At 45.1% G+C, this 134,200-nt stretch overlaps 2 protein-coding genes across 4 annotated transcripts; one reads left to right on the top strand and one right to left on the bottom strand.

Annotated features, from left to right (window-relative positions):
* Positions 1-12,604: 12,604 nt before the first annotated feature.
* RAN (RAN, member RAS oncogene family) lies at positions 12,605-18,019 on the bottom strand. The gene is made up of 7 exons (XM_057746464.1): positions 17,547-18,019; positions 16,857-16,902; positions 16,321-16,405; positions 16,116-16,241; positions 14,711-14,898; positions 14,413-14,583; positions 12,605-14,319 (listed from the first exon to the last, which is right to left on the bottom strand). Exons 1-7 carry the CDS (start codon positions 18,017-18,019, stop codon positions 14,275-14,277), a joined length of 1,134 nt encoding a protein of 377 aa, XP_057602447.1. The 3' UTR covers positions 12,605-14,274.
* Positions 18,020-23,886: 5,867 nt separating this feature from the next.
* Positions 23,887-72,330, top strand: STX2 (syntaxin 2). 3 transcript variants are annotated; one of them, XM_057746162.1, is made up of 10 exons: positions 23,887-24,182; positions 46,509-46,583; positions 51,700-51,799; positions 59,397-59,471; positions 60,741-60,814; positions 61,455-61,563; positions 63,242-63,315; positions 63,435-63,572; positions 65,647-65,757; positions 70,942-72,330. In XM_057746162.1, the coding sequence occupies exons 2-10, from the start codon at positions 46,563-46,565 to the stop codon at positions 71,017-71,019; spliced, it is 780 nt and encodes a 259-aa protein (XP_057602145.1). In that variant the 5' UTR covers positions 23,887-24,182; positions 46,509-46,562; the 3' UTR covers positions 71,020-72,330. The 3 variants fall into 3 exon arrangements, with proteins under 3 accessions (XP_057602145.1, XP_057602144.1, XP_057602146.1); XM_057746161.1 differs by lacking the exon at positions 23,887-24,182 and adding an exon at positions 36,510-36,663; XM_057746163.1 differs by lacking the exons at positions 23,887-24,182; positions 70,942-72,330 and adding exons at positions 36,510-36,663; positions 67,719-70,934.
* The last annotated feature ends 61,870 nt before the right edge of the window (positions 72,331-134,200 follow it).

Here is a 134,200-nt window from a genome sequence, read left to right as displayed (position 1 = left end):
AGTATATCTTTACCCTTTGACCCCCAATCACACTTCTAGTTACCCGCTACAAAAATGCTCTGGCACTACTCTACGAAATTATATCCATGCGAGACTTTCTTTCAAAACACAGGAAATAACTCTCATGTCCATCAAAAGGGTCTGTGTGGATCCATCCTGGAGTGTTATACAGCATACAATCTATGCAGCTGTAAAAATGAATGCAGGAACTTCCCTGGTGGTGCAGTGGTTAAGAATCCGCCTGCCAAATAGAGACACAGATGTAGAGAACAAACATATGGACACCAAGTGGGGAAAGCCAGGGGCGGGGGCGGGGATTGGGGTGGGATGAACTAGGAGATTGGGATTGCCATATGTGCATTACTAATAAGAAAAAAATATATCAAATTGTACAATTTAAATACATGCAGTTTATTGTATGTCAATTGTATCTCAATAAAAGATGTAAAAAAAAAAGAGAGAGAGAAGAAAATAAAATAAAATAAAAAAATAAAAACTACAGCATAGACCAGGAAAAAAAAAAAAAAGAATCCGCCTGCCAATGCAGGGGACACGGGTTCAATTCCTGGTCCGGGAAGATCCCACATGCCGAGGAGCAAATAAGCCTGTGTGCCACAACTACTGAGCCTGTGTTCTAGAGCCCTGAGCCACAACTACTGGGCCCACATGCTGCAACTAATGAAGCCCGAATTCCTAGAGACCCGTGCTCCCCAACAAGAGAAGCCACCACACTGAGAAGTCCGTGCACTGCAACAAAGAGTAGACCCCGCTCACCACAACTAGAGAAAGCCCACGCACAGCAACGAAGACCCAAAGCAGCCAATAAATAAATAAAGTAGAATAAAAATAAATTTTGAAAAAGTGAATGCAAACGTCCTCTGTTGCTAGGAAATGTGTCCAGGATATATTACTTAAAGTTCACAAGAGTGTATACAGTATGAAAACTTTTGTGTAAGGAAGGGAGAATGTAAATTAGATAGCACACACTCAAATACAACTATACACATACACGGGCTTAAATTTTTTTTTTGCACACATTTCTTTTATTCCTCTACACATCCATCTGAAGTTCTGTTTAGTATCCTACACCACCTTCATAAATAAGGAAACTGAGGCTCAGGGAGATTAAAATGTTCATAATTCCATACAAAACAAAGATTATTTTGCAGTTTCTTGAATTACAGATAAACAGTATGCACTCAGTTTTTACATGGCTCCATTTCTACAAATTGTACATTTTATTTTTATTGTATTTTTCCAGTTCCATTGAGTTACATTTTCCATCTATACATAAATGTGCATTTTTATTTTCCAAAAGAAACAGTGGAAGAATAAACCAAAAACTAATAAACCAGTTACCTGTGAAGAAGGGGAGCAACAGAAATAAACCTTGACCTCTCCATGTAACTTGGCTTCTGGTTTTAGCCTGAGAACCATAAGTGTTTCTCCCCCTTTAAAAAAAAACTTTGAAAAAAAAAGATCCTTTTTAAAAACGGAAATAAATAAACCTAACTCTGTACCAAGTTGATGATATAACCAAAGAGAGAAGAATTATTTCAAGTGATTTTAGAACACTGAATTTTGACCACAGAGTGTGAGTGGGAAAGAAGACATGTGCACAGAAGGACACTGTAAACTATGTTCAGTGTTATTCTCATAAGTGGTAATATTGGCACTGATATTCTAGGTCTATGAGATGCACTAGGATAAAGCATTAATCTAACATTGTTAAAAACCAAGATTTCAGCATAAAAAAAGATGTAACTATAAAATCAAAGTAAAAAGTGCGTTCTTTTTTTTTTAATTGTTTTATTTATTTGGTTGATCTGGGTCTTAGTTGCAGCAGGCATACTCTTTAGTTGCAGCTCAGAGGCTCCTTAGTGGTGGCATGGGAAAACTTAGCTGCAGCATGCATGTAAGATCTAGTTCCCTGACCAGAGTTTGAACCCAGGACCCTGCACTGGGTGCGTGGAGTCATAACCACTGTACCACCAGGGAAGTCCTAAAAAGTGCATTCTTAATGTTTAGTTGAAAATAACAGTATGAACTGATTTTTCTCTTTCAGAAAAGACATTTCCTATCTTTGTCAACTGAAAGGCTAGAAGCAATGACAAGTTAGTAACAGCAAACAGTCGTAGCACCCAGATTCTGGTCTCTAAAGAGCACCTCTCTAGGACTTCCTGGAGAAATCTCTGAGGTCTGGAGCAGGAAATGTATGGAAGGAGCCTAGGACATCTTGTTCCACCTCAAGCAAAAATGTTATTAAAAGAGAGAAGGGTCCTATTGCATGACACAGGAACTAACTTGACGGAATCCCCACGGGACAAAGAGAGTACAATTTGACCATCAAAAAAGAAAATAAGGACTACAATATATTGAAGCACACCAAATACAATATATTAAAATATATGTTTACCTAATGATACTACAAAGAAAAACAAACCTCACTGGTTCCTTGTGAGGGTTGCTACAGCACCAAATAATTACTCATAAACTTGATAGAGGACAGCACACAAGCATTTATTCTGTCTGTCCCACATGGACCATATTTTAGGGCAACCAAACAGGTAATGAAGAGAAGTTATTCCTGGACTCCACTGGTGGCGCAGTGGTTAAGAATCCACCTGCCAGGAATTAGGCTTCCTGACTTCAAACTATACTACAAGGCCATAGTGATCAAGACAGTATGGTACTGGCACAAAAATAGAAAGGAAGATCAATGGAATAGAATAGAGAACTCAGAAGTAAGCCCAAACACATATGGGCACCTTATCTTTGACAAAGGAGGCACGAGTATACAATGGAAAAAAGACAGCCTCTTCAATAAGTGGTGCTGGGAAAATTGGACAGCAACATGTAAAAGAATGAAATTAGAACACTTCCTAACACCATACACAAAAATAAACTCCAAATGGATTAAAGACCTACATGGAAGGCCAGACACTATAAAACTCCTAGAGGAAAACATAGGCAGAACACTCTTTGACATCCATCAAAGCAACATCCTTTTTGACCCACCTCCTAGAATCATGGAAATAAAATCAAGAATAAACGAATGGGACCTCATGAAACTTAAAAGCTTTTGCACAGCAAAAGAAACCATAAACAAGACTAAAAGGCAACCCTCAGAATGGGAAAAAATAATTGCCTATGAAACAACGGACAAAGGATTAACCTCCAAAATATACAAGCAGCTCCTGAAGCTTCATACCAAAAAAGCAAATAACCCAATCCACAAATGGGCAGAAGACCTAAATAGACATTTCTCCAAAGAAGACATACAGATGGCCAACAAACACATGAAAAGATGCTCCACATCACTCATCATCAGAGAAATGCAAGTCAAAGCCACAATGAGGTATCACCTCACACCAATCAGAATGGCCATCATCACAAAGTCTGGAAACAACAAATGTTGGAGAGGGTGTGAAGAAAAGGGAACTCTCCTGCACTGTTGGTGGGACTGTAAGTTGGTACAGCCACTATGGAAAACAATTTGGAGGTTCCTTAAAAAACTACAAATAGAACTACCATATGATCCAGTCACCCCACTCCTGGGCATATACCCAAAGAAAACCATAATCCCAAAAGAAACTAGTACCATAATGTTTATTGCAGCACTCTTTACAATAGCCAGGACATGGAAGCAACCTAAATGCCCATCAACAAATGAATGGATACAGAAGATGTGGCATATATATACAATGGAGTATTACTCAGCTATAAAAAGGGATGAGATGGAGCTATATGTAATGAGGTGGATAGAACTACAATCTGTCATACAGAGTGAAGTAAGTCAGAAAGAGAAGGACAAATACTGTATGCTAACTCACATATACGGAATCTAAAAATGGTACTGATGAACTCAGTGACAAGAACAAGGAAACAGATACAGAGAATGGACTGGAGAACTCGAGGTATGGGAGGGGGCGGGGGGTGAAGGGGAAACTGAGAAGAAGCGAGAGAGTAGCACAGACATATATATACTACCAACTGTAGAATAGATAGCCAGTGGGAAGTTGTTGTATAACAAAGGGAGTCCAACTCGAGGATGGAAGATGCCTTAGAGGACTGGGGCAGGGAGGGTGGGGGGGACTCGAGGGGGGGCGTCAAGGAAGGGAGGGAATATGGGGATATATGTATAAAAACAGTTGATTGAACCTGGTGTACCCCCAAAAAAATAATAATAATAATAATAATAAAAAAAAAAAAGTAAAAAAAAAAAAAAAAAAAAAGAATCCACCTGCCAGTGCAGGGTACATGGGTTCAATCCCTGGTCCGGGAAGATCCCACATGCCGCAGAGCAACTAAGCCCATGGGCCACAACTACTGAGCCTGCATGCTGCAGCTACTGAAGCCCACATGCCTAGAGCCCGTGCTCTGCAACAAGAGAAGCCACCATGCTGAGAAGGCAGAGCACCACAACAGAGAGTAGCCCCAGCTTGCCACGACTAGAGAGAAAGCCCACGCACAGCAAGGAAGACCCAATGCAGCCAAAAAAAAAAAAAAAAAGAAGAGAGAGCGAGAGAGAGAAGTTATTCCTGATAAAGAGTTCAGCCAACAAATGTAGGAGGAGTGATAGAACTAGGAGATTGCCATTTTGCCATCCCTGGTGAACCCACAGATCTAGAACTCATCAATGACTGCTGAAGCTATCAGGTGAAAGACAGAGGCAGAACACGTATCAGTTAGATTTTCATTACAGAAATTTCCATCCATATGCCAAAGCAGACTTTCAAAAAACTTACAACAGCAAAACAAATGAACACTGATCCCTTAGAGTCATCAAATATACAGTGGATGCTCGAATTTCTTGGATTGTCTACCAAACATATAATTTTTTAGACTTTGTCAAAACCCAGATCCAAACGAGAGCCACAGATTGTTCCAATTCATGTTGATCTTGAGTGTCTGTTAAGCTATCATTTCTCCCTTGGGTTTTTTGTTTGCTTTTTCCTGGAAGGAATTTGTTTTGTTCAGTTTCTCATACTCTGGATTTTGCAGACCTGATCTGAATAGTGTGATCTGACATATTCCTCTGATCCCATATTTTTGTAAGTTGGTGGTTAAGTTTAAGAGCTTGATTCGATCGATTCTTCAGGTTAAACTTTTGGGCAGTAATATTTCACAGGTGGGACTTTGTATGATGATGTCGGCCATGGTGGCACATTTTTACTCTGCCTCTGCCCATAAAAACAGACAGAGTAACAAGGGTAGCAAAAACAAAAAATATTACAGCATCTCAAATAAACAAAGAAGCAAAAAAAAAACAAGCTGGGGACAAATCACTGGTGCCTGGGTGGACCATGTAGTACCAGCACCTTTGACAGGAAAAGGCAAAGAAAAGGCAGCAGGACCACTGCAGGGGCTGAAAGCAGAATCCCAAAGTAGTCCACAAGCTCTTCACCCAGGAACAGGTAGCTGGCCGGTTTGAGAACAGCAACTGAGAGGTGTCCCACACATCAGAAGGCGGTGCTTCAAGGACCATCTGCAGGGGCTGGAGCATCTTTAGCTAATGAATACATGAAACTAACAGGCTGTATGAGCTGGACATCTGTGCCCCTCAAGCTCCATGTGTGGGATCCCTAACCACTCAGGGTGGCTGTATTTGGAGAAGGAGCCTACAGGGAAGTAACCGAGGTTAAATTAGGTCATGAGGATGGGGCTCTAATGGGATAGAATTGGTGGCTTAAAACTTGGAAGCCACCAAGGTGTCCTTCAGTAAGTGAATGGCTAAATAAACTGTGGTACATCCAGAATAGTGTTCAAAGTTACAAAGAAATGAGCTATCAAGCTATGAAAAGACATGGAGGAATCTTAAATGCATATGACTAGGTGAAAGAAGCCAATCTGAAAAGGCTAGGTACGATAGGATTCAATTATATGATACTGTGTAAAAGGCAAAACTATAGCATCAGTAAAAAGATCAGTGGTTGGCAAGAGGGAGGGATACACAGGTGAAACGCAGAGGAGTTCTAGGGCAGTGAAACTACTCCCTGTGATAGCATGGAAGGATACATGCCGATATATATTTTTCCAAGCACTTAGAACATACGACACGAAGAGTGAATGCAAATATAAACTGTGGACTTTGGGTGATAATGACGTGTCAGCGTGGGCTCATCAGTTTTAACAAGCTCACTACCTTGGTGGGGATGTGATAGCTGGGAAGGCTGTGCAAGATGTATATGGGAAACCTCTGTACCTCCTGCTTAACTTTGTTGGGAACTTCAACTGCCAAAAAAAAATTGTCTCTGAAAAAAAGGAACACTCCACTTAAAATCAGAACAAAATTTTAAAAAGAAAATAAAAGAACTGGTGGCCTTCTAAGAAGAGGAAGAGGGAGATCTCTCTCCCTCCAGAGAGCACTCAGAGAAAAGGCCACATGAGGACAAAGGGACGTCTGCACACCAGGAAGAGCTCTCACTAGAAGCCGAACCCTGCCCGAACCCTTCCGAACTGTGAGAAAATAACTGTCGCTTGTGTAAGCCACCCAGTCTGTGGTACCTTGAAAACAGCCCAAGCAGGCACAAGTCCCATGCTGAGGAGAAGCTTCTAGGAGGGGATTCCCAAGTAGGCAGGGCAGGGACAAAGAAGCGAAGGAAAACCAGAGTCCAAATAAAAGTAGGAAAGGGTAAGAACCAAGAAATTTCCCAGTAGGGAGGTATTTCTTTTTTTCTTTTTTTTTAATTTACATACAGTGAAATGCACAGATCATTTTTTAAATTAATTAATTTATTTATTGGCTATGTTGGGTCTTCATTGCTGCACACAGGCTTTCTCTAGCTGCAAAAAGCAGGATCTACTCTTCACTGTGGTACGCGGGTTTCTCAGTGCAATGGGTTCTCTTGTTGCGCAGCACGGGCTCTAGGTGCACAGGCTTCAGTAGTTGCAGCTCGTGGGTTCAGTAGTTGTGGCTTGCATGCTCTAGAGCACAGGCTCAGTAGTTGTGGCGCATGGGCTTAGTTGCTCTGAGGCATGTGGGATCTTTTTGGACCAGGGATCAAACTTATATCCCCTCTGCATTGGCAGGTGGATTCTTAACCACTGCACCACCAGGGAAGTCCCAGGAGATATTTCCTAGACATCATGAATCCTACAGAAAATCAACTCTAATCCATCGCTCCCTCTGAAAGTTCAGGACACTAAGCTCCCAAAAACAAGCAAAAGAAAGGGATTATGGTGGAATCCCATACAGGACAATATCTGAAAGAAAAAGAGAGCAAATAAGTAGATAAAATAACATAACTGCAGACAATGATATGATGTCAGAAAGATGCCTCCTCTAGAAAAGATGGAAATGATAATATTTCAAAATTAGCAAAAAGAAATTATGAATATAATGTAAGATATTAAAAAATATCAGGCCCCAAAAGAGGAGTGTGACAATGCCTTTTAAAAAAAATTGTATTAAAAAGTATAGCTGATGTATAATGTGTTAATTTCTGCTGTATAGCAAAGTGATTCAGTTATACACACACACACGTACACATACTCTTCTTCAAATTCTTTTCCATTATGCTTTATCACACTATATTGAATATAGTTCCGTGTGCTATATGATAGGACTTTGTTGTTTATCCATCCTATATGTACTAGTTTGCATCTGCTAATCCCAAACTCCCACTCCATCCATCCCCCACCCCCTCTCCCTTGGCAACCACAAGTCTGTTCTCTATGTCTGTGAGTCTGTTTCCATTTCAAAGACATGTTCATTTGTGCCATATTTTAGATTCCACATATAAGTGGTATCATATGATATTTGTCTTTCTCTTTCAGACTTCCTTCACTTAGTATGATTATCTCTATGTCCATCCATGTTGCTACAAATGGGACAATGCCTTTTAAAACACAATGATTTTCATAAACTGCAACCAGGTAATCCCATGCCCATTTCTAAGGAAAAAAAAGGTTGGAACCATATATACAAAAACGTTCATTGCAGTTATATAAAAAACGTGAATAAGGTGGTTGTTAGCAATTATTTGAAAAGTACATAATCATTTTTAATACAATGTATGACTGTTAGGGTAAATGATCACCCCCAAAGCCATCCCCCACCCCAGCCTTGCTCCCTTGCTAACAGAAGCCCAGATTTGTTCTGGGTCTAAGTCAGGCCCGTCCCTTTCCAAGCACCCCCTTTTGCATCTCCCACAACCGGGCGAAAGGGTCTGAGGGACTCCGCGTCTTGGGTGCTCCAGCGCCAGGCTTTGAATCAGAAGTTACTCATTGAGGGACAGCCTTCCTGACCCCAGCAAGGGTGGGGACAGAGACACTGCTTCTGGAATCGAGGCATCATGGCAGAGGGTCTAGACAGAAGCCCCCAGGTGCTCAGAGGAAGTGACGGTTAAGTTGGGAACTAGAGCTTTAAGTTACCAGTTTACTAATGGTTCTGTGTTTGACAAAATTCACCTTCTAACACAATCCCATAAGGATAGGACCTCAAATCATGAAGACTTAGGTAACAAGATTCCTTATATATCCTACCTACTCTTCCTTCTTCCAGCTGCTCGGTGGGACCTGACGACCAAATGGCCAAACGTGGTCTTAGAAAGGAACAGGCCACCTTAGCCCCACCATTTATTTACTGGCAACTACTAATAAAAGGTAAGAATACGGGCTTCCCTGATAGCGCAGTGGTTTAGAATCCACATGCTAATGCAGGGGACACAGGTTCAAGCCCCGGTCCAGGAAGATCCCACATGCTGCGGAGCAACTAAGCCTGTTCACCACAACTACTGAGCCTGTGTGCTGCATCTGCTGAAGCCCTCACGCCTAGAGCCTGTGCTCTGCAATGAAGAGTAGCCCCCGCTCTCAACTACAGAAAGCCCGCACTCAGCAATGAAGACCCAACACAGCCAATAAATAAAAAATAAAATTAATTTTTTTTTAAAAATGTAAGAATATGCTTGAAGTGGTAAAATTGCTGACAAAAAGAAACTAGTTAGCTCTCTGTCAGCACTGGACCATCATGTATGTGCTTTTTGGTTTTTGTTTTTGTTTTTGCACTTTAAGCTTTCAACTTCCTTTTCCTCAGGGCAGTTTTCTTTGATTAGGCCTACTTTTCTTCCAGATCGTCTCCCTATAAATCCAATCCTGTCACCATGTTTTCTGAGCTCCAAATTACAGCATAACACAATATGGACACTTGACAAGGGGGTAAGAGTATACACCTCACTTTGAATATCTCTGAAAACACAAAACATGAATTCACAGACTAAGTGGCAGCAAGGAAACTATTTAATAAAATGTATTTAATTCAGCACAGACTCGCATATTTGCATCTTGCACCATGTCAGACACTGGGGATAGAAAGTTGAAGATAATATGACAAAACACACACAAAAGGTCTTTTAAATAATTTTGATTTTCCACCCATCTTCAAAAGTTAAAGTTTAGTTAAAGTTGTTGTAGTATATGGAGGTGAAAGGACATGGAAGTTGAATACATTTGGAAATCAGTGCTAGACCCATTCTGAAAACCAAACGAAGAGCAGAGAACAGAGAAACATAACCTGACCAAATGAAAGAATGCGTCTGACGGTGGACAGCCCATCTACGCTGTGGGTTACTAACTAATTATTGAAAGTGGTGTAAAACCACCTGATGTAGAAAAGCCCCTGATAAAAAGTGAAACGTTATGAAACAGTATCATAGTATAATCCCACTCTTTGAGATAACATTTGAAATGTCCACAAAATGTCAACAAGTTACCTCTAAATGGTAGATGGAAAATGTGGTGGCTGTGTATATTTTAACTGTTAAAATCCCTAAACTTTCAATATATAAAGTATATGACATTTTTCCCTTTGGGGAAAAAAAGGTCAGACTTGAGGAAACATAAAATCGAATGTTACTCACCCCCAAATTGCCCATCAGTTACTCAGCCAGGCTGGCTTCAGTGTTGTCTAGAATAAAGTATCCTTCCTAACCATTTGGCTTCCCATCTTTCATGCATAGGGGATCACAACACTACCATCTCACCTAACTGATAGTTTTGTCTGTAAACTAACTGGCCTTGAATTTGTAACTTGAAATAGGTTCAAGCCTCACCCCTACTGCTTGGGGACGTTCCTTAATTTTTTACCCCTCATCTTAAGAAGCAGACTTATTTGCAATAGCCAAGATATGGAATCAACCTCCGTGTCCATAGAACAATGAATAGGTAAGGAAAATGTAGTGTGTCTGTGTGTGTATACACCATATATATATATACATATATATATGATGGAAAGTTGTTCAGCCTTAAAAAAGATGGAAATCCTGTCATTTACAACATGAATGAACCTCAAGGATGTTATGCTCGGTGAAATAAGCCAGAGACAGAAAGACATTGTCTGGCAATAATTGTATGTGGAATCTAAAAAAGTTGAACTCATAGAAGCAGAGTAAGGAAGGTGGTCGCCAGGGTTTGGGGGGTGGTGCAGGAGGGGGAAATGGGGAGATGTTGGTCAAAGGACACAACGTTTCAGTGATGCCGGATGAATGAGGTCTGGAGATCCAAAGCACAGCATGGTGACGGTAGTTAGTAACACTATCGTGTATGCTTGAAATGTGCTGAATTTTGGTAACCATTTCATATGGTATCAAAACACCAGTGTGCACCGTAAACACACAATTTGCGTCAATTATACCTCGGTGAAGTAGAGGAAAGAAAAGTGAAATTGGTGGTTAACAAAAAAGAGGATGCCTGGATTTCCTAGTGGATATTTATTCAACTTAGTTTTCGCTGATGCTTGTTGGAAGAATAGAGGTTTTGTCGTTACCATGGCGTCACCCTCCCTCCCCTGAAATACTGCAGCGAGAGTCCAGAGTGCACTCGAGTAGGGCCAGGCTGGACTGTCACTGGCCCCTGGGTGCCCACTCCTGCTGCCACTCTGACCCTCCTTAATTTCCCCCCCCCCCCCTTCGTGTTCTGAGCATCGGATCTGGAACTGGGCTCGCAAACCTGACTGAGCCTCCAGCCACCCTGCGCCCTGTGCCTCCACTTTCTGCTCTCCAGCCACACTCTCTGCCCCCGGGGTTTTGTTCCCTTTGCCTCAAGTGCTTTTCTCTCCAATACCTTCAGATCACTGCCCTCCCTCCCAGGCCTCAAATAGATTCAATTCCTGTCATGCTTTCAAAGCGTTGTCTAAGTTTCCATCTTAGCACTCACTACGGTCACGTTTCTGCAGATGCCTGACTGCCCATCTCCCAAGACGAAAGCTGCACCGCCAGCATTACCTACTGGGCACGGAGCTCAGGATTTAGGAAGTAAACTGCCTACATTATAAAGACTACTTACCTGGAATAGCTTCTACTTTGCTCCTTAAAGGTAACTGAAAACAAACTCAGTCAACTGTCCTCTTCCACTTCCTATGGTTCAACCTGAGGCACCACAGACCCACACCTGGTAAAGTTCCTAATGGTCCACCCTTTCCCCACTCCTGTAAAGATGACAAGCTGGAATAAATGGATAAAAGCTAGTGCAAACTCCAAACTCCAGGAGGGAAATACTTCAAAATAACCAGACTGTAAAGGGATAAAATCCTCCCTGCCCCCTTCCCACCCTGTCCTCATCAAACCCACTCCTATCTCCAACGCCTAAATTCCTTTCCTCCTCAGAGTTGAGAGATTTAATGAACGCTAGGGACACGGGTGAGTGGAAAGAATGATCCTTGCCCTCAGAGCAATCAGACTAGTAAGGCAGACAACCTCAAACCTGCCATTCTGACTAGGGCTCAGGAGGTTCAGTGATACAGCCACAGCAGGGACCCTTGACCCAGTTTAAAACCCAATGTATGAGCTGTAAAGGAGCTGCAGCACTTAACTGATGCACTTCAGTAGAGAAAGGAGGTTCTGCAAGGAAACCATAAAGCCCAGGACAGAGCCCATGTGCGCAAGGCCTCGCAGGCAACGTGCAGCAGGTCAGAGCAGGTTTCCAAGGACCCCTCTAAGCCCATAACCAATGGGAAGGGCAAAGGGTCAGGGACACCTTTCACCCCCAACACAGCTTAAGTTTGAAGGTTAACACACGGGAGTTGTTGGGAGCACAGTGCTTGCCTGGCATGGAAGTTTAGAATGAGTCCCAGGTTATTCTGTCAGGCAGGATGCCTGCAGCCCCAAATCAGCTGAAAGTATCATCACACAAGGTCACTCATCTGATACACAACTAGCAAGTCAAAGCAACTTCAGCCCACTTGTTCAACATAATTTCTTAAAGTGATGTTTTTATGAAAGAAACCAGAAGTGCTCACTAGAACCTGGTGCACATGATCAGCCAGAAAATCGGTCTTTGCAAGCTTAATGCGTTTTTGGACATCTCTGCCCTTTATTAGGTTATCTTGAGATCCATGGGACCAAAAACCCATTCTGTGGGGTTTCTTAAGAATTGGCCAGGGCACATCATGAAACTGCTTTCAAAAGCACTTTATGTTTACCCTGACCAATTTCGTGCTAATAAGCTATTATTACTTGTTTGGCTTTCAATTGAAGGCTCCTCCAATTAGACACCAGACTTCAAATTGAGTGGAAAACATCCCCATTTGTATAAACTAGATAGAAATGTATCCCCAAGATAATCGAACACTAGATGATTCAGAAAATCCAAGCGAAGTAGAAGCAATATATTTTGCAATTTTTTCTTCCAACGAGTGATGTAAATTCTCTCCCACCTCCAAGTAGCTTTCAAAATTTAACTCTTACATTTAAGATTCAGAATATTTGTCATACTCGCATTCTACATAAGGTTGTACAAGCACATATCCTTCATGTAAGTTATCTGAAAGGTGTCATCTGGATCATGGGAAGAAACTTCCCATCTGTTAAAATCTGGTTCTGAATATATAGCATAGCATATACAGCAATTCAAATCCGTTAAGTGAATCTATTAATATTTATTCAATATTTTAACAAATTACCCAATTTTACTCTTTAAATTTCATTTTTCCATATATTTAAGTGACCCTTCCCTACCTTTTTAGGTAGGAAAGTAATCACTTAAGGATAATTGGACATCTAAAGAACTTTGGTGAACTGAACTATAGTACAGTGGTACTTACATGAGCAAAATAGCTCTAATTTTGATTTCTAACTGCTACAGTACAGTGTCAATAGGATCAAACTCAGGCAAGAGGGACTCAATTCATGTTTACACGTGGAAACCATACAAAGGTCCGTGGTTAATCTACTGAAAGTTTGGCAGTCTGTTTCACATCACTGAGAAGCCAGCCTAAGCTCTACTTCTCTGTTGCAGCATCCTGTGTCCTTGCACCGCCCACAAAAAATTCTTTGGGGGCAGAAAAATCATCAAAGCTGTCATGTGTCCAATGAAATCCTTAATCTTTGACATCTTTAAAGCTTGGGAGTACTTGACAACAGCAGATAAACGTGGAACATCTTCTAGAATACCAACTTTACATTAAACATGTAACATTAAAACAAAAAGCAAATAAATGCACACTTTATGTTCATTTTTAACAGATGAGACATCCCTCAAGTTCCTGCAACTGTTTGTATGGTTTCATCACACTTTGAAAAGCTCTATATAAGAACATCGTCACTTCTGCCACAAAAGCAATTATAATTCTTAAAATCTCTATTAGGAACGTCTAAAACAGGTACCACTTTTTTTCTGACAGGTCACATAAATCTCTAACAAGCTCTTCCCTAGGTGACACTGCGTGGGCCAAAAGGCAGGGGGGGTAGACACTATTTTAGCCTAACTGCACTGACAGTATTTATACCTCTTAACTTACCAAATACAATACTCTTGACCTGTCATTTCATTTGTGTGAAATGATTCAAATATACAGAAGGTTAAAGATTTCAACCTAACAGATTTCAAATTAAGTGGTAAGAGCAAAGGCAATTCAAATATTAACGTGGCACAATTCTCCGTTAGTGGTTTTAAAATGCTCATTTAAACAAGGGATGAGTTCGCTTGCTTAGATATTTGAAATACAACTTTATTCTGATTCTAAACGAAAAGGAATGGGAATGACAGTAACAAACTGAACGTTGTGATGTGACCGCAGCAGTCTTCTATTTGAAACTCAAGAAGGAAACAACTGGGTTCCAAAACACCTAAATATGCAGGTCCAAAAAATGAAGGTTTTTTTTTTTTTTTAACTGCCACATTCACTCCGAAGCCCATTCATCTCCTTCAGCATCCCAAAGATTAAGCACATGTTCTGCTCAGCTATATAATAAAGTGGCAAACACGCTGCACCACTGACATCACAGGACAGTTGCCTATAAAACTAGACTTCTGACGCTGGGCTCCAGCTTCGCTTTCTCACAGGTCATCATCTTCATCCGGGAGGGCAGTTGTCTGAGCAACCTAGGCAGAGAAACAACAAAGTTATAACGCTCCACATGCAAAGCACCAGGAACCTAACAGCACTCACCATGGAGTTGCAGACAGCGTACGTACCTCTAGATCGTGCTCGTACTGTGCTGCCAAGGCTGGGTCCATGACCACCTCTGGCGGGGCGAGAGCAGGCATGGCGACAAACTCCAGGTTAGGGTCTCCGATCAGTTTTCTAGCAAGCCAGAGGAAGGGCTTTTCGAAGTTGTAGTTACTTTTGGCAGAAATGTCATAGTACTGTTTAAAAGAGTAAAATTAATTTTAAAAACCCATACATCAAAGATATTAACGTATCACTTTAATGGACTTGTATCATAGTTTAACATAAGGGTCTTAATAATTCAGTAAGTTTTAAGAAACATACCTGAAGATTCTTCTTTCGGTGGAAGACAATTGACTTTGCCTTAACCTTTCTGTCCTTAATATCCACTTTGTTGCCACACAACACGATGGGGATGTTCTCACACACTCGTACCAGATCTCTATGCCAGTTGGGCACATTCTTGTAAGTAACTCTCGATGTGACATCAAACATTATAATGGCACACTGAGCTGAAAGGCACATTTACAGTAATTAGTGTATGCCCAGGAATTTATTTACTACATGGATGAAAAATGCTAACAACTATGGACTCAGATTCACAACCTCAGGCCAAACTCTAGGTCTGCCATGTTTCTCTACTCAATTTCAAGATCTTTACCAATTCTAAAAATCTTAAATCATTTTAATGTTACTTAAAATTCCCTTTTATTGTACATAAAACCATGAAAGACCAGTTTACCATATGAAATCTCTCCACGTGTAATATTTCATAAATTCTGCTTCATCCCAAAAAAAAGTATCTCAAGTAGATCTATGATAAATCAGCATTCCAGAGAACTCACCTCCCATATTCTGAGGGTCTAGGAGTCTATTCTCTAAAAAGGCTCTTAAGCAGCTGAACACACTAAGATATATTACGCCTATTTCAAAAACCTCAGTTAAGTATATACCGACCTATGGAAACAGCCACGATAAAGCTAGTAAGCTGCTGAGTACGCATGACATAGTATAGATTTTTTAGCTAAAAAATTTGGGGGCAGGGGCTGGGAGTGGTGAAATCCTTCCATTTGTACATACTCAAATGAGGAGAAAGATTCCCAATGATTTTCATCAAAAGTCTTAGATAAGTATTTTCTTTGTTCATCTTTTTGCTTGGTGTAGTAAGAAGCATTTACTTCCTTTGCACTTATTAAATCAAGCACTTTGGAAAAAATACTCTGCAAAACCTAGCACAATTAAAAAGAAATTGGCACTGGCCGGTCTTACACAACATTTTATAAAATAGAAAGCCTAGTTCTTCTGGTCTAGTATGTGGTCAAACTGTTAACTAACTACCTTCTGAATGGAATGCACAAGAAATAATCATTGAAAGCCACCAAAATATATACCCAAATGTGAGCTTTCAAATACTGAAGCTGCAGCAACACCTTGTCTGCTGCTTACTGTTTTTACATTGGAAGCCTCAATATAAACCTTATAATCTCTTCTGTGACAGAAGCATGGAATCAAATGGCTCAAGACAACCTTCACAAAATCTTCTCCCCTCAGATGATAGTGGACTCCCTGGAGCCAGCACATCTTTTGAACTGAACTGAATTACACAATTCCCAGTTCAGTCACCATTAGGCCTGTGTTTACTGGAACAGATCTGACTATTTGCAAGCAACTGTGGAGACTAAGCTACAAGTCCTCTCAAAAACTGTCGGTTAGAAATCAAGATACCTACCTTGGATGTAATAGCCATCTCTCAGTCCGCCAAACTTCTCCTGACCAGCTGTATCCCACACATTGAACTTAATAGGTCCTCTGTTGGTATGGAACACGAGGGGGTGGACCTCAACACCCAAGGTAGCTGCAACATGAGCATTTCAAGTTAGTCAATGACCACATCCACGTCACACACATCTTCACAAATGGTTTCCCCCACGTACCTACATACTTCTTCTCAAATTCACCAGTCAGATGACGCTTCACAAACGTAGTTTTTCCAGTACCCCCATCACCGACCAATACAAGCTGTCGGAAAACAAATGTTTGCAGTAAACACCAAAACACGTAACATTTCAGGACCTCGGGATTATGAGGCTGTTAAGGTTTCCTGGACACCCGTTTCACTTACATAACAGAACTTTATATATCCCCCCAAGTACACTTAAAACAAAGAATAGTCATTAAACAGCCCTGTCCCACCGAACGAATGACTTGAACCAACGAAACTTTCTGAGCCCGGCCTCCCTGTCCGCAGGGTGGGGCCAGCACCCCCACCTCGTTCTCGGGGAACCGAAGCGCTGCCGCAGCACGAGCACGCCGGCTGACGAAGCAGGCTGGCGGCACACGCTTGCGGTCATAAAGGAGATCCTGTGAAGGCCGTTTGGACAAGGGCCCCCCAGCCTCCCCGCCCCCTCTCCTCCGGATCCCCTCGGGTTCACTGCAGCAGACCCCCACCCAGCTCACGAGGATTACCTACTTTGAACTGAACTTGGGGTTCTCCTTGGGCAGCCATCGTGATGTTACTGCGAGGGGAGGAGAAAGAAATCAGCCCCGCTGAACGGCGGCGCGGGCCCCGGGGGCCGCATGGCCGGACCCGCCCCACGTGCCCGAGCCCACAAAGGCCTCCTCCATCCCGGAGCCCGGCGCCGCACCCCATCCCCCGCCCCGACACACAAACACACACACACGCGCGCGCGGGCGGGGGCCGCGAAGGCGCGCGATGGCGACGGCGGCGAGGGCGCTGCTCCCCGGGCCGCCGGGGCCCGGCGCATGCCCGCTCGGAGCGGAGACCGAGGCGGCGCGGAGGCCCGCTCGGCGCGAAGGCCGGGGGCGCAGAAAGCGCCTGGTCACGGCCCGCGGCCAGGCCGGCCCGCCCCGTCCACCCCCCGGCCCTCCGCCCGGCCGCCGCCCCGGTCCTCCGCCCGGATCTCCCCTCCGGCCCCGCGACCCGTCCGCCCGGCCTCCCCTCTGCCCCGACCGTCCGCCCGGCCCACCGCGGCTCGGGTCCTGGCGCCCTCGCGGCCGGAGAGGAAGGAGAACCCTCCGCCCGGATCCCAGGGCCCCACGAAACCGCCTCCTCACGGCCGCCTCCCACCGCCGCCACCGCAGAGACGCCCCGACCCTCGCCCCCGCCCCGGCCCCACGGCTCCCGCCCCGTCCCCGCTACCTTCCAGAAGGGTCTCCGCGCCCGTCTGACTGAGGGCTGGAAAGATGGCGGAAGCGCAATTCAAATGCCCGGAGACGCAGCCGACGCCGGCGCGCGCCGAGGGAGGGCGGGGAAACGGCGCCGCGCCGCTCCCACGTGGTCCTCCGGGGGCGCGCACGCACGCCGCCCTGGCTTCGGCGGCCGCACCCGTCGGCCTGGCGAGTAGGGAGAGGCTCGCGGCGCGCCGGGCGCGGGAGGCCGGGCGGTCGCGCGCACGCACGCCGGCCCGTGAGGCCACGTGCGCCAGCCCGGAGGGCGGGTTCCCGCGCGCGCATGCGCCGACGGCGACGCGGCGCGCCCTGCCGCCACCGCCGGAACAGAACTGGGAGGAGAGGGCCGAGGACCCCCTCGGGCGGGAAACTCTTGGGGTGGCCCACACAAAGGCCCTGCCCCCGCGTACAAACACGGTGCAGCAGGCCCGGGGCGGGCGCCATGTTGGGGTGAACGCCGCCCCACCTCCCCTTCTGGCCCCTTCCTCGCGCCCGCGTCTCAGTCGGGACCTTCCGGCAAGTAAAGGAAGCAAAGACCGATGCTTTTCCCACCCCGGAAAGCCAGGCACCTTATTCTTGGGGAATCTAAGTGGTCAGCAGCCTTTGTGGCCGTGTTCTGCAAACAGGATGATGAAATTTAGTGTTTCCAACCTTGGGAGCTCTTATCTTAGTGACAAACAGGGTTGCAATCAATGAGTATTTAGGGTCTAGACTCTCGTGGGGATAAGGCTGTCGAGGGTCCAGGCGAGAACTGTACACACATAGAACTTACATGCTCCTGGGGACATTCTCTCAGCATCGTCAGAGATGGACAGTGAGGTACACCTCCAACTTAACAAATATTGGTTATACTTCATTTGCTTTCAGCAAGGATGTCGGTCGAATGGAGTCCTCCAAAGTCACATCCTAAATATAAAAGGCCAGTTTGGGGCATTTGTCTAGACAGCCACAGATTCTTAAACTGATATGGTGGTCCCTCACCCTAAGCAAGCATCCACGGCTGGCAGGGAGAGCAGACATCTAATGGCCCCATCAGGATAGTCAATTCCCCAGAAAAGATGCCACCATGGGGACTCTTCCAGAGCAAAGGGAACCCAAAATGTCCAAGGAGTTAGCCACGTAGTCCTGAGCACGTTTGCAAGCAAGTCTGCTGGGAAGCCAAGTGATGCAAAATTGGGCACAAGGAAATGCCCGCTGGGACCCTCAGAAAAACACCAAGCCGATCTCGAAGTCACTGATGGGAGTGTAAATCGGTCTGGCCACTTGGGAAACTAGAAACTAATAAAACACGTAAATTAAATGTCCGTGACTCATGACCTTTATTTCCATTTCTAGGGAGATGCTGTCGAGTTCAACTCACACCTGTGCCCAAGGAGACAAGTATGCCATGCTCACTGCAACATTTTTATTTTTTTTAATTTATTTTATTTTTTAATTTTTGGCTGCATGGGGTCTTCGTTGCTGCCTGTGGTCTTTCTCTATTGCGGAGAGTGGGGGCTACTCTTGTTGCGGTGGATGGGCTTCTCATTGTGGTGGCTTCTCTTGTTGCGGAGCACTGGCTCTAGGCACGCGGGCTTCAGTAGTTGCGGCACACGGGCTTAGTGCTGTGAGGCATGTGGGAATCTTCCCAGACCAGGGCCGTGTCCCCTGCATTGGCAGGCGGATTCTTAACCACTGCGCCACCAGGGAAGCCCACAACATTATTTTTAATAGCAAAAGATTAAGCTTACATGTGTCTATCAGTAGAGAAGTTTATAAATGAAATATGTTATACATATACTATGGATTTACTGTACAGCATTTAAAAGAGTGAAGTTCATCTAATCAGCAGTGTTAAGTAGATTTCAAAGGCTAGTGCTGAGAAAAAAGAAGCAAGTTCAAGGAAGATGTGATAATAGCTTTATACTGTCTATATATAATTTTATAGAGGTTATACATCCAATATAACACTGTGTATGTAAGTTTTTCACAAACACAGAAAACCGTATTCGTTCTTAGATATGTGTATGTAAGTTTTAAAAAATTGACTGCAAGGATATAGATTGAGTTCTCATGGCTCTTGCTTCAAGAAATGGTAAAAAGTAGTGTGATGGAACTAAGAGAGGTCAAAGAAGATTTTAACCTTATGTGCAATGTTCTATTTCTTTTTTCTAAAAGGTGATTGAAGCAAATATGACAGCCTGTTAACCATTATGTAATTCTGGGTGGTGAGAATACCAGTGTTTATACTTTTTGCCATTCAAAAGAAAATTTCTTCCAGCAAAAAAGCCAAGGGGAAATATGCCAAACCACGAGTATTAGTTGTTCTTGAACCCAGCCATCTAGGCAGATCTCCCAGGAAGTCGGTTTCTTTGCAGTTCACAGAGGTACTTACTTGTCCCTGCCGTTCAATGTGGGTTGCAAGCCCGTGCTTAATCTGTAGTTTGAAAAATTGCCGCCAAATACAAAACAAAAACCAAAAAACAACAACAAAAAGTTGCAAAAACCATACAAGGAATTTCAGCATCCATTACCTCTGATTTCCCCAAATATTTACATTGTTTACTCAATCATTTGTCGTTACCATCCTAGCCTTCTATCAGCGTATATATCATACATATATGTTTTTTCTATAGATCATGTATATATGATTTTTTCCCCACTGTGATGTTTGAGAGTAAATAGCAAACAGGACACCCCTCTGTATGTGTATTGCTTAAAACCTCAGGACATTCTGTTACACAACCACTGCACACTTATCAAAATTGGGAGATTCATATTGTTACAATTCTATTAATTGGTAGTTGTCTCCCTCATGCCCTTATCTGGTGTGGGATCCTCCAGGATTACACGTTACATTGACCTTTCCAGTCTCTCTCATCTCTCTTTTTTTTTAATTGAAGTATAGTGAGTTATAAAGTTGTGTTAATTTCTGCTGTACAGCAGAGTGATTCAGTTATATATATATTACACACCTTTCAGTTATATATACAGTTATATGTACAGTATACATTCTTTTTCTATATTCTTTTCCATTATAATTTATCATAGGATATTGAATATAGTTCTCTGTGCTATACAGTTGGACCTTGTTTTTTTGTTTGTTTTGTTTTGGGGGTTCCTTGTTTGTTTGTTTTTTTTTTGGCTGGGCCATGTAGCTTACAGGATCTTAGTTCCCCAACCAGGGATCGAACCCAGCAGTGAAAACTCGGAGCCTTAACCACTGGACCGGCAGGGAATTCCCCAAGTGGACCTTGTTGTTTATCCATTCTATATATAAAAGCTTACATTTGCTAACCCCCTCCCCAGCCGCCGGCTTGGCAACCACCAGTCTGTTCTTGATGTCCATGATTCTGTTTCTGTTTTATAGATGGATTCATTTGTGTCATATTTTAGATTGCACATGTAAGTGATATCATAAAGTATTTGACTTTCTCATTCTGTCTAGTCTCTTTTAATCCAGGACAGTACCTCCTCTTTGTCTTTCATGGCCCTGACCCTTTTGCTGAGTATTTAGTAGGCCAGTTACTTTGTGAACTGTCCCTCCATTTGGATGTGTCTCACATTTCCTCAGGACTAGATTCAGAGTATGCAGTTTGGGTCAGGACACCCCAGAAGTGATGCTATGTCCTTCTCAGTGCATCTTCTGAGAGGCACAGAGCAATCTTGGAAAACATTGGACCATCCTTCTCCACTCTTAACCCCTGCAATGCTTTCCTACCTATCACACTCAGATTAAATCCATGGCTGGTCAGGTCCCACATGACCTATATTGTGCCTCCCTCTCTGCCCCATCTCAGGCCTCTTTCCCTGTAATTCTGCCATAGCCGCACAAACCTTTCTGAATTTTACCTCTGCCAGATTTGTTCCCGCCCCAGGGCCTTTGCACTTACTGGTTCCTCTGCCTAAATGCTCTTCCTCCACATCTTTGCCTGACTGGCTCCTTCTCACACTACAGGTCACAGCTCAAATGTCACTTCCTCCCGAAGGCCCACCCTGAGCACCCTTTCTAATGTGATGTCACCACATCAGCCCTTCCTCATCTCAGGCACTGTTTTGTTTTCCCCAGAGCACTTACTGCTAACTGAAAATACCTTGCTTAATTATTCACATACTTTGCTTTTTTCAAAATCTTTCTTTTCCTCACTGGAATAAACTAAGTGCCTTGTTTGTCACAATATTCAAGGTATCTCACACAGTGCCTGCCACCAAATGGGAATTCAGTAAATATTTGTTGAATTATTGAGTGAATTGCTCTGAAGCTCACCTGAATACAGGGAGTCATCAGAAACAGCAGCATTATAATCTAATAAAAATAATAGTGATTTAATCATACAATTTAGAATTTAAATATAATGCTACTTTACATCAAAGTCTAATCATTAAGCAAATAACAAACTTTTATCGCATACAGGGCCCAGCTTTTCTATTTGTTTTTGTTTGTTTTAATTTATTAATTTTTTTTGGGGGGGAGCTGCTTTGGGTCTTTGTTGCAGCACCCGGGCTTCCTCTAGGTGCAGAGAGTGGGGGCTACTCTTCGTTGTGGTGCATGGGCTTCTCATTTCAGGGGCTTCTCTTGTTGCGGGGCATGGACTCTAGGCGTGTGGGCTTCAGTAGTTGCAGCTTGCAGGCTCTAGAGCACAGGCTCAGTAGTTGTGGCGCATGGACTTTGTTGCTCCACCGCATGTGGGATCTTCCGGGCCCAGGGCTCGAACGCGTGTCCCTTGCATTGGCAGGCAGATTCTTAACCACTGCATCACAAGGGAAGTCCCAGCAGCTTTTCTATTTGTGCAGTTTACATTAATTTTGTTGACTTTGCAGGCCAATAAGGAAACTATTCTTAAAAATTTCATTATCTATTTCATTCATCAATCCAGCTGATGAATATCAGAAATTTATCAAATGAGATTTTTCTTTTATCTGACAGTCACTTTCCTACATACGGAGCACAACAATGCACAGATTACATGCTACTTCTTAGCATCAGCACAGAAATTGTCTTCCTCAAAATCAAAATGGAGAGAATTGCATATAGTCATGCCATCTGGCCCTTTGATCGCATTGAATGATGCGAGAGTACACTTTGATGGTCCATGAATGAATCCAACCTTCAGAGGTGCATTTTGTCTTACGCTGGGTGGGGGGACCACAACACACTTTGTATCTGAACTACTTGCCAGCGTTTTTATTTTATTTTATTGTTGTTGTTTTTAAATTTATTTATTTTTTATTGGCTGCATTGGGTCTTCCTTGCTGCACACGGGCTTTCTGTAGTTGCGGTGAATGGGAGCTACTCTTCATTGCGGTGCACAGGCTTCTCACTGCGGTGGCTTCTCTTGTTGTGGAGCATGGGCTCTAAAGCACAGGCTCAGCATTTGTGGCACACAGGCTTAGTTGTTCCATGGCATATGGGATCTTCCCGGGCCAGGGATCGAACCCTTGTCCCTTGTGTTGGCAGGCTGATTCTTAAGCACTGAGCCACCGGGAAAACCCCTGCCAGTTTTTAAATGTTATGGTTTGGGGAGTTCCCTGGTGGCCTAGTGGTTAGGATTTCAGGCTTTCCCTGCTGCGGCCTGCGTTCAATCCCTGGTGGGGGAACCAAGATCCCACAAGTTGTGCGGCCAAAAAAAAAAAAAAGTGATGATTTTAGAATAACTCCACAAGTCTTTGATACCCCTCCCTTCAAAAGCTTGAGCCTAATTCTTCTCTCCTGGAGCGTGGGCCAGGCTTAGTGACTCACTTCTAACCAATGGAGGGAGTCACAGTGGACAGTGTGATTTCTGACTTAAGTCATCGAGGCTCTGTGGCCTCCACCTTGCTCTCTGGGGTCACTCCCTCTGGAGGAAGCCGGTCACCATGTGGTGGGGACACCCACAGCCCTAGGGACAGACTCACGTGACAAGGAGCTGAAGCCTCCTGCAAAGGGCCGGTAGGAGCTTGCTGGCCTGTGAGGGACTTAGCAGGGAAGTGGATCTGCTGGCCCCAGTCAGGCCTACACCTTCCCTGCAATTTCTTGAGCCCTGAGTCAGAACCACTCAGTTAAACCACTCCTGAATTCCCAGAAGCTGTGTGAGATAATACTGTGCATTGTTGCTTCAAGCTATTAACTTCCAGGGTAATTTGCTCTGTAGTGATAGATAACTAACACAAAAAGTGAGGATATTTCACATAAAAATCCAGATACCTGGTTTCTTTTGAACATCAAGATGGGAAAGCACTGGGCCTGATTTCTTGCATGGCCCCATCATCTGGAGGTAAATACCGCTGCCCGCCACGCATGGGGCAAACGCTGCCATTTGCCTCGGACCCCACCATTCCCTGTTATGTCTCAGACTTAAGGCCTGGTGTCGTCTCCCGTTGGTCACCTGTCATCTGGCACCCAGCCTGCTCTACTCACTGACCTGCCTGCACCCTGAGTTGTTTGAGTTCACAGCTTCTCGTTTAGTGAGTCTAAGACACAACAGTGAAAAAAATACAGATTCGTTCATTCATTCACCTGATGTTTACTGAGCACCTCGAGGGACCAGGCACTCGCTGAGGACCGGGTCAGTGAACAAAGCGGACCCAAAGGATCCTGGGCTCATGGAGCTTTCATCCTGGAGGAGGAAACAGGACATGGACTCACCAAGTAAGTGACACGTGTGACACAGTGATCACTGCTAAGGTGATAAATGAAGCAGGTAAAGAAGATACAGATGCCAGAGGAAGCGGGTGGTGGTGAGGCAGGGCGACTGACAGCCTCCCCTAAGATGGTGACTTTTGAGCAGAAACCTGCAGGTGAGGGAAGGAGCCACACAGCTGTTTGAGGGAAGAGAATTCTGGGGGGGGCAGGGACCAGCTTAGAGAGGAGGTCACACTTGAGGGGGGCTCACAGGAGGGGCTCACACGACTATATTTCTGTGTAAACTGAGGGTCTCTGCAGGAGTGCAACGGGCCTCTTGTGTCAGGAACAACGGTTGTTTCTTTTAAGCAAGAAGAACTTTAAAAGCTGCCTGTTGGCAGCCCACAGTAGGACAGAGCCCTCTCTGTGAAAGAGGCTTTTATTCTGTGTACCATGTCACTTTAGGAGGGTGTAGTGTGAGGAAGGAGGCTAGAAAATGCCATAAGGAAACAGAAGTATACAGTAGGATATAACAGGGCTTCTCAGAGGTTGAGGGAGGCCTGGAACATTTTAGGTCTGTCTATCTATCTATCTATCTACCTATTTATCCATCCATCCATCCATCCATCCATCCATCCATCCATCATCCACCCATCCATCTATATCTATCTATCTATCTATCTATCTATCTATCTATCTATCTATCTATCTATCTAGATTTCTAGGTATTTATATTTACCTCCAGATATAGATAGGGAGATACCTGGTATCTATACACAGTTGACCCTTGAGCAACACAGGTTTAAGCTGCATGGGTCCACTTATACACAAATTTTTTTCAACAGTAAAAACTGCAAAAAAAAAAACAACCCTGCAACCATATGATATCACTTATATGTGGAATCTAAAATACAACACATATGAATGTATCTCATGGAACAGAAACAGACTCACAGACATAGAGAACAGACTTGTGGGTGGTGAAGGGGAGGTGGGTGGCAGAAAGAATGATTGGGAGTTTGTGATTAGCCAGTACAAACTACCACATATAAAATAGATAAGCAACAAGGTCCTTCTGCAGAGCACAGGGAACTGTATTCTGTGATAACTTTATGCTGTGATAAGCCAGAAAGGAAAAAAATATGAAAAAAAAGTATATATTTATGTATAACTGACTCATTTTGCTGTACAGTAGAAATTAACACAACATTGTAAACCAACTAGACTTCAGTAAAATGAGAAAAAAACTACAGTACTACATGATCCGTGATTGGTTGAATCTACAGATATGGAGGAACCATGGCCATGAAGGATTATGCAAGTTATATGTGGACTTTTGGCTGCATGGAGGGTGGGTATTCTTAACCTCTGCATTGTTCAAGGGTCAACTGTAATATACATGTAGTGTAGTATCTGTACTACATCTATATCTATAGATAGATATTTATGCATGTGGTTTCCAGTGTATATTTATATATACACACACATATATATGTTTGTATATATATATTTTTGGTTGTGCTGGGTGTTAGTTGTGATAGGTGGGCTCCCCAGCTGTGGCATGCAAACTCTTAGTTGCGGCATGCATGTGGGATCTAGTTCCCTGACCAGGGATCGAACCTGGGCCTCCCCGCAATGCGAGCACAGAGTCTTAACCACTGTGCCACCAGGGAAGTCCCAAATAGTATATGTATTTAAAATTTCTATATATATATATGTTCAGGGTTTCAAAAATTGTGGTACATTTTGAATACTTACTTTGTACAAACTGACTCTTATAAGACAGAGTAATCACTAATGCAGCATCCCTGTGCTATTTATAAGATAATTACAGGGTGTATTGGTTTCCTAGGGCTGCTATAAGAAAATACCACCAACTGGGTGCCTTAAAATAACAGAAATTTAGTCTCTCACAGTTCTGGAAGTCTGAAATCAAGGTGCTGGCAGGGCCGTGCTCTCTGGAGGCTCTAGGGGAGAACCTGTTCCAGGCTCTGCTCTTAGCCACCAGTATTGCTGGCATCTCTGGGGCCCCCCAGTTTGCTGATGCAACTGTGATGCTTCTCTGACATGACGTAGCACTCTTCCTGTGTCCCTGCCTCCATGTGTGCCTGTGTCCTGATCTCCGATTCTTATAAGATGAGGACCTACCCTAGACCTCCTCCTGATTACATCTGCAAAACCCCAATTTCCAAATAAGGTCATATTCATAGGTACAGGGGTGAGGCATATCTTTCTGGGGGTGGGGGCACAATTCACCCCATAACACAGGATTTATGAAATATGTGGATTCATAGTATGCTTTGGTAGAACAGAACAGAACTGGGGCACAAGCTTAAGGCAATGTGGTGAGTGTTTTCTTCTCCCAGTGCTGACAGCACGTGTCAGGACTGCATCCTCCTCACTCGGATGGAGGCTGGGGAGCAGCAGGACTCCATGTCTTCTTACATAATAGTCACTACGCTGGTGAAGCCCGGGTTGTTGAAATCTTCCACTACCAATAGTCATTTGTTTTTAAGCCCTTTCCCCACTAAAACAATACAGTAGTTAATATCCTTAAACATATCTGTTTACATCCTGGGGCTGTTGTTGTTATGGAACTTTTATTTATTTTAAAATATTTTTATTTATTTATTTATTTATTTATTTATATTTTTGGCTGCGTCGGGTCTTAGTTGCGGAACTCAGGATCTTCATTGTGGCTTGCGGGCTTCTCTCTAGTTGTGGCGTGAGAGTTTTCTCTGATTGTGGCATGCGGGCCCCAGAGTGCATGAGCTCTGTAGTTTGCGGCACGCAGGCTCTCCAGCTGAGGCATGTGGGCTCAGTAGCAGTGGAACGTGGGTTTAGTTGCCCTGTGCCATTGTGGGATCTTAGTTCCCTGACCAGGGGTCGAACCGGTGCCCCCTGCATTGCAGGAGGGATTCTTTACCACTGGACCACCAGGGAAGTCCCTATTTAATTAAATTATTTTATTTATTTAGGCCAAGCTTGCGGCTTGCGGGATCTTAGTTCCCCAACCAGGGATCAAACCCGGGCCCTCGGCAGGGAAAGCGTGAAGTTCTAACCACTGGACCGCCAGGGAATTCTGTAATGGAACTTCAGATTCCTCAAGAGGAATTGCTAGGTCAAAGGGATGTGTATTTTCTATTTGCCTTAGAAGTTGGGAAAATCATGTTGAACTATAGTTTTAATTTGCTTTTCCTGATTATCAGGGACATGTGTATCTTTTTCATCCCTGTGCCATGAGCAGAATAATGGCCCCCAGAGATGTCCATGCTCTAGTCCCAGGAGCCTGTTGTGGCTATATTATCTTCAATGGCAGACAGGAACTTGACAGCTGTAATTAATGGTATGGACCTAAGATGGAGAGGTAATCCAGGTGGCCTCGTCTGATCACATGAGTCCTACAAAGTCAGAGTAAAACGTGATAACAGAAGAGAGGTCAGAGCGACGCTGCACGGCTGGCTCTGAAGAGGAGGACGGGGCCGGGAGCCAAGGAGTGTGGGCGCCTCTAGGAGCTGGGAAAGGGAAGCAAACGAACCTCTCCTAGAGCCTCCAGAAAAGGCTGACTTCAGCCCAGTGAGACATCTGGCCCCTGTGACTGTAAGATAATAAATTTGTGTTGTTTTAAGCCACTAATATTGTGGTAATTTGTTATGGCAGCAATAGGAAACTAATATAATATGTGACATCATTAGGCTGTCCAGATAATGTATTCAGTCCCATCTTTAAAAGGTAGCCTATACATATATATATATGTATATGTGTATATATATATTTTTTTTTTACTGCATTGAGTCTTTGTTGCTGTGCATGGGGTTTTTCTCTAGTTGTGGGCAAGCAGGGGCTCCTCTTCACTGATGTGTGGGCTTCTCATTGTGGTGGCTTCTCTTGTTACAGAGCACAGGCCCTAGAGCATGTGGGCTCAGCAGTTGTGGCCGTTGCTTTGTTGCTCTGGGGCATGTGGGATCTTCCCAGACCAGGGATCGAACCCATGTCCCCTGTTTTGGCAGGTGGATTCTTAACCACTGTACCATCAGGGAAGTCCAAGGGTAGCCTATTTCTAAATTTTTCATAATGATAAATTAAACAAGGCTATTGCAATTCCAAATACGTTAAAAGATTCATTGTCATTTAAATGCACATTCTGTATCTGGGTCAGGAGAAGACATAGTGATGTCTAACCCAGTCTTAAACTCACAGTCAGAATAAACAATCCTATGGTCAATTGACAATCATTTTTCAGAGTTCTGAAATTGTATGGATTTTTAAAATGTCCCCTAGTATTTCCTTAAGTTGAATAAAAATAAATTAACTTAGAATCACAGAATTTTAAAATAGGCAGGAACTTTGCTAGGTTCAAATTCAAATTCTGCTGCTAGCCAGAAATTCACTACCCTGCAATTTGCCATAAATTGCCCACCACGGTAATAAAGTTTCCTTTTGAATGAATACATGTATTAAGCAAATTTTGCAGCTTAAGTTTTTTGACAAACATTTGTTACACACCTCCTATGTGCTGGGCTCCATTCCAGGTGTTGGAGAGAATTACTGAGCAAAGTGGACAAAAATCCCTGTGCTCAATGGAGTGGACGTCTTGGAGGAGAAAGACAAATAATAAACAGCATACAAAATAAGTATGTATATGACACAGTTGGTCAGAGGGTTGTAGGGGTTAAGGAGGAAAAAGAACAAGATACGAGGGTTCCGTGTATGAAGAAGAAATTGCAACTTTTAACAGGGTGGGGCAGGCCCCCCCCCCCCCCGAAAGGTGTCACTGGACAAAAGTCTTAATGGAAGTAAGAGACCAAGCTACACAGATGTCTGGGGGAAGAGCATTCAGACAAGGACAGCCAGTGCAAAAGCCCTGAGGTGGCATGTAGCTTTCTGGGAGTCAGTGGAGGGAAGAGAAGGAAACAAGGCTCTGGAGGTATTGAAGGATGATCAGATGGGGCAGGACCTTGCAGGCCACTGCAAGGACTTTAGTTTTTACTCTGAGGAGGAATTATATATATATGGTTTACAAACTGTCCCATCAATCTGCACATCATGTTATCGGTGTTCTGTAACCTCAGGGTGCTGGCTCAAACTTTAGTGTACTGAAGAATAAATCATTTCTTTTTCTTCTCTTTTTTTAATTTATTTCTGGATGCGTGGGGTCTTCATTGCTGCTCGTGGGCTTTCTCTAGTTGCGGCAAGCAGGGGCTACCCTTCCTTGTGGTGCTTGGGCTTCTCAGTGCAGTGGCTTCTCTTGTTGCGGAGCATGGGCTCTAGGTGCATAGGCTTCAGTACCTGCAGCACACAGGCTCAGTAGTTGTGGCTCAAGGGCTCTAGAGCGCAGGCTTAGTAGTTGTGGCTCACGGGCTTAGTTGTTCTGAGGCATATGGGATCTTCCCGGACCAGGGCTCGAACCCGTGTCCTCTGCATTGGCAGGTGGATTCTTAACCACTGCACCACCAGGGAAGTCCCGAATCAACCATTTCTGATGAATGAATCAGGTGGGAAAAATAAAACCAATGGCCTAGATGAAAATTCTAGGCTGCATAGAAGAAGGTTGGAGGCAATGTGTTGGGGTGTACATCTCCCTTACCTGTGAGTCTCTGGCCTGTGAACTGTCACATGATTCCCACAGTGATTTCAGGAGGCTTTCGGTTCTGTTCTACCTCTGTGTAGGCTCTTCCCACTCTGTGGCAACTAAACGTATGATTTATTTATTCAGTTCATGTCAACCCAAAACACGGGTATGTGGGTAGGGAGGACAGATACAAAGATCAATGTGCCACCACCCTTGCCCTACTCATTCATTCATTCATTTGCTTGTAACACTCCTTGAAAAGGGATACATAATATGAGACATGCCCTGTCCTCTAGGAGCTAAATTCCTAATTTTAGTAGATGACTATATTCGTTTTCTAGTGTTGCCATAACAAGTTATCAAAAACCTAGCAGCTTCAAACAACACATATTTATTAGCTCACAGTTCAGTAGGTCAGAAGTCTGAGCAGCTAAGCTGGATTCTCTGTTTGGGTTTCATCAGGCTGAGATCGAAGTGTCAGTGCCTGGGCCCATGGAGGCGGGTGTAAGGAAGAATCCGCTCCCAAGCCCACGCACGTTGTTGGCAGAATCCAGTCCCTTCGAGATCTTGGACCGAGGGCTCCATTTCCTTGCTGGCTGTAAGCTGGGGTCCACACTTAGCGCCTAGAAGTCCCTTGGGTCCTTGTACATGACGCCACATTTCAGAGTCAGCGATGGGGTATTGATGACTCACATTTGCAGTCTCTGACAGCCCCTTCTGCCACATCGTTTTCATCTGGAGAAAGTTCTTTGCTTGTGAGGGATCCGGTGACTAGACTGGGCCCACCCCTAATAATCCAAGAAAGTCCAAAAACCTGCAAGACCCCTTTTGCCATTTAAGGTCACATAGTCACAGGTTCTAAGGATTAGGGTGTGGGCATCTGGAGGGGGGGGGCATTATTGTGCTTGTCACAGTGACTAATGGCATTTCATCATCCCTGTTTTCTCTCTCACTTCTCTCCTTTCTAAGGCGGCCTACTGTAGGAGAGGATACCTTTTCAGGGCTTGTCTAAATCCAGCTCACAATGACCTCCTTTCTTTGCGGACCACCCCCATCCATCATGGGGGTGGTTAACAGCTGAGAAATCAGAGTCTCTTTCTTGGGAATGCAGGTCTCTTTCAATCTTGATTGGTAGCTGCTTTGAACCCACTACCATGATCTGACTGATGTTTTGACCCGAGACATTTGACTGCCTACGTATGTATGTAATAGGGACAAAGGTGACAAATTTGGTATTCGTGGTCACACCCTCGTTCTTTCTCTGGCAGGATAAGAAAGTTCTGGTTGACAATTCATTGTTATTTAACTGCTCCCCATATTATATGCTTTGGAATAATCTGTTGGGAGAGGGGGAAGAAAGTGCTGGCCCAATACCAGTGTCCTTGGTGGGGAAGTTTAGGGTATGGTGAGCGAGAAAAAGGGCACTCTGGGAACTATAGGGTATAAAAGACATGAAACACTAGAAAACTGTAGAAAGGATTTTTTTTTGAACTTTTATTGAGATATAATTGACATACAGTAAACTGGATATATTTAAAGTGTACAATTTGATATTTTTTCTTATTACTAATATATATATGACAATCCTAGTCTAGAAAGGATTTAAAGACTGATCTTGGGGGTTACCTCTTTTAATATTCTTAGGGATAACTTAATAAAGCTTGGAATCATCTTTGTTTTGACCATGAGACTCCATTTCTCTGAGTGAGATACCACAGAGACTGGATGTTTAGATGCCACATTCAGAATCCAGGCAATATTTATGGATTAAACACGTCTACTCAAAAGTGTTCTGACATCAGTAAAGTTTCATTAAGAGGGTGTTTTCCCAGAGGGAACTGTGTTAGGGTAATTCAATGCCTTAATTAGTGTCCTACACACTGCAATGGAAAGATCCCAATGTCTTCCTTTTTCATTTCTTGCTAATGAGTTTATCTTCACTGGGATGGAGTGGTTAAAGCGGTTATTCAGCCACGCGGAACCCCTTGTCCTTCTACAGGCTCCAGCACTGTTCATCCGACCTCCCTCGGCCAGTGAATTCGGGCGGGAGGTCACATGACTGATATTGACCTATCACAGCCTCAGAACCTCCTGACTTGTGATTGGTTCAGCGGTAGGCAAATGAGCCCGGTTGATCCAATCAGAGTGAAGTTCGGGAATCTGAGGCTGCAACCCAGAAAAGGTGGCAATGCAGAGGAGTCACCTGAGAGATGAAAACTGATGGCTGTCTGAGTACCTGGATCAGAATCGCCTGTATGAGTCATTACTCAGACACGACTGAGGGAAAAATCGGTTCTTTCTCCTGTACTTACCACTGCCAAGATTTTATTCATTCATCAGCCCTTCAGTATAAAACATTTATTTATTACAGCTTCTGGCATTGGAAAGTACTGGCGTGTGTGCAGATAGGTGTGTGTGTGTGTGAATTATTTTTACTCAGTGCAATTTCTCCAGGCCTCATTTTGCACATCTAAGTTTTGTTAAGAGTTGATGCTTTCAACAGTTTTTGAAGAGAAAATTTTGCAGTATTCATCTTTAGGAAGAATCATTAATTTTATGTTGTTGATTCTTCCTCCCAAGCCTAATTTTCCTGAGTAGTTTTTCCTGCTGTTACTAACCAGATATAACTCTTCAATCGGTTTTTTAAATTTGTAGCAAATGTTACCATGTGTAGTTTAGATTTTTATTACATGTTATTTCTAAGAGTAATAAGCATAAATTGATTAAACGCACATCATTCATACTTATTGTTTGCAATTAAGAGGGCTAATGAGTAGGGTTCTCTGGAGGCATAGTGGGGTCAACATGGGAAAGTCACAGCCTTTCAACTCGAAAGCCGCCTTATCACCACTTCCCAGGCAGGAAAACTGAGGCTTAGAGAGATTAGTCTTTTTGTCCTGTTAACCTGAAACAATAAAAGTCAGTTATTTTACCAGCAAAATGCATCTATTCCTGAGCAGCAAAGAATTGCCATTTGGGACCTGCAACTATGGCAAACTACAAGCAAGTCTGGTAAAACAAAAGAAGGGAAACTCTTTTACAGAGGGGAAGGGGAACTTAGGAGGGGTTGTTACAGACAAAAAGTCCATTGGAAGAGACTGGGAACTTGAAATACAGTGGCTTTCATTGGCTGAATTGTGATGGTGTCTCATTGGCTAAGCTGTTGCCAAGCCAGGAGAAAATCTTCCTCTTGCTGGTGGCAGTAATGTCACTTCCCACAGGAAATGCAAGGTACCATCTCTTCCTGTTGGGGTCTGTAACGACATTGAGTGAGAGCTCCTCCTCTGGGCTCTTGACTCCATTTTAGTGAGGTTTCCCTTTATTAATTTTCTTTCTTTTTTAAAATTAATTAATTTATTTATTGGCTGTGTTGGGTTTTCTTTGCCGCTGCATGGGCTTTCTCTAGTTGCGGAGAGCAGAGGCTACTCTTTCTTGCAGTGCGCAGGCTTCTCTTTGTGGTGGCTTCTCTTGTTGAGGGGCACAGCTCTAGGCACACAGGCTTCAGTAGTTGTGGCTCAGTAGTTGTGGCTTACAGGCTCTAGAGCACAGGCTCAGTAGTTGTGGTGCACAGGTTTAGTTGCCCCACAGCATATAGGATCTTCCTGGACCAGGGCTCAAACCCATGTCCTCTGCATTGGCAGGTGGATTCTTGACCACTGCACCACCAGGGAAGCCCCACCCTTTATTACTTTTCATAGTCCAAAGTTACACAGAGAGTAAGTGGCAGAATTGGGATTCAAAGCCAAGACTGGATATCTATTACTATTATTATTACTAAATTTTATTGAAGTAGAGTTGATTTACAATGTTCTGTTAATTTCTGACATACAGCAAGGTGATTCAGATTATATATATATATTCTTTTTCATATTCTTTTCCTTTGTAACAGGATATTGAATACAGTTCCCTGTGCTATACAGCAAGTCCTTGTTGTTTATGCATGCTATATACAGTAGTTTGCATCTGCTAATCCCAAACTCCCAAGCCATCCCTCCGACACCCTCCTCCCCCTTTGCAACCACAAGTCTGTTCTCTATGAGTCTGCTTCTCTTTTGTTGGTAAGTTCATTTGTGTCATATTTTAGATTCCACATACAAGTGATATCATATAATATTTGCCTTTCTCTGTCTGACTTACTTCACTTAGTATGATAATCTCTAGGTCCGTCCACATCTCTGCAAATGGCATTATTTCCTTCTTTCTTATGGCTGAGTAGTATTCCATTGTATATATGTACCACATCTTCTTTATCCATTCATCTGTCAATGGACATTTAGGTTGCTCCCATGTCTTGGCTATTGTGCATAGTGCTGCTATGAACATTGGGGTGCATGTATCTTTTTAAATTAGTTTTGAACATCTATTATTTAATTTTATAAATATGTATTGAGTGCCTAAAACGTGCCGGACATTTTGTATGGATCAGAGACAAAACAGGGAACAAAATGGACCAAAGCCCCTGTTCCCTGGGACCTTACATTTCAGAAGTAGCTTACCTCTTAGTCTGTAATCTGTAATGTGTCTTTGTAAATTCTCATAGCAGTGTATTAGGGCTTCTTCATTCTAAGTGAAAAAACTGAAAAAGGAATTCACTGGCTCATGAAAATCCTGGAGTATATTGGTTTCAAGTACTGCTTGACACAGGAACTCAAATGCTGTGTCCAGGACCACGTGTTTTTTTCCTACTCTTGCTCAATTTTACTCCCTTTATATTAACTCCATTCTCAGAACAGCTCTGTACAGTTGCCTCCTCTCCCCCTGCCAATACTTCATTTTAATTGCTTAGTTAAAAAGGAGGATTTTTGTTCAACCCATATCCATTGAATTATTGATTTTGATTTAAATTATGCAAAATCTATCAAAAACATAAATTAAGAAGAGACAAATTTGCCACTGGTCCAGCTAAATTTAAGTCCCTATCTTTGGTTTCCTAAATTGTCTGGTCTCTGCTTCCCCTGCTCCCCTACTATAATCCAAGAGCCAAATCACACCCAGAACCAAATCCAAAACTCCCTGCTTTTTCTGTCTAGACTATTCTCAAATGTATTTCTTTCTTTCTTTTTTTAATCTTTAAAATACTTTTAAAATTTTTTATTTATTTAACTGAGTTGGGTCTTCGTTGTGGCATGTGGGCTCTTCACTGTGGCGCGTGTGCTTCTCTCTAGTTGTGATGTGCATGTTTTCTCTTCTCTATTTGTGGCACGAAGGCTCCAGAGTGCATGGGCTTTGTAGATTGTGGCAGGCAGGCTCTCTAGTTGAGGAGTGAGGGCTTAGTTGCCCTGCAGCATGTGGGATCTTAGTTCCCCAACCAAGGATCAAACCCGAGTCCCCTGCATTGTAGGACAGATTCTTTACCACTGGACCACCAGGGAAGTCTCTCAAAATATATGTCTTACGGCTGCTTTCTTTACCTTAGATCATAGTGCAAAAGCCACCTATTCAAGGAGGTAGCAAAGAACTTAACCTTGTCCCCGAAGAAGTCTGTCCTTTGCTCTCTACTCCTGGAAAGTAATATTTATTTTCCTGGGGTGGGGGGGGGGGGGCTTTGGACTAGTCAGCCAGTGACAATGTGACTTAGGATGGGAGTTTTGGGTTACATGGGTACTGATTAACCTGGAGACTTAGATCAACCAGGAGGCCAATCAATCACGCTTATGCAATGGAGCCCCAATAAAAACTCAGAATTTGGTGGCTTGGGTGAGCTTTCTTGGTTGACAACTTCGTGTGTACTGACACACATCAGGGCTGTGAAAGTACTGTGTCCTGACTGCCCAAGGAGAAGGCAACAGAAGCCTCACATTTGGTACAACTGGGACACCCGCATGCACCCCTGCCCTTCGCTGACGTTAATCTGCATCCTTCCCCTGTGATAAGCCCTAACTGCGAGCACTACAGTTTTTAGTGAATTCTGAGTCCCTCCAGTGAATTACTGAACTTGACTGTGGTTGGGGGAACCCCCTTGTAGCTGGTGTTAGAAGTGAGAGCAGTCTTGGGGGGGTCCCTCTAACTTTGTTGGCCTAAACTCTGGCGCCTCCCGTGCCCACCTTTCTGATGTAGCCACCCATCTTTCAGCTCTCCTCCAAGTCCATGCCCCTATTTTCCTTTTTTATTTATTTATCCGCTTCTGTATTCTCAGTTTCTTACACTAGAACTGAATCTCAAGGCCCGAGTCCCTGCCTATTACCATCCTATGCCATTTTGAGTTATATTCTTCAAGTTATGTTGGTTAAGCATTATAGGCCTTACTTTATCTCTTGTCCTTTATTCACACAAAAGGCTGATACTAATCCTTAAAGAGAAGGCCTATGTTCGGGATATGCATATGCAAAACTGCACCCGGCTCATCTCCATAGGCTTGCTATATCTGTCATCAAATTTTCCACGAATTTTTAAAATAAATAAAATGAACGTGAATGCACAAAAACAGAAGCAAATCAAGAAAGGCAAAAGGCACGTATAACTGACCAGGCTAAGAGGCAGCCAGAAGGCAACTCGGCCGGGCCCCGCCCCTCCGTGGCCAGCCCCGCCTTTCCCTGAACAGGCCCCGCCTCTTCCCCACTAGGTCCTGTCTCTTCCCCGGCCTCGGAGGCCCCGCCTCCTTCCCCTCTGGCCGCGCCCTTTCCTCTCCGACAGTGGCCGCCCACTCCACCAAGGCCACGCCCCCCGACTGGCCCCGCCCCTCGGGCCAAAGCATTCCCGCAGGAAGGCTCCCGCTGTCTGCGTGGGCCTGGGCGCGGCGCAGGCCGGGCATGCGCAGAGCGCGCGGGCGCGGTTGCCGTGGCAGCGCCGGCGGAGGGGCGGGTGACCGGCGGGCTGAGGGGGCGGGGGGGCCACCGAGAGGCCGCTGCCGGCCGGAGGCGGCGCTGGGCAGGCTGAGCGGCGGGGCTCAGCGCCCGGCCCGCGGGGATGCGGGACCGGCTGCCAGACCTGACGGCGGTGAGCGGCGGGCGGGCGGATAGCGGTTCGGGCCGGGAGCGCTGGGGGCGCGGGGCTGGGCGGGGGCGGGGAGGCGCGTGGTGGTCCGGGGGCTGGGGGGGTGGTGCGTCGCGGGGATGGGCGGGGAAAGGAAGGCCAGGTCTGGGGGCGCCGGCCGGGCGGGGGAGCGCAGGTGCGCGGTCGGGGAGGGGGTGCAGGGCTTCCCCAGCTCTCAGCACCCCTCGTGGGTCGCCGTCCCCCTGTCTCCCGCACGCCCCGACGGCCGAGAGGCGGGCAGTATTCTGCAGGGAGTTGGGGGGACACAGCTTTTGAGAGGGCGTCTCAGGGCAGCGGCCGGGCTGGGCCTCGAACCCCATTTTCTGACCTGGGCGGGTCAGTTCCTTCCCTGGAGTCACTCCATCCTATCGCCTGGTTTGAATCCTTGCACAGCACTTATCATGGCCAGAAATTACGTATTGGATTATGGCCGGTCCCACCCTAGTGGGTATCAGCTCCCAGAGAGCAGGATTTGTCCCCTTGCTCCCTGCCTTGTCCCTGGGGTCTAAGAGGGGACCCCGCGCGTAGTAGGAGCTCAGTAGATTGGTGGGAGTGAATGCACCTGAGGCACATACCTGTGGGCGCCTTTTAGGGCTGGGAGCAAGGGGCGAGGCAGGTACCAAGCGGCGCCTTTTGTTTCCCCCTGTAAATAGTTTTCTTTGTGTTTGTTTAGTCCCAGTAAACCCAGCTAGTGGAGTATGTAGGTGTTTAGTGAGTAAAGACAGCAAATGACCGATTGCTTTAGTAAGAGAACAGTGTTTTGTTCACTTAGGAATTGAAATAGTGTTTGATGCATTCCACAGGCAATGCTGTGAATGAGATGGTGACATTGAAACTGTAGTGGATGTTTATAGAATGTGGAGATTTCAACTATTAGGTCAACAGAATGTATTCTTTTTCTTAAAAAATATTCAATACAAGTACTAATAGTGCTGAATGTTTACATTTTGTTTCCCAGTGCACAGAACCCCTGGCAGCCTCAGAAAAGCGATAGGCCCACTGCCCTAAGGCATCCATTAAGTGTAAGGAATTAACTTCTCTCCTTGCTTCTAGAATGGATCTAGCTATGTCCCAGGCTTAGGAAGTAGAAAGAATAATCACTCAAATTATTATCTGTATTCTGTGGGCCAGATGAGGAAGTTTAGTTCAGAAAGGCAATGAATTATTCATTCTTAAGATTATGGAAATTATACTTTTACCCTCATTCCCAGAAAGTTTCTTCATAGTGATTTTTCTTTCCTTCCCCTTTTTTTTTAACGGTCAGGTATTTTGACCTCCGCACTTTGCAGGTCAGCAGCATGTTAAACAGCAAATTACTGTTCTGTTATCTCACTCAGTGGAGTACCTTTCCTTGTTAGAATTAGAAGCTCAGATATTTGTTAAATGACGAAATGATAAATGTATCATGAGAGAATGGCCAAATGTATGAATGTTGGGGGAATAGTAGAAAAGATCTGTCAGTGCAATATGTGAGCAGCTTTTCTTAGCTTTATTAGCAAAAACTAAAGAAGTGTAACATGTTTTGATCTAGAATTTTAGAGCGAGAAGTGACCTTTTCTGGTCCAGTACCGTCTTGCAGTAGGTGAAGACTGGGCAGCTGTAGAGCACATTAGGGGAAGTTTCTAGGTCTGGTGTTGTCGAATCTTGGGCAGAGAATTTTTAAACCTCTCAAAACTTCAATTTTCCTGTAAATAAAATGGGGATAATAACATCTTTCTTGGAAGAACTGTGAAACAAAACTATCTCCTGTGTGTGACACTCTGGGAGAAGGTGGGAGAGAGAAAATGCTCTGTAATTACAAGTGTTATTAATATTTATTAGTTTTAAAAAATGTTTTCAGGTAGTTATAAAAAGCAACCTTCTCCCTGGCATAAAATATTAAGTTAAAATGGAATTTGACATAAAGTTTAATAACTTTTTTTTAATAAATTTATTTATTTATTGACGGGTCGGGTCTTCGTTGCTGTGCACGGGCTTTTTCTAGTTGCAGCGATCTCTGGCTACTTTTCGTTGTGGTGCAGTGTCTTCTCTTGTTGTGGAGCAGGGGCTCTAGGGTGCTCAGGCTTCAGTAGTTGTGGTGCACAGGCTCAGTAGTTGTGGCTCTCGGGCTCTAGAGTGCAGGCTTAGTGGTTGTGGCACACAGGCTTAGTTGCTCCGCGGCAAGTGGGATCTTCCCAGACCTGGGATCAAACCCATGTCCCCTGCATTGGCAGGCAGATTCTTAACCACTGCACCACCAGGGACGTCCCAAAGTTTAATAACTTTTAATATTTAAAAACTCATCTGAAAATTGTCAGATATAAAAGTTAATTTTTTTTTTTCCAGGAAATGTGTCCTTTCCAAGTAATTCTTGGAGAGGTTGACTGTCCTTTCACAGCCATGTTTCTGAATTGCTGGTGTTTTTTCTTCCGTAAATTTTAATATTTAATTTTGGTAGTTAAAATGCCTGTGATGTCCACATCAAAATATTTGTGATGCCTTCTAAAAGTTTCCCTTATTAGCTGTTAATGATTTCTCCTAAGAAAAAGAGTCCCACTGATAACTACCTGGAAAGGACTTAAAAGTTAGTTTGTCCATTACAATTTGTCAAATATAGATTTAGCTGCTTCTAAGCAATGATTCTTTTTTTGAGCATTTGGGTGCAGAAAGTTTAAGTGACTTGCCCAAGATTTCCTAAACTCCAAATCCAGAAAGATGTTTCTGGTTTATGAATGGGGACCACCCATTCAGCAGGCACTTGAGTGCCAGGTCTCTTCAAGGTAATGTGCCAGGTGCAGGGGATGCAAAAGTGAGTTGGGTGTGGGTGGTGGATGCACACAGCTGGGGAAGGAAGAGTGAAGAAGCAGAGGGAAATACATTTAGGAAGCAAGTCAATCAGAGTGGAATCACTGACCTACAAGATGATGGCCCCAAATATATTTTGATTGCCTTTTAAAAAAGTTTGCAAATGCAAATGGCTATATTTATTACAGTTAAAAATAGAAAAATCGCAAATTTCAACGGTGGGAATTTGCAGGATAATAAACATAAACACATAGCAGCTATGTGGTATTCATCAGTAGACGTATGAGAAAATCACCTTTTTAAAAAAATTTTTGTTGAAGTGTAGTTGATTTACAATGTTGTGTTAATTTCTGCTGTACAGCAGAGTGACTCAGTTATACATATATATATATTCTTTTTCATATTCTTTTCCATTATGTTTTATTACAGGGTTTTGAATATCTTTTCCTGTGCTAGACAGTAGAACCTTGTTGTTTATTGAGAAAATTACTATTTTTGATACCTGGGTTCGTGGTGATGAGTTGCAAGTATAATTTTTTAAAGGGCAGGAAAAACCGCCACGATATTTTTAAGGTTCTTTTTTGGCAGCTCAGATAGCACACAGAGTGTAGATTGTTATGTAGTAAAGATTCAGGTTCCAATTTATAAAATAACGTTTTTTTCTAAGTACTTCACTGAAACTAAAAATACTGAGAATTTTATAATACATGTATAACTTAATATATGAATATATCTATAATTTTGAATATGTTTATAGGCGAGAATTTCATAATTTGCTGAATCCTATATCCTCATACAGACAGTTCCCACAGTTGGAAACTATAGCTTCTCTAGGAACTGTAATAAATATGTGTGTATACAAAATAAAAGAGCAAAGCCTGTACATTTCCAGGTTAATTACTTCTTGTTTTTAATTTCAAGTCCATTCATTCTGAATGTAAGGACTAGAGAACCTCAGAGATAACCGGCACCATCACTCCCGCAGATCCCCGAGGTCCAGTCTCCACTGTTCCCACGTGCCCACCCTCTCCGACCCCTGCACGCACTGCTCCCTTTGTGTCTCTTTCCCCCTTTCTCTGCCGGCCCCACAGCTTCTTCTGGTGTCAGTTCAGGAATCAGCACCAGGAAGTCTTCCCGCCCTCCTTCGCTCTTGTGTCCCCTGAGATCTTCCTGTCTCTGTGCATCTGAACACACACGCAGTCCTGTTTTCTTCCTGCGCCCTCCCCCAGACTCTCCACCCTTTCCAGGGCAGAGGTGTGCTGTCCGGTTTGCTCTGAAGCCTCAGGAATCTGCACAGAGCACCTGCTAGGTGTGTACTGAGTCCTGTGTCGGCTTTTAAAAATGCCTGTGGTTAGGAAAATGCAGATGACAGTGGACTCTGTTGTCTTCAGGGCTTTTTGGGTTGCAAGGGACAGACAGCCCTTAGCTAAAACAGAAAGGGGAGATTGATTACAGGGTAGAATGGGGCCTCAGACTCAGGGCTGGCTGAGCCGTCAGACCTCATGGGGCGGGGTGGAACCAGGGGCCAGCGAGCAACCAAGACCGCCTCTGTCCCTGGGTCTTGTCCACCGTGCTGCTCCTCACTGTATGTGTCTGTGTCTTTGTTTCCTGGTTGCTCCTCCTTCTGTATGGGCTTTTTCTCTGCCCCACCCCCATCTCCTTCTTATCCCTCTGCTCTTCATTCATTCCTTCAGCTGATCTCCACTGAGTGGCTGCTACGTGCCAGGCACTGTTTCAGGCGTGACTTGTGACAAGACCCTTGAAGTCCTTGCTCCCCTGAACCATGTGGTGGGGGCGGGGACAAGAAACAGCTAAGTCAGGGAGCAATAAAACATCTTCCGTGATAACTGCTGGGGAGGAAATAAAGCAGGGGAGTGGGTGTGGGTATGGCTGTTTTGGGCTGGGTGATCGGGGGTCTCTGATTGGGGAGGTCTCTGAGCTGAGATCTGAATGAGAAGGAGCCGGCATGGCACAGGTCTGGGAAGTGGGCACTGGGCAAAAGGCCTGGCCAGCCCTGGGCTCTGCGGTGTGAAAGACAGAAAGATGATGAGTTTCATTGTCAGTGGTGAGCAAAAATGACAGGTGAGGAGAAATCTTTAAACATGTCTCTGAGAGGGAAAAAACAGAAGCATTTGTGCAGTACAATATTATTTATGTAATGTGTAAGTACCTGCAGTATTTATATAATAATAATGGAGGCAAATGTGAAGTAAAAATATAAAACACGAAACAGTGTGATATTCTATCTAGGGCGTAAAACTGTAACAGATTACATAAAAGTATGGGAAAGAAACCTTACATTTGGCAACATAATTACCAACTGGCCAACTGTCAACTTTTACCAATTTTTAATTACTAGTATTCTTTTTTTACAGAAGTAATGTGATTTTGAAATTAATGTATTCTAGGAGCAAAGCTACTACAGCCATTGTACACAGTTTAAGATAATTATTTCCCCACAATTGTCATTTGCATGGAAGCCCCTAGTGTATGTGTACATGGAGAACAACCTGGGGAAAAATCCAGTGTTTTATCCAACTTTGACTTCTACTCATTTGTGATAATTTGGCTTGTGAGTTATCTAAACCTCATTCCAGTGACAAATCATTCATCTCTGTTAAATAGTCTCTAAACATGGAACTACTTGCTGTCTCTTCCTCAGAACAGTTTTCACAGAGAGAATTGTATTTTAATATAATGCTGCTTTTGAGAATTCTTTTAACAGAAATGGAATGTTGATATTTGGATGTTTACCGTGCCCTTTGACACTTGGGAAATCAGGTTAGAGAGCATTCCCACTGCCGGTAGTGAATGCTTTGCCACGAATTGTTTTGTCTTAAACACCAGCTGTTGTGCAGGGATTACACTGTCTCAACTAGAAGGGTTGCAAATGGGCTTCATTGAAGACGGGGCAATTGTGCAGCAGCTTAAATTAAATAGCATTGTTTGTTTTCTTTTTTCTTTCCTTTTTTTGGCCTCATTGTGTGGCATGTGGGATCTTAGTTCCCCAAACAAGGATCAAACCCAGGCCCCCAGCAGTGGAAAGCACAGAGCCCTAACCACTTGACCACCAGGGAATTCCCTAAATTGCATTGTTTTGGTAGTCATTTCTTTGTTTCTTTTTTTATGAATGGAAAAGCTGAGACAGTATTACTCAGTCTATTTCCTAATGTCTAATAGTTTTGAGAATTCCAGATAGAACTAAGAAATATAACTAAAGGTTTAAAAATGGGAAGGAAAAAAGAAGACAGTAGAAGAAACAGATTTCAAGTCATTGGCTCCCTCTTGGTCTGCAGGTAGAGAAACGAATGATTTACCAGGAAGCGAATGACTGAATAAAGATCATGCATGACACGTGGGTTTCAGCATCGAGGAAGAATTGGGTTTCTTTGGTGACTGTTTATTCACTGCCTCCTGTAGGGAGGGTGGTCCGTGTATAATGTGATAGGAAAATGACTGACTTCCCTTAGAGTGTTAGGTTGGAAACCGTCTCTCCTGAGCCTGGAGATAAATGTTTCTCTCCTGGAGCAGGTGAAGTAGTGAGCTTAGGTTCGAGGCCATGTCACACGCACAACAAGCATCTTTCGTGTGGTCTTTGCCTCAAAGTGGTCTAGTGCCGCCAGGGTTGGGGTGGGGGACGGGAGGCATGCAGGTGAAACAAAACAGGTGTGGGGTGACCATGGTTGAGCCCGTGCGACGGATCTATCGAGGGCTCAGTATGTTAACCCTTCTACTCTTGCACACGTTTGTCATTTTCCACAACAGAAAGTAAGACAGACAGAAAGCTGAGGCCTCTGAGAACCCTGAATGCTTTTTTTGGTTGAATTTGCAGGGAGTTAGCTACTTACATGATGATAGTTCAGTCCATTGTTCCTGGCCCCGAGCCCTGCGCGTCCCCCAGCTGAGAAGAGAAGCCAGCCACGGGGGAGCAGTGACATGCAGGACCACGCGAGGAGATTGTTGTTGCTAAGGCCCAGGTGAGGCCTCTCCAGGAGCTCAGAGGAGAGCCGGGGAGCCAGGCTTTGCCCGGAGGACCTGCGTGAAGCCCTTTCCTCCTGGAGGAGGTCGGGGTTGTGTTGTTAAGAGCAGGGGCTTTGGAGTCCGATGGACGAGGCGGTCTCAGCTGTGAGCGCCCAGGGCGGCGCTTCACCCCTTGTGCCTCAGCCCCTCCTGGCGCGGTGGGGAGGGGGTTGTCATAAAATAATGCGAGTGGGTACGGAGAGTATTCTAAGTTGCCCTGTGAGGTGAGCTGGAGGTAAAGGGCAGCTCTTGCCGTTTGGGAGTCAGCGCAGTGATGGGTTTTGTGCGGTCAAACCCACCTGGTTCCCAAAGAAGCTGGGAGGCTGTGGGCATGGTGCTCGGCTGTCCAGGGGTTGTGTGCTCGAAGCGGGAATGCTCACAGGCCTCAGGCGGTGCTGGAGGACCAGTGAGACAGGACACAGCACTTTCTGTCGCTTGTTAACCAATTGCCAATCTGCCTGTAAGTGCCTTTTTGCTTGGAATTAAGAGCATGGACCAGACATGATTTTAAAGCACACCCTGTGAAGATAATGCCCCTTGTGAAACCGTGGGTGGGCAGTTGTCCTATAGCCGCACCTCCGGAGGAAGGGACAGGTGTTGTCTCCAATTTGTAGACCGGGCGAGAGACTGAGAAGTTGGTGCGCTGCCAGTAAGCAGGTTAGAATCCAAATCTGCAGCTGGTTGATTAGAGAAAGGATGAGGTCAGCATGCTCCAGTCCTTATTGGTGTGTGAGTGTCCTTGGGCCATCATGACACAGGACCGCAGGCTGGGTGGCCTAAGACAGAGATGTGCTCTCACAGCTCTGGAGGCCAGAGGTCTGAAGTCAGGGTATTGCAGGGCCGCACTCCCTCCGAACCTGCGGGGAGGTCCTACCGTGCCTCTCTTACCTTCCGGTGGTGGCAGTGGTCCTTGGCGGTTCTCAGCTTGCGGGTGCATCCCCACCATCACATGGCCACCTTCCCCGTGTGTCTCTGTCTCTTCTTATAAGGACCCAAGTCATGGTGGGACCTCATCTTAACTAATTACATCTTCACCGACCCTTTTTCCACATACGGGTCCCAGGCTGAGGTCCTGGGGGTTTGCAACATCTATTTTTAGGGGGACACAGTTCAACCCATAATACGTGTCCTGTTAGCGGAGCACAAATGAAACATTCCCGGTGGCAGTGCTGCTTGGTTCCCGGCATCTTTCTCTGCACTAGAGTCCTGTGGGAGTGGGGAGGGGAGGGCTCAGAGTAAGTCAGGCCCTGCTGGGAAAACCACTCCCGGGTGGGGGGATGCCCCAGGGAGTCAGTGTAAATAGAAGAAACAGTGTAGAGAGAGGCAGCCACAGCTCCAAGAGGAGCTCTGAGAAGCGCCAGCCGACTCCAGCCTGCAGCTGGGTGAGCTTCTTCCGGATCCTGCATAGGTGGGTCTCTGCTTTTCCCTGGGAGCTCGCCCCAGCACGGCTGTCCCAGTGTGTGATGTCACCTGGTGACAACCTCCTTCACCGTCCTCTCTCAGAAGCGCCTCCCGTGGGGGAGCTCAGGCCCCTCTATCTTAGAGAAACAGCCTCTCCGCCCTCTGCCCTCATGGGTTGTCCTATCTGCACGCAGAGGAGGCCCTGGGACAGGGAGGTACCCAGGCCTTCCCCGGGGTGGTGAGAGGTTACTGCTGATTTTTAGGCCAAATCAATTTGCCTTGGCGAGGGCCTTGGATGGTGCAGAAGGAGGCTGCGTTGTGCTTCCTTAACACGTTCATTGAATTTTGTAGATTTTTCCTAGCTGAGTGTAGTGGCATTTTGTTTCCACATTGTTCCTGGGTTGTAGGTCAGTAAAGCCACACTTCAGACTTTCAGTGGTTGCAGACTCTGACTTTCATGAGGGTTGAAAGAATTCTAGAAATCCGTGGCCACCTCGACTTTCGCAAGGTTGCCGCTGAGCCGACTCACCGGCGTGTCCTTGGGGAGATGGTTCCAAACAGTTCCCTCCTTTGTGTTCTGGCAGATGTCTTTCTTTTTTCCTCTGGAATCTCCAGCTCTCACTGGTGATGCTGTATCACACGTCCCTCACACATCCCTGTGATTTGGATGCCAAGCCCCGGGGGCTGACGTTGTCCCCTCTCCCTGTAGCTGCAGACGAGGTCACTTTCTTCCCAGGAGAGACTCTCCAGTGTTAGGTTCTTTTGCCTCCCTCGAGGGGTGGGGAACCGGGACCAGCAGCGTCACCTGGAACTCAGTGACATGCATTAGACGTGCATTAGAATGCGGTGACGTTCTAGAACAGTCACGAGCACATGGAATGCCCCACCCCGGCCCTGCTAAGTCAGGGACCCAGCCCTCCAGGCGCAGCTCACGCCCCTCAAGTGTGAGCACCATTGGCCTAGAAGAATACCTCCTCGTTCTCTGCTCTTCAGTGTTATTTTAAACGGATGGCACCTGATCTGTAAAGTGCAGTGTTATCCTGGCTCTTCCCAGTGGTCGGCTGCTTTCTTCCGCAGTGTCACGTACTCAGGTCTTCTCTACCGAGTCTTTCCTCAGTAAAGTGTTCACTGATTAGGAGTGTGGCCGTGACTTAGGGAAAAATGATAAACACCTGCTGACATATGGGAACGTTCCTTGAAAATTATTACGTAGTCTAGAAAAGTTGGCCTGTGGTGTCAGTATTTTTAATCTTTCTAGAGAAGGTGCAGTGTAAGCAGTTGCCTGTGTTGAGGATAAACCTGGCCTGCGTCATGTGGACGTCCTACAGTGAGGACGGGTGATCCTACAGGGCTCGGTTCTGAGGGATCCCCCATTGTTTCCCAGGAGGTGGCTGCCTCTCGGGGCATGCGGCCCTGTCTGCCGGCCTTGACCATGGCCTCTGCGGAGTCACGGCCCAGGTGCACGGTGCCTGCTTGCACTTCGGTGCCCTTAGTGCGTCGGGAATTTGTAGGTACTGAATGGCGCGCATCTTTCAAGTCACGGTTTGCGTCTACGTGAAGATTTTTAAAACCAGAATTTGAGACTTTATGTGTTTGCATTTCAGTGTCGGAAGAGCGACGATGGGGACACAGCCCTTGTCGTTGAAAAGGACCACTTTATGGACGACTTCTTCCATCAGGTAGGAGTGGTTTCATGAAGCCCAGTCAGACTTGTTTTCTTCAAACGTAGTGAAGTTAATGCGACTGTGCATTTGTCATATTTGAATTATGCCAAAACTAATATTTTAGAAAGTGGGTGTTTGAATTACGAAGGTTCTCTAGAATTTTTAGTGCTGGTTACACACGCGTTACTGCTGAGCCATTCTTCCTGGTGATTGACTTGGGGGGCAGTGAGAATGGTGATTGTGGGCGTGGGGGCAGGTGAGGAGAGAAAGCTCGTGGGCTGGGGCTCTGGGCCGGGCGGCCTGGTGCTCTCTGAAGGCCTGTCCTCCAAGCACAGGTCCCTCGGGAAGCTCCTGCCACGCCCACGACCTGCGGCGTTCTCCACACTGGGGGCTGCCTGGTCCTGGGGCGGGCAAGGCCCGGGGGCAGTGCTGCCCTTCAGCCGGTCAGGTGCGCACAGTACACACAGCGAGGCTTCCCCTGCTTTCCTCCCTCGCAATGGCAGTGAGTCCCATCTATCAAAGAGCGCACGTTGTATAGTTTCTAAAATCTTTGAATTTTAAATTCCTCCCCTGCGTAGCTCTCCACATTTCAGAATACCAGCCTCTACGTTATATGGGATGTCCCTCCTGAGAGGTCTTACCCATAAGCAGAGACCGTGGCGGCAGTGGTGCTCCGCCGTTGCCGTCGGTCAGCGCGGCCTTTCTCTGGGCTGCTCGTGAGGGACCGCCACCTCTGGACCCTTGGGTCTGACTCACACCTGTCCGTTCTCTCGGGCTCCCTGCCAGGACTTGCCCTCTCCCTCTTGGCTCCTCGGGGCCGTTTCTAGGCTGGCATCATGTTTAAATTCTTAACCCTAAGTCATAATTGAGCAAATTTTGCATTATTTCAAATTTTGGAATTGAGTCAGAGAACAAATATTTTGACTTTATTACATATGAAGAAAAGAATCATGTTCAGTATAATTTTTTGATGATGAAAACTTCATTTGCAGGACTTGTTTTGATTATGCTAAATCCAGCCTGAGAGTTTCAGTTGATTCAAATCTGTTGACCGTCTAAACTGGTCTCTTGATACATGGATCTGAAAATATGTAATATGTTAATAAAAATGCATTAGAAGTTATCCTTTTTCCAGATCCAGTCAGAATTTATTGAACACCTAGTGTGAGAACCTGTTCATTGGGTTTCAAGTGTTTATGTTGGTTCCTGATCTTATCTAACGGAAAAAACGTGAAATTAAATCGTTACCTACAGGAACTTACTTTAAGGTGCAAAGGAGTTAAGATAGTGGATTTTGGGATTTCACCTTGGAAATGAGACTCTTTTTACTGTCTTTAGCGTACCTACCCACTTTGTAAAATCATTATTTCTCTGATTTTACCCACTTTACCTAGATGCTTAATTCTTCCATACCAGGTCTCCAGAAAAACATGTTTCTTATTTTAAGAATCTCCTGGCATTAGATGTGGTTTTTGTGTTTTATAGGAGGATTATGTAACTCACTCCGTGTCTCTAAGCTGTGCTAACGCAGTGCCAGTCCAGTCTGGCCATAGTGTCCGACATGCAGACAGACACGGGGGACCCAGGGAGGTGTGAGAGCCACAGATGATGGTGTCAGTTCTGGTTTCGTGTGTTAAATAAATAGTTGACTTATTTTACAGTTACTTTTTGTGAAATGACTTCCTAGACAAATAAAGAAGCAAATGGTGTTTGTTAATACAAACTCTTTTTTAGAAAATGGCATTCAGATCTTAAATAGCACATAGAACATTGCAGAAGGCAGGAGTTTTGCACCTGACCGGTGTTTGGTTAAGAGTAACATAGTGCTCTCATGGGTGGCCAGGGAATCTCCTTTCTGTGAAGATGGTTTGTAGTCGACAGAGAGACCCTGCGTGGTGCAATTCGTAGACGTAAGCAGACCTGCCACCGCTGTGACAGTGGCGCTTCTCTCCTGGTACCGAGCTGGTGGTCCGGCAGTTTCCTTTTCTTTCTGGGCCACGCCAGGGCTTCTGCTGCACACGTACTGGTGGTGTGTGTACTGCAGAACTCTCCAAGAGGTAAAACAGTGTCTTTCCTACTTTGTGACAGGTGCATGCTACTGAATTTTCTTCAGAAACGGGGCTTTAAAGATGAAATGTGCACTAAAACCACAAAATCATTGTTTGTGTTTAAGCCTGCACAATAAAGTAGCAAAAATTTTAAAATATTCCATTTTAATTTTATGTATTATTTTTACATGATTAATTAAATTGTAAGTATGTGAAATATATGAAGTTCTGTAGACATTCTCTGTAAACAAATGAAAATAACACCCAGGCCTAATGAAATAGCCTTCACTGCTCTATGAAAGCAGAATTCTGTGTTAGACTCTCCTGTAATACTTCAGTTTTCAAAATGTGCTGTGGGGCTTGGACCCAGTGTCCTGGGGTCCCTAAGGCCCTTCCAAGGAGTTTGTGTGGCTGATGCTGTTTTCATAAGAATACCAAGATGTTTACCTCGTTCCTCTCACTCTGTCATGAATGGACCGTGATGCAGAGGCTGCATCAAGTGTGTGATACCGGGACAGACTAGACACAGAAAGCAGGTATCAGAATCAAGATGCCCTCCGTTAAGCTAGAAATTAGATTTACAGAAAAATGTAGATCACTGCTCTTTCACTGATTTGGGGGAAAATTCTGCTTTTTCTATAAAAATATGTTATTTATGTTAACGTGTATTAATTTCCTACTCCTGCTGTAACAAATTACCACAAACATAGTGGTTTAACACAACATACGTTTATAAGCTCATGGTTCCAGATTGCAGAAACTGCAGTGAGCTGTGCAGGGCTCATATCAGGGTGCTGGCAGGGCCGTGCCCCTCCTTCAGGCTCCAGAGAGGGTCTGTGTCCTGCCTTTTCCGGCTCCAGGGGAGGGTCTGCGTCCTGCCTTTTCCAGCTCTAGGGAAGGGTCTGCGTCCTGCATCCTGCGTTCTCGGCTCCTGGCCTTTCCTCCCTGTCGAGCATCTCACTGCAGCCTCTGCGTCTACAATCACATTGCTTTTTTCTAAATTTGATCCTGTTGCCTCTGTTTTATAAGGACTCTTGTGGTTACGCTGGAACAATCTAGATAATCCAGGGTAATCTTCCATCTCAACCCTCAACACATCATGCCTGCAAGGCACTGTGTGCCCTGTTGGGTCACGTGCAGAGGATGAGGCTGTGGACGCCCACCACAGCATGTTGTGGGTTTGTAATTACTGTCTTAAATAAATTCACACATGTTGGAGCTGTGTCTCCACTCTGGTAATTATCTCTAGCGCGCCTACGTAAGCCAGAGCTCTTTGGGGTCTTCAGTAACTTTCAGGATTAAAGAGGCCCTGAGACTAAAACCTCAAGAGCCACTCTAGTCTGTAGGGCTCCTCACGCAGGCATCTCACCTCTCCACTGGGATGTGTTTCCTCGCTGCTCGGGGTGGCGTGAGAGGAGGCGCTCGCAGGGGAAGCCTCGCCCGCCCTCCTGCTTCAGCTGCTTGTTCTCTCACCTGCCCGTCGCGAGGTGACCCTTGCTTGGTTTCTTGTTTAGACATCCCAGCGTTTCTTCCTGTAAATGTGACATCTGCACGTGAATCTCTGCTTGTTTCCACCTCCTTGCATCACCGCTGACATGTATACACATTGTTCTGCACCTTGTGGGGTTTTTTTTTTTTGGTGTGTTTTTAACTTGGTAATCTATCCACGAGATCTTTTCATCTATTATAGTTCCATAATGTAACGCAACAAGTCCCCTGTTGATGGGCTCTAGGGTTTTCCTAATCTTGTAAACATAGAAGTTGTGCTTAGTTTCCTAGGGCTGCACAAACTTAGTGGCTTAAAACAGCACAGATTTATTTTCTTCATTTCCGGAAGCCAGAAGTCCAAACTGGTGTCACTGGGATGAAGCCACGGTGTCAGCAGGCTCGCATGCCCCAGGGGCTCTGGGGGACCCGTTGCCCTGCCTCCCCCAGCTCTTGAGCTGCATCCCTGGCTCATGAGTGCGTCTCCCAGGCCAGCAGGGGAGCATCAGGCTCCACTCGTGTCACTTGGCTGCTCCCTGCAGCCACGTCTCCATCTGCTTCCCTCTTACAAGTGCACTTGGGATTATAGTGAGGACCCGCCTCGGGGATCCAGGGTTACACCTCCCCATCTCAAGACCCTTTGCTTAAGTCCCATCTGCAGTTTCCTTTGCCATATAAGGTAACCATCTGAGGTCCCAGGAGTTAGGACCTGGACATTTTGGGGGGAGAGTTTTCAGCCTGCTACATTTGTTATGAACCCATGTGGGTGAATCTTGCTAATGAATACATTTTGAAACAAGTAGTGAATAATTCAGACTATCAGAGGCAAAAAATAATGACTAGGAAGGCTTGGTCTTATCAGCTGTCAGTACCTCCCCACGTGGGAATATGATTGCTGGCCTCTTCTAGACTCCCTTCTTGACTGCATGGAGGACTGGTGTTGACAGTAGATGCTTCTAGTTGCCATTACCCGTGGTAATACTGGTTTTCTGTTTTTCTTTTTTTGGCTGCATTGGGTCTTCATTGCTGTGCACAGGCTTTCTCTAGTTGTGGCAAGTGGGGGCTACTCTTCATTGTGGTGCAGGGGGTTCTCTTGTTGCGGAGCATGGACTCTAGGTACACGGGCTTCGGTAATTGTGGCTTGAGGGCTTCAGTAGTTGTGGCTCTCAGGCTTCGGTAGTTGTGGCTTGCAGGCTCTAGAATGCAGGCTCAGTAGTTGTGGTGCATGGGCTTAGTTGCTTTGTGGCATGTGGGATCTTCCTGGACCAGGGATCGAACCCGTGTCCCCTGCATTGGTAGGAGGATTCTTAACCGCTGCGCCACCAAGAAAGTCCCATAATACTGGATCTCGAATGTAAAACTTCTTACAACCACCAAGGTTTTCCTGGTGATTGGTGTTGCCTTAGCCATAGAGAGTTATTTTAATATGGAACATTTCCCTTTATTTTTTAAATTAAATGAATGAGAAAAGGTTCATATTTCTTTAGGTGGTAATTATTCACTTATTTCCCTCTTTTATCCTTCCCTTTTTAGGTAATGAAAAGCAGTAGCAAATGTGAATTTGCCGCAGCAGTGATGACTTTTTATCTCTCTCCTAGGTTGAGGAGATCAGAAACAGTATAGCTAAAATAGCTCAGTATGTTGAAGAAGTAAAGAAAAACCACAGCATCATTCTTTCTGCACCAAACCCAGAAGGAAGTAAGTTATTGGTTTTAAAAAGAAGTGTGTCTGTCTGTCTGTCTGTGTGTCTGTCCCTCTCGCTGTCCCTTACACAAGCCTGGCAACATGTGAGATTGAGCTGGGGGCTTGTGAAAAGTGCTGGAGGCTGGCGGCCACCCCTCGGGATTCTCATGCCTCTGGTCTGGGTGAGCCAAGGCATCCATGTGGTTTTTCCAGCTTCTGTGGGATCTGGTGTTCAGCCAGAGTGAGGACCACGGATGTGTGATGTCCATGAGGATACGCGGATGTGGCTTTGCAGGACTTTGGGGCCATGTCAGTGACTGGGCCTTAGATCCGTATTATGTTCACAGTTAAACAGGAGTGAGAGAATTGTGAACTTCTGAAACCTTTAGAGGTAAGATGGACCTGGATAAGCCAGAGACTGCAAATTGGAGTCCACACAGCATGGGGCGGGGTGGTTGATATCTTCACAATATTGAGTCTTTTAATCCAAGAAGATGGTCTGTCCTTCTACTTACATCTTCTTTAATTGCTCTCAGTGATGTTCTGTAGGCTCTGTGTAGAGGTCTCACACACCTTTCATAGTAGGCAATGCTTTTGATTTTAATGTGAACAGTATCTGCTGTAAATTTTATTTTCTATTTGTTTCCACATATGGAAATGCAAAGGTTTTATATGCTGAGCTTATATCCCATTATCTTGCCTAATTACTTAATTTTAGTACTTTCTCTGTGGGTTCTGCTGGGTTGTCTCTGCACCCTGTCTTGTCATCTGTGAATAATGACAGTTGTCCCTCAGTGCTTCTGCTTTTTATTTTCAGTTGACTTCCTTCACTGACCTTCCATACAGCACTGAATACAAGTGGTGTTGGGAACACTCTTATTCTCAATCTCTGAGGACAGTTGAAAGCAACTTTGTTGGAAGGTTATTTGGTGTAGCCTTACATTGAAAAAATAACTTGATATTGAATTGAAAAAACTAATTTTGAAGATTTTGTGTGTCTTGTAAAACAAAGCTTTGAGCATCTGTAGATGCCCTATCTTTTGATTTAGAAAAATGTTTCCCAAAGTATGCTCCTGGATCGTGAATCTCATTAGCTAGTGTATGAAACAAGAGTTCTGTGGCCAGACACATTTGGAGTCCTCTTCACACCACATCCCCACTTAGAAGGTTACATTGTGCTTAGAGTAGTAAAGGCTCTGAGAAGCCCTGCGATGAAGAAACCTGCTTAACTTTGCGATGAAGAAACCTGCTTAACTTTGCATAGTGTAGTGTTTCACAAACATATTTGCCCACAGAACTTTTTATGTAACACTTGTTAATATTTTGCTTAATTCTTGGGGAAGTTGAATTCGAATACATATTACTGTATATGTATATATTTTTTTCTTTTGAGAAATTTACCCCCAAAAAAGTTTTGCTGCTAAGTAATAGCAGCTACAACAATTGTTTGAGTAAATTTAGACCTCTTAATGCTTCACAGTAGTCCCTTTGGGCTCTAAATAAAACTATTGCTTTTTGTCTCTGTTTCACAAGAGAGTGTGAACCAAAATGCAGGAAGTGATGTCTCACTGCTTACTGAGTTGGCCTCTGTAAAGAAAAACGCAGTTCCTGCTGCCCCACGGTGCTGGGCTCTAGGACGTGCCCAGAGTGATGCAGCGGGCAGTGGGCTGCTGTGCCCCTAGCCCTTTGTCCTGGCGGGCGGGGGGAGGGGACAAACTGGAGCTCCAGCTCTTGGGTGCCCTCCCTGCCTGGGCTCCCCGGTGGGCAGGAAGGGGTTACAGAGCACGGCAGCCACCAGGTGGCGCCATGGCACAGCCTGGCCCTGGGCTGTTGGCCTCTGCTCCAGATGCAGGGCTGGCTGGCGGGCCAGGGCACTTCGTTAACCTCAGTAACAGGATCCCAGAGAAAGATTTGCTGAGAAGCTAACAAAGAACCCCTTTACTTGCACTTTTCTTTATTGACTTTACATTTCTGTATTTTTTTTATTTTTAAGAGGGCCATTGAAAATGTGTAAATTTCAGGCCTTCCAAAACGTGGATCCTCCTGGCGGGAGCCTGCCATGTGTGTGATTCAGCTTTTTGGCTGCTGCTGGTGATCTCATTGTGGCTGGCATCACTGTCGGAGGATGGAGGGGATTCTACTCATCAGTAACAGATTTGGTAGCTCCTTTTAATCAGGAGTCAAGCCCTTCTTTTCATCCCATGTTTTAGGTATGGGTGTCCTAAGTAGTCACGCCTGTTGCTAACATTTTCTCTGCCCTTCTTTTCCGTCCCCATCGTCACTCTCCTCGGTTGGCTTCTCTCGCCTGTCTGAGCTACAGTGGGTGCATCCAGTTGCCTTCCCCCTCTGACTCCTCCTCCTTCTGTGCATTTTGCGCTTCTCTGCTGGAGTGTTGCACTCAGCACACATTTCAGACTCTCTTGAGAACTATGTGGTCATCACTTAGTGTAGAAAGCCTCTTCTCAGGTGAGCGGTGGGTTCAAACCCCAGTTCCACCAGGAATTCACTGTTGACTTTGGACAAATCATGCAACATTCCATGTATTTTTTTATAAAGTTTTTTTTTTTAAAGATTTACTTATTTGGTTGTGCTGGGTCTTAGTTGTGGCATGCAAATTCTTAGTTGTGGCACATGGGCTCTTGGTTGCAGCATGTGGGATCTAGTTCCCTGACCAGGGACCGAACCCAGGCCCCCTGCATTGGGAGCATGGAGTCTGAGCCACTGGACCACCAGGGAAGTCCCAACATTCCGTATAAATGCTGACAGCTGCTGCCGTCGTCAGTATGTTTCATCCTCATCACCTTGTTTCCATCCCATCCTTCCTTCTGTTTCAGCGTGAGAGGTATGTGACTCCTTTTTAAGGGTAAACTGTGGTATGTGGCCTTGAACCCTACTCTGGGTGTTTTTTCTGCCTTTTCCTGCCTTTTTTTTTTTTAATTTATTTATTGGCTGCACTGGGTTTTTGTTGCTGTGTGCAGACTTTAGTTGTGGAGGGCGGGGTTACTCTTCATCATGGTGCGTGGGCTGCTCATTGCAGAGGCTTCTCTTGCTGCGGAGCATGGGCTCTAGGTGCACAGGCGATAGTAGTTGTGGTGCACGGGCTCAGTAGTTGTGGCTCTCAGGCTTTAGAGCACAGGCTCAGTAGTTGTGGTGCATGGATTTAGTTGCTCCGCGGCATGTGGAATCTTCCTGGACCAGGGCTTGATGCCGTGTCCCCTGCATCGGCAGGCGGATTCTTAACCACTGAGCCACCAGGGAAGCCCTCGCTGTTCTTCCGTCTTAGCTCCTGGACCAGAAGGCTGCCCGTTTCCCTCCTTACGACCGCGCCTTCCCCGCAACCCTGCCTTGCCCTCCAGTGGCTGTTTCTTCCTCGAGAGAGTGGTGTCCCGGGCCTCCTCTCATCCCCGGCTGTGCCCACGGTCCTGCCAGCAGGCTCAGCCCTGGTCCTTGTCCTCCCTGCTTAGTGTCCGACCCTGTTGACCGGCTCCCCTCCCCCCACCCCATCCTCTTCATCTTTTAAAGTTAACCTTTAAAGTTAATACGTGCTTATTGTGGACATTTTGGAAGAAAGCAGAAAAAAGGGGAAAAAAAGACTCATAATCTGTCCCATGGTGGTAAACACCATTAATGTTTTGGTAAATATTTTTCTAGTAAAAACTGTGTATAAAACATAACAATTTTAAAAAAAGTATGTGGGCCTTCCCTGGCAGTCCAGTGGTTAGGACTTTGCCTTCCAGTGCAGGGGTGCGGGTTCCATCCTCCATCTTTCTCTCCTCCTGGTTGGGGAGCTAAGATCCCACATGGCTTTCAGCCAAGAAACGAAAAAACTGAAAAAAACGAGAAGCAAAATTGTAACGAATTCAATAAAGACTTTAACAATGGTCCCCATCAAAAAAAAAAAAATCTTTAAAAAAGTGTAGAGTTTGGATCACATGGTGCCTATTGTCTTACAGTGTGCCATTTTTGCTAATGAGCGTAGCGTCGCAGGACCCTTGTCTCCAGTGGCTGTCCAGTGGTCCCTGTTGGCCGTTTCTGAGGGAGTAGAAGGGTCTCAGGTCAGATGGCAACCATGCCTTTTACTGTTTGCAGGCAGCTTCCTGCCAGTGTGCGACGGGGGTTGCAGGGATCTTGCGTTGTTGTGGTGTCATCAGAGCGTTGTTAACTTAGACCCCCTGCTGTGCGGAGCAGCAGGGACCACGCTGAACACTGGGCAGGCGGAGGCCCCTTTTTGCCTTGAAATGACCTTGCGAGGCCGGTGCTCTCCTCAGGTGTGTCTGAGAGCTGAGGGTGCTGAGGGCTGGAGAGGTGGGCAGTCAGTGCAGAGTCCCGCGTGCCCTGATGCATGAGCCAGCTCCCGCGTCCCCGCTGCTGTTCTGACGTGATGCCCAAGAGGCGCGGGCTCCCTGAGCACCCGGGTCTCACAGGTACAGACCCCGCTGCCCGGGCATCCTCGTTTGCCTGTGTGTGTGTGAGTACTTGTCAGCTCACTTCGCGGGCCAGCAGTCCTGGGAACGTCGGCTATATCAAAGGACTGGTCCCATCACACATTCTTTTCACATTTTTAGTTGGAAAGTTTTCAAATCTATGTGAAGGCTGCAGTTGTGGTTCAGTGAAAACTCATGTTCCCTTCACTGAGATTCACCAGATGTTAACATTCGCCACGTTTGATTTCTCTGTGTGTGTGTATGCGTATGTGTGCATGTACACGCGCGCGCGCACACACACACACACACACACACACACGTGTTATTTTTGCTGACTCATTTTGGGGTGAGTTGCAGGCCTTGTGACCATCCGCCCCTAAGTGCTCCGGTACTCCTCTTAAGCAGAATAGCCTCTTGTAATTATTTAATTCAGAACATTTAATGTGGGTAAAATGCTGTCTAATGCTCGTTCACAGTCAAGGATTGTTGCATTGATATCCTTTATAGCTGTTTTCCCCTCTTTCTGGGGTCCGATTTAGACACTTGGGCAGGTAAAGCCAGGACACAAATGCCCTTAGAATCGTCCTGTCCCGGTGAATCGAACCTTTTCCACAGGAAGGGTCCCTGTCATCTCTAGTGATGCTCTGTGCCTTCCTATCCACTTGCCTGATAGCAACAAAGCTCGACCAGTTTCTCTGACCTGGTGTGTGCATGGTATATGTTTCCCCATCATCTTTCTTTTCATCTTTCTATATCCTTCTATACTAGATGTTCTCTTATCTCTCATAAATAAAATATAATTGAATTTTGTCTTTTTGTCCCCTTTGATCGTGTTTTGGTCTGTAACTAGTTCTTGTAGTCTGTTTCCTGAAATTATTGCTATATTGGGGCTAACGTTCATGATCTTATTTGGTTTTTATTTTTCTTGCATGTGCTGTGTTACTTTTTCTCTCTTTTCATGTTGTCTTTCGGATTCATTTTTAAGAATTTTACCCTCCCCCATTAGCTTGCTTCTGTATTCTGTTTACTACTGTTTTAGTAGTTGTCCTGTAGATCACGGTATGCATTCTTGACTTGTTGAACTCTATTATATATCTGTGTTTTTACTGCTTCCAAGTGATAGGAGGACTTTAGGAACCTTTAACCCTGTCCCTTCTTATTGCTGTTATCATCATGTATGTGCTAGATAAAAATGTGTATTTACATTTTATATTATTGTATAAAGTTAGTATGCACTTGGATCTACCCACATGTGTACCTATACCAGTGCTGCTCATTTTTCCATATCTTAAAACTTTCATCTGAGAAAATTTTTTTTTCTTTTTAAAAACTACTTTCTTTTAGTAGAGGTGTGCTAATGTATGAAATTATCCTTGATTTCATTCTTCAAGGATATTTCTCTGAGTATAGGAGTCCAGGTAGCAAGTTGTTTTCTTTCACCACCTTGAAGATAAATTTTCAGTGTCTTTTTTTTTTTAAGTCAGCTGTCTAATTGTAGCTTTTAAGATATTTGATTTTTGGTCTTTGGGTTTATCAATTTTACTTTTATGTTTCCAGATGTGGTTTTCTTTTTATTTATCCTGTTTCTTACAAGGCTTCTTGTATCTTTGGGTTGATGTTTTCTGGCAGTGTTGGAAGAATCTTGGCTATTTTCTCTTCATAAACCATCTTTGCTCCATTTTCTGTCATTTCTTTTGAGACTCAGATTATATGTGTTTTAGTCCTTTTCACTGTGTCCTTTGTATCCTTTACAGCTCTTGCCCTCTGTTCTCTTTTCTCCATCATTTTATCTCACTATATTTTATTTTGAAATCTTTCTGATTTGTTTCCTGACTTCTGTTTAGCTATTACCTTTCAGGTCAGGGAATCTCTCTTCACCCATGGAGTTATTTTTGGTTGAAATATTTTTTAGCCCTAGAATTTCGTTGGCTTCCTTTTTCTCCTGTCCTATTTCCTGACAAAATTCTCACGCTTGTGTTTTACCTATTTGCACATAATTATTTTAATTGTGTGTCTGATAAGACAGCTCTTTTGTTTTTCTTGGATTTTATTTTGTCTTTGTTTTCCTGGTTTTTTTTTTTAATTAATTAATTAATTTATTTTATTGGCTGTGTTGGGTCTTTTTTTTGCTGTGTGCGGGCTTTCTTTAGTTGCGGTGAGTGGGGGCTACTCTTCGTTGTGTGCGGGCTCCTCATTGCCGAGGCTTCTCTTGTTGCGGAGCATGGGCTCTAGGTGCGTGGGCCTCAGTAGTTGCAGCACATGGGCTCAATAGTTGTGGCTCATGGGCTCTAAAGCACAGGCTCAATTGTCGTGGCACGTGGGCCTAGTTGCTCTGCGGCATGTGGGATCCTCCTGGAGCAGGGATCGAACCATGTCCCCTGCCAATGCAGGCGGATTCTTAACCACTGCGCCACCTAGGAAGCCCTTCCTGGTTATTTTTGATTGAGAACCGGGCTTTGTACATGAAGGCTTGTGTCCATAGTATGAGTCCTAGGATAGTATTTTCTTTTTTAAGAGATAATTTTTTAATATTTCTGACAGATGGCTGGGTGCACCAGCATTCTGGACCTGGCTCCCTTTTCTCCCAGGGTGCAGGCTTCAGCTTAGGTTTTTCTCTGCTTCTCAAGGCTTCTGCTGCCTCTGGGTTCAAGCAGCTCCAGTCGCTGGGCTCATTTCTTTGGGTTTCTGTCTCTTGAATCTTCTTTCCTGCCTTTATAGGTTTACGATGCCTTTAGGTTTACGATGTCCAGCTCTTCTGATTGTTCTCAGCAGGAGGACTGACCAGAATGACCTAGTCCACTGGAAGAGGAAGTTCCCAATATTGCCCTTCTTTTCTGTGATTCAGGGAACTAGTTCATCAACTCATTGGTATAAACCAGGTATCCTCAAACAGGTTTGAGCCACCTGGAGGGCTTGTTAAGTCACATGACCAGCCCCACCCAGTTAAGTTTCCTGACTAGGTCAGGGGTAGGGCCCAAGAATTTGCATGTCTACTCAATGCCCACTTGATACTGAAGCTGCTGGTCCAGGACCCATACTCTGAGAACCGCTGGTGTGATGAATAGTTTTTCTTAAGAAACAAACAAACTTGAATATTTACCAAGAATATTGTTCCGTTTAAGTTTGTTGGACATTATTGATGTTGGATATTATAACTCACGTGTCTTTTTTTTTTTTTAATTTTTTAGAAATAAAAGAAGAACTTGAAGATCTAAACAAAGAAATCAAGAAAACTGCTAATAAAATTCGGACCAAGTTAAAGTGTGAGTGTAAAGTTTTGATTACATGTAATTATTGACAGTGGGAATGTGGGTAATTATTATTTTCTTTATGATTTTTTACTCTTTTACATTTTCAGAAGTTAAGATTGTGACCACTTTAAAATAAATTGTATGTGCTTGGAATAGTAAGCCTTGTTCCTCATTATTCTAGAATTCTTAAACTATTGGCTCTAAGGATCGCACACGAGGAGCTACACCATTAATCCCTTAGATTCAGAGTGAAGCCCTCATTCATGTTCAGCCAGAGTTGAACCTGCTTATAAATTGTTAACCTCTTATATTTTTATGGCATTTGGGGCTGAATTGCAGATATTCGAGAAGGTGACTAGCCTTTGACGTGACCTGCCAGGTTCTTCTTCAACACGCTTGTGCTTGGCGAGCTGCTTTGCACTCTTCATACAGTTCAGCTCAGCTGTTGGTGCCCCATGGAGGTTTACAGCTTCCCTGCGGGACTTAAACGAAGGTGGCGTTTTCTTGATGTGGTAGAAAGGCACATTGTATTTAAGTTTTACAAAGTAACATTCAAATCAAGAATATCTCTGAAGATCAAAAGGAACCTTTACTATGGAAAATTTCAGAGATTTATGGAGGGGGCAGTTTACTACCACAAGCCCCATGTCCATGCCCTTCAGCTCTGCGGGTCCCAGTGGCCCCCCACCCTACCCAGTTGTGTTCACAACCAGTCCCAGACACCTAGGACTTCATCAGCATATAGTTTTCGGTGTGTATTTATAAAACAAAGATTTTTCTCCCCCAAATACAACTATAGTACTACTATTATATCTAAGTCGCATTAGTTACTATTATTATTTATAAAATATCCAGTCAGAATTCACACTTCCCCTTATTTGGACCCATATATTATGATTGGTTGATATGTTACTTAAGGCTTTTTCATATTGATTTTCCTTCCATCTTTTTCCCCCAACACCTTTTTCTTTTGGTTGGAGAAACCAGAATGTCAGTCCATTGGCAGTTGCCATGTTGCAGAGTTTTGCTGATTTCCCCCCCTTTAATGTCACTGTTTTAGGTTCTACTGTGCTCTGTATTTCCTGTGGATTGACAGTGAAGTTCTCCAAACTTGATCAGATTCAGGCTGTCTGCTTTGAAATGTGAAGCTATAACATCTGGTTTTATTTTGTGATGTTATTAGCAACTGACAATAAAAGAATAGACAATATGTTTAAGGTTAGGCTTGACAGCCTTTCATTTTTTTACTTTAAAAGGTAACTCTGTCCTGTTTGCTTCTAGCTATTGAGCAAAGTTTCGATCAGGATGAGAGTGGGAACCGAACTTCAGTGGATCTTCGGATACGAAGAACCCAGGTTTGATTATTGGCTTGTCTAGACGGAAGCCAGGTTGAAGAATAGGTTCTTTTACTTCTTTCAAATTCAAAGTGATTTCATCTTTACCATCACATCAATCCTCACAGCATGAAAAAGACATGGTATTTATAGACTCCCCCTCTAGATTATGAAGAAAAAAAATCTGTTCAGCCCATCAGTGGAATTCTGTTCTGAAGAGCGAAGAATTATCCCAGTTCTTTTAGTGTTCGTGGTAAAATCCTCACCTGTTAGAGGTTCGTGGTGCCGTAAATTGGAAATTAGTCCATTTCACTCTGCTTGACAGGCGGGGATTCTGTATTCAGTTTAGGTGCTGGGGACAGTTTGCCTGGGTGCCAGCCTGTGGCCATGGGCCAGTCGGCTTCTCGAAGTGGTGGCTCTGCCTTCTGTAGACTGGGGGACAGTAGTAGCACAGTAGGGTTACTGTGCAAGTCAGGTAAGAGAATGCATGTGAAGGTCTTAGCACAGATTCTGTTATACAATAAGTTGCTATTTATTGTATTTTCCATTTGAAGGAGTAAGTAGCGTATTAGTTTGAATTTCTACAATTAATGTTTTTATACATCACTTTTAATAGAGGAAATGACCATTAGACGTTGATCTGACTTTTCTGTGTTAACAGCATTCAGTGCTATCTCGAAAGTTTGTGGACGTTATGACAGAGTATAATGAAGCACAGACTCTATTTCGGGAGCGAAGCAAAGGCCGGATACAGCGTCAGCTAGAAATAAGTGAGTCAGTGAACGTGCTATTTTTATTAAAAACATATTTTTCTTCCTTAAGGTCTGACCTGAAAGCACATAACTTCAAAAAAGTGATTGCCACCTCTGTGTTTGTCAGTATGGTAAGCCTGACGTACTTTCGTAGCTTCCTGTTCATTGAATCAACTAACCTAGTATTTACTTAAATCCTTCAGAAAGTTCTAGGTGAGTGGACTTTAGATGACTTGTAGAGTGTTAATCAGACCTGGAAAACCCTCAGCCGTCCTTTCTTCGTGTATTTTTTGTGACCCCCCCCCCCCCCAGCCCTCCCTGCCCCGTCTCAAGGGACAGTTCCCCGTGGTTCTCACGGTTCTGCTTGTCTGGAGAGCAGACACTCACTGCCCTTTCGCCCCAGGCTTTCTTTCAAGGGTGTCTGTCTGTGTAGCAGGCCCCCTTGGGAGACGGAGCTCATGTTTCCTTCTGGGCAGAAGGCAGTTTGCTTGCTGAATGAAGGTCAGGCAGCTTTGCTTCCTCCCCGCTATGGAAGATCAGGGTTCCTTAGTTGTGACACAAGCCCGCTGGGGCTGTTCTGCGTCTCCCATGGGCTTGGGGAGGGGGGGAGCAGCCGTGAACGTGAACCTCATTCAGTGACATTTTAACGGCTTTATCGAGATGTAATTGAGATACCATGTGAATGATACTCAAAGTGTGCAGTCCAGTGGTTTTTAGTTATTATTTATTAGCACAATCAATTTTAGAGCATTTTAACCACTCCAAAAGGAAACTCGGTACCCATTGTCAGCGCTCCCATTTCCCTTCCCCGAGCCCTAGGCAACTACTGGTTTACTCTTCTGTCTCTATAAAGTCGCCCATTTGGGGCAATCACGTGAATGGAATCGTACAATACATGGTCTCTTGTGACTGGTCTCATTCACTTAGCAGTTTTCAGGTTCAGCCACATGGCAACAAACATGGGTGTTTCATCCCTTTATCGGCTGGATCATGGCCACTGTGTGGATGGACCAAAATAACGTTGCGTTTCTCCTTCCATGATGTGGTGAATGTTTGGGTTGTTCCCACTTTTTGGTGATTATGAATAATGCTGCTGCGAACGTTCACATTAAATGATGTTCCAATGGTTATGACGTTTATTCATTTAACTTTGTCTTCTGTGGCACAGAGTGTGAAAATAGTAGTTATCAATTGGGTTTTTCCAAAATTCTTTGAACCTGTTCACAAACAGCGTTAGTACATTTAACTCAAGGAAAAAGTATTAACAACCAAAATACAGAAAGTGTTGAGCCTCTGATTCTAATTATGCAGTTTTATTATGTCCATTGAACACGTGGCGCATCTAGCTGACCCCCTTTTCCTATAAGCCAGAGTTAAACGTTAAAGAAAATGGATACGACAAAATGTATGATGTTTCCTTTTTATAGTTGTTTCTCATTCATACCGAAGTTGGATTTTATTAGTCATTCCAGTCATGAGATTTTTCATGACCGCTTCCAGTTCTTCCTGCTTCTTAGGCTTATGTTGACTTCTCTCACCATTAATACTTGCCTAAGAAAATACATTGGAACGGTTAGAAAAACATTGGTTGAAAACTTCATTAACAACTCAGATTTTAGTTGCTAACTTACGGGTGTAAAAGTCGTGTTTAAATATTGCTGCATTCTGAAGGAGTTTTTAATTGTTAATAATTTAGCCGGAAAAACTACCACCGACGATGAACTGGAAGAGATGTTGGAGAGTGGGAACCCTTCCATCTTCACGTCTGACGTGAGTGCATGGGTGGCTTTGCGGCCGTGCGGGTCTGTATGTATATGGATGGTTTTTCTTTACCTTCCAGAGCAGTCGTAAGTTCAATAGTATTTCTCTTCTGTGTTCATTTTTCAAAGATTATATCAGATTCACAAATCACTAGACAGGCTCTCAATGAAATCGAGTCACGTCATAAAGACATTATGAAGCTGGAGACCAGCATCCGTGAGCTGCACGAGATGTTCGTGGACATGGCCATGTTCGTGGAGACCCAGGTACTCGCCGCGTCCTCGCTGCTCCAGGGCAGAGAACCGTTGTTTGTAAAATATCATGTGTGATTCCAGTATACACGGGAGGGCCATGATTCAAAAGCTGGTTGTAGTGTTCTTGTCGCGTGAGATGGAAATGCTGGAAACAGCGTAAACCTTCAGCAGTGGGGGACTGGTTTACTTAATTGTTATGGTGTGTCCATGCAACATCACCTTTGCTCATGGAGGGTTTTTAATGAAGCATACACATGTATGTGCCAGAATTTCAGGTTGACATAAGAGGGAGATACTAAACCTTGTGTGTGTGCATATATATATACACACACACGCACACTTGTATGTATAAATGTGAATGTATATACAACACACACCCTTGCACTCCCGTGTGTAGATATATGGCATGAACTCAGCTGCATGAAACAGTACTCACAGAAGGAAAGAAATATACCAAGCAGTTTAACAACAGTGGGACTATGGGCAATTTAGTTTTCTTCTCTCAAATAGATGTATTTTCAAGTTTTCTGTAAGGAGCATATATTAGGGTAACAATTGGGAGAAATGTATAAAAGAATAAGCCCCAAAGGGGTTACACCGTGACATAGATAGAAGCTTGTACTTACTACACGGTGTCCAGTACTACCGGCAGGGGGTGACAGGGGTGTGAGGAGACCCCTGTGAGGAACCAGGGAGGTTAATACAGGGTTTTAAAACTAGAAAATTCAGTGTGATGCACGCTGGTGGTTCCGGTAGGTGTGTGGATGTGCTTCCTCTTCCTCTGTGACTTCTCAAGCGTGTGAGGCTTGCACTGCGTCACTCACTGGTTAGTGGGCCAGTGAGTTCAGCTGACAGCCTGTGAAGGGGGAGCATTCATACCAAAGCATCGTAGGGTTCACGTCACATGCATGGCCTCGCTCCCATGGAGGCTGCTTTCAGCATCTGCTGTGGCTGGAACGGTCCTCTAAGAAGGGTCGAGTCTCACTGGACTGTTTCTGGTTGCCTGGGTTACATGAGGATCCCTGGGAAGTCCATCCAGGTGCCGGATTCATCCTCCACATCGCCACTGACCTTTTGAGGAACCTTGTCATAAAAATGTGCACACAGCTGAGGTGGGGGTAGGACAAGTCCACTCCTTTCTGTTGGGGGGCCCATTGCCACTCAGGGTGCAGAAAGCGAGAGCTGGGGGTCTGGCTGCTGCCAACTTCTTATTTTCAGGAAGGAAGCCAGTTAGACAGTAAGAACCATCAGTGGTTATTTTTGTCATTACTGAAGATTGTAGAATACCTTGGACTTTCAATTAGGAGTGTTCTGTGCCAGGCGTATTAATCTCCGTTAGAAAAATCGATGGAGTCTTAGCTCTGTTCCATCGTTTCCTTTTCGAAGTCTGTTAGTACTGCATTATATTGACTCATCTTACTCAACATATATGTTTAGTCAAAACTTACTAGTAGATTTAAATGTGTGACTGAGTAAGTTAACTGTGCGTCCTTCTTCAGTGCTTTGCTATTCACTGCTGCAGAGCATGTCTGCTGGTGGACAGAAAACCAGGTAACGCCTTTTCTCCCTGACATTTCACTGCATTCACGTCCCTTTACGTTTTTGCTCATTAATTTAGTCAACTCAGTGACCAACATAAACTATTACTCGTCTACTGATATCTTAAAGAAACTGCAACACTTTTCTACCCATTAGAAAAGATGTCGTGCTTTGTACATTGTATGCCTGTGCATAGTAGTAAATATTAGCTTAGCTTAAAGCTGGTGGCCTCCTGTCACTGTGCCCATCTTTAAAGGGTGTGCCCACATTAAAGCATGTCTCAGACTCTGCGTCATGTGCCTTTAATGATCAGCACTGTTGTCCATCGCTTTTAGTTCTTTTTATAACGTAAGTTGGATTTTGTTTACTTTGTACATTGGCACATTTATAATGGTCTCATCTTTTTGTAAATGTGAAAAAAAATCCGGTGTCCATTACATGCACATTACATTCCTGTGGAAACTCTACTGCTGCTCTGCGGCTGTCTTAAGATACACAATTAAGTCCTTTGAAAGTGTCTTCTAAGTTTGAAACTTTTTGTTTTAAGGGCGAAATGATCAACAACATAGAAAAAAACGTTACGAATGCTGCAGACTATGTAGAACATGCTAAAGAAGAAACGAAAAAAGCTATTAAATATCAAAGCAAAGCAAGAAGGGTGAGTTTGGTCTTTAAGAATTAAAGAGCGTTTTTCTCTGGACTTGGTTTTGAGTGGTCGTACACTGATGCAAGCCTACTTAAAAGATATTCCCAGAAATAAAAACTTCTCATGTTAATGTCGCATTTGGAAACTGAAGTAATTCTTTTTGCTGAAATGTTTGAAGTTTATCAGATAGGCTATGTTGACTGTGAACCCTGTTGGTTGTAAGTAATGAAAACCCTTCGCAGCCAAAGTCAGTCCCTTTGCTTTCCTCAGTTGGACGGGTTTCAATTCCAGAGTTCCCTGTTTCTTGGGTCATTATTTGGAGGGACATACAGAACTCATGGGACTGGAAATTCTCCTAAAAACCATTGGTTATACATTTTATGCAGTGAACACTTTACTCTTTATTTAGGTTATTTGCTAATCCTTTGGTTTGGAGGAAAGAAGAGAGTTACTTGAGACCGTGGACCTGAGATGTTACGTAGCACTCATACTGAAGCTTGTGAACGCGTTTTAATATCTTTATCTGAATCTTACACGTGTTGTGTGTGAGTGAAAGCTCTTCAAAGAAAACAGCAAAACTACAGAATTAAGTTCTGATTCAGGGACTAAAAAACTGCCTGTCTCATGGTGTGACCTCGCCCATCCCTTCCTGGTTTCTTTTCCCCACTGTGGGGAAGAGCGGCACAGAGCACCAAGCCTGTGCTTTCAGGCCGGTCCCCGTCCCACCTGCTGAGGACGGCTGTTGGGTTATGATGCCCTTCTCAGTGCCAGTCGGGGGAGGGGGGGTTTCCAATACAGGGGCCAAAAAGGCCTTGTAAAGAGGGAGTTTCAGAATGTTCAGGAAAAATGAAGAGTCAGATCCTGAGTACAGATTCACCCATAACGATGGTCCATGGACGGTCTCAAATAAGATTGCACGTCTGGGCTTTAACGTCAGCCTGCAAAGCACCTCACCCTGCTTTTTCTTGGGAATATCTAAGTGTTAATTATCTTTGAGATGTAAGACATGGTTTCTTACATTATTCTCTGTCACCACGTTTTGAAATATTGGGCCTTAAAGAGAGGTGATGAGGTCCATATGTGAAGTACTTTTGCTGATCCAGGCACAAAATGGACTTTCACTTAAAAAAAAATCATTCAAAAAGGGCAGTTCCCTTCCTTTCTCCATGACCTAAACCGCATGTGAGTCCAGTGAAAATTTCTGTGAGCAGTTCCCTGGTGTTACAGAGGTAGAAGGTGGCAGGGGGATACCTCTCACCCTGAACCGGCAGAGCAAGCCTCCCTCTAGCGGGGGCTGGGTCTGCGTGTTACCCACAGTGGCCACGGGTCAGAACGTGATGCTCGTTTCAGAAATCATCACAATCTCTTCGACTCAAGGCCTGACGTCTGAAACCACACACAGCTCGTTCAGCTTCTCACTGTGCTGTTAGGTGCGTGGTTGTTGAGATGGTGGCCATCCCCTCTCCTGGTGTCCTGGTTCCATTCCCAGGGCAGCTGGGTTAGCCCCTGAGAGACCAGATGGCCCTAGTGGAGTGGTTTGTTTTATATTGGGGGCGGGGAGGGGGCATAATGAAGGACTTAACGGCCAACAACAAACAAACAAGAAGGAGAAGAGTGTAGGGGCTTATTAAATAGATCACTGACCTGGCTTCTTAGTTCTACATAAGGAAGAGTCAGCTGGATGTCTCAGGCCATTAGAAACTTACCAGAAGAATGTGGTCATGCGGCTTTCTCACTGATGAAACCTAGTATTTTGAGTTCTATATCAGTTTATCTCCAAATAGTCTCACCTCATTAAATTAAAAATCCCTCTTCTTGAGAACTGAAAATCATCAAACAGAATTAATCCATGTCCCGTAACTTAGATTTTAAAATGAATTCTAATGGATTGTTTGATTTTAAATGAACGGATGTCTTCTAATACGGTGGTGTGGAATTAACCCTGATATAATCAGCTTGCTTTCCTTTGACAGAAAAAGTGGATAATTGTGGCCGTGTCACTGGTTCTGCTGGCTGTGGTTGCTCTAATTATTGGTTTATCGGTTGGCAAGTGATGGTGCAGATAACATCAGCGTGCATGCCTCTGCCACGCAGCAGTAAGTAACTAATCTACTAATCTGCTTATTCACGCACCTGATTAGCTAACAGCGGTGCTCGCCCCAATGAAACATACCGAAAAGTAATAAGAGCCTGCCAGCGGAGCGTTTGCCTGACTTCTGTACTGAGAACAAGCAAAGGCTGGGCCGCCTTTCATTTGTGAACCAGGGTCGTCTTCCTGTTGGCTTTTGAAGCCTCTGGGAGTCACCCCTGTTATTTAGATGTGACAGTACCGGCGGCACTGGCTCCTGACTCTTCAGTCTTTGGGCTTTGGTCCAGGAAGACACTCCCTCCTTAAAGTAGTCCTTCAGTAGCTGAATAACCTTAGCAGTGAGGGTTAATTCTCAATTAAAAAACTAACATGTAATGTTTAATTTGTCTCTTAAGTTTTAACTCTTTCCATAAGTGCAGCAGCCGGAAGTCGCTTCATGAACTCTATTTATTTGCTCACCATTTATTTTACTGTGGAATTGGAGGGACTGGAACAGGAGCTGTGAGAAATGCACAGTGGAATTAAAAACCTTTGTCTCACTTGTTTCCTTCTGGCAGCACCTAGTTTGTTTTAACCGCGGCTGCCTTAAAATGAAAACTCGTACTGAGTGCGCATGCCTGTAAACTCTTAACTAAAGGATTTGGAGTGCAGAAGCTACTCAGTTCTTTATTTAGAGTATCTTTCTTTTTGTTCTCTGTATGAGTTTCACCCCTCTCCAAACTTCAGTAGGTTTTGTGTTGTCATCTGTTTTTTTACGCATTTGGAATCATCCTTTCATTAACTCTTATAATGCTGCGTGGTGTATTAAATTTGGACATACCAGTGATTTATCTTAAAAACGTTTGCTTGGCATAATCATTGTGAGTAAAATTGTATCTAGATTGTGACACGTAGTCCTTGATAACTTCGTTATTTTATCATGAAAGCAACTGCTGGCTTGGTAGACACTTGGCACTTTATCAAAGGAAAGAAGAGGTGTTTCTTAACGTGAGCATCTGTGCGCTGAGCACATTTGTGACAGGTGAGGGAGGCTCCCTCGCAGCTGCCGTACATTCACAGAAGCCACAGACTTGCACGTGAGATGGTTCGCATTGGAAGCTCTGGGATGCTGAGTTTGCTAGTGATCCGTTTTTTCAGAAGGCAGAAGGAACTCTGAGCTCTGTTTTCATGAGGCAGGATGTTTGTGTATCTTTCCATGCTTTCCTGTTACCTCTGCTGAAAAAATGTGTATGATTTTCCTTTGTTAATAGTAATGGTATTTAAAAGCTGCTTTTATAATTCTTTATAAACTATGTATTTTCTTAGCACTTCCTAGTGGCCAGAATATGGCTAGTTGGATGTGCTTCCACCACAGATAAACGTAATTTTAGATTGGATGCTGAGGCGATGCCGTAGAACGAGGGCAGGCTCCTCCTGGTGGGGTCCCCGGGGAACCTGCACTTGCTCTGTGCCCTGGGCCTGGCCGGACGGTGTACCTTTGTGCCTTTAAGGACGAAATGAACACAAAACGATGCTCATTAATAAGAAACACAGCAGAGTGCACATAAATGTAGTGATTGATGCATTTAATTATACTTTTGGAAAACTAATTCGTTCTTTCAGCAAGTAGTTCAGCACAGCCCTCCTCTGGACCTGTAGGCACTGCGTGGAGGGAACCCTAATCCTTGTAGCCCTGCAGCGAGGGTGGCGTGCCCGGTTTTCCATCAGAGGACACAGCTGAGAGGGCACGTGGCCCAGGATTTAGGTGTGGTAGGTGGTGGCTTGACTCCCAGGGGTGTGCGTGGGCCACCCAGAAGTGCAGGCATTTGGCTTGAGTTATATATTGGACGAGAATGGTTGTTAAATCTGTGGCATTGAGGGTGCGGGAGCTCAGCTGTCGTGGGATTCAGGAGAGCATCACTGAAAGCCAGGTGTGGAAGCAAGACACATGTACGCAGTACCCAGAGACCTGGCAGTGAGGATCAGAGCCGCCTGGTTCCCTAAGGTGGTTCGACGTGGAGCGAGGTTAATGGGCATACGGAGCAGGTTCTGGAGCTGAAGGGTGATGCCAGTGGGAAGGAAGGGGTGAGAGGCTGTAGGCAGAAGGTATGTCTAGCAAGGTGCTGGGAGAGGCTCACAGGGAGACCCAGGAAGAGGATGCGAGGATGGTGGGGCCCAAGGCCTCACTTCCCAGGAAACGCACATAATACTAACGAGTAACAGGAAATTTGAGGGCACAGTGTCCTGAAGGCAGCGATCTGAGGTTCAGGTCACTGAGGGGCCTGGCCGTGCTCATCTTCATAATCCTGCAGTAGTTGATGGTGCTCCTTGGGAGGCTAATGTAGAGCTGACCGGTTTCAGCAGCTGTCATTTCTCAGATGAAAGTGTGCCATGAGGTTGGTAACTGTAATTTAAAATGATGACTGCTGTTTACAAAGAGAACTGGAAGTCAGACAGTGTGGGGTGCCTTTCACCTTTGTGAACTCCTCCCCTTCTCCCGCAGATGGGTTTCCTGGAGAGACTAGATTTTTTAAGCCAGAGGCTGTTTAGCTTTTCAGGTGTGCAGGGATGCTTGTTAGTTGAAAGTAAAAAGCTAAGTGTTACATTGCCTTGCTCTGGGCCGTGGGTGCCACAGAAGACAGAGTTCATAGCTTGTTGATTTCTTACATGCATCATAACCTCCGTGTAAGAAAAATGTATAAATAAGACTTTTTCAGCAAACGAGAAATAAATCCCTTTAAAGTTTTAAAGGGATGTACAATACATCCAAGAAATAACTGTTTGGGATTTTATTGTGATCAATAGAAAGAGTTCCTTAAGACCCCACATGGTGCCAAGTAGACATTGCCTTTTACCTCCAGGAATAAATAGTTGTTGTCTTAATAATATGTATTTTTAGTTATTAAATTCATTTAATTTAATATACATGTGTCTATAACAGTGCTTTGCCTCTGGAACTTTCCTTCCCCGCCCCTCCTTTTTCTATGACCTGTAGGGGTTCCTTCTTGATGATGGGCTTGTATTTTAAACCATCTCAGATTCCAGGAGAATTTTGCTAGGAAGTGACATTAGTGATTTCTTTCCTTTGATATCTCACAAATTAATAAATGTTTTTCTTTATCTTGCAGAAAATGATGTTCATTATTATTTGTGTAATTATTTTGCTTGTGATCCTTGGAATTATCCTAGCAACAGCATTGTCATAGCAACCATATCCCAAGAGCCATTTATCCTTGGAGTCAGACCACATCTGCAGCAAATCAGCATCCTCCCATTTCATGAATGAATCCTAGACATTGTGATGTGTGCCATTGAGTGCTGATTTTTCATTAGTGAATTCAAGGAGAAAACACAACAGAGTGTATTGTCCGGTGAGGAAAGCAGAATGGGTGTGATGAGTGAACCCAAACATCCTTGGACTCCAAATAACACACCACAGAAATTTAACAATGTGAAACTTGTTTCAGTGGCCTTAAAATAAGCAATTATTGAAACTTTTAATTTTTTTTTATATTTCAGTGTTACAATATATGTGAGGTTTAATTAGGAATGTCTTATGTTATGAAACTTAGATTTCAGGTCTAAGACTTTCTTCCCTCTCCCAGTTAACATGCTGATTAAGAGACATTTTTGTACTATGTTTTAATTCGTATTTGTTTATGTTTGCAAAAATTATTTTTATTATCAGAGAGCTGTTTTGTAAGATATCTATAATTTTAAATGTTTATAAATTGTTTAATATATTAACATCTTAATTTACTCCAATTTTATATATTAACTATTGCCTTTTAAAAGAAATAGGAAGCTTCATGATATTAGAGCCATTTTTGCACAGTTGTTTACAGTGTTTGCCATTGGCATAGAATACATGGGTTGCAAGGTTCCCCAAAAAGCCTTTCGAGTTCCTTCTGTTAAAATTGATTTATAAGGTTTAAATGCGCCCAACACCCTCCAGTTAAAGCTTGATTACTGTACTCAGCTCCATCTCCCTGTTCCATTACCCAAGATAATAAATTAGTTACTGCATTGTAAAGATAGTGGTCTCTTCTTTTATTCATTACACAATAAGGTTTGTGTTTCCCTATTTACACTAATAAAGTTTGAATTTAAGATGGTGAGAAAACCAAACTATCAACTCAAGGGGATTATTCCCAGACATTAAGTAATTCTTTTAAATTTCCACTGTTGTACAGATCACCTCACTGTTCTTGTTAACTACCTACTATTCTGCTGAACTTTAACACTTAATTCCCAGAGTTTACAGAAATCTATGATAATTAACATTTTTATTACTCCTTGCCTTTTTTTTTTAGTATAATATGCTTTATTTTTAGACTGTAAAATGTATGAAATCTTACTAGTGAATGGACATCTGTAAGATAGCATCTAGTCAAAATTTTAAATGAATATGTGAAGGATACTCAAAATGTAGTTAACTTTTGTTACTTCTGTATGTGATTGTGTAAGCATGTGACTGTATTTAACGTTGGTCTGAAAACTAATCTAGATAGGCTTGATTGTAAGTGTGAACTATATTGGACCATTTAGAAACTGTGTTCCTTACTCAATACAGTTATGAATTTCACTTATTCATACTTTATACATCTAACTGCTTAGCTTGGACTCAAGTCTTTATTTATGCATTTTATTTACTTGCTGGTCATCACTGTGTAGTCAGAATTCCTATAGGAGTATTCTGGCTCTAACATATATATTTCTTAAATCTATAAATAGCCTGTCAGTGGGACTTGCTCCCTGATTTGTGCTTAAGTTGAAGGTATGACTTGTCTTGAAGTGTATTTAAATTTCTAGAGATCATGCTTGTATCATTGTAACTTTTGTACATTCGTTTGTATGATTATGTCCGCGTGCAGAGGAATTTTGTGCTCCCCAGGTGTCCCGCTTTCTCTTCAAGTGACATCTTTTTAGCCCCCGCCTCTCATAACAATTCTTATTGTATTTTTTCAAGACATTCTTCCTGGATTTAAAGTACTTACTGAATCTGTGTTTGATAGTTGAAGCTATGGAAATGCTTTTTGATTTCTGCTTAGATGTTTAAGTCATCCATCAGGTCACACATTTTGTATGTCTAAGCCTCATGTACCCATTTGGAATCAGATTTTTTAAAATAGATATACAGGTTCATTTGTTACTTTTTATCATTTCTTCAAGTATTTCATGTTTACATTAAAAAAAATCTCAGAGAACCAAAAAAGAAATACTTACTTTCTGCCTTGTTCATTTCTGGAAAGATTTTGGGGAGACATTTTATTGCATATCCATTAATAAATTGTTCTACTAAGAAAATTACCTCTGGCTATTATTATGTGTAATGATATAATGTGAGTTAATTTCAGGGGCTTCTGGTACATTTTTGTTTTATTTATTACTATTATTATTATTATTACAAGCTTCTGTGGTTCGTGTCTCAGGTATCAGCAGGACATATGAAGGAACCCGCCTGAATTCTTGCACTGACAACAGATGCTGACTCGTGGGGGTTGGCTTTGAATGCTTGTGCTAATTTCATGGGCTCTCACGAACATTTATTAACCCGTATTCTGAGTTATTTATCCTCTATACTTCCCTTAATCCTCTTTCAGCTTTTCTTATTAAGTCAAATTTTCTTAATCCACAACTCTTACTGAATTCTAACCATGTTGGAAAGTGATATTCAAAATACAGAATTTTAAAAAGGAAAAAAAGCTAGTCCTGGAGAACATTGGCTTATGGAGGTGGGCCCTGTACATTACTCTAAGCTCTTTTTCCTTTTTCTTTCCCAGTGACTTCCCTTTCAAACTGCAGCCTTGACATGGACACTTAGTAATTTAGTGCCTTTGTTTATGCTTCTTAAAGAATACAAAGTTTGTCCCCTAAATGAGTTTTTCCCGGTTTGCACCATTGGGAGTTTCCTGGGTGGAAAGGTACCCAGAGGGCGGGGGAGATCCAAGGAGGAGACAGCCCCTCCAGATGGGGAGGTGGCCACTCAGCATCCCCCCGGGGCATGTCTGGGGTGCTGTGGGGCATGGTCACCGCCCGCCTGCCTGCCGCGTCTCAGAGTTTAGAGAGAGGCTTTACTGGAGTTCAGGCACCCACGCTGTTCCGAGGTCTTCATACCTGCTCTGCCAAGGGGCGTTCTTAGAACAGCTCCCACAGTGGCGGGTGGAGCCGACATCCACGGCCAGGGCAGGGGCCAGGGGCCTCCCGTGCCAGGGGCCAGCTTACAGGTCAACCAGCGGTCACGTCCTTTCCAGGACCTCTTCCAACAAATTTTTAATTTCTTCAATCTAAGCTCACATCCTTCCACAAGTTTAAATGGTGGGACCCCTGGGTCAAGGGGGCCTGGGTTGGAGGGAGAGGCTGGGTCACAGGAGGGCCCCTCAGGGGTGAGGGGTACCCAGGAGTTTGGGGGCCCAGGTTATGGGTAGGGCCTGGGTCAGAGTTGGGGGGGGGGGTGGAAAGGCCAGGGCTGAGTCCACATCTTCTCATGGCTGTGAGTCATGTGCTCAGCAAGGACCCCTGTGACATCTGAAGCCTCCCCACCCAGCCCCAGGGTTACTATTTTAGTTAACACAGCAGCGCACTTCCCTGGGAATCAAAGGAGAGCAGCAGTGAGAAGAACCAACTCCAGAGGGAAACTAGTTGAAAACTCAGCCTCTGGAGGGCAGCCGAGCAAAGCCTGGGGGCTTCTCTGCTTGGTTTTACAGAGCAGGAAACGGACACAGTGAGCACAGGACACCTCACACAGTCGTTACGTCATCCAACCCAGTTTCCTGCCTCTGTTAAGATTAGATCCAGTGTGTGGTGTGGACGGGACGGCACGTGCTCGGGGTTTAAATGCAGCAGGAGCTCTGCAGAGGTGCCCTGTGGAGTCCTAGCTGCCATCGGGGTGAAGACGCACCTGTGCTTCCAGAGAGAATGCTGTGTGGACAGCCATGGTTCTGTTTTCCTCTGAGGCAACATCCGGTCATCATTTTTCTGACTTGCATCCCCTGAGCAAGCAAATTCCTAAACCAGGAAAATGGTTAAGGGCCTGGCTGTGAGAAAGGGGTAAGTTCCAGAAAAGGCAGCATGATCTGGGGGGGCAGGGGGGCGGGGGGGAGGGACAGTGGGTTCCCAGGTTCAGCCTGCGGGCCTGTGACCTTCGCTGACTGCAGAAAAATGCACAACCTAAACCCTGAGAATGTTGTTTTATTTGGTGTCTTTACTGAGGCTGTAAGCCCAGGGTACGGCCTGTCAGATCGCTCTGAGGGACTGCTCCAAAGAGGTCAGGGAGGAGCCAGGATGTATAGGAGTTTTCATTGGGGGAAAAAACCAAAAACATAGCCAAACACCAAAAGGTAACTGCTAATCACAAAAACAGACATCTCGACTTAATGATTTTAGCGCTTTTCTATGTATGGGAAATGCAAGAGTCTGGGCTCCTTGAAATGATTCCTTTGATGTACACCTTAGCTGTCCAGGGCCAGTATCCTGTTTTTCTCCATCCCGAGTCCCCTCAGGGGGTGCAGTCAGGGCAGCTACAGTTGCTGATGGCTTGATGGTGGGCAAAACTCAATGTTTACTGGAATGGCAGGCAATATATATATATATATATATATATATTTATTTATTTGAAGTATAGTTGATTTATAAGGTGTTAATTTCTGCTGTACAGCAAACTGATTCAGTTATACATATATATACATTCTTTTTTTTAATATTTTTTTCCATTTTGGTTTATAACAGGATACTGAATGTAGTTCCCTGTGCTCTACAGTAGGACCTTGTTTATCCATCCTACATATACCAGTTTGCATCTGCTAACCCGAAACTCCCAATCCTCCCCTCGCCCTTGGCAACCACAAGTCTGTTCTCTATTGGTGTGAATCTGTTTCTGTTTTGTAGATATGTTCATTTGTGTCATATTTTAAGTTCCACATATAAGTGATATCATATGATATTTAACTTTGTCTGACTTACTTCACTTAGTATGATAATCTCTAGTTGCATTCATGTTGCTACAAATGGCATTATTTTGTTCTTTTTTTATGGCTCTGTGTGTGTGTGTGGACACCACATCTTCTTTATCGATTCCTCCGTCAATGGACAGTGAAGTTGCTGCCATGTCTTGGTTATTGTGAATAGTGCTGCTGTGAACATAGGGGTGCAGGCAGTATTTTTTTCTCCACACCTCGGTTCCCGTATCTGTGGAAAGGAGAATGGGGATGGGAGTGATGGAGAGCTTCCCAGGACTGCAGACCAGGTTTACGGTTATTTCACCTAAGTTCGTCCTTCTCCAGGGTGACTGTGGAAACCTCTCCTGGGCAGAATCCCCCATGGAGGCAGCGGCTGGCGCCCCTGCTCGGCCCCTGTGCTAATCCAGCTTCCAGCTCCTCCTGGTGGAGTTTCCTGGGCGGGTCCTGTCATCCAAGGGCAGATTCGGAGGATCTGAGATGACTGGAGTCAGTGTGGGTGGGGCAGCGTGGAGGCCTGTGATAGCGAATGGCGGGCGGGGGCGGGGGGGGGGGGGGGTAGCAGCTACAGACACAGTCCCGCCTGCCGAGCAGAAGGGGAGACTGACTGCGGGCAGAGGACCAGCTGAGGGGCTCAGTGTCAAGTTCACATGGAGGGGGAGGGGCAGACAGCAAAGGCTGCCTGACGTGCAGAGTGCAGGTATCCGGTAGAGGGGGCTCCAGCTCCGTGAAGACCTGGTAGGGAGGCTGCGGCAGCCTGCAGCAAAGATATGAGTGATGGGGTGTGGACCAGGGAGACAGACGGGGGACCGAGGACGATGGCCTCGTGTGGGCTCGGCTCTACACCTGCTTACCGTGTGCTCGGAGGGGATCTGCTCCCTCTGGGCTCAAAGCCCCCCAAAAGGTCCCGTCTGCAGGCTGGGGTGGGCTTGGGTCATAGGGCTAGGTCCTGTGGAACCAAGACTTGGTACATGCGGCTTCTGGCACCCCTTGTCTTTCTGTCCTCCCTGGACTTGGAAATCTGAGCCCCCGGCTTGTGCTGGAGGCCTGGGTACAGTGAGGGGGTGGGGCGGGGGCGGGGTCTTGATTTGCCTAAAGGGCAGCAGCTGAAGTCCTGGGGTGATAGGAGTGTATTGCCTGCCACACATTTATCTTTTCTTAAAGTGCTCTTTGAGGTATAATTTACCACGAATTCATCCATCATAACTGCATAATTCTATGATTTCTAGTAAATTTATAGACTTGTGTGACCCTTACAATCTTTGAGGTTCAGAACATTTCTATCACCCCCAAAATATCTACTTGTTGCCAATCCCTGTCTCCCACCCCCAGCTCTAGGAGCCTCTAATCACACTTTCTCTTCATAAATTTAGCTCTTCTGGACATTTCATGTACTTGGAATCATATAATATGTAGTCTTTTACATCTGCTTCCTTTCTCTTAGAGTATTGGAATGGAGGACCGTGCATTTTGTAGCTTGAATCAGTAGCTTATTGCTTTTTATAGTATACCACACCTGGTTTATCCATTCGCCAGTTCACAGACCTTTGAATTGTTTCCAGTTTTAGCATTTTAGCTATTACGAATAACGCTGCTATGAACCTTTGTGTGCATATATTTCTCCAGACATCTGCTTTCATTTCTCTAGGGTAGGTTCCGAGGTGTAGTATTGCTGGGTCATATGGAAGTTTACGTGAAACTGCCGAACTGTTTTCCCAATGCTGTACCACTTTACGTTCCCCCCAGCGATGTGTAAGGATTCCAGATTCTCCACATCCTGACATTCAGCCTCGACTATCTTTTTTATTATAGCAATGCCTGTGGCTGTGGAGTGCTGTCTCGCTGTGGTTTTAATTTGTATTTCTCCACTGTTTAATGATGCTGAACATCTTGTCATGTGTTCATTAGCCATTCACATGTCTCTTTTTAGTGAGATATCCATTGTATCTTTTGCACATTTAAAAATTGGGCTGTCTTATTTTTGAGTTGTAAGAGTCCTTTGTATATTCTGGATAAAATGATTGTTTTACACAATCTTGTGTCTTAGAGAAATTAAGAGAAAGCCATGTTTGTAGCGCCTTTTAGGTTAACACATACATTTACGTTTCTGGTGCTGTGCATTTCTCCCTGCAGATTCGAATCACCGTCTGGAGTCATTTTCTTTCAGCTCAAAGGACTTCCTTTAGTATTTCTATAAGACAGGTTTGCTAGCAACGGATTCTCTCAGTCTGCCTTTATCTGGGGCTGCCCCGATTTCACCTTCAGTTTTGAAGGGTAGTTTCTCTGGACATTGAATATTTGGTTCACAGTTCTTTCCTTCTTTCAGCCCTTCGAATATGTCATCCCTTTGAATATGTCACCCCACTGCGTTCTGTCCCATTGTTTCATTGGGATGTTATCACTTGGACTTTAATGGCATTGATGCTCCCCTGTATCAGTTGTGACTTTTCTCTTGCTGCTTTCAGGATTTTCTTGTTGTCTGCACTGGGTCTTCGTTGCTGTGCACGCGCTTTCTCTAGTTGTGGCAAAAGGCAGCTACTCTTTGTTGCGGTGCACGGGCTTCTCATTGTGGTGGCTTCTCATGTTGCAGAGCATGGGCTCTAGGCACATGGCTTCAGTAGTTGTGGCACATGGGCTTAGTAGTTGTGGCTCGAGGGCTCTAGAGCGCAGGCTCAGTAGTTGTGGTGCACGGGCTTAGTTGCTCTGCAGCATGTGGGATCTTCCTGGACCAGGGATCGAACCCGCATCCCCTGCATTGGCAGGCAGATTCTTAACCACTGTGCTACCAGGGAGCTCTCTTGTTGTCTCTCAAGAGTTTGACTATGATGTGTCTAGGTATGGAATTCTGAATATTTTGCTTTTCATCACATTTGGGAAGTTTTTGCCCATTATTTCTTCAAGTATTCTCTTCTCTTCTCTTCTCTTCTTTTCTCTTCTCTTCTCCTGGGACTCCACTTACATATGTATTGGTGTTCTTGACACTGTCCTCCACATCTCTAAGGGTCACTTCATTTGTCTTCAGTACAGTGAGTCCCCTACATATGCATGAGTTCCATTCTGAGAGCATGTTTATAAGTCCTAAGTCCAACAAAGTTAGCCTAGGTACCCAACTAACACAATTGGCTATATAGTACTGTACTGTAAGACGTTTATAATACTTTTCACACAAATAATACAAAAAAACCAAACACACAAAAAATAAAGAAAACATTTTTAATCTTACAGTACAGTACCTTGAAAAGTATAGTAGTCCAGTACAGCAGCTGGCATATGGGGGCTGGCATCGAGTGACCACGCAAGAGAGCTACTGACTGGAGGAGGGAGAGGAAGTGGGAGATGGTAGAGCTGAAGAATTGTCAGCAATAGGAGGTGGAGGGCGAGCTGCAGTTTCACTCTCGCCTGACACTGATGTAATGCACGTTTGCATCTTTGAAAGTTTGCAACTTGAAGATTCATTATGTAGGGGACGCACTGTATTTTTTCTTTCAGTCCTTCATGTTGCGTAATTTCTGCTGCTGTACCTTCAGATTCACTGATTCTTTCTTCTACTACCTGGAGTCTACTGTAGAACCCTTGTAGTATATTTTTCTTCATCTCAGTTATTGTACTTTTCAACTCTATACTTTTCAAATGGATCTTTTTTAGAAATGTAATTTCTGTGAGACTCTGTTGATTCATTACTGTCATATTTTTAATTCTTTAAGCATGGTATCCTGTAGTTCTTTGATCAGATATAAAGTAGCTGCTTTGAAATCTTTGCTACATTGAAAATCTGGGGACACTGAGAGACATTGTCTATTGACTGCTTTTTTCCTAGGTATGGATCCCATTTTAATGTTTCTTTGCTTATCTCATCATTTTTCTGTCTAAAACTAGACCTTTTAGATAACATATTGTGTCTGCATTATGTAACTGTTAACTGCATCCAGATCTCCCACTTAAAGATTGTTGCGGCTGCATCTCTGTTTATTTCTTTGTTTGTTTCTTTGCTTAGTAACTTGCCTAGGTTGAACCTGTGAGGTTTCGCGCTCTGGTGTGTGGCTATCAGATTTTTCCTCAATTCTTGTCCTTATTTTAAGCCTACTTTCCTTTTCCTACTTTTCTTTTTGTCTGCAAAGTTTCGTGGTCATCCAGTAATTTGGCCACCTTGATCCAGGAAGGCTTCATTCTCTGCTGATGGACCTACAGGAGAGCAGGCAGTGTGTTCACTGTTCAGGCTGCTCCCAAGCCGGCCTCAGCTTTTGCTTTCTTCTGGGCCCTCCGAGGTCGGTACCTGTGCCTGCTGTTCTCTATCTGTGCCACCCCTGTCTATCCTCTGCCCTTCTCCTGCTCCACCCCCAAGAGGCTGACTCCCTGGACCACATCATGCAGCCTCCAGCTCTCTGATTTCTGACTGCTTTGGCCAATGGGAAGCACTAGTAGGAGGGAAAGGTTAGGGTATTTCTTCACTGCTCCCACCTTTCTTCAGAACCACATCTCCGTTGGCTGTCTTAGCCCACTCGGTCTACTATAACAAAATACCAGAGACAGGGTAGCTTACAAACAGCATAAATTTATTTCTCAGTTTGGGGGGCTAGAAGTCCACCATCAGGGTGCCTGCAAGGTCTGGTGAGGCCCTCTTCCAGGTCACAGACTTTATGCTGTGTCCTTTGGAAGCTCTCTGAGGTCTTGTATAAGGGCACTAATCTCATCCATGAGGGCTCCACCCTCATGACCTAAGCACCTCCCAAACCCTTTCTACCATCACATGGGGCATTAGGATGTCAACATATACATCTTGAGGGGATACAAACATTCAGACCTTAGCAGCAGCTTTGTTACCGTGTTATAGAACCACACGTGGGTCTGCTCGCCCATGTGCAATCTACTGACACCTGGTTGTGGTAAAGGAAAATGCAGTGTTTACTGCAGGTGCCAAGAAAGAACAGGCAGCTCATGTGCAAAAGACCCAAACCCTTGGACTTTGGCTCTGGCTTTTATGGAATGGTTTTTAAAGAGGATGAGGGAGAGGGTCACAGGGTGCATGGTCAGCTCATGGACCTTCTTCTGATTGGTTGGTGGGGAGGTAAGTGGGATTCAGCATCACCAACCTTCTGATTCCACCCAGTCTGGGGTCTATGTGGTTGTGGGCAGCGTGCAGTTAACTTCTTCCACCTGGTGGGGGTTTCAGTATCTGCAAAACAGCTCAAAGGACATGGCTCAGAATATTATCGATAGCCCTTGACAAGGAACTAAAGGTCCTTGACATTGTCTTATGGCTCAATTATTATTATTTTGTCTTAGTTGACTGTTTTCCTTTGTTTCTGCATTTCCTCACTTCTCTGATTAAATTTGCTCTTTGGAACTTGGGGAAGGCCTGGGAGTCTGAAGCTTTTCTACAGACAAGAGACAGGGGCACAGGGTGGGGCTCAGTTACAGTTTCCTGATTACAGGTCCTATCATGAAGGGACCCTGCTTTCCTGAGAATTCCTCTGAGAATTCTCTTTACCCTCTTACTGGTCTTTGAGGTCCTCAGCATACATGGTTCATGTATTTCCTCTGCCCTTTTCTCTGAAAGTAGCCCTTTCAGTAGAGCCTGTTTGTTTAAACCATCTTTCTTTTATTTATTTATTTTTTTTTAATTTTTATTTTTTTGGGGGTACACCAGGTTCAATCATCTGTTTTTATACACATATCCCCATATTCCCTCCCTTCCTTGACTCCCCCCCTCATAAACCATCTTTCTTAAGTTCTGTTTCTTGGAGGAAACCTGACTAGAACAGAGAGGAGGCAGGGATGGTCCCCAGGTGTTCAGTCCAGGCCAACAGGAGGATGATGAGGCCGTTTGCGATAAGGAGGAGAACCTGGAGGGGGAACATGTTTGGAAGTGGATAATCAAAGGTGATGCTGGTTTGGGGCACCTGTTAGACACAGAAGTAAAGGAGTTAAGTTGGCAGTTGAGTATGTGAGACCAGAGCTCAGGAGATGAGGGGCTGGTGATCTAAAATTCGGAAGGCATTGATGGTACTTAAACTCTAGGCCTGAGATAATTTAGGGAGAGGGTGTGGAAAAGTGGTCCAAGGATGAAAACTAGGGTGTTTCCAAGGAAGAGGTCTGGACACAGAGGAGGAAGATTCAGCCCCCAAGACTGAGATGGGGTGATGGTGGGAGAATAAAGAGCATGACATCCAGAATCTGGGGAAGAGTGTGTTTCAAAAAGGAGGGGGTGATGCTGCTGGGAAGGCATGGGGCACAGAGACCCCTGGGCTTGGGAGCGTGGACGTGGCTGGGGAAGGGCTTCAGCAGGAAGTGGGGCATTTGAGGAGGGGGGTTTTGTTATGAAGAGAGCAGGGAAATTGGGGAGAGCTGGAGGGAATGTAGATCCGTGAAGGTTGGTTTTGTTCTGCTTTGAATGGGAAATGAATGTAGAGAAGAAGTGATATGCAAGAGAGAGAGAGGTTAATTGTAGCAACCAAGACCTTGACCTTCAGAGTGTGGGACCCGGAACAGAAGCAGAGAATGGCATTGGCACCACCTAGGCTTGACAGGAGAGCAGAGCTCTTGAGTGGGCATCAGTGGCCACAGTGGGAGTGGGCGACATTTGGAAGAACAGGTTCCTACATCAGGCACCACTGTCCCCAAGGTTCTTTGCCTAGACTGACTTCAACTCTTATTTCCCAGAATAAATTAAGACCATCAGGTGTGAATCCTCACCTTTTCCTCCCAATGATCTAGCCCACCTGCCATTCTCCTTTCCTCCTCAGACTCACCTCCTGCAGAGGGAGTGCATTCCAGGGGTCAGCACTTCAGAGCATGGTAGATTGTGTAAACGAGTGACAGGGACTTCCCTGGTGGTCCAGTGGTTAAAACTCCGCACTTCCACTTCAGGAGGCGTGGATTCAATCCCTTGTTGGGGAACTAAGATCCCACATGCCACACGGTTTGGCCAAAAAAATTAAAAAAAAAAAATGAGTGGCGTAGTGGTTGAGAATCTGCCTGCCAATGCAGGGAACATGGTTCCATCTCTGATCTGGGAAGATCCCACATGCCGTGGAGCAACTAAGCCCATGCACCACAACCACTGAGCTTGTGCTCTGGAGTCCATGTGCCTCAACTACTGAAGCTCGAGTGCCTAGAGCCCGTGCTGTGCAACAAGAGAAGCCACTGCCGTGAATAGCTCATGTACCACAACGAAGAGTAGCCCCTGCTCGCCACAACTAGAGAAAGTCCATGAGCAGCAACAAAGACCCAATGTAGCCAAAAATGAAATAAAATAAATAATAAAATAAAATAAGAGTGACAGCACCACGAACAGGTCACACAGAGCCATGTGATTTTTACATTGTATGCAAGAACCAGCCTTGCCTCCAAGGAGAGGCTTTTTCTGCTTTCTTGAATACGCTGCCTTCTCAGATCGGATGTCAGTTCTCCACATTTGACAGCAGCACATTTCAGGAGTGAAGGAACCCCATCTGTACAACAGGATGACGGTTGGTGGTGGGTTAGTCAAAAGAAAATACCGCTAAAAAGAATAATTAAAAATGATACATACAAACTATCAATAATGAAGGTGTGAGTGTACATGCACTTTCCAAGCTTGTAAAGAATTGTGAACCTTTTCTTTGATTATGGGTCTGCTTACAGAGTCCTCCATCTTTTTTGCTTCCTTGCATCTCTAATTTATCACCTCCCATTTCCGGTTTCCTTCATGTGGGACATGAGCCTAAATGTGCTTGGAAAAAGCCGGGTGCAACAACTTATATTTAAACGTATTGTTTTCATTTATCTTTCCTTTTGTCACACATGCAATGATCTTGTAAGGAGCCTGACACTTTCCAAATTCAAGGTTGGGTTGCCCAGGAGGAAGTGCCCAGACCAAGTCAGAATGCCTTTGCCTCTGACTGGCTGGTGATCACTGGTACATTCCAAGCTCATGGTCCAGTCTGTCATCTGAAAATGTGGGAATTAGAAAAGCTGACGTCCATGTCCCCCCAGCTCAGTTAGTTATTGGGGAGCTCACAGCAGGTAATCTCAGGAAGGTCCCTTGAAATGCTCTAAATGGCTATTAGTGTAAGAAGATACACTATTCATATAGCTAGAACTAGTATATCGTTTAGGTGATGCTCTTGGCTGCATTACTAGAAAATCCAGTTGAAATGGCTTTAAACAACAAGGAAAATTTACTATTCCATATATTAAGAAATATGGATTTAGGATGGTTCCAGATTTAATTTTCTGAGTCTGTACCACTGAGGATCTTTCCATTGCTCAAACTAGTTCTCCCCATGGTCACAAAATGGCTGCCAGGGATCCAGACATAGATGGACACAAAATATCTACAGAACAGGAAAGAACACAGTGTGATTTTTCCTGTGTCCTTTAAAAATAAATGTTCCACTTTCCCCAGTTCTGCCCCCAACAGACTTTCCCTAATATCTCAATAGCTGAATTGGAAGGCATGCTCATTCCTAAGCCAATAAGGGACAGGAGAAGTGAAGTGGCCAGGGTCGGTTTTGATCAAGCAAGTTTGAGCCTTGCGGGGCTGGCTCCCAGCTCCTGATACAAAATCATGTTCTGACAAGAGATCGCATGGGAGCAGGTAAAAGATCTGCCAGAATTAAGTACAATTGGTGCCTGGAAACAATAGAAATGAAAATATATAAAGGAAACAGTGGAAACCTCTAAATTGATGGTTCTTAGCTCCTCAAGGGCCACAGACAAGTCTGAGACCCTGTTGAAAGCTATGACCCTTCTCCTTAGGGGACCATTGCTCAGATACACTTACTTAGTAGAACTGCCTCCAAGTACAGGCACTAGCCAATTAGAATGCTCCAGCATGGTGCTGACCAATCAGAATGAGTGTCAGCCCATTTCTGACCAATCAGAATGGACTGCAGTCGGGCACCAGCCAGTGAAAATGGAAATGGATGTCATACCTGAAGGATGAATAGGGCCCTCACAGTGCATCCTCCTTGATGTGTTCTGCTTCCTCAGAGTCAGTGTGTACATTTTCAAAATAATTTGCCTCCAACATTTGAAGATTGGTAGCTTTTCACATCGAGAGCCAGATTTCTGCTCCTCTTTACACACTTGAAGCTGTGGCCATGCTGGGCCCACATGGGAGCTGAGAAATGGTTAACCCCCGGAGGAGGGCTGTACTTTCCAGTTTGCCACGCTCTCCTCCCGTCTCTATCGCCTGTCACCTCTCCTGCTTCACTCAGTTACGTGTCCTTCTGGCCCTCATAGGTACTGGATTTTGCAAACGCTGCAATTGGCCATGGCCATCTAGGAGGGAAGGTGTTAGTGGGGTGACTGGGTCTATGTGGTTACCACTCTTTGCTCCCCAGTGTGCCGGCATTTTGTAGGGACCAGTTTACCGGTTCCCAAGGGAAGTGCCCTTGACCATGGCCCTGATAATCCAGGCCCCTGATCCCAGACGTGTAATAACCCCCAGTGATGTCATTCTTCCCACAGGGAAGAGGATCTTTTTACCCTGTGGAATTAGAAAGGTGACTGACTGTGATCGTGAAGATCTCAGGCTCTGGAGCCAGACTTTCTGGGTTTGACTCCAGACTCGGCCACTTACTTGCTGTGTGATCTTGGGCAGGTTGCTTAGCCCCACTGTACCTTGGCTTTCTCATCTATTAAATGGGGTTGATAGAAGGAGTAAATGAATGACAAGTGTACAGTGCTTAGATTTACACCTGACAGGTAGAGAGTGTATGTGTTAATTATTATCGTGTGACTCTACTCTGATTTTTTGAAGATTCTCAGTCGGGACTAGGATTTTGGCTTTCCCTTTGTAGGTAACCAAAAGTCTTATGCAAGGAATTTCCCCCAGACTGGAAACAAAAGCCTTCCCTCTGCTGATGGATTCCTGAAGGGGATTCTTCATAACTGGGAAAAATATTACTGAGCACTTACAAATTAGTTAATCGCTGGGTCTGGCGATCACACTATCAGGAGCAGAGCGTGCTGTAACAGCTGCAGCGTTTTGCCCGTCACCCAACCTCAACAGTCAGATCTGTGGAGGGCACGGTCATCTCAGGGTTCACAGACAGCAGGCTTTCCACGGCCGGGATAGGAGCAGGGGCGGCTCCCTCCTCCTGCCGCCACTGTCCCATCCTCACGCGTGAGGAGCTCTGCGGTCCTCACTGCATCCAGGACCCGAGAAATGAGTCCTGACGGTAGTGGGGAGGCACGGAGCCCACGACCGCCCAGTCCAGCCTCCGCCCCCAGGACGGTGACCTGAGGAGCTAATCAGGAGCAGAGCTGGGGGTGGCGGCTGCGGTGCAGCCTCGCCTGGGCACCGTCTCCCTGGGCTCCTGGCTCCAGTTTGTCCTAGTGTCTGTGGACACCTTGTGGCTGCTTCTGGGTGGCTGTGCAGAGTCTGGTGTCATCCCTACTGCAGGAGGAGATTTTCGTGATTTGCTTCATTTGCAGATAAGACAGGGTTTGTTTGCTTTCCTGTGACTGTGGCATCAGGGACGTTCAATGGGCGGCAGATTTTTCCCTGTCTCTGCTAAGAGGCGTTGTCACAGGAATGTGGACGATGTACCCACTGGACTGGGAGCGTGCCCAGAGCTGGTGGTTGATAATGAGACAACCAGGAGGATGAAGAGCTGGCAGCTCAAGATGCGCAGCAGGATGGAGACTTCACATGGAAAGATCTGGGTATCTTCCCGCCCTACCTGGGCTTTGGTGGATTTTTAGGAGTCACTTTTATAGAGAGAAGATTCTGGGACATCTGCGATTCTGAGCGGCCACCGTTGGTGTCTGGACAATTGGCAACTGCAGGAAGGGCGAGTGGACTGCCAGTGGGCTCCAGGTGGAGGGGATGGGGCAGAGTCCAGCTTCTAAAGGGGGCAGGGCTCCTGCCATTCTGGGCAGAGAAGGAAGGCAGGAAACCCTTGCTCCTCGGACTTGCTCCTGGTCCCTGTGCAGAGAGGAGCTTTCTGTCTGTTTCCATCTGAGCCTCTAACACAAGACCCTCAAACTCAGACCCTCATCAGATCCTTCATCCTCCATCTTACGGCTGCCTTCATTAAGCCTCTTAGGTGGTATTCTCTTCATGTGGGAAACAGATAGCAATATTCTGCCCCCCCCCCCAAGAAATACACATGCTCTCCTCCTTTTTTATATTATGAAACATGAAGCTCTTTTGCTCAACAAGTATTTATAGAATGCCTGCATACCAGCCAATATTCTATGTGCTGGGGATACAGTGGTGAATAGTCCAGGCAAAATCCCTGCCCCTGCAGGACTTATAGTCTAGAAGAGGAGAACAGGCAATAAACAAAATGATGAGGTAAAATATATGCCAGGTGCGAGAAAAGTTTTGCAGAAAAATAAATCTCAGAGGAAAAGGAGCACTGGGGTGTGAGGTCTGACTTAAAGGTGATCTCTGAGTGATAACACATAACAGGTCAGAGTGTGGTCTATTCGGATTTCTGGGCCAAGAGTTTCCAGGCTGAGGAAGCAGCATGTGCAAAGGTCCTGAGGTGGGTACATGCCTGGAGTGTTGGAGGCTGGCTGCAGGAGGTGTTGGGAGGTGAGATGAGAGATGATTGTGTGTGTGTGTGGATGTGTGTGTGTGGATGTGTGTGTGTGTGTGTGTTGGGGGAGGTGGGTGGGGAATCAGATCACTCAGCACCTAGTGGCCCACTGTAAGAACTTGACTTTCACAATGACAAAAATGGGAGCCATGGAAGAATGTATACAAATAATTGCTTTATATCTTAAAGGCATCACCTTGACTCCTGTGTTGAGACACAGCTAAAGGAGGACAAGGATGGATAAAGGAGGACAAGGATGGATAGAGGAGGACAAGGATGGATAGAGGAGGACCTGTTAGGTTATTGAAGTGTCTTGTATAAAATAGTAAGGATGTCTTTCATTTATTTTAAAATTTTAATTTTTATTATTTTTATTGACATATAGTTGATTTACAATGTTGTGTTAATTTCTGCTGCACAGCAAAGTGATTCTGTTGTATATATATATATACATTCTTTTTTAATGTTCTTTCCCATTATGGTTTGTTACAGGATATTGAATATAGTTCCCTGTGCTCTACAGTAGGACCTTGTTGTTTATCCATCCTATGTGTAATAGTTTGCATCTGCTAATCCCAAACTCCCACTCTATTCCTCCCCAGACTCCTCCCCCTTGGCAACCACAAGTCTGTTCTCTATGTCTGTGAGTCTGTTTCTGTTTCGTAGGTAAGTTCATGTGTGTCATATTTTAGATTACACATATAAGTGATGTCGTATGGTATTTAACATTCTCTGTCTGACTTACTTCACTTAGTATGATAATCTCTAGGTCCATCCGCGTTGCTGCAAATGGCACTATTTCATTCTTTTTTATGGCTGAGTAATAGTCCATTGTGTGTGTGTGTGTATATATATATATATATATATATATATATACACATACCACATCTTCTTTATCCATTCCTCTGCCGATGGACATTTAGGTTGTTTCCATGTCTTGGCTATTGTAAATTGTGCTGCTGTGAATATTGGGGTGCATGTACTTTTTTGAATTAGAGTTTTGTCTGGATATATGCCCAGGAGTGGGATTGCTAGATCATATGGTAGCTCTATTTTTAGTTTTTTAAGGAACCTCCATACTGTTCTCCATAGTGGCTGTATCAACTTACACTCTCACCAACAGTGCAGGAGGGTACCCTTTTCTCCACACTCTCTCCAGCATTTGTCATCTGTAGACTTTTTGATGATGGCCATTCTGACTGCTGTGAGGTGGTACCTCACTGTGGTTTTGATCTGCATTTCTCTAATAATTAGAGAAGCTGAGCATCATTTTCATGTGCCTGTTGGCCATCTGTATGTTTACTTTGGAGAAATGTCTATCAGTAGGGATTCTTTTAGGTGCATATGTTGTTTTATAGGAAAGCCGTGTCTGATATAAACTGTTTGGAGATCTCTGGATAAATAAATAAAAGTGCTTGGGACTTCCTTGGTGGCCCAGTCAGCAAGACTCTGTGCTCCCAACACAGAGGGCCCGGGTTCAATCCCTGGTGGGGGAACTAGATCCCGCCTGCCGCAACTAAGAATCTGCATGCTGCAACTAAGAATTCACATGCCACAACTAAGACCTGGTGCAGCCAAAATAATAAACAAACAAACAAACAAATAAATAGAAATGCTTGCCATGGGACCCAGGAGACCCAGAGCAGCTCCAAGGCTTTTGGTTCAAGGGTGACTGCTGAGAGTTTTCTCTCCCCAGACAGGAGGCTGGTGCCCACGATGGATGACTTCCTGTGACCCCAGCTGCTTTATTTGAAACACAGTGACTCACGCTTCTGCACACCCACTTGACGCCCGTCAGAACCCCTTCCTTCGGCTGTCAGATTGGAAAGCAGAGTCGTGAGCAGAATATTTTGGGGCACATCTCAGCAGAGGAAGCAGCGACCGACTGTGCAGACATCCCCTCCTCCGGGGAGAGGTCTCGGGCAGAATCCGAGTTCACTGCAGCACTTTCCTGTCCATCCCCTGGGACAGCGGTGGTACTGAGTCCGGATGATCCCTCCAGCTGTTGGCACCTCTGGGGCTGTTCAGACACCATCCACCAAGATGTGAGCATCCCTGACCGCCCACCTGCCCTCCCACGGGGGAGAATTTGACTGACTGCTTCCTCCGCCTCTAATGAGGATGTGCCTTCCTCCCAGCTCCTGTTTTTCCTGAAGCAGAACAGAGTCAGGGCCATGGGTGGAAAGATGGGAAAAAAAGAGAGAGGAAGAGAGGGGCGGGGCTTGTGTGCTGAGCTGGTTCTAGCACACTCTGAGGGACAGAAAACTAGGGTGAAACTGGTGCAGTGGAGAGAAAACAAACGGAAAAAGACCCAGAGGCTTCGGGGAGTTGAATAAGAGGGGAGACCAAAAAAGAGGGACTTAAAATCCCTGGAAGGTGGGTGCTAGGAAGGGTATTTTTCAGGGGGAGGTGGGCTGGTGTGGGATTTAGTGAGAGGTTTCCAAGTGTGGAGAGCTGGAGATGAAAGGAAATAGGATGCTCAAAGGAATAGCTAGGACGTCTCTACATCTAAAAATCTTCCAGAATAAATAGTAGATTTAACAAGAATCTATGGATTATGAATTAGATGCCTGAATTCTTTTCTAGAAGTGCAAATAAAGAGTGGAATTGCTTTGTGTTCTGCCAGGTTCAGGAAGAGCATTTCCTTCTGTGCAGCCTGGTCCTCGGGAGCCCTGGGGCCGCATGGGTTACACTAGGAGCTGAATCCTCTGAACTCCCAGAAAAGTTAATGTGCTTCCTTTTCTTGCTAAGACTTACCACACCCAACTTATGTTTAGATTTTGGAAGAAAGAATGAGCTGAACTAGAATAAACCCCACCCCCTAGCAACACCTGCAGGGTCCCTAGGGTGCATGTCCCAGTCTCCTGGTTGTAGCACATCCTACTCATCCTTTTACCCCTTGTGATACCTGGGAGGTCCCCAAAAGGAGTCTGAACCTCTAGGCAGAGCCACTAATAATTAATTACCCACCTCCCAGCTACAGAGGGGATTGGTAATCTATGACCCTTGACCCTTTTTTTTTAAAAAATATAACTTTGCTGTATGGTAAATGTCCATATATATCGAGACCTAATTCTTCCTTTTATTTATTTTTTAATTTTTTAATTTTTAAAATTTTTTATTTTAAGAACTTTTATTGAGATATAATTGACCTACAATAAACTGCACATATTTAAAGTGTACAATTTGATTTTTTTTTTCTTATTAGTAATGTATATATGGCAATCCCAATCTCCCACTTCATTCCACCCCAACTCCCCTCCCCTCTTCCCTCTTGGTGTTTCTATTGTTTGATTGATTGATTAGTTTTGGCTGCATTTGATCTTTGTTGCTGCCCGTGGGCTTTTTCTAGTTGCAGAGAACGGGGGCTACTCTTCATTACGGTGCACAGGCTTCTCATTGTGGTGGCTTGTCTTGTTGCAGAGCATGGGTTCTAGGTGTGTGGGCTTCAGTAGTTGCAGCACACAGGCTCAGTAGTTGTGGCTCGTAGGCTCTAGTGCGCAGGCTCAGTAGTTGTGGTGCACAGGCTTAGTTGCTCTGAGGCATGTGGGATCTTCCCAGACAAGGGCTTGAACCCGTGTTGCCTGCATTGGCAGGTGGATTCTTAACCACTGTGCCACCAGTGATCTTAATCAAGGTTCACTGAGTCCCGACCAGTGATCTTAATCAAGGTTCACTGAGATCTTTGTGACCTTCCGAGGGATAGGTTGCATATTTGCAAAGAAGAAGGGGAACAGGGGGCAGGCAGTGCCCTGAACTCCTCCCCCGACCCCCGCCCCGCTAGGAGCCTCATTTGTTTACAGTCCTACTCCTTTGCTCTTTTGATATATTTCTGATTAAGTAAGGTTAGTGCATCTGTAGGGAAGACAAACTTAAGAGAAATAACCACCCATGTGATGTGTGAACTTGTATTGGGATCTTGATTTGAGCAAAATCAAATGTAATTTTTTTGGAGCTAATCAGATAAATTTGAATATGGAGTGGATATCAGATGAGAGTAGGAATTTGTGTTAATTTTGTTGGATATGACAAGGACCTGGTATAATATTATGTTAATAACAAGTCTGTGTCAGTTTAAAAAAAAAACAAATGACGTTATCTACGAAGCAGAAACAGATTCACAGACATAGAGAACAGACTTGTGGTTGCCAAGGGGGAAGTGGGTGAGGGAGTTTGAGGTTAGTAGATGCAAACTATTATATACAGGAAGGATAAATGGTGAGGTCCTACTGTATAGCACAGGGAACTACATTCAATATCTTGTGAAGAACCATAATGGAAAAGAATATGAAAAAGAATATATATGTATATCACTGAATCACTCTGCTGCACAGCAGAAATTAACACAACATTGTAAAGCAACTATACTGCAATAAAAATAAAATGCAAGAAACAAAAAAGAAAAGCACAGGAACACCCTCTTCTCCACCTCTTCAAAGGACAAAGCCTGAGCGTCAGGACATAAGCAGTGTCCCGTCCTGTAGGGCATCCAAGGGAGAGGGAAACCCTTAGACCCGTCTCAGCCCCTTGCTATCTTGTATGTTTTCTCCCATTGTTCTTAAAAAAAGATCCAATATGGTTGTCCTTGGTTTGGGGGGGATTCCTGATTTGGGCCCGCCGTAGACATCAGTCATGCCTGTGAAGACATGGGCATTAATGTGTGCTCAGCTCTAGGGACCCGGCCAGGGTGCCCCAAAACACAGTACCCACAGTCTAATCACCCCCCTCTCCGGTTCTGTGAAGGCCACTCAGGAGGGTCTCTCAATTATGTGTTGGGTCCCCAGGGCAGCATCAGGGGAACTGGACGTGATTTCCTGTGAGTGAGAAAGGCATACTCGCCAAAGGACGGGGGTGGCGGGGGGGAGCCTCTCCAGGTCAGGAAATCATTCCTTTGGGAAGTTGCTGGTGACGGCTCACCAGCTCTTAGAGATGGTCCTGGTGCATCCCTGGGGCAGGGCTGTCCTCAGAGCTGCTTAAAGGTTATCTGAAAATCCAACCGCTTTATAAATATATGTATTGTTTACATTGACGTATAGTTGATTTACGATGTTGTGTTAGTTTCTGGCGTATAGCAAAGTGATTCAGTTATACATATATATATATTCTTTTTCAGATCCTTTTCCATTATAGATTATTATAAGAAATTGAACATAGTTCCCTGTGCTGTACAGTAGGACCCTGTTGGTTATCTATTTTACACATAGCAGTGTGTATCTGCTAATCCTGAACTCCTAATTCATCCCTCTCACGCAGTCCCCTTTGGTAACCACAAGTTTGTTTTCTCTGTCTGTGAGTCTGTTTCTGTTTTGTGTGTAAGTTCATTTGTATCATTTTTTTAGATTCCACATATAAGTGATATCATATGACATTTGTCTTTGTCTGACATACTTCACTTAATATAATAATCACTAGGTCCATCCATGTTGCTGCAAATGACATTATTTCATTCTTTTTTATGGCTGAGTAGTATTCCACTGTATATGTGTACCACATCTTCTTTACCCATTCCTCTGTCGATGGACGCTCAGGTTGCTTCCATATCTTGGCTACGGTGAATAGTGCTGCTGTGAACATAGGGGTGCACGTATCTTTTCAAATTAGAGTTTTCTCTGGATATATGCCCAGGAGTGGGGTTGCTGGTGAAAACCCAACCTCTTCTCTTTACTACAGTGTGTGTGTATCGTGTGTGTGTGTACACATGTATCTTTATGCATATGCAAATGTTTATGTTTTTGTGTATGTTATTTTATGTGTATATTCATGTGTATGTGTATATGTATATGTATATATATTTTTTCTTGTTACAATAGGAACTGGTTAAAAATATTTTGGCCTCTGAATCTTCCCACGTGTCTGTAGCTACATGTGACACCCCACATGTTTGCCCTGTCCTGTGTCATTCTGGGCCGCTCTCACCACGATTTGAGGTGGCTGGAAGTGACCTTATCTCCCCCCACATCTTTCCCAGACACGTTGAAATTCCTCCTCTCCTCTTTGGGAGCCCCCTTCAAAGGAACTGTCTCCCGTCTCTCCGCTGGGGGTTAGGGATGCTTCCACACCTTGGAAGAGGGCAGTAAACCACCGAGAGAAGTAGAGCCCAGTCTAGGCCAGCGGGTGGGCTCAGGCCCCGCTGCGAGGAGGCTCACACTCTCACTCCTGCCTGCGGGGCCGCCGGCCCAGCCTCCTTGGCGTGAGTCCCCTTCGTGCCTCCCTGCGGCCACTGTCACGTCACCGAGTCCCGTTTCCCAGCACCCAGCTCTGTGCCACCTGATGTGCTGTAGACAGCCCAAGGCCCGAGGTTTGCAGCAGAGAGAGGGTCTGTTCACAAGGCGGGCAGGCGAGGAGCCGGGAGAGCTAGTCTCATTCCGCCTCCCCGAAGGCCAGGGGCTGCGGTGCTTCTGGGGTGAAGACCAAGCAGCAGGGTGGTCCCAGGTGTGGGGAGCGGGCGAGGAGGGGAAGTGGTTGGAAAAAGGCGCATCATCCTGGTTCTGTGCAGGTGTTGCTAAGCTACGTTCAAAAACAGATGTGCTGGGGCTTCTCTGGTGGTGCAGTGGTTAAGAATTAGCCTGCCAATGCAGGGGACGTGGGTTCGAGTCCTGGTCCGGGAAGATCCCACATGCCGCAGTGCAACTAAGCCACAACTACTGAGCCCACGTGCTGCAACTACTGAAGCCCACATGCCTTGAACCCGTGCTCCACAAGAGAAGCCACCATAATGAGAAGCCCAAGCACTGCAACCAAGAAGAGCCCCTGCTCACCGCAACTAGAGAAAGCCCACGTGCAGCAACGAAGACCCAATGCAGCCAAAAATAAAAAATAAATAAATCTGTAAATAAAACAAAACAGATGTGCTTACAGGGAACTCTACTCAATACTCTATAATGACCTATATGGGAAAAGAATCTAAAAATCTAAAAAAGAGTGGATGTATACATATGTATAACTGAGTTACTTTGTTGTACACATGAAACTAACACAACAATGTAAATCAATTACACTCCAATAAAAATTAAAAAAAAAAAAAAAAAAAGGATGTGCTTAGCAGGATCTGAGAGTGGAGTTTTCAGCCCTCCAATGTCAAATGGTCACCGAGCGACATTCACACATACCCAGTTGGAGGGTGGTTCGTCCCTTCCCGTCTTAACCGGCTTGAGCTCAAAGTGGACACAGGCAACACCAAGTTCCTGGAACACCACACAGGGAAACATCTTACAATTTAGGTGATGTGAGTCTTGGAGGACAGACAACTCTTCAGATGACCTTGATCAGTGAAGGCAGGTGGAGTGGATGTGATGAATTTTTACCCCCGATATCAAGCCCAGAGAGAGGAAGCCATCAGCAGAGACAATGTGTATGTGTCCAAGGCTGAGATGACCCTGGAGGCTACTCACTTGGTGGTGTTCAGCCAACAGTACTTCCGATGCTGGCTCTGGGCGCCGGGCTGCAGCCCCGGGTGAAATGGATGGAGCTCCTGCCTCTGCTGGGCTGGGGATCGAGGGAAGGAGGCCAGCGGTGAACCAGTCAGCCAGGGCTACACCATCTCAGAGACGAACATAGGCTATGGAGAAATGAAAACCTGGTGTCAGGAGACAGAGCAGCCAGGTGGGGTGAAGGTCAGAGTACAGTAGCTGCGGCTGGGCTGTTGGAGGAGGTGACTTTAGGGCTGAATAAGGGAGCAGGTGATGAAGTTGGGGGCAGGGGTGGGGACGTCACTGGCAGGGGGACCGGCGGAGGCAGGACCGCACATGATGCAGGGATTAGCTCTGATTCATCAGGGTGTGCAGTGAGTGGGCAGCTTTGGGGCAAAGTGTGGGACCCCATCAAGTTTGAGGGGCAGGCAGTGTGGACAGGGAGGCAGGGAGGGGGTGAGAATTGAGGCCTCATTTAGGGATCATCTGGGAATCAGGGAACAGAAAGGAGCCTGGGCTACCAGAGCAGAGTAAAGGCCAGAGGTGCGGTATCAGGTTTTTTTTTTAATTAATTTATTTTTTTGGCCGTGTGGGACCTTAGTTCCCTGACCAGGGATCTAACCTGTGCCCCCTGCAGTGGAAGCTTGGAGTCCTAACCACTGGACCACCAGGGAAGTCCTAGGTATCAATTTTAACTCCTGAAACGCAGAGAGAAGGAAGGGGATCCTGATCCCTGGAGAAGGAGCTGGTTTTGGCAGCCAGTTTTTTTTTTTTTTTTTAATTGCGGTAAAATATTCAATACACATAACATAAAATGTACCATCTTAAGCATTTTAAGTGTACAGTTCAGGGGTATTAAGTACACTCGCCGTGTTGGGTAGACATCACCACCATCAGCTCCAGGACTTTTTCATCTTCCCAAACTGAGCCTCTGTCCCTGTTAAACATGAATTCCACATTCCTCGCTCTCGCATCTTCGGGGGTGTGCACCCCAGTTTGGAGGTCTTGCAACCCACACAGCGTGGAGATGCTCATCTGGTGGGAAGGATGCCGAGGCGCGCTCCCCCCACCCCCCCCATTCACACTCCAGACACATCAGCACCAAGAAATCTCACACTTAAGATTCTGTCACTAATCAAAATTGTAGACTCTGTTGCTTTACATGCGGGCACAACACTTTTTAAAGTTAAGACATTTATTTCACTTTAACTTTTTGTTTACTTGCGATATTAAAAAAAATTCCAATAGTAGGAATTGAATGGTCTGTGAATTCCTCCTGGGGAATTCCTTTCATATCAAGCTATCGAGCAAGTCAAAAGTTGTTGAAAAATCACACCTATCCTTGTAGGACAAAAAGCATCACACTATTTTATCAAAGAGGCCCAGGTCTGTGGAGCTTACCTTTCCTAGTTTGTCTATAAATGGATTAAAAGAAAATTGTGTCTTCTTTCCCATGCGAGCCCCAGACAATCTGGCGTGGAAACCCAAGAACCTGAGGACGTGAAGGCTTCGTGCTTCATCCCAGCTGAAGTTATATTGACGCCTGTGAAGGGCTGGGTGGTTCTTCTAGTGGTTCTTAATTAGTGGGGCTCATCGGAATCATTTGGGGATGCTTTTCAAATACAGGTGCTGTGCCTGCCCTGGGAGGCTCTGACTCGGAGAGTTGGGGTTGGTGTATTTTGGAAAGATAGCCCAGGGGATTCTGTTGTGCAGGTCAGGGTCACAGACCTTTCAGGAAGGAAGTCTTGCCTTCCAGGGGAGCGGCTGCATGCCTGGGCTGGCCCCGGAAAGACATTCTGAGCCATCACAGAAATGCGATGGGAAAGGACTGAAGTCCACCTCCCAGACATCTTCCTGGGGCCACTGTGGTCGGCCAGCTTCCTTGGATTTGCCTCTGGGGGTGCCTGCCAGGGAAAGCGGATCTCCTTAGCCCAGGGCTCAACTTTGCCGCACGAGATGTGCTGGGTGGAGGATAGGCTTGCATCCTTCCCAGCCCAGACTATCCTTTTTTAAAAAAAATAAATTTATTTATTTGTTTATTGGTTGTGTTGGGTCTTCGTTGCTGCATGTGGGCTTTCCCTAGTTGCAGCGAGCGGGGGCTACTCTTTTCTGCAGTGCATGGGCTTCTCATTGTTGCAGTGCACGGGCTCTAGGCATGCGGGCTCAGTAGTTGTGCGCATGGGCTTAGTTGCTCCGCGACATGTGAGAATCTTCCCAGAGCAGGGATGGAACCTGTGTCACCTGCATTGGCAGACAGATTCTTAACCACTGCGCCACCAGGGAGGCCCCCCAGACTCTCCTTAAATACAGACCAAATGTTTAAAGACTATTTGTTGGACGAGGTGCCAGTGGTTAGCATGTCCAGGGTCTGCGTGTCCCTCAGGCCCCCCCATGCTGCATCCCCCAGCCCAGAGGAAAGCCATCCTGCGAGTGATTCTGAGGTCTCTCTGGGTCCCTTTCCTGATCCCAGGAGGACCTGGAAGCGATTCTTGTGTTTCACCTGCCTGCTCTTGGTTTCTTATGGGGCACGCTGAGTGTCGGCCGTGAGGGAGTGGCAGATGGCACCAGGCTTGGCTGTGGGTCCCATGTCTTCCAAGCAGGGAAGAGAAGCCCATCGCCACCTCGGGGAAGAGCCTGGGAGACGTGTGAGTGAGCAGGGGGCCCTGGCGGTGGCTTGGCTCAGGGAGTGGTCCCCACCTGGGGTCCAGGAAGGAGTCGAGGGAACTTGTCAGGGACCCTTTTCAGAATATTTAAAAACCTATCTGAAATGATACATTTACCTAAGGTAAACAGAAACAATTCACTTATTCTTTTAATCTAAGGATCTAAATTTACAGGGTTCAAAATTTATAGATATGATTGTCTTCTTTCATCTAAATTCTCATCATTGTTCATTTCTAAAAATTTAGTATCTTCAATTTTGACTTTATAACATGGGTGTTGAGAGGGTTTGTTTTTATTTTTTAATGTGTATGGGGAGAGGTTTAGTTGCTTGTTTAAAGAAAACTGAGCTCTTACAAGGGATGTAAAAGACTTTTAAATAAATGAAGGTAAACATTATAATTCTTGGTAGAAAAACTCCATATTTTAAGAGCAAAATTTCCTCCAATATCTTTGAAAATCTCATCCCTGATTCTCAAATTCATCTAGAAAGAATAAAGAGGACATTTCTGATAAAAAAAGGGAACAATAGGAAGGACTCCCTGTAAATAATGTCAAAGTGTGTCGTGACATAGTAATAAACGGGTGCAGTCCTGGTGGCAGAACCCATGAGACCTCGGCAGAGGAGGGGGAGCCACTAGGAAGTCTATCGGAATGGAACTTTCCAGCAAAGAGTGTTAGTGGTGCTTGATAACCTGTTCCTCCCCTGTCCTGTGCTGGCCCCAGAGTCCCGTGGTGTGGATCTTCCTCCGGCCACCCCATCCTGTGATCAGAGCGAATAGGACCTTCCTTGCAGAGAAGGGACTGAATTTGAAAATATGAAGCATTCTGAAGGTGCAAACAGTAAGCACCTAATAAGTGTTCTGTCTTCATCTCTACCTTGAGATCTTCTCTATCGTGCACAGATTTTTTTTATCGTTTTCTTTATTTTTATTGAGGTGATAGTCATGAAACATAAACATTTTTATTAATTTTATTAACCATTTAAAGTACACAATTCAATGGAAAAATTAAAAACAAAAAAAGACAAAACAAAGTGTACAACTCAGTGGCATTTAGTAATGTACAACATTGTGCAAATGCCACCTCTGTCTAATTCCAACACAGCACTCTCACCCCAAAAGGAGACCCACTCGCGTTCGCCTCCCCTCCAGCCCCTGACAACCTTGAACCTGCCCTGTGTCTCTACAGGTTTGCCTGTGCAAGATGTCTCAGATCATATGTCATGTGGCTTTCTGTGTCTGGCTTCTTTCACATGATGCTGCAAGGCTCATACGTGTGGTAGCCTGTGTCAGTGACTCATCCCTTTCTGTGGCTAAATAATTTTCCATTGTATGGCTAGACTGGCAGTGATTTTTTTAAACCTATCCAGGTGCTTCTGATATCCGACCAGGATTGAAAACACTTTTTAAGGAGTTTATTGCACTGTCTCTTGCTTTGTGTAGGAGACTCTGAAGAGAAAAGCTTCTCAACCTTGGGCCCCAAACTTTAAATCCTTTGTGGCAGTGGACAGCTGTCCATCAATCCTTTGGGGCAACCACTCGGGCTTTGCCTGCTCTTAAAATAGCATTGTGACTGTGGTCTATGGTCTGACCTTGGCCTTCCTCACAGACCTCATTTCCCACGGTCATCCCCTCTGGTCACTCTCCATCAGCCTTACTTAGGTCTCCCCTTTATTCCTCTGACCTCAGGGCCTTTTTTTTTTTTTAAGAACTTTTATTGAGATACAGTTAACAGACAATAAACTGCATATATTAAGAGTGTACAATTTGATATCCCAATCTCCCAATTCATTCCCCCCCAATCCTCCCCACTTTCCCCACTTGGTGTCCATATGTTTCCTCTCTACATCTGTGTCTCTATTTCTGCCTTACAAACCGGTTGATTTGTACCATCTTTCTATAGTCCGCATATATGTGTTAATATACAATATTTGTTTTTCTCTTTCTGACTCACTTCACTCTGTATGACAGACTCTAGGTCCATCCATGTCTCTACAAATGTCCCAGTTTCATTGCTTTTTACAGCTAAGTAATATTCCATTGTATATGTGTAGCACATCTTTTTTTATCCATTCATCTGTTGATGGACATTTAGGTTGCTTCCATGTCCTGGCTATTGTAAATAGTGCTGCAATGAACATTGGAGTGCATGTGTCTTTTTGAATTGTGGTATTCTCTGGGTATATCCCCAGCAGTGGGATTGCTGGGTCATATGGTAACTCTATTTTTAGTTTTTCAGGGAACCTCCATACTGTTCTCCATAGTGGCTGTATCAATTTACATTCCCACCAACAGTGGAAGAACGTTCCCTTTTCTCCACACCCTCTCCAGCATTTACTGTTTGTCGATTTTCTGATGATGCCCATTCTAACCAGTGTGAGGTGATACCTCATTGTCATTTTGATTTGCATTTCTCTAATAATTAGTGATGTTGAGCAGCTTTTCATGTGCCTCTTGGCCATCCGTATGTCTTCTTTGGAGAAATGCCTATTTAGGTCTTCTGCCCATTTTTTGATTGGGTTGTTTGTTTTTTTGATATTGAGCTGGTTGAACTGTTTATATATTTCAGAGATTAATCCTTTGTTGATTCGTTTGCAAATATTTTCTTCCATTCTGAGGGTTATCTTTTCATCTTACTTATAGTTTCCTTTGCTGTGCAGAAGCTCTGAAGTTTCATTAGGTCCCACTTATTTATTTTTGTTTTTATTTCCATTACTCGGGGTGGGGATCAAAAAAGATCTTGCTGTTATTTACATTGAAAAGTGTTCTTCCTATGTTTTCCTCTAGGAGTTTTATAGTGTCTGGCCTTACATTTAGGTCTTTAATCCATTTGGAGTTTATTTTTGTGTATGGTGTTAAGGAGTGTTCTAATTTCATTCTTTTACATGTAGCTGTCCAGTTTTCCCAGCACCACTTATTGAAGAGGCTGCCTTTTCTCCATTGTATATCCTTGCCTCCTTTGTCATAGGTTAGTTGACCGTAGTTTATCTCTGGGCTTTCTATCCTGTTCCATTGATCTATATTTCTGTTTTTGTGCCAGTACCATACTGTTTTGATCACTGTAGCCTTGTAATATAGCCTGAAGTCAGGAAGCCTGATTCCACCAACTCTGTCTTTCCTTCTTAAGATTGCTTTGGCTATTCAGGGTCTTTTGCGTTTCCACACAAATTGTAAAATTTCTTGTTCTAGCTGTGTGAAAAATGACTTTGGTAATTTGATAGGGATTGCATAGAATCTGTTAATTGCTTTGGGTAGTATAGTCGTTTTCACAATGTTGATTCTTCCAATCCAAGAACATGGTATGTCCCTCCATCTGTTTGCGTCGTCTTTGATTTCTGTCTCTGGTCACTCTCCATCAGGCTTACTTAGGTCTCCCCTTTATTCCCCCAACCTCAGGGCCTTTGCACCTGCTGGTCTCCATGCCTACAATGCTCTTCCCTTTCCTCTTTGTGTGGTTGCTTCTTTTTCATTATTTGGGTCTCACTGAAATGTGACCTTCTTAGAGCAGCCTTTCCCACCACACTGACTAAAGCAGCCACAGCCCCCGACACTTCCACCCTATTTGTCATCACTGCGCTCATCTGTGTGGGAAATCGTTTTATTCATTCATGAGTTCCTTGTCTTCCCCTCCCCTCTGGAATGTGAGCTCTGCCAGGGTGGGTGCTGTTTCTGTTTCGTTCACTGCTGTGTCCCCAGTGCCGAATGAACACAGTACGTCTTACAGGGCTGGTGCTTACCAAAAATTTGTGATGGATGGACAGATGGAAGGAACAAAATAGCACTAAAAATTCTCTAGTGCATTTTCTAGTTATTGTGTCTGTTTCCTCCTAGATCTGCTCTAAAAGGGAAGCCGCTAGCCACAGGTGGCTATTAAAATAAAAATAAAAATAAAACAAAAACCAGGTTCCCAGTTGCACCAGCCATCCTGCAGGTGCTCAGGGGCCACGTGCGGCTGTGGCTATGGCTTCTCTGTTGGAATAGTCCCACCATCGCAGCAAGGGCTGCTGGGACCCCCAGGAAGGGGCATGCACTGCCTTTGTTCACCTTTCTGTCCCCGGGCCTTCTCCACCTCCTGGTGCCTGGTAGGTTCTCAGTACCTGTCAAGTGAATGAATTACTGCTCTACTGATGAACAGGCAAGTGCAAGTAACGGGGTGAATCACGTCCTTTCCCCAGACCACCCCAGGGACTGTGGTTCTGCTCCAGTCTGGGGCAGGCACATCTGTTCAGTGTAGCAGTCCAGCAGGTGTGCTGTGGTCATCTGCTCTCCACCAGGCACCTGCTAGCAGGAGGTGGGGCCAGGATGCTCACCTGCCATCGAGGTGAGATGCTGAGGGTGTATAGGACTCCAGTCACAGTGAGCTTGGGGGCATCTCTGTTTAACTTGGGGGTGGGGGCAGGGACATGCTCAAGTTCTTCAGAGCCCAGGTGGACCATTTACTAGTTCATTCATTCACCAAATAATGATTGCAGGTGAGGTTGGTATCAGCTCCACCCAGATGGACCAGAGAGGGTTTGGGGTGGTTGCAGGTGGGAAATCAGGGCGCTGGGTACCAGAAAGAGAGATTGTATCCTGTGTGAGCAAAACCACCAAACAAATGACAGGACACACAAAATGCACACCGACTGTCCACACGGAGGGCTCCTCCTCGTCCTGCTGTCTCTTCAGCCCCCAGAAGCGCCCCATTATCTCAAGGCACCAGGATCTTGGGGTTTCTGGGCCACCAGACCCGAGGCTTCCCCTGCAGACGATGACCTCCTCTAAACGTTTTCTATTTTTGCCAGGACAACTTGAGGGGGTGCGGAGGATGGGGACAGGAGGAGGGAGGGAGCAAGAAGAGCAGGAAAGCTGTGTCTGCTCAGTCTGTCTTCTGGGAGGGACCAGCTGTTTAGATCTCAGGTGCTCTGGGGGGACAGGGAGCAGCTGCTGGCTGGCAGGATGACAAGGGCTGTGGACCCAGAAAGGCCCTTGAAAAGACATCAACTTCCCCAAATCCAGTCTCGCCGTCTTTGTATTAATGGGGCTGATTTGGGTGAAGGGAGCAGGCCATGTGCCAGCCTTCCTTTCTGCCAGGGTCAGCCACATGATGCATCTGGCCAGCGAGAGGCCAGCAGAAGATGCCAGGTGGGCTTCTGTAAGGTCTGGGCAGAAGGCAGAGGGCAAAGGGCAGAGGGCAGAGGGCAAAGGGCAGAGGGCAGAGGGAAGGCTCATCTCCTGGTTCTTTCCTCTCTCCTTCACCCTTCACCTTTCCCACACTCCCTCAAACAGCCTTCTTGTAACCATGGAAATAAGGTCGCATGCTAAGGATGGTGCAGGAGGGAGATGGGACCCCTGAGACCTTGGTGACCCCCAGGCCTGGCTGCTGTGCTCTGGCCTCCACTTCACACGGAAAACTGTGGGGAGGACACTAGTGGCAATAGAGCTAGACACAGTCTGTGCTGGGCGTCTTCCTCACTGAGCTTTAACCTTGGACGAGAAGGGAGAGGGCAGGACAGCATTTTGTTTCTGGAAGCGTAGATGGAAGTAGAAGAAATGGACTGGTGGGTGTTTCACAGCCAGTGCGGTGGGTTCAACTGCATCCCCTAAAAAGATAAGTTCATGTCTCAGCCCCGGTAGCTGTGAATGTGGTCTTATCTGAAGATAAGGTCTTTGCAGATGGTTGAGTTAGAATAAGGCCACACTGGAATAGGGTGGGCCCTGGTCCGGTGAGTGGTGTCTTTCTAAGAGAAAGGAAAGGGGGATTTTGACCCAGATACACCCACACACAGGAGACACACAGGGAGGAGGCTGGTCTAGGGTGGAGGCGGAGGCTGGAGTGATGCGTCTACAAGCCGAGGAGCCCCGAGGATGCCACAGTCCCGGGGAGCTGGAGAGAAGAGGGAACTTCTACCCCCGAGCCTCCAGGAGGAGCTGCCCTGCTGACGCCTGACACCTTGACTTTGGACTCCTGGCCTCCAGAGCCATTAGAGAAGAACTTGATGTTGATTTAAGCCCCCGTTCATGGTGTTTTGTTACAGTGGCCCTAAAAACTCTTGCAGCCACTCTTCCGTTTACATTGGATCTACCAGTGGTGAGGAAGACAAAGCCCAGTGGAAATGGATGGGACAGCTGGGGTCTGGTCCGTCATCTTGGAAAGCCAGAGCGAGCGGGATACGGTGTGGTCGCCGTGTGATGAGTTTGCCCAGATGGGCTCTGGACAGAGCCCGAGCTCGCTCTCCCTGATTTGGTCCACGTCACTCAGGCATCTTTGAGTTCTACAGGGTGATGAGTCAAAGTGGCATTAGCAAAAGAAGGGATATTTTTGGTTCACGTAACTGAGAAGCCTGAAGGGGAGCCCTGGCTTCAGACACGGCCGGACCTCAAAGGGCCCGACTCTGGCCGCAGGTTTCGTCTCCCTCACCCTGTCCCGGTCCCGCCGGCTCCTCCACCTCCTCCCCTGTCGGCCCCACTCTCAGCAGCTCCTCCCAAGGGGACGGACGACTCCAGGCTTGTGTCCTATCAGGAGAGCCGCCCTGCAGCTGTGCCGCTTTCCCAGCTGCTCCTTGAATTCTAGGGACCGAGACTCAGTCCCGGTTAGACCTCTGGACACAGCACCACAGCCAGGGGACTCTGCTTCGCCCGCCTGGGTGTTGTGCTCGGTCCTGGAAGATGGGAGTGGGATCAGCATCCCTTGCACTCGTGGCTGGAGGGTGACAGAGGTGGTTCTCAGAGGGAAGGTGGATGCTGTTTCCAGAAGGAAGTGGAATGGGTACCGAGTGCAAGAGAAGTAATGTGTACATCTCCCCCCAAAATTCACATGCTGACATGTGACCCCCGTGTGGTGGTGTTTGGAGGTGGGGTCTTTGGTGATGAGGGCATGAGGGGGGAGCCCCCATGAATGGGATCAGCGCCTTTATTAAAGAGACCCCAGGTGAGGACACAGTGAGAAGACTATGGACCAGGGAGTAGGTTGTCACCAGACACCAAATCTGCCAGCACCTTGGTTTTGGGTTTCCAGCCTCCAGGACCATGAGAAATAAATGCCTTGTAGAAATATCACCTGTCTATGGTGTTCTGTTATAGAAGCCTGAATGGACTGAGGCATCGGGCAGTAAAAGCCACATGGGCCCACTTTGCTGTCACCTGGTCCCCTCCTCCCTGTGTGTCTGTTAGTATCACTGTGTAACAATTTACCCCCAAATTTGCTCAGGTGCCCTAAGACCACAGAAATCATCTCATCATCCTCTCTTGTGATTCCGGCGTTGACAGGACTCAGCTGGGTGGTTCCCACTCCTCTCACTCCTGCAGCTGCAATCAGGTGATGCCTGGGGCTGAGGAAGCTCCACCCCCTTGGGTCTGGTGGTTTGTGGTGGCCGAACACCTGCACGTGGCCTCTCCGCGTGTCCTGGGCTTCCACATAACAGAGCAGCTGGAAATCAGAGTGAGCCTCTCTGGAGGACCAGGCAGAGGCTGCATCCCCTTTCATGAGTTAGGCTTGGGATTCGAACCCACGGCCCTTGGCTTCAGCGCCCACGTCCTCAGTCACGACACGCCTCCTCCACGCTTACCTGCTTCTCAGAAACATGATCCTGTCCCGCAGCCTAAAGCAGCCACCTAGAGCCAGCTCTCAATCGGGAACCCTTTGGAGAAACATCCCTTTCAGGTTGGAGAAATCCAGACCCCCACACTTCCCGGCTCTGCTGGGACAATCAAGGTACAGTCACAGCTGAACTGGTGAATTCTGAGCTCACGTAGCTTGAGCTGGGCTTTTGAACATTCCAGAAATGTGACTGCTGGACAGAGAGGGGAGAAGTTCCAGGAGAAGAGGATGTGATGGCTGTCGGAGGGATGACAGGTGAGCATGGAGGGAGAGCGCTGTCCTCAGCATCTGGGGAAGATGCGGAATGAGGCAGGAGACGGGGAGGGGCTGATTATCCAGAAGGCATCTTTTAGAATTTGATGGAGAGATAAAACACCCACTGCCATGACTTTGAGAGAAGAGGGATTTATCAGGTTGTGGTCCTAAAAGTCCGGGGAGATGATGGATTCCAGGTGCAGCTGGGTCTGCCTGATCTTTCTCTAGGCTCTGATTTCCATTCTGTTGGTGGTTCTCAAAGTGGGGTTCCTGGGCCAGCAGCAGCAGCCTCACTTAGGAGGTCATTGGAGATGCACATTCTTGGTCTGAACCCAGACCTGGTGACCCACGGACTCCGGGGGTTGGCTCAGCCGGATGTGTGTTACCCAGGCCCCCAGATGATCCTGAAGCACGTCGGAGTTTAAGAATGTCTCCCCTACGTTAGTTCTTTCTCGGTCAGGTCATTTCCAAGTTCATTGTTTGTCCCTCAAATCAAGTGGAACTCCCAGGAGCACAGGTGCTATCCAGGTCGGGTCACTTTCCCATCCCTGTGCCTGCTAAGCGTGGCTGGGGAGATGGGATGGTGCCTAGAGCTGGGGTGACCCGCCAAAGAGTGCACACTGTGAGTTGGGGGTGCCTCCCCCCACATCAGAGTGCCATTAGCAGAAGAGGGGAAATGCACACTCAGGAGGAAAAATCAGGAGGCGTCCACCAGTGGGACCTCGGAAGCCAGCAGGCCAGCCTCCTGGGTGAGACTCGTGTGGCCACAGGAGGCCCCACACCCAGGAGGCCCCACACCCAGGAGGCCCCACACTGGGGGTTCAATGCACTGCAGTCTCTTTGTCAGTGTTCCGGGGCCGCTGGGACCAAGCACAGCAGACCAGGTGGCTTGACCAGCAAGAATGAATCCTCTCACGGTGCAGGTGCCGCAGGGCTGACTCCTTCTGGGGCCACGAGGGAGAATCTGTCCCGGGCGCCTCTCCTTGGTGTGCAGATGGCCCCGTGTCCTCCTGTGTCTTCACACTTCCTTTCCTGCCCTCCTGTCTGTGTCCAAGTTCCCCCTTTTCATAAGGACACCAGTCCCGTTGGATTAGGGGCTCACCCTACTGCAGGGTGACCTCATCTTAACTAATTCCATTCGCAAGGGCCCTATTTCCAACTAGGATCAGATTCTGAGGTCCTGGGTGTTAGGGCTTTGACATATGAAATTTGGGGGGACAGTTCAGCCTGTAATGCTTGCCATCTTACAATTCTTAATCATTTTATCTTTGAGCAGGTGGCTTGCGGGTCCGACGAGTCGATGGAGTGGGTGCTGGGGGGTTGGTTGTGCCCTCAGGTGGCCCCTCTGCCTCCCGGGATGGGTTCTCAGGTGCCCACTCCTTGCTCCCCCACTGCCCTGCATGCCCGGCCCCCCCGTCCACCCCCACTCTGTGACGTGCAGCCTTCTGCTCCGTGTCCTCCCTGGGGGCCGGGCTGAGCATAGGGAGTCAGGGTCAGGTGCACACACACCGTGGGGTCTCAGGCGGGACCTGGCAGTGGCTGGCGGACTACTCGATGGGTGAACCCTCACCTGCCCCGGTCCAGGTACAGAATGTGTCCCAGCACGGAGGATGCCAACTTTTGGGGGGTCAGTATCCAATGTGGGCTGGGTCCGTGGGTCCGTGGGGAGGGGGACTGGGTCTAGTGGTCCCCCCAGGTCTAGCGGCTGGAGGACGGTGGGCTGCTTGCTGAACCGTAAGACGGGACCCACGAACCCATGCAGATCTGTTCTCACCTTGAGAATATTTTCCTGTCCCGGGAAGCATGACATTAAATAGCAAATAAAGACACCATGACAGAAAAGATCCTACTGTAGAGCACACAGAACTATATTCAACATCGTGTGATACACTATAATGGAAAAGAATATAAAAAAAGAATGTATATATGTTTCACTGAATCACTTTGCTGCACAGCAGAAATGAACACATTGTCAAGCAACTATACTTCAATTAAAAAATAATGATAATGAATTAAAAGACTGACAAAATTAAAAAAAAATAACCCACCACAAGGGGTTGAGAGGGTGACCATGCAGATGGGGCGGTGTTCTATTTTAGCTATTCCCCTTTCTATTTCACACTTGGCCCCACATCTTATAGAGAAGTCGGAGGGAGGAACTGAGATGTTCACGTGACAGGTCGGGCGGAGCCCAGCTCCTGCTCGAGGGTCCATGTTGCCCTCTTCCAGACATACCACCCACCTTCTCAGTGATGGCTTTTCCCTTCAAGGTCTCTATCTATACCAGTTGTAACTGTAGAGACTGGAGCTGGGAGTCTCCGGAAGGCTGCAGCATGGGCTTCCAAAGGTGGAGGCCTGGGCTTGGGAGGAAAGGACAGACACAGGTGTTTACAGGGAAGCAGTGGCAGAAGCAAGGACTAGCCGAGTATTGGGGATAAAGGACCAGGTGTCTCCATGGAGGGAGAAGCTGGGATGTGGGCCTGGCTATTGTGGAGCTGAAAACTCCACGGGGCACATATTTTCATTTGAACAGGGAGATGCCAGCCTTTCCCTCAAAGAACCGAGTCTCAAACAACACAGTTTCAGATGACATCACCTGCTTCTTCCACTGCCTGCTCCGTCGATGAATAAGCTTGATTGAGATAAGTGTTCATAGATTCTGAGACACATTTCATCCCATCACTGTCACTTCGATGACAGTGTCTTTTTTTTTTTTTTTTTTTTTTTTTGGCTGCGTTGGGTCTTTGTGACTGTGCCCAGGCTCTCTCTAGTTGTGGTGAGTGGGGGCTACTATTCATTGCGGTGCGCGGGCTTCTCATTGCAGTGGCTTCTCTTGTCGTGGAGCACGGACTCCAGAGCGCAGGCTCAGTAGTTGTGGTACGTGGGCTTAGTTGCTCCGGGGCATGTGGGATCTTCCCTGGCCAGGGATCAAACCCGGGTTCCCTGCGTTGGCAGGTGGATTCTTACCCACTGCGCCACTAGGGAAGCCCCCAGTGGTATCTTTGCTTGACTCTGCTTTCTTCTCTGGGCCTCGGTCTCCTCATATGTAAGAAGGATGTTGGGTTAGCCAGTGCCTGAGGAGTTGGGGGAAGTTTCTAGGGTGCTGAGACCGGACCTGTGGAGGACACGGAGCTGACCCTCTGTGGGATGGTCCGTCCCAGGAGGACGTGTCACCCTCCATGATTGTTGCTTATCTCAGAAGCGGAAGGTATTAAAGCTGCATGAAGATTATCCTTGTTGACAAAAGTGTTCCCTTGGAAGGACTGTTCTGGGATTTCAAACCAGCAATGCCCCAGAAGCAGGCCCATCCCACTGTCCTGGGAAATAAGAAGAGCTTTTCTTCCAGGGGTGTCAAGTAACCACAGCTCACGTGGCCTTGAAAATGCACTTAGGTGGAGAAAGATATCACATGATATTGCTTATACGTGGAATCTTAAAAAATGGTACAAATGAACCTATTTACAAAGCAGAAATAGAGTCACAGACGTAGAAAACAAACTTTTGGCTACCAAGGGGGAAGCAGGGGGTTGGGGAGGGAGGGATAAATTGGGAGATTGGGATTGACATATACACCCTACTATATGTAAAACAGATAACTAATAAGGACCTACTGGGTCATTATAGCACAGGGAACTCTACTTAATACTCTGTAATGGCCTATATGGGAGAAGAATCTAAAAAAGAGTGGCTATATGTGTATGTGTAACAGATTCACTTTGCTGTACAGCGGAAACTAACACAACACTGTAAATCAACTGTATGCCAATAAAAATTAATTTTAAAAAGTAAGTACACAATGCCAACTAGCAGTCAATTAAAATTGTGTGACTGGGAAAAAAAGACCGCACTTAGAGAAACCATCACTTTCCATATCTGGCAGCCGTTGCCCCTTTGGAGGTTCGGTGGGAGGAGAGCTTCAGGAGTGGTGGGTTTACCCCAAATCTTCTTGCCTCCTGGGCTCTCATCTGTTAAATGTTCAGAGACAGTTCTAGCAGGTGAAACACACCTTAGTTTGATTCAATTTTCCTGCCTCTGTTCATTCATGACAAAATGAACTGTTTCCATGAGTGGGAAACTGTATTTCCTTGTGACTGACAAGGGAACAGATTGTTGGAGGTCAACTCCAAGGCCTGTTAGGAACAATCCCATCACGTGCCAGCCTTGGCAAAGGTTCTTTCAAAGCTTGGCACTTCAGTGGAAAAATCCACCCTGGATTTTTCCTGGATGCTGTCAACCGGGCCGAAGTCTCTGAGACCACAGACCTAAGACCTGATTTGTGGTTGTGTTATATCACACAGTGGTAGCTTGGAACCTACTTTTGCCCATGGAAATGAATATTTTTGCTGAAGAATAAAGGATGAATAATTAAAAATGAAACTTTGAAAGTCACTGTGTGATTTTAAATTATAATACCTTTGGCTGAGGCAAACTTTTAGAGTGACGTGGTAGAAAATATCCCAGGAGAATTCTTCCTAGGCTGGGTACTGGCAGGAAGCTGTTCTGGGATTAAACATTGCTCAAGGTTAATATCAACATGGATAATTAACATTCAGCCGATGGAATCTGGCCGCATCTCACGAGCCATTGTACGTGTATTTGGGGGGCCATTTACTGGACTTGAACTCACTACCTATTTGTTGAAAGAATGAAACAATCAAGGCTCAGAGCCAGGATTCACCAGCTCAAATGCCACTGATGTCACAGGGGACCCAAATGAGTGACCTTGAGCAGGTGAATGAAACAGACATGGTCTTTACTTTCACAGGGGAATGTTGTTTTCTCCCATTTTTTTCTTCAAATACATGACTTTCTAGGACTGTTTTGTTTTCCAATTTTGATAGACGTGTGAGTATAAGAAAAGCATTTTATTCTAACCTAATGATTAAAAAACCTCAGCTAGGCACATGGCAATGGCACCAACCTCAGGGACAGAGGGGCAGCAGGGTGTGGTGCGGACTGTGGGGACCAGGACTCAAGGCTTGTCTGAAGCAGCAGCTGCCACCAGCTCCAGCTGACTTCCTCCGGCCAGGAGTGTGGGACAAGCTGGTCCGCATGTCAAAGTTTTCAGGAGAAGCTGGACATCTGGGTCTGAAAGCGAGCCTTCCTTGCATTTAAATGTTGCAACTGCAAATGAAGCGGTCTACAACACAGAAACAGTCTCTCAGACAGAGAGAATAGACTTGTGGTTGCCAAGGGGGAGAGGAGGGAAGGGAGAAGGATGGAGTGGGAGTTTGGTGGTAGTAGATGAAACTATTACATTTCGAATGGATAAACAACAAGGTTCTACTGTATAGCACAGAGAACTAGATCCAATATCCCATGATAAACTCTAGTGGAAAAGAATATAAAAAAAGAATGTATATATGTGTATAACTGAGTCACTTTGCTGTACAGCAGAAATTAGCATAACATTGTAAACAACTATACTACAATAAAGAAAAAAAAGTCCCAACTGATTTTATTTTTATGTTTATTTATTTTTAAAATTAATTTTTATTGGAGTATAGTTGACTTACAATGTTATGTTAGTTTTTATTGTACAGCAAGGTGACTCAGTTATACATATACATATATCCACTCTTTTTTAGATTCTTTTCCCATATAGGTCATTACAGAGTATTGAGTAGAGTTCCCTGTGCTATAATGATCCAGTAGGTCCTTATTGGTTATCTGTTTTACATATAGTAGTGTGTATATGTCAATCCTAATCTCCCAATTTATTCCTTCCCCCCCCTTATTCCCTGGTAACCATAAGTTTGTTTTCTATGTCAGTGAGTCTGTTTCTGTTTTGTAGAAAAGCTCCCTTATGTGGGTCAAATGTGGGGCAGAGAGAGGGGGAACCTCTTAAGTGGACTTGAGCCCCCAGAATGGGGATCCCAGAGAAAGGGATCCCATCCCTAAGAGGCAGGAGGCAGGTATACCTGGGCTGTGATGGCCTGGGTGAGAGGAAACTAAAAGCCTCCTACTTTGTTGGTGGGTGTATAAAATGGTGCAGCTCTTTGGGAAAACAATTTGATAGTTTCCAAAAAAGCTAAACATAGTCTTAGAAGACCCAGCAATTCTACTCCTGGGTATTTACCCCAGAGAAATGAAAACGCATGTTCACAGAAAGACTTGTCTACAAATGGTCCTAGTAGCCTGATTCTTAATAGCCAACAATTGGAAACAACCCATTTGCCCACTAATAGGTGAGAGAATACACAAAATGTGGTAAATCCATACAAAGGAATACTATCTTTTTAAAAAAAGTATTTTATTTTATAGTTGATTTACACTGTTGTGTTAGTTTCAGGTGCACACAAAGTGATTCAGTTAAACATACACATATATTCATTCTTTTTCAGGTTCTTTTCCCCTGTAGGTTATTACAGAGTATTGAGTAGAGTTCCCTGTGCTGTACAGCAGGAATACTATTGAATCCTGCAGAAACATAAATGAACCTCAAAATCGTTATGTGAAGTGAAGGAAGCAGATACAAGGGGACACTGATCACGGGATGTCACTTCTGTGAGATTCCTAGGATGGACAAAACAATAGAGGCAGAGAGCAGCTCAGTGGCTGCCTGAGGCTGGAAACTTTTGGGGGTGATGGGAATGTTTTAGAACTGGATAGTGGTGATGGTTGCATAACTATAAATGTACTAAAAACCATCCAACTCTACCTTTGCAATGGTGGTGTAAATCATACCCCAATAAAGCTGTCTTAAAAAAGCTCACGGTCCCCTCTTCACGCAGGGCTGGACCCGGCGGCCTCTGCGGTCTCTGGGTTTCCTCTGCATTTGCTCTCGCGGCCTGCAGAGCACTGAATGAGCAGCAGAGGGCGCTCTGTCACAGTCCCTGAGTCCAGGCTCTTTGCCCAGCTGTGAAATGTGGCTTCTTTTTCTCCTTGGCAACTGTTTTCTTAAAAACCTTGGGTCAATAGAATCGGTGTCAATCAAATCCCATTTCTCACTGACCTGTGCGACCCTTTAAGAGCTGTTTATCATCGCTTCTGAAGGCAGGCCCCTTCCGACTTCAGGCATCCAAAGCTAGCAGTACATGAGTAATCCGCAGACAATGGTTACCTGTAGCACGGCACCGTCTAAAGCATCCCCGCCGTGACTGCTTTTGTTAACTAGAGCCTATTCAGGCCTGTGAAGGATCCCAAGACAGCAGGGGACTCTTTGGTCAATAGGTGGAATAAAACACTGGGCCTGGGCTTTCATAATCCAGGCCTCCTGAGAAGGGAACTGGAGGGAGTTTCCCACAATGCTTAGTGGCCGATCGTAATCCTGTTGGAAATGGGGAGGGGGGCGAGGAGGAAAGGAATACCTAGGTGACCAGAGCAGGAGCCAGTGATTTAGTGGTAAGCTTGTCCACAGGCCCCGCAGGGGCTCAGACCCCTGCGGAATTCCCAGGTCCAAACCATACAAACAACCACCTATGCCACGTGAACTTAGTCTGCCCCCGGCTGCCGTCTTGTTAATAATTTTCCCTCGGGAAGCTGAGGCTGGCCGGATGGTGAAAGAGTTTGACCTTGATCCTTCAGTGGTGTCATGTCCTGAGAGATTGGACCTGGCGCTTGCAGTGCTGACGTGCGATGGGGTTATTTTATTCTTGTGGACCGAGGGGAAGGTGGTCTGGAGGTACTGCAGCACAAATGATGCCAGAGCTGAGCTCCAAGCTGCAGGAGAGGGTTGGAGTCGGGATGGACTGGGGAGAACTTGAGGCTTTTTTTTATATTTAACTATAGCTGAGTTACCATATTGCATTAGTTTCAGGTATACAACAAAGTGATTCAGTTATACATATATATTCGTTTTCAGATTCTTTTCCATTGTAGGTTATTACAAGATATTGAATATAGTTCCTTATGCTATACAGTAGGTCCTTGTTGTTTATATATTTTATATATAGTAGTATGTATCTGCTAATCCCAAACCTCTAATTTATCCCTTCCTTTCCCTTTAGTAACCACAAGTCTGTCTGTTCTCTATGTCAATAAGACTGTTTCTGTTTGGTAAATAAGTTGATTTGTATCATTTCTCAAGATTCCACATATAAGTGATATATGATATTTGTCTTTCTCTGTCTGACATGCTTCACTTAGTATGATCATCTCTAGGTCCATCCATGTTGCTGCAGATAGCATTATTTCATTCCCTTTTATGGCTGAGTAGTAGTCCATTGTATATATATAGTGTATATAGAACTGAGGTTCTTGATGGCAGTGGTGCTTCTGGTTTTGATCTGGTTGAACTTGAGGCGCTGCCCAGGTGTGTCAGGGGGAGGGCTGTGCATGGCTGTCAGTGTCAAGGTGACCCTCACTGAGGGGGTGGGTGCTGGAGACAGGAGGGGAGGTGTGGGGGGACAGGTGGCTGAAGCCCAAAGGGCTGTTAGTCTTGCTGAAGGAAGCAAATTTACAAAGAGGAAGAGTTGCAGGCAAGACCCCTTGACTCCAACACTCAGAAGTCAGCCAGGGAAGACAGCTCTGCTGAGAAGACTGAGAAATCTGCTTGGTCAGAGAGTGAAGAAATGATATGGTGTCTCAAAAGCAATCCCCCTCATCGACAACTGTTAAGATATTTTCAAACACGTAAAAAATGTGAAAGAGTTGTGCTGTGAGCACAGGTATGCCCACCATCTAGATTCTACAATTAGCTATATTTGCTTTAGTGCAAAAACTTACCACATCTCCCCATCATACTATCCACCTATGAATTCATCTTGTTATTATTATTTTTAAATCAGAAGCAGCTTTTCAAATTCTAAAAGGCCATACAGTTGAAAGTTACCCATTGCTATGTTTGTATCCTCAAGTCTTTTCTACTCCATTGGGTAAAATGTAGATCATCTTCCTACTGGTAAATGTCAGAGAAACCAATGTTGCTCACAAATAAATAATATTGTTCCAATAGGGCTGCTGTGAGCTCTGGGTAATGAAACCTGTCCCACTGAACAAACTACTGAGAGGTGCAGCCCTTCTCCAGTTAACTGAGGGAAACAGTGAGAGTGACATTTACACTGTCCTGTGTCTGAGCCGTTGTCCTTGAGGATCTCCACATTGGCTCATTCCAGGCTCACACAAGCCTAGGAGGCACCACCACTCCCTTTATTGCCATTGTACAGTTGAGGAAACTGAGGCACAGAGAGGTTAGGTGACTGGTCCAAGGTCACACAGCTGGTCCACAGCTGGGCTGCACTGCCCCCCAAGCAAATTAAAGCAAAGGGGCACCATTTTTATTTTATTTTATTTTGTATTTTTAAAAATAAATCTATTTATTTATTGGCTATGTTGGGTCTTTGTTGCTGCGTGAGGGCTTTCTCTAGTTGAGAGGAGTGGGGCCTACTCTTCATTGTGGTGCACGGGCTTCTCATTGCGGTGGCTTCTCTTGTTGCAGGGCATGGGCTCTAGCCTTGAGGGCTTCAGTAGTTGTGGCCCGTGGCCTCTAGAGAGCGCAGGCTCAGTAGTTGTGGCGCATAGGTGTAGTTGCTCTGTGGCATGTGGGATCTTCCTGGACCAGGGACCGAACCTGTGTGCCCTGCATTGGCAGGCGGATTCTTAACCACTGTGCCACCAGGGAAGTCCCAAAGAGGTGCCATTTTTAAACGTGCCAAGTTCACAGAATGTTTCTATGATGACAATTTTCAAACCGCATAACTTAAAAGAAAAAGTCATGGGAAAGTGTTTATTAAGTAGAACCAATCAGGTTCTACAAAATAGAATCTAGGAAAAACAAAATAAAGTAGCAATAATCCTCCTCTAATGTTATATGTATAGAGAAAATACATATAATAAATATAATATGCATAAAATACACATAATAAAATAATATCATAAGATAAACTGGAAAAGTTGGTACCAAAAATATGAACAATGATTATTTCAAAGTGGGGCTTTATGGGTGGGAAGACCTTGCTTGTAGTTGGGATTTGTCTTTAGGTGGTTTTTGTATTTTCTATAAAGGGCAAGCAGAAATGTACCACCCTAGGAATAAGAAGGCCATCCCTCCACTCCCACAATTGTTATACTGATAAAAGAGAATGCGACCAGCTGAAAATCTTCACTTTTTTCGTATTTTTGAGTGTGAGGAAGCTCTGGGATGAAGGAGGAAGAGAACCAGTAGGTGGCGCCAGAGGGTAGTGTCTCAAGCTGCGGCAGACGCTGGTGTGGCTGGCCCCGCCCAGATGAGTCCCAGGTCCTCGGAGACCTCAGGTGCATCCTGCCCTTCTGCAGTTTTGGCCTCTGTGTGGGGTCAGCTCCCTGTGGCTGGGATGGAGGAAATTCCCAGCTACACGAGGACAAATTACTACCGTCCTGTGCACCCATGTGCACCTAAGGCTTCATAAACTCCTGTCATTAAAAATCGGCTGGGGTTGACATGTACACACTGCTATATTCAAAATAGATAACCAACAAGGACCTACAGAATAGCACAGGGAATTCTGCTCAATACTCTGTAATAACCTATAATGGGAAAAGAATTTGAAAAAGAATAGACGTGTATATATATAACTGAATCGCTTTGCTGTACACCCGAAACTAACATGACACTGTTAATTAACTATACTCCAGTATAAAATAAAAAATAAAAAAAGAGGGCTTCCCTGGTGGCGCAGTGGTTCAGAATCCACCTGCCAATGTAGGGGATTCGAGCCCTGGTCCGGGAAGATACCACATGCTGTGGAGCAACTAAGTCCATGCACCACAACTATTGAGCCTATGTGCCACAACTACTGAAGTCTGTGCGCCTAGAGCCCGTGCTCCGCAACAAGAGAAGCCACAGCAGTGAGAAGCCCGTGCACCGCAAGGAAGAGTAGCCCTTACTCACCACAACCTCTCAAAATGCCTTTTTGAATTTTACAGCTTATGTTATTAGTGTTACATGGGATTTCTTCATGGACAGGCACTGCTTATGAGCCAATGCTGTACTTAAAAAAAAGCAAACTAGCTTGTCTCTCTGTTTCAAAATGAGAAAATAAAAAGGCATTGAGAACCACAAAAAACTCGCAATTTCAAAAAAACAAGTTGGCTCATCTCAGGCACGTGGAAACAGTGAGAAGAGGGACCTGCAAGAGCTGGAGAAGTTGTTGGTGGAGAGAGAAACTGTGGGAAGTTTTGCTAAGAATCTTGTGCAGCTTTATTTTCTGAGAGGAAAGAGGAGGAAGCTGGGAAGATAAAATCGGATCTTGTTGGTCTAGATTCTGACCTGTAGAGGAAATGAGAAGACTGGTACTAGTCTTAATAATGACAATGACAGGACAGGTGTCATCTACACGGTGTAGTCAGTAGAAGATGCTGTGAGCTCAGACACACAGCCCAGAGATCGATGGGTTGGGCGTCTCAGAGGAAATAGAATAGATTTTGTTCCCCATTAATGAGAGTGGATAAATCTAGTTCAGCTAAATGCTAAAAGTGTTCACTGAATATCTTTGAAATGGTAACGATGATGATAATAGTGATTCTCTTTACCACCCTGACTGTGATAAGGACTTTGTGTGTTACTGTGCATCTCTGTCCCACTGCAGTCCTTGCAGGCAGATGTGATCCTGTCACTCCTGTATCACAAACGAGGAAACTGCAGCTCCTCAGAGATGAAACACCTCCTGTACTATTGGTGGGAATGTAAGTTGGTGCAGCCACTATGGAGAACAGTATGGGGGTTCCTTAAAAATCTAAAAATAGAGTTGCCATTTGATCCTGCAATCCCACTCCTGGGAATATATTTGGAGAAAACCATAATTTGAAAAGATACATGCATCCCAGTGTTCATAGCAGCACTATTTACAATAGCCAGGATATGGAAGCAACCTAAATGTCCATCAACAGAGGGATGGATAAAGAAGATGTGCTACATATGTACAATGGAATGCCACTCAGCCATAAAAAGGAACAAAACAATGCCATTTACAGCAACATGGATGGACCTAGAGATTGTCACACAGAGTGAAGTAAGTCAGAGAGAGAAAGACGAACATCATATGATATCGTTTATATGTGGAATCTAAAATATGACACAAAAGAACCTATCTATGAAACAGAAACAGACTTAAAGACATAGAGATCAGGCTTGTGGTTGCTAAGGGGGAGTGGGGAGAGAGAGGGATGGACTGGGAGTTTGGGGTTTGTAGATGCAAACTATTACATGTAGAATGGATAAACAAAAAAGTCCTACTGTGTAACACTGGGAACTATATCCAATCTCCTGGGATAAACCATAATAGAAAAGAATATTGAAAAAAGAATGTATACATGTGTATAACTGAGTCACTTTGCTGTACAATGGAGACTGGCATAACATTGTAAATCACTAAAATTAAAAAATAATTTAAAAATTTTCTGTGGAATTTCAAAAAGACAGGCAACAAATCATTGTGGTTGGAGGCTGTTGGCCAGTTTTACAGAAGGAATAACCCTGAGCTAGTCCTGGGTGGGTTCAGAAGGGGGGCAGGAAGGTCACTCCCGCAGGGAGGAGAGGCATGAGCCAGGTGCCTGCAGGCTCTAGGCCCCCAGTAGGTTGGGACACTCTTTCATCAGGCCATGTGGAATCTTAAAAAATGATACAAATGAACTTATTTATGAAAAAAAAAATAGACTCACAGACATAGAAAACAAACTTGTGGTTACCAAAGGGGAAAGGTGGGGGGAGAGGGGTAAATTAGGGGTTTGGGATTAACAGATACACACTACTACATGTAAAATAGATAACCAACAAGGGCCTACTGTACAGCACAGGGAACTCTGCTCAGTATTCTGTAATCACCCATATGGAAAAAGAATCTGAAAAAGAATGGATATATGTATAACCCAATCACTTTGCTATACACCTGAAACTAACACAACCTTTGTAAAACAACTATACTCCAAAATAAAATAAAAATTAAATTAAAAAGAGATGAAACAACTTTTCCAAAGTTGTCCAAAGCTCGACTTTATCACACACTTCATATGAGCCACGTAGAATCAGTGAGGATAGGTTAGCTTATGCTGCTGTAACAATGGAATTGCAAATCTCAGTGGCTTAAAATTATAAGTTTATTTCTGAATCATGCTTTCGCCTATTACACGTCACCAGGGGCCTCTGCTCATTGTAGTTCTGAATGTCCTGAGTGGAAGGGAGATCTGCTTCTATGCATGCCTCCATGATTGTGGAGACAGAAGCAGAGAAAATAGCAGACTGTGGGTGACAAAGCATTTTACCTGGAAGTCAAACACACACACACACACACACACACACACACACACACACACACCCCAAACTGCTCCCAGTGCATTGGCCAAAGCAAGGCACTTGGATCTGCTTGGGTCAATATACATATACATTCCTCTCATAAGAAAGGGGGCCAGTTATTGTGAAAAAATTGCATTATTTCATTTAATTCTTACAACACTATATGTTGGGTAATATCGTTTCTGCTTTTTAAATTGAAGTATAGTTGATTTACAATATTGTGTTAGTTTCAAGTGTACAGCAGAGTACTCCTGTTTCATGCAAGAAAGAACAGAGTTTACACAACATGCTTTAGGACACAGAGCTTCTTAGTGGAGGGTGTGAAATTCAAACAGCCCTGGGAGAATCTGGAATCCCACTCTGAAATTTCAGTCATACCCTACCCAGTGTCTCACCTGTAAATATGTTCCTGGAAGTACACTTGTTGGTTTTTAATACCAAGCTTCATTATATATATATGTACATGCATGTTACATATATAATATATAATATAATACATATATATGATATAAATATATCACTTCTTAGATATGTATTTAAAGAGAAATATAAATTTTGGATCCCACGGTTCAAGATGGCCTTTAAAACAAAGTGATAAGTGGACAGAGTTTCAACGTACAATGAAAATACAAGTGGTAGAACCTGGAAGTCAAGTGTAGATATTTGGATAGGCTTCCTGGTGCCCACGAAAGGGCTGTGCGTCTCAGCTATCCAGCTGTACCACATGCAGAACAACTGTGTGACAGTTGTGTGAATTGTCTGATAGTCAGAAAGCACTGCTGTAAGATTTTTGTCTGCTCCCAGAACAGTGTGTTGTGTATATGTAGGAGTTTTACTACTTTTTAGTGTTACATTTAGGAAATTGGTTGGGGCATTTGAGTTGATGAGTAACGTTTAATAGTTTTTCCAATTTGAAATAGTAGAAAATAGGATCCTAGAAAGCAATTTCCCACCAAGCTTCTGATTTTTTCAAGATTGTTGAGATGTTCAGTGAAAGATGCTTGTACAATGCAGTGGAGTATATGATACGGTTGAAAAATAGAATAAACTCTTGAGTCCTTGACATCAAATAATGGAAATAAGACATACACGTCTGTGTGTGTGTGTGTTTTGGAGGTTGTCTATTTGCTTTTTTTTTAAGATTTATTTTGTTATTTATTTATTTATCTTATTTTTGGCTACATTGGGTCTTCATTGCTGCTAATGGGCTTTCTCTAGTTGTGGTGAGCAGGGGCTCTCATTGTGGTGTGTGGGTTTCTCATTGCGGTGGCTTCTCTTGTTGCAAAGCAGGGCTCTAGGGGCACGGGCTTCAGTAGTTGTGGTGCATGGGCTTAGTTGCTCCTTGGCATGTGGGATCTTCCTGAACCAGGGCTCGAACCTGTGCCCCTGCATTGGCAGGCAGATTCCTAACCTCTGTGCCACCAGGGAAGTCCCTGTCTATTTGATTTTGTAAAGCAAGGACTAATCAGGACCACGTGTGGGACTGAGACCCCCCAGGCACCCTGAGAAACAACCAAGGCAGGCTGGGGTGGTGATGGTGGCTGAGAACTCTGTCATGCACGTGGTGATAAACCAGTGAATAGCTCATTATTATGTTAACTTACATTTGTAGACACATGTTGGTGATACACATGGATATTCAGTCAATGAAAGTATAATGGGACACCCCAAGGAAACCTCCTATGTGAAGTGTAAAATCTCTCATGTTACCATATAATGATTTTCTTTCTCTCCAAAGGCAGATGGAATTAATAGGCTGCACAGATTGACTGTTGTTCTTGAGCACAGACCACAGACTTCTTTGCTCCCCTCCATGACATTGGTAGCCCATCTTCAGCAGGGGAAGCTAGTGGTCAGCAACTGCTATGTAACAAACACTCCCAGGTCTCTGAGTCAGAGAAGACTGCATATGGCTTCTCATATCAGGGTGTGCAGGTCAAGTGAAGCCCAGCAGAGTGGACTGAGCGTGCATGGACAGCTCTGCTTCAGGCTTGGGGTTCAGCAGGGTCTCCTGCAAGTGTCTCACTCTGGGGTTCGGACTACAGGCAAGGTAATGTCAAGGGCATGGCTGTCTTATGATGGAGCAGAGGCTGCACAAGGGGAAGGTCAACCGTGCAAACACTTTTTACACCTCTAATACAGTTATACCTCCTGGTGCTCCCAGGACTGCTGTCAGAGGTTCCTGTCCCCCTGGTGTCCCCAGGGTCTCTCTAAGTGATGCCTGTCCTCTGGGGTCCCCAGGTCTCTTTTGGTGAGATCTGTTCCCTTAATCCCCCATCTACCCCCCAGACCTTTGTCAGTGATTCCCATTCCCTGGTGTCACAGGAATCTTTGTGCGGTGCTGCTTTCTCCACCTGATACACCAGGTTCTTTTTCTGCTTTTACCAGAAGTTACCTCTTCTGTTCCCCACTCCTCCGTGGCCAGCTCTGTGCAACCTCTTATAAAAGCACAACATAGCTACATAGGTCTCCTGTTCCCTGTAATCTGTCTAGAGAAATTTCCAATTGTCTGGGAGTTTTGGAATCATAATATCTTTTTTTTCCCAGTTGTAATTTTTATTGAAATATATTTTTGTAATTTATTGATTTACAATGTGTTAGTTTCAGGTGTATAGCAAAGTGATTTAGTTATATATATGTATATATATATTCTTTTTAAATTGAAGTATAGTTGATTTACAATCTTGTGCTAATCTCTGCTGTACAGCAAAGTGATTCAGTTACACATGTATATATATTCTTGTTTTGTATTCTCTTCCATATGGTTTATCCCAGGAGATTGGATATAGTTCCCTGTGCTATACTGTAGGGCCTTGTTGTTTATCCATCCTATATATAATAGTTTGCATCTGCTAACCCCAAACTCCCAGTCCATCTCTCCCATCCCCACCTCCCCCTTGGCACCCACAAGTCTGTTCTCTATGCCTGTGAATCTGTTTCTGTTTTGTAGATAGGTTCATTTGTGTTGTATTTTAGTGGAATCATAATATCTTAACGCAGATGAACACTTTGCAGCAGTAGAATGTTTGATATGCAGGAAATAAACTGTTGACACATTTGCACTGATGCTTCATCCAGGTGCTTCCACTGGTGCCCGGGTCTCACTTTGCTGTTTCTGCTCCCGGGAGTCTGTTGGTTTCTCCTGTCCCAGTCTATGCTTTCCGGTTGCTAGTGTCTCTGGATGGTGCACGAGGTCTAGGGTGGGCAGTAGGCAGCGGCTGGACCCTTTTCTGTGCTCCGTCCTGACTCAGGCTGGAGAGGATCTCTTTCTGGAACTATTCTTCCTCTTTAGATCTGTCTCGGCTGGCGTGCCTATTTGCCATTTCCCGCAGCGTCCTGGGCTCATAACTCCTACGAGCATGATCCTTGTGATCATCCTATCAAGTGGCTGGACAAACAGACCAGGCAGAAGAGCTGCCAGCAAAGCAAGAAGTGCGTGGGAGCAGCTGAGCAGTCAGGGGAAAGCAGACTGGAGCAGCTCATCCTTTATTTATCAGCATAATGGAAATCCCGGCTAGAGTTTTAAATATACTTTATGCTGGGGTCGCATCTTAAATATATCTGCAGCATGTTAATAATTAAACAGAAGTGGAAAATATTCAGTTTGGGGAAGGAAAGTAGGAATCATCAGCTCTATGCAGAGAACTCTCCCCATGGGAGTTTTGCCTGAATCAGGACTGAAGAATTAAGTCCGCAGTTTAACTGAAAACTATCCTTCCTGTGGGAGGGAGAACAGGAAGGGACCCCCAAGAGAATATCATGCAGTATATTTTTCACAACTCTTTTCTGAAGCCTAAGATAAAAAAGGAAAGGAGTTATTATTATATCAGTTAAAGATGGGTTTGAAAAAAGCAATGGAATACACAACTAACAGAGTACTAAACAAACAAGGCTTTATTTTTTCTCACACAGGAAGCTGTTGGCCATGATTCAGTGGCCCAAGGATGTCAAGGTTGTTATTACGAGCCTCCTGGTCTTTCCCTCATGATTGTAATATGGCTGCCACACCTCCAGCCATCACATCTTTATTCAGGACAGGAAATAGAATGAGGGATAACACTAACCTCATCTACTCCCCTTTATGAGGAAGGCAAATGTTTTTTTCCAGAACTCTTCCTTCCCGACCCCCAATCAGCACAGCTCATTGGCCAGAACACTAGAACATGGTTACTTCTACCTCCAGCAGAGTCTGGGAACATTGCTATTTAAATTAATAACTATCCTGTTAGTATAGAAAAAAAGGGATGAATGAACATTACAAAGGATTAGCAGCAGTATAGGCCACACCAGCGAAAACAAAATTTGTACAACTTTCAACATCTCTCTTCTTTTGTTTCAAGAGAACTACACATGCTGTGTCTCATCTGGGAAAAGGACAACACACTCAAAGGCTGTTTTCCACTGAATCCAAAGGTCATGAGTTCCATGGAGAAACCCAGCCCCTTCAGCAGGCACCCAGAGAGGCCAGGCTGGGCAGACACCCAGAAATCAGTACCTGCGGGATGAAGAGGGGGCGCCCAAGGGACCAGCGTGGGGGCCGCAGGTAAAGCCACTTTGTGTTATTGGCCTGAAGATAAACAAACCTGGAGGGCATGAGCTACCAGGAATGAGTTAAAGACAAGAGCTCTGTCCTTGAGGTGTTTTCAGGGATTTTTGTCCTGCACTTAAAAAAAAGTCTTATTTTGACATAATTGACACAGAAAAGCAGCAAGAATAGCATAAAGAATGCTTTTATATCCTTTACTCAGATTCATCAATTGTTTATATTTTCCCCCATTTCTTTATCATTTTATCTCATTATTTTTATCTATCTATCTATCTACCTATCTATCTATCTATCGTCTGTCTGTCTATCTATCATCTATCATCATCTATCGGTTGCGTTGGGTCTTCTTTGCTGCACGTGGGCTTTCTTTAGTTGCGGAGAGCGGGGGCTATTCTTCATTGTGGTGCACGGGCTCCTCATTGCAGTGGCTTCTCTTGTTGCAGAGCACGGGCTCTAGGCCTGTGGGCTTCAGTAGTTGTGGCTCATGGGCCTAGCTGCTCTGCAGTATGTGGGATCTTCCCGGACCAGGGCTTGAGCCTGTGTCCCCTGTGCTGGCAGGCAGATTCTTAACCACTGTGTCACCAGGGAAGCCCTCTCTTTATTATTTTAACTATCTATTTACCAATTCTCTATCATTTTATCTATTTCTTTATTTTATCTATCATCTATCTATCTACCTATCATCTGTTTGTACACACACACATACACACACACACACAAAGTGGGAGAGGGAGAGAGATTTTCCCTCAGAACCATCTATCTGATAGTAAATTGCAGATATATTGTCCCTTGATCCTAAAGTATTTCAGTGTGTTTTTTCTAAGGACAAGGACATCCTTTTACACGACCACAGGACAATGATGTGCAGATTTAACACTGATGAATTACTCATGTCTAACCCACAGCCCTATGCAGATTTGATCAGTTGCCCCCATAACGCCCTACACAGCCACTTTCTTTCCTCACCCAGCATCCAGTCCAGGACACATTGCATGTTGTCATTATGTCTTTTCAGTTTCCCTTAACCCAGAATGATCCTCAGCCCCTCCTAGCCTTGTGTGAAGAGGACACACAGGCCAATCATTCTGGACACCCTCCCTTGATTCGGGTTTGCTGAGTTTCCTCACGATTCGATGTAGTTTTGCATTTTCGGTGTGATTGCTGTGCAAGTGATGCTGAGGTGACCTCTTAGGGCCTCATCCAAGCACACACGTAATTTTGGCTTGTCCTGCTTCTGGTGATGTTAATTTGGTTGCCTGGCTAAGGTAGTGTCTGTCAGAGATTTTCCACACTAAGGCTACTATTTTCCCCTTTCTGATTAGTAACTACTTTGTGGGATGATACTTTGAAGCTATATAAATATCCTGTAACTCAGCCATGTAATAGGGCTACAGGTTCTATAACTTTTTATCGTTAGGGATATCTGATCAAAAAGTTTGGAAACATTTGACCAGGGAATGCAAACTTTTTCTGTAAAGGGTCAGATAGTAAATATTTTAGGCTGTGCGGTAGTATAGTCTCTGTTGCAATTCTTCATCTTTGCCATTCGTAGCATGGAAGCAGCCATAAACATATGTAAACAAATGAGTGGGGCAGTGTTCCAATAAAGCTTTATTTACAAAAACAAGTGGTGGTCCAGATTTAGCCCATAGGCCAAAGCTTGTTAATCTGTACCTTATACTACTGTCCATGATCTACCCCTAACACCCAGGAATTTTCCCTTATGGGTAATATTCTTACTTTGTAGGGTGTAACCTAGAATATTCACGGTCGTACTTTTTAGTGCATAGATTTTCAAAGGATGAGCCAAATTATGTAGCAGCTGACATACAATCTCAAAGTTTCTGTGACATCAGCTGATGTTTGAAAGGCCAAGTCCCCTTAAGTTCTGTCAAGAAGTTTTCCCCTAGAAACTGTCAAGAAGGACCCCAATCAGGGACCATGTTTTGTTTGCTTTGCACAATTTGAACTTAACTGGAATTATTTTTGGTGGGGCTTGAACTCTTCCAATTACAACTTCCCACACAGATGGGTTCAGTTGACCCTGAGGTCATGTTTCTTTTCCTCCTCTTTGTAAAGTGTTGACAATTAGGGAATCACTTTCTAGAATTCCTGTCCCTTGTAGCCATAGAATGTGAAATCCCAGATGGAAAAGTAACCAAATCAAGATATTTACATTTAGGGCCCCAATTAGCCACATTCCAAGGAAAGAACCTCCATCATTGTTAAGGCTCACTCCAGGGAAGCTGATAGCTTTGGAAGGATGTAGTTATTACCTTAATTTGTTTAACTCTGTTTGGTTCTGCAGATTGCGTGATCTGGCTTGAAACGGGCAGGCCAGTTCTGAATCACAGTGTTGTACTGGTAGCGGATTCTGAGTCATTCAAGAGCCCCCGGTTTCTAGTTTCAAGCTACTTGGGGCTGGGGTGGGTGTAAGCCATGTCTTGGGAAAGTAGGCTTGAGTGTTAGTTGGGGATAGTCCATTGGTTTATTTCTCAAAAGGAGAGATGTTTGTGGAAGATTCCCATGTAGGACTAGTATGAGATTACCATCCCCAATGGTAATACCCTTTGGACTGGTCTACTAAGAGAGGGTCCCCAGGGGAGGAAGTGGTGGTGTCAACTCCCTTTAAATCTAACAGGGAGGGTCACGGGGTTGGGGGGGGGAGTAAAGATCTACATCTTCAACCACTTCTCTGTACTTTGATTTTTTTCCTTTCCAAAGAGGATTGAAACCTATTTTTAAAAGCTGAGATTGGCCATATATATACTACTAATAAGAAAAAAAAATCAAATTGTACACTTTAAATATATGCAGTTTATTGTATGTCCATTTTATCTCTATAAAAGAAAAAAAAGCTGAAATGGATGCTTCATCCTTACATTCTGTGGCTTTGAGTTTTGAGTTATTGGAATTGTCCAGAAAAAGTTGAGTTGATTCCATTAAAAAACCCAATCAGAGACTCTTTCATCCCAAGAGAACATTCCTTTCACAGGAGAGCTGGCAGAGCCCAGAAAGGGAAGAGAATCTTCTTAGGAGGAAAGGTCAAACTGGAGTCAACCATTAGAGGCAGGATGGGGTCGGATGGAGGTCAAGTTCACCAGGAGTCTCTCTCCTGGGCTTTCTGCCATGAGGTCTCCCTCCCCATGGTGACATATATTTTCCTCTTTCTCTGTTGTATAATATGCTGTATCTATGTGATCTGCCGTATGTTTGGCAGGTATGATTGGCCTTAGGGCACGTGACTCGTAGCTCACCAACTCACATGCTCCTGGGGGCCAAGCAGGTGAAAGAAGTGAGTGAAGCCAGGCAGGTGGGATTGAGGTGAGCAGGAGAGCTGGTGACCTGGGGAAAGTGCGTGTCCACTGCTCAGACTCTGTCAGCTCTTGCCCCCAGGGCATCAGGGCCCCTGTCTGTTCACCTAGTTTCTCAACAGAACTCAGAAACCTAGATTTGTATTATGGTTTAAAAAATCTTGTCTTCAAATTTGATTTAAAAAGCTTATGGGGACTGGGGACTTCCCTGGTGGCCCAGTGGTTAAGAGTCTGCCAGCCAATGCGGGGACATGCGTTCGATCCTTGTCCAGGAAGATCTCACATGTTGCAGAGCAGCTAAGCCTGTGCGCCACAACTACTGAGCTCGAGTGCCACAACTACTGAGCTCGAGTGCCACAACTACTGAAGCCTGCGTGTCTAAAACGCGTGCTCCGCAATAAGAGAAGCCACAGCAATGAGAAGTCCGTGCACTACAACAAAGAGCAACCCCCACTCGCCACAACTAGAGAAAGTCCGTGCGCAGCAGCAAAGACCCAACGCGGCCAAATATAAAATAAATAAATAAATAAACATTTTAAAAAAAGTTTATGAGGACTTCTCTGGAGGTCCAGTGGTTAAGACTTTGCCTTCTAATGCGGGGATGCGGGTTCGATCCCTGGTCGGGGAGCCAAGATCCCACATGCCTTGTGGCCAAGAAACCAAAATGTAAAAGCAGAGGCAATGTTGTAACAAATTCAATACAGGCTTTAAAAAAAATGGTCCATATTAAAAAAAAAAAAAGGTTAAGGACAAATAATGGAGACCTCAGTCCAATCACAGAGATTGTGGGTGGGAGTGGGGGTTCTGCCACCATATATCCACGGAGGGCTTGGCTGGCACCCTCCCCGTGGGCTGGGCCCAAACACCATCTCATCTGTCTCACATCTTGCAAGTTTGACTGTTGTTTGTCACGTGTCCTGTCATCTTGACCTGTCACGGGCTTTGTGAGATCAGAATCCTTGTTGCTATGCACTCAAGATCCTCTGTTTTAGGAACTTTGGGAATTCAGCCCAGGGGGACACTGACCCATGAGTTCTCCATTCAGTCCTCCTGTTCCCCTTTTAATCAGGACTGCGATGGGGGCTGTGAGTACCTGTGGCTCACCCTGGGTCCCCAGTTTTTGTCCCACCATGGTGCTGCCAGGCCAGGAGTGTAGCAGTGTGACTCAGGTCTGAAAAAACCTTTACCAATCATCTCTGTCATGCTACTTTTTATTTAAAAAATTTTTTTTATTATTTATTTATTTATTGGCTGTGTTGGGTCTTCGTTGCTGCTCACAGGCTTTCTCTAGTTGCAGTGAGCAGGGGCCACTATCCATTGCGATGCGCAGGCTTCTCATTGCTGTGGCTTCTCTTGTTGCAGAGCATGGACTCTAGGTGCGGGGGCTTCAATAGTTGTGGCAGGTGGGCTCAATAGTTGCGGCTCGTGGGCTCTAGAGTGCAGGCTCAGTAGTTGTGGCCATGGGCATTGTTTCTCCGAGGCATGCGGGATCTCCCAGCCCAGGGATTGAACCTGTGTCCCCTGCATTGGCAGGTGGATTCTCAACCACTGCGCCACCAGAGAAGTCTCCATCTTTGTCACTTTAAATCAAACTGCCCACTGGAGACCTACATGCAGTTGAAATAAAGGGGAGACATCAGGTGAAAATGCAGATCCCCAGTGTGTCCTGCAGGTTCCCACAGGGTGGTCCTGGAGCACCCTCCTACCCTGATCCCCCTGTCTGGTTGCTCTCAGCCCATCCCCCACGCTCAGGTATCCTCATTAAGTGGCTCCTGGGAGACTCAGCCAAGGGAGGGAGCTGGGCCAGAGGTGGGAGGACAGAAGCAGAGAGAAGCCAGTGGTTTCTGCTACTACTCCCCCAATTTGAGACCTATGTGGAGGCACAGCCGTGTCTCTGTGACTTCAGCTCCCACCAGACACCATCTCTTCACATGGCCCTGACCTCTGGGCAGCAGCTGTGTCCTGGGTGCCTGGCGAGGCCACCTGCTCCCTGTCCCCACCCATCCTGGGTACGGCAGTAGCTCTCAACTGATGCTAATCTTGGGGTCCCTCGCTGTGATGGGTTGAATTGTGTTCCCCGGAAGTCATAGGTTGAAGTCCTAACCCTCCATACCTCTGAATCCTGATCCAGTCTGAGGGGTGTCCTTACAAGCAGAGATTAGGACACAGACACGCACAGAGGGAAGACACGGGAGGAACACGGGGAGAACACGGCCATTGACAGCTCTAGGAGAGAGGCCTCACCCTGCGGACACCCTCATTTTAGACTTCCAGCTTCCAAGATGGTGAAAAAATATACTTCCATTGTTTAAGCTGGCAGTCTGGTGTACTTTGTCATGGCAGCCTAGCAAACGAACACCCTCACCGTACCCTATTTGGCAACGTGTAATTCCCTTCCATCAACTTAGTACCTAACTATTAACCCTATACCTAGGGTTTCCTTATCATTTATATTATAATTGAATTTTTATCATTTTTATGATAGTGGAATAGAATGGAAAGTGACATATTTTAAATACCCATATCTCTATTAAAACTAGGAACCTGAATGTCCATCGACAGAGGAATGGATAAAGAAGATGTGGTACATATAGACAATGGGATATTACTCGGCCATAAGAAGAATGAAATAATGCCATTTGCAGCAACATGGGTGGACCTAGAGATTATCATACTAAGTGAAGTCAGTCAGACAGAGAAAGACAAATATCATGTGATATCACTTACATGTCGAATCTAAAATACAACACACATGAATCAATCTATGAAACAGAAACAGACTCACAGACATAGAGAATAGACTTGTGGTTGCCAAGGGGGTAGCAGTGTAGGTGAGGGAAGGAATAGGAGTTTGGGGTTAGTAGATAAAAATTATTATATATAGGATGGACTTCCCTGGTGGTGAAGTGGTTAAGAATCCGCCTACCAATGCAGAGGACATGGGTTCAAGCCCTAGTCCAGGAAGATCCCACATGCCATGGAGCAACTAAGTCTGTGAGCCACAACTACTGAACCCACGTGCCACAACTACTGAAACCCGCATGCTCAAGGGCCCATGCTCTGCAACAAGAGAAGCCACCGCAATGAGAAGCCCGTGCACCACAACGAAGAGTAGCCCCTGCTCACCACAACTAGAGAAAGCCCATGTGAAGCAATGAAGACCCAACACAGCTAAAAATAAAATAAATATTTTTAAAAAAAAACTATTATATATAGGATGGATAAACAATGAGGTCCTACTGTATAGCACAGGGAACTATATTCAATATTCTGTGATAAACCATCATGGAAAAGAATATGAAAAAGAATACATATGTATAACTGTATGGCAGAAATTAACACAACATTGTAAATCAACTATACTTCAATAAAATTTTTTTAAAAAGTTGGAAGATATGGATCTGTACTGGGAACACATTTCTCACCCTCAGTCCATTTGCTCCTTGTAGGCACCTGACTCTGGAAACTCTGATTTAAAAGTCAACCTGTTCTATCAATACTAAAGCAATATCTAAGCAAGATCAGCACATTTTATCTTAGCTTATTTGGTTTTCTGATTTTCTGGGTAAACTGGGGTTGGTTTCACCGCTGGTTCCATCTCTGTGCTTGGCAAGACATACAGTTTTGAAATTCCTGAAAGGAGTTTCCCAACCAACTAAAAAACACAGTCGCAAACGCACTCTCTACTCCTTGCCTCCGCTTTTGGGTGGGATATCCTTACATATTTTTTCACATGAGCCAACAAGGAGGAGGTAAAACGAGTCACTGCTACCTAAGATAGCCTGAAATGTCCCCTGTCCAGTCCCCGTCAGTGGTCATCCGTGTCTTGAGCTTTCGGGCGTCAAGCAACTCTTTCTATAAACATTTGGAGCAATTCCAGATGCTGGAAAGGACTCTCAACAGGGACTCAAGAAAAACATGCGCTCAGAGCAGCAGGAAGATAAAACCGGAGAAACCGCGTCTCTGGGACCTTTGGGTCTGAGCATCCGTCCCAGCGAGTGTGAAAACACGGGCTGAGCCAGGGAAGTGCCAGGCCAGCGGGTACCCAGCATCTCCCTGCTCCTCTGCTGGGGTTGGACAGGGATGCTGGGGAAATGCCTGGACCCACCACGTCCCTCCTACTCTTGTCACTTCTGACACGGGAGCCCCAGCAACCTTGCTGCTTCTTTCCCACATTCCTTCTCTCTACGCCGGCTTCTTTCTTTGCTGGTATTAAACTCTGTAACCTGGGAGTCAGTGGAGGAGAAGGGGACCTGTGACTTTCCCGCCCGGGGACCACTGGGGTGACCCTCTGAAAGCAGAGGACATCAGGTCGTGCACCTCTGCTCAGAACCTCCAGTGGCCGGCATCTCACTCAGAGAAATAAGAATTCTTGCCACGTCTAATAAAGGTGCACACGGTGTGGTCCATCCCCTCCAACCTCTCCTCTCTCCAGCTGCTGTCCTGCACCCTTTCTGACAGCCCTGGGCTCTGTGTGCCCCTGCTCTCCAAGCCAGGGAAGGTGTGTTCTCATGTTCCCACTGGCTGTGCCCCACCTGGAGCTGCTCCTTGTCTAAGTCTCGTTCCCTCCCTAGCCTTACATCTCTGCTCTGCTGTCACCTTCTCAGCGTGGACATCCTGACCTCCCCAGCCCTCACATGTCCATCCTGTCCCTCCCCCTTACCTGCCTCAAGTGTTTTCTTTTTTTTTTTGGTTTTTCAAGCAGATGCTTTTTATTTTATTTTTATTTTTTAGCTCTTTATTGGAGTATAATTGCTCTACACTGTTGTGCCAGTTTCTGCTGTACAACAAAGTGAATCAGCTGTATTTATACACATCCCCATATTTATTTGGCTGCACCCGGTCTTTAGTTGTAGCATGCGGGCTCTTAGTTGAGGCCTGGGGGATCTAGTTCCCTGACTCGGGATCGAACCCAAGCCCCCTGCATTGGGAGTGTGGAGGCCTAACTGCTGGACCACCAGGGAAGTCCCAAGCCTCACAGGTCTTTGTGGCCCCCTCACAACCCACGTTCCAGGTTCCTGATCTCTGTATCTGTGTATTGTCTGATTCCCTGTCCTGAGGACACAGGCGTGTGACAGCAGCGACTTGGTCTCATCTGGGCTATATTCTGCATGCCTGGAGCAGTGCAGAGCGCCCACGGAGAGCTGGAATGGATTCCTCGATGGAATAAACACCGTGAGTGGATGCATTTAGAGACCAGGCTGATCCATAGATGCACACTGAGGGCAGGGAAATACTTATTCTCTCTGGCTGGGTATTCACTCTACAGCTCAGAGCAGCGGGGGTTGGGCATGATGGTTAGGAGCAGAGTCTCGGGGTGGTGGAATTCTCCCTGCAGCCAGGGGGTGTCCATCCCTCTCCTGCTTTTTGTCTGTCTGTCTCTCCTTCTCTCTCAAAGCCCGTTTCTCCAGCAGAAGGGGACTCCGGTGTCTATTGTGTGATGCACAGCACAGCCCAGTTCCCTAAGCATCTCCACAAATGCACACGTATGTTGCCCGAGTAGCTGCCCTGTAGTCCATGGCCTGGCCACTGTGCCCTGAAGGACTGTGGTTTTTCTAACACAGGAAGTGCTGCTAGGCCAGGAGCCTGCTGTCGGGAGCAGCCGCGAAGGCCATCTGAGCAGGAGCTGCTGTGGCTGCAGAGATGGCTGGCAGCCGTGTCCGTGGGAAGCCCAAGCAACGTGCGTGTGGCCTTCACCCCGCACAGGCTGGGCTCCAGGGCGGGCTGGGAGGAGGGGCCGTTCAGTGTACCAGGCGCCCAGGATGCATTTCAAATCGCACGTGGATCTCAACCTTCCATTATTTGCACTGGAAGCATTGTTTGGGTGGACTATCAAGGTCATTTTCATCTTAGCCTGCTTTTTTCTTTGCTTATCTTTCTATTGCAGCAGTTGGATGTGTTCAGACTTTAGGTTCATACAGGATTATGGGGTAACCCTGATGTGAAGAGTGACAGTAACACATCTCAAATCTAGTGTAAATGTTTTAGTTTTATACGACTCCGTATTACCTCTGTCCCTATTCAAGCCAGTAGCTAAAGTAAAGCAAATGTTAAATAATGAGCATTTTTTTAATAAATTTATTTTATTTATTTATTTGTTTATTTTATTGGCTGTGTTGGGTCTTTTTTTGCTGTGCACTGGCTTTCCTTAGTTGCGATGACTGGGGGCTACTCTCTATTGTGGTGTGTGGGCTCCTCACTGCCGTGGCTTCTCTTTGTGGAGCACGGGCTCCAGGCACGTGGGCCCCAGTAGCTGCAGCACATGGACTCAATAGTTGTGGTGCACGGGCTTAGTTGCTCCACGGCATGTGGGATCTTCCTGGATCAGGGATCGAACCCGTGTCCCCTGCATTGGCAGGCGGATTCTTAACCCTAGGAAGCCCAATAATGAGCATTTTTTACATTATGTCTTCTGTGTGTGTGTATGCATATAATATTAATTTGCTGTATATTTATTACATATGTACTTAATAATTATGTTTTAAAATATCTACATTTTGAAATTTTAAATACAGTTAAATTTACCCATTTTGGGTTTAATGAGTTTTGGTAAATGATAGCACCTGGAGTAAAAAAGAGATAATAGTATCTGTACTTGGGAAAAAAGTCACACTGCCCCAAAGTAAAAGAACGTTCACTCAAACCCTTAGTCCCCAGTCTGTCTCTCCAGAGGCAACCACTCCCATGTTGTAAGCTTTCTGAAGCAGTCTGTGCCTGCACAGACATTCCTTTTTTCTCTGCAGACCAGCGAATGCATACACACTATTTGCATTTTTCTTTTTTCACTTAGTATGTTTTGGAGATTGCATTGTGGCAACACCTCATCATTTTTTTGTTGGGGGCTGCTGAACTGTGTGTATACACTCTTTGCCAAGTTTTCAATTGAATTGTTGGTCTTACTGATTTGTAAGAACTCTTTATATATATATATTATATATATAATATATGTAGTCACTTTTGTTTTTTTAATTTTTTAATTTTTTATTTTTTTCTTTAAGACCTTTTATTGAGATACAATTGACATACAATAAACTGCATATATTTAAAGCGTACAATTTGATATTTTTTTCCTTATTAGTAATGTGTATATGGTAATCCCAATCTTCCAATTCATCCCACCCCAACACCCCCCCCCCCCCACTTTCCCCACTTGGTGTCCATATGTTTGTTCTCTACATCTGGGTCTCTATTTCTGCCTTGCAAACCAGTTGATTTGCACCATTTTTTTATATTCCACATATATGTGTTAATATACAATATTTGTTTTTCTCTTTCTGACTCACTTCACTCTGTATGACAGTCTCTAGGTCCATCCATGTCTCTACAAATGTCCCAATTTTGTTCCTTTTTACAGCTGAGTAATAGTCCGTTGTATATATGTACCACATCTTCTTTATCCATTCATCTGTTGATGGACATTTAGGTTGCTTCCATGCCCTGGCTGTTGCAAATAGTGCTGCAATGAACACTGGAGTGCATGTGAGAACTCTTTATATACTAAGGACTTTAGTCCTTAGCTTGTCAAGAGGCAGATCTACATGAAGCTAATGAAGTTTAAGCTTCAGGGGTCCTCACTTGTACAAACTCTTACAAGACCCTGAAAGGATCCTAGCAATGTGTTCACAAATTTACTCAGTTATTTTAACTGAATCATTTAAGACAATTATATCTTTTTCACTGAGAGTTTGCCTCACGCTCATTTTGTTAGACAGGCTGTGGGCATTTTTGACATCTAGCTAAGAGAAAGTTCAGTTAAGATTACATTTAATTTGGGTTTAGTGGGATAAGTTAAATGGCTTTCTGTTGTTTCTGGGTATGAATTATCACTGGCCATCATGGTATGCGATGGCTTCCTGGGATACTTCTACTGCCCTCTGTACTGAATTATTCATCACCCTATGTAGCCAAAGAGCATATCATAA

Source organism: Hippopotamus amphibius, chromosome 8 (genome assembly GCF_030028045.1).
Source record: "Hippopotamus amphibius kiboko isolate mHipAmp2 chromosome 8, mHipAmp2.hap2, whole genome shotgun sequence".
NCBI classification, from domain to species: domain Eukaryota; kingdom Metazoa; phylum Chordata; class Mammalia; order Artiodactyla; family Hippopotamidae; genus Hippopotamus; species Hippopotamus amphibius.
This window is presented reverse-complemented; position numbering and strand designations above follow the sequence as displayed.

What these genes read in the sequence shown, in the direction of transcription:
- RAN (XM_057746464.1), bottom strand. Translation starts at nt 18,019, where the DNA reads ATGGCGCCCGCCCCGGGCCTGCTGCACCGTGTTTGTACGCGGGGGCAG. An exon ending in CGCGGAGACCCTTCTGGAAG is followed by an intron (nt 16,903 to 17,546) that starts GTAGCGGGGACG and finishes CTCCCCTCGCAG; the next exon opens with TAACATCACGATGGCTGCCC. An exon ending in AGTACGAGCACGATCTAGAG is followed by an intron (nt 14,320 to 14,412) that starts GTACGTACGCTG and finishes TTCTCTGCCTAG; the next exon opens with GTTGCTCAGACAACTGCCCT.
- STX2 (XM_057746163.1), top strand. Translation starts at nt 36,634, where the DNA reads ATGCGGGACCGGCTGCCAGACCTGACGGCG. An exon ending in TTCGGATACGAAGAACCCAG is followed by an intron (nt 60,815 to 61,454) that starts GTTTGATTATTG and finishes CTGTGTTAACAG; the next exon opens with CATTCAGTGCTATCTCGAAA. An exon ending in CTTCCATCTTCACGTCTGAC is followed by an intron (nt 63,316 to 63,434) that starts GTGAGTGCATGG and finishes CATTTTTCAAAG; the next exon opens with ATTATATCAGATTCACAAAT.